Source organism: Eutrema salsugineum, unplaced genomic scaffold (assembly GCF_000478725.1).
Source record: "Eutrema salsugineum unplaced genomic scaffold, Eutsalg1_0 scaffold_11, whole genome shotgun sequence".
Lineage (NCBI taxonomy): Eukaryota > Viridiplantae > Streptophyta > Magnoliopsida > Brassicales > Brassicaceae > Eutrema > Eutrema salsugineum.
This window is the reverse complement of record NW_006256901.1, coordinates 441,531-565,729: the sequence shown is the minus strand read 5'-3', so window position 1 is coordinate 565,729 and position 124,199 is coordinate 441,531. Positions and strand designations below refer to the sequence as shown.

The 124,199-nt window shown below is 36.2% G+C and overlaps 15 protein-coding genes across 19 annotated transcripts; 10 read left to right on the top strand and 5 right to left on the bottom strand.

Annotated features, from left to right (window-relative positions):
• Positions 1-21,766: 21,766 nt before the first annotated feature.
• Positions 21,767-23,301, bottom strand: LOC18026120 (putative RING-H2 finger protein ATL49). The gene has a single exon (XM_006409063.2). The coding sequence runs from the start codon at positions 23,299-23,301 to the stop codon at positions 22,024-22,026; it is 1,278 nt and encodes a 425-aa protein (XP_006409126.2). The 3' UTR covers positions 21,767-22,023.
• A 3,375-nt stretch (positions 23,302-26,676) lies between these two features.
• On the bottom strand, positions 26,677-27,784 carry LOC18026119 (EG45-like domain containing protein 2). 2 transcript variants are annotated; one of them, XM_006409062.2, is made up of 3 exons: positions 27,485-27,784; positions 27,124-27,394; positions 26,677-26,875 (listed from the first exon to the last, which is right to left on the bottom strand). In XM_006409062.2, the coding sequence occupies exons 1-3, from the start codon at positions 27,588-27,590 to the stop codon at positions 26,869-26,871; spliced, it is 384 nt and encodes a 127-aa protein (XP_006409125.1). In that variant the 5' UTR covers positions 27,591-27,784; the 3' UTR covers positions 26,677-26,868. The 2 variants fall into 2 exon arrangements, with proteins under 2 accessions (XP_006409125.1, XP_024016465.1); XM_024160697.1 differs by lacking the exon at positions 26,677-26,875 and having other exon boundaries at positions 27,120-27,394.
• A 5,442-nt stretch (positions 27,785-33,226) lies between these two features.
• Positions 33,227-34,620, bottom strand: LOC112089903 (1,2-dihydroxy-3-keto-5-methylthiopentene dioxygenase 1-like). Its single transcript, XM_024160763.1, has 5 exons — positions 34,591-34,620; positions 34,414-34,546; positions 33,963-34,057; positions 33,433-33,498; positions 33,227-33,271 (listed from the first exon to the last, which is right to left on the bottom strand). Exons 1-5 carry the CDS (start codon positions 34,618-34,620, stop codon positions 33,227-33,229), a joined length of 369 nt encoding a protein of 122 aa, XP_024016531.1.
• A 1,965-nt stretch (positions 34,621-36,585) lies between these two features.
• On the top strand, positions 36,586-37,438 carry LOC18026118 (RING-H2 finger protein ATL56). The gene has a single exon (XM_006409061.2). The coding sequence runs from the start codon at positions 36,908-36,910 to the stop codon at positions 37,433-37,435; it is 528 nt and encodes a 175-aa protein (XP_006409124.1). The 5' UTR covers positions 36,586-36,907; the 3' UTR covers positions 37,436-37,438.
• A 701-nt stretch (positions 37,439-38,139) lies between these two features.
• On the top strand, positions 38,140-39,404 carry LOC18026117. The gene has a single exon (XM_006409060.2). It carries the CDS (start codon positions 38,223-38,225, stop codon positions 39,195-39,197), a length of 975 nt encoding a protein of 324 aa, XP_006409123.1. The 5' UTR covers positions 38,140-38,222; the 3' UTR covers positions 39,198-39,404.
• Positions 39,405-39,879: 475 nt separating this feature from the next.
• Positions 39,880-40,464, top strand: LOC112089902. The gene has a single exon (XM_024160762.1). It carries the CDS (start codon positions 39,880-39,882, stop codon positions 40,462-40,464), a length of 585 nt encoding a protein of 194 aa, XP_024016530.1.
• Positions 40,465-53,616: 13,152 nt separating this feature from the next.
• Positions 53,617-56,427, top strand: LOC18026116 (probable alpha,alpha-trehalose-phosphate synthase [UDP-forming] 11). The gene is made up of 3 exons (XM_006409059.2): positions 53,617-55,598; positions 55,690-55,963; positions 56,046-56,427. Exons 1-3 carry the CDS (start codon positions 53,617-53,619, stop codon positions 56,391-56,393), a joined length of 2,604 nt encoding a protein of 867 aa, XP_006409122.1. The 3' UTR covers positions 56,394-56,427.
• Positions 56,428-56,708: 281 nt separating this feature from the next.
• On the bottom strand, positions 56,709-59,311 carry LOC18026115 (preprotein translocase subunit SCY1, chloroplastic). Its single transcript, XM_006409058.2, has 6 exons — positions 59,046-59,311; positions 58,558-58,715; positions 57,794-58,479; positions 57,485-57,698; positions 57,229-57,392; positions 56,709-57,123 (listed from the first exon to the last, which is right to left on the bottom strand). Exons 1-6 carry the CDS (start codon positions 59,237-59,239, stop codon positions 56,893-56,895), a joined length of 1,647 nt encoding a protein of 548 aa, XP_006409121.1. The 5' UTR covers positions 59,240-59,311; the 3' UTR covers positions 56,709-56,892.
• An 11,197-nt stretch (positions 59,312-70,508) lies between these two features.
• LOC18026114 (diacylglycerol kinase 3) lies at positions 70,509-73,595 on the top strand. Its single transcript, XM_006409057.2, has 12 exons — positions 70,509-70,987; positions 71,394-71,516; positions 71,603-71,740; positions 71,824-71,909; positions 72,000-72,087; positions 72,199-72,274; positions 72,357-72,439; positions 72,555-72,625; positions 72,718-72,795; positions 72,880-72,967; positions 73,045-73,161; positions 73,250-73,595. The coding sequence occupies exons 1-12, from the start codon at positions 70,649-70,651 to the stop codon at positions 73,406-73,408; spliced, it is 1,446 nt and encodes a 481-aa protein (XP_006409120.1). The 5' UTR covers positions 70,509-70,648; the 3' UTR covers positions 73,409-73,595.
• An 18,145-nt stretch (positions 73,596-91,740) lies between these two features.
• On the bottom strand, positions 91,741-92,927 carry LOC18026112 (thioredoxin domain-containing protein 9 homolog). Its single transcript, XM_006409054.2, has 4 exons — positions 92,814-92,927; positions 92,447-92,722; positions 92,094-92,252; positions 91,741-92,019 (listed from the first exon to the last, which is right to left on the bottom strand). Exons 1-4 carry the CDS (start codon positions 92,832-92,834, stop codon positions 91,843-91,845), a joined length of 633 nt encoding a protein of 210 aa, XP_006409117.1. The 5' UTR covers positions 92,835-92,927; the 3' UTR covers positions 91,741-91,842.
• A 160-nt stretch (positions 92,928-93,087) lies between these two features.
• LOC18026111 (small nuclear ribonucleoprotein E) lies at positions 93,088-94,933 on the top strand. The gene is made up of 6 exons (XM_006409053.2): positions 93,088-93,203; positions 93,316-93,342; positions 93,452-93,514; positions 94,438-94,516; positions 94,621-94,666; positions 94,770-94,933. The coding sequence occupies exons 1-6, from the start codon at positions 93,162-93,164 to the stop codon at positions 94,777-94,779; spliced, it is 267 nt and encodes an 88-aa protein (XP_006409116.1). The 5' UTR covers positions 93,088-93,161; the 3' UTR covers positions 94,780-94,933.
• Positions 94,934-95,598: 665 nt separating this feature from the next.
• Positions 95,599-98,693, top strand: LOC18026110 (calmodulin-binding protein 60 C). 2 transcript variants are annotated; one of them, XM_006409052.2, is made up of 9 exons: positions 95,599-95,695; positions 95,951-96,086; positions 96,222-96,297; positions 96,388-96,446; positions 96,521-97,014; positions 97,085-97,245; positions 97,332-97,529; positions 97,613-97,790; positions 97,870-98,693. In XM_006409052.2, exons 2-9 carry the CDS (start codon positions 95,980-95,982, stop codon positions 98,421-98,423), a joined length of 1,827 nt encoding a protein of 608 aa, XP_006409115.1. In that variant the 5' UTR covers positions 95,599-95,695; positions 95,951-95,979; the 3' UTR covers positions 98,424-98,693. The 2 variants fall into 2 exon arrangements, with proteins under 2 accessions (XP_006409115.1, XP_006409114.1); XM_006409051.2 differs by having other exon boundaries at positions 95,609-95,833.
• A 1,384-nt stretch (positions 98,694-100,077) lies between these two features.
• Positions 100,078-105,173, top strand: LOC18026109 (protein CHROMATIN REMODELING 8). 3 transcript variants are annotated; one of them, XM_006409050.2, is made up of 8 exons: positions 100,078-100,234; positions 100,601-100,774; positions 100,946-101,458; positions 101,600-102,011; positions 102,245-103,112; positions 103,192-103,801; positions 103,885-104,316; positions 104,403-105,173. In XM_006409050.2, exons 2-8 carry the CDS (start codon positions 100,685-100,687, stop codon positions 105,015-105,017), a joined length of 3,540 nt encoding a protein of 1,179 aa, XP_006409113.1. In that variant the 5' UTR covers positions 100,078-100,234; positions 100,601-100,684; the 3' UTR covers positions 105,018-105,173. The 3 variants fall into 3 exon arrangements, with proteins under 3 accessions (XP_006409113.1, XP_024016472.1, XP_024016473.1); XM_024160704.1 differs by having other exon boundaries at positions 100,106-100,234; positions 100,928-101,458; XM_024160705.1 differs by lacking the exons at positions 100,078-100,234; positions 100,601-100,774 and having other exon boundaries at positions 101,266-101,458; positions 101,605-102,011.
• A 111-nt stretch (positions 105,174-105,284) lies between these two features.
• On the top strand, positions 105,285-107,638 carry LOC18026108 (signal recognition particle receptor subunit beta). The gene is made up of 7 exons (XM_006409049.2): positions 105,285-105,440; positions 105,906-106,073; positions 106,405-106,487; positions 106,606-106,692; positions 106,777-106,925; positions 107,022-107,153; positions 107,248-107,638. The coding sequence occupies exons 2-7, from the start codon at positions 105,935-105,937 to the stop codon at positions 107,435-107,437; spliced, it is 780 nt and encodes a 259-aa protein (XP_006409112.1). The 5' UTR covers positions 105,285-105,440; positions 105,906-105,934; the 3' UTR covers positions 107,438-107,638.
• Positions 107,639-108,076: 438 nt separating this feature from the next.
• Positions 108,077-109,218, top strand: LOC18026107 (probable xyloglucan endotransglucosylase/hydrolase protein 21). Its single transcript, XM_006409048.1, has 3 exons — positions 108,077-108,352; positions 108,452-108,645; positions 108,792-109,218. The coding sequence occupies exons 1-3, from the start codon at positions 108,077-108,079 to the stop codon at positions 109,216-109,218; spliced, it is 897 nt and encodes a 298-aa protein (XP_006409111.1).
• The last annotated feature ends 14,981 nt before the right edge of the window (positions 109,219-124,199 follow it).

Genomic DNA, 124,199 nt, shown 5'->3' with positions numbered 1-124,199 from the left:
TGCTCCTTTGACCAGATTAATTTTGCCCAGTTAACTAGAGGACCTCCCGGCCCCAGGCTAGTCCAAGTGGTGCTGGAAGAGTACCCTGCTACAGACTTGCCATTTACTGTACATTCATAAACATCATCCGCAGCTGAACGAGAAGGGAGAGGCAATGTAGACAAGTAAGCATGAAGCGCGACTGCATTCTCAGATTTTGGAGCCGGTAGCAACCAACCAGAATTGTCACAGGCATTCCTAACAACTGAGTTTTCCTTACTCGCAGATCTTGCAGACCATCATGTCCCAGGAACTTGATTAACTGCCAAAAAAGACTCCATACATTATACCAGAAGCTGACAGTTTGGCCGTTATCAATGCTGCAGTGAATGAACTGCTCAACGAGGAGCCGTAACTTCAATAAGGGCTTCCAGATCTCAGAGTCATTCTGCTTTGCATCTAACTTCCAAAAGCTGTACGATGAGATATTGTGATGATGCTGCTGCCAAGCAATCCAGAGTGAGCCACTATTTGCAATAAGCTGAGCCCTTCCAGCAAAAGAGAGAGATTTAACAGCATAGGCTTTAAAACGTGCAGTGATCTTGTCAAGAAGAGGGGCGTATTCTGATATCTTCAGCTTCCTACTCATTAAAGGCAGACCCATGTATCGGATTGGAAGCGATCTCAATGAAAAACCATAGCTCATTAGAGAAGAAGCAGCTGCCACAGTAAGACCTGCATGGTATAGGGTTGTTTTGTCCCTATTCATGCATAGACCCGACCATCCTGCAAAATCATCCAAGGTTTTGTATATACCGTGAAGGGAAGAACTAGCACCATCCAAAAAGATCATCAGATCATCAGCAAACATCAAATGGGATAAGTCGATGTCAGAGGTGCCAGGATAAAACCCGATATAACCAGAGGCAAAACGAGATTACAATAAGTTTGAGAAACCTCCATCGCAAGAACTAAAAGGTTCGGCGACATAGGTTCCCCCTGCCTCAGCCCTCTGCTGCTTTTACAGAAACCACCAGAATGCCTGTTAACCAAGATAGGGAATGATGCGGTTGAGATGCACTGGCTGATCCAACCCAGAAATTTGTCAGGCACGTTGATTGCTTTTAGGGCTGCGATAATGAAATCCCAATGGATTGAATCAAATTCCTTCCCTAAGTCAATTTTCAAAGTGGCTCGGGGAGAAATATGCTTCCTGTTGTAGCCTTGGACAACCTCAGTCGCAAGTAGAACATTCCCGGCGAGAAGGCGCTCATGCATAAAAGCAGTCTTGTGATGCGAGATGACCGAAGGCAAGATGGATTTCATCCTAGAGGATATGAGCTTAGATATCACCTTATAAACCGTGTTCAGACAGGATATAGGGCGGAAGTCTATTGTCCTCGATGCGTTGGGGATCTTCGGAATCAGAACAAGACTTTTGGCGTTCTACTGCTTAAGAATTTTCCCAGAGATAAAAAATTCAGATACGACAGAAGTAACCTCAACACCGACGATGATCCAGCAAGCCGTGAAGAACTCTGCTGAATAGCCATCAGGACCACAAGCTTTGTTCTTCGAAATGGAGAAGAAAGCCGACTTGATTTCTGTCTTTGAAAAAGACACCTCGAGCTCTTTCCTTTGGGGTTCTGAGCAGCGAAATTTAAGCAGAGAAGTGATATCATCCTCAAAAAACATTGGTGAATCTTGAGCACCACTCAGGATATTCTGAAAATAGTCAACACAATGATCAATGATTCCAGCCTGGGAATCAATTCGGTTGCCTTGGTCATCGTCGAGGATATGAATGTGGTTTGAAGCCTGCCTGGACTTAACAATCTTGTGATAATAAGCAGTGTTCCTATCTCCTTCACTGAGCCAATTTATATTAGAACGCTGACAGAAAAAAGCCTCTTCCGTTTTCAATAAGATATCCCACTTCCGGTGTGCCTCCAGCTCACATTCAACGTTTGCAGGAGAAGGAGAAAGCAATATAAGGTTCTGACAGACAAGCAGAGAATCGTGATCCTCAACCACCCTCTTCTCCAGTTCGGAGAAATTTTATTTACTGAAGGTGCGGATCACAGATTTTAGGGCCATTAACTTCTTTGAAACTCTATACATGTCCGACCCACTCACATTTGTAGAGTACCAGGCATCACACACTAAAGGCTGAAAATCCGTATGCTTCAGAAGGAAGTTGTAGAACTTAAAAGGCTTCTTCTGCCTGGGGGAGGCAGAATCCAAATAAACATAACCAACAGAATAGTCCGAGAAATCAGGAGGGCAAAAAAAAACCAGCTGCATTGAGGAATAACAAGTGCCACTCCTCATTTACCAGTACTCTTTCAAGCTTTTTTGCAATTGGCCTAGTCTTTCTTTTGTTCCACCATGTGAACGAGCAACCTCTGAAAGTCAGGTCTTCTAATCCAGCGCTGAGCAAAACACCTCGAAAAACTCACATTGCTTTGTCAACATTCAAACTGGCCGGGGAAGAGTGCTCATCAGGGCTGACTACTTGGTTGAAATCTCCCAAAACAGACCATGCCTTGCTCTGAACCCGCGGTTCAGAGGCCATGTTCACAATCTCAGTCCACAGATCCCTCCTCAAAGCTTAATATGTGGAGGCGTAAACAAAAGAAACCCAATCAAACTCGGGTTACAAGGAAGCCTCATCTCACATGTAATCATCTGGAGCGACTTCTGTAACACAGTCACCTGCACACTAGAGTGCCAAAGAACCAAATCTTTCCTAATTCAGAGAACTCATAGTTGTCCTCAAATTTCCAACCTGGAAAAATAGCATGGACAAACTTCACATTTTTCGGCCTCTTCACATGCGTTTCAATAATACTTCCAAAAATAGATTTACTACTATGCAGCCACTTCCTAAATCTGCCTCGGTGTGAATACTTGTTGAAACCACGGACATTCCAGCAAAACATGTCTATATACATATACTAATTGGATTTAAGGCCCTTGCCCCTGAGACTCCAGGAATTGTGAAGCTGGCGCTTTGACAGAACCTCTGTAAAATGCTCCTTTATCTCCTCCTGAATCTCACCATCTTCTGCTTCGCTAGAGGCAACATCAGACGAGTCATGGTCGAGATCAGCAATCTGCGAGTCTTTCAATGGAGGAGAAGGACCATATTCTGTGATAACTTTCTCGGAGACTAATAGCCTGCTTGATTCACCAACAACCTTAACCGAGTTGGACTTTGCAGATTTAGTACCATGGTCAAGTTATGAAAGAACTAATTTTTCCCGAGTGGAAATAGATAGAGTCGTCTGATGCTTGCTAGGGTTGACTTCGCGGCTTCATGTTTTCAATTTATAACCCTAGATATCTGCAAGTGCACAGCAGTGCGTTGTAGTACTTAGGGTGTCGATCTACAGAGAATCCACGCTTTACCTACAGAACCTTAGAACCAGAATTAGTAAACGAAGTCTAAGACGAAATACGTGTTTAGGATAGGTTGTGCGATTTCTATATATGTATTTTAAAAAGAGATTTGAAAACTAGAAGTGAATAAATCGATAATAAATCTAAAGGATGAACAAAGCTCTTAATATTGATCCTAGTAAATTCTTAGAACTCGAGTCACGGACGTATGAATACGCCACTGTCGTAATCATAAACAACTATCTCTCGCAACCCTGACCAGTAGGTTTCCACTCTGGCCCTGGAAGGGAAAATATGCATTATGTTTAAGACTCGTCAACATTCACAGCTCGCCCATAGGTAGGTTTCCACTCCTATGGTTGATCTGCTCTTCTCAAACTAGATCCAGCCCCGGATGAATACTTTCGCGACACCAAGGACCTAGATCAGTCTCTAGTTCGCGACGCTAAATCCATGCTTTGAGTATAAGTTTAGAAGAAAGATTTCTAGAATTCGGCTTTGGTTTATCTCGCGAAGATCCTTATCGAAGATAGTTGATTCCCTTCGATCGAGCCTTTAAACTCATACCTCATCATTCCAAAACGTGCATAAAGTAAGAGACGTGCATAGATTAATAAGAAGAAAGAAGTAGAGAAAAACAGACAAGGAGATGAAGAAGAAGCATCTCGATTTCGAGATCTAAGCTCAGAGAAAACTTCTCTTCAAATCCTTTAAACAACTAATCTAATATAAAGAAGATAAAAACGAAATTGAAAGATGCATAACAGTAAAAACCGAATTAAGATAAAGGTAGAACATAAAGAGGGTTCAAGAGAAATCTCTATCTCCCTAAACTAAGAACTAAGAATATAAGAACATAAAAACCCTAAAAAACTAAATTTGGTGGCTCCCAAAAGGGATTCTTCTGAGGCACACGAAAATAGGTATCCTTAGACACATATTTATAGGTCTTGAACTCTCTTCAGTCGTCCTTAGGGTTTCCAATGAAGAAAAGACGAATTGGGCTTGAAACAGGGTCATGGGCCAGCCTTTTAGTCGGCACCGGTCGCGAGGCTTCTGACCGCGGTGAATTGGGGTTTGGCCGCGGCCAGAGACTCGTAACCGCGGTCGAGAATGTGTTCTCCGCGGTCGTGGCTCCTGGACCCGCGGGGATTGGTCTTTGAGGTTGAATCTTCATTCTTTGCTTGCTTCCTTCGCGAGACTGCAGAACATGTCTTCAGTGCATCAAGGATATCTGGAGATCTAACCATAGGATTGTCTTCAAACAAATTGCATTTGAAAGCTAGGTGTCTCTTCTATATTATTTCAGATTTTGGGGATGATCTGACGGTGGGAAGGTCTTCATCGGATGTGAAAATTCTGAGGATCCGAATTTATCGAAAATGGTCTTTTGCTTTAAAATGCACACCTTTTGCCTTAATTACCTGAAAATAGTCTTGGAACTACAAATACTAGAAAACCATACTTAAAACACTTAAAAGAAATAAAAAGCATTTGAAAAGCATTTAAAAACGATCCACAAAAGTGGTCAAAATACGGTGTTATCAATTCTCCCAGACTTAAACCTTTGTTTGTCCTCAAACAAAGCAAGATCTAAGCCTAGAAAAAGCCTTTAACTGAAATCATAGGGAACTCAAAATTCTCAGGAACCATACTCCTAGACCATAATCAATCATAATGCATAAGTCGGGTATAACCTAGAAAATTCTCACCAAAATACAAGCATAACTAGTCCGTTGATGCGTCATGCAAAAATCTACACACTTATATTCTAACTTCCAGTCAACTAGCTTTTATCATTCATTAAAAGTTTCAGTGGTTCTCATCAAAAGAAAAGTAAAGAAGACTATCAAGGCTAGATATTCAAAGGGCTTTTTAGGTGTGAGGTTTAAAGTGTTTTAGGTTACCTTAATTTCTGAAGAAGCATGATATTATGCAAAACAACAAGAGAGGATGAAGCAGTTGATATCCACAGTTTTCAGTCATGTTCTTCTTGTCATAAGATCTCTGATTTTCTTCTTCAGGTTCTCCTTATAATTCCCCCAGACTTAGATTTTTGTCTAGCTTATTATATCTCCCATAAATGAATACTTGTTGCCTTTGTCTTGAATAATATCGACAATCTAGGACTCTTAAGGTTTTTGTTTCCTTTCCTCTTCATTATTTTTCTTTCTCTTCTTTTCTCTCATTTTTTTTTAATTTTTTTTTTAGAAAAGGAAACACCTTTAGATAGAGTCCTAGAGATGCACGAAAATTACCATTAAGAATGAGCTTTCTGAGGCTGCTAAAGATTTGCTGATACTCTTCCTTCTTAACTCCATTCAGTCATTCTCTTGAGTGACTGAAAACTGTGTCGTTCCTCCCTCTCCGGCGTTTTTGCACATATCAGCTGATATAAACTAAAGAGAAGATGCATGAGGTTCGAAAATAAAATTTTTGGGTTAAGGGTACGGTACCAGCTAAATATGAACTGGCCATCTAGGACAACAAAGAGTGGTAAGATGAGGAAAAAGATGTCCTAGATGTATAACATGATGCTTGCTTAGAATCAATGATGAGAAAATTAGATATCAATATTAAGTCCAAATAAAATGAGCTACTATATCCTGTCAGAAAGAATCTCCACGATTAGAAGTCCTCTGGTGGGAGTTTGTATTGCAAGTACTCTGGCTACCGCCTACTCTAGTATTAAACCACAAAAGAGCAATCATGCATAGCGTAGAAGCATACAGGTTGGTTATCATCATAGATTTTTGTCATAATTCCCTCAAAATGTATTTTGCTTTGAAAACACTTTGTAAAACCGATGTTTTTTTTTTTTAGTTATTATGAAATAAAAATGCAGAATGCAAAGACTTATGAAAGAAAGGTGGTTAGAAAGAGATGAAATCCTCCCCCAGACTTAAATCACACTTTAAGATGTGAAATAAATCAGAGTAAAGATGTATGTAATGAATTGAAAAGATAAAGAAAGAGAAAACTTACCTGGACGTCTCGGGATCATGGTATGGTGGTGTGGTGATGGTAAAGGGTGGTAGATGGTTGAAAGTGTGAATGAGAATGGATTGAAGTCGTCATACCATTGATTCGGGACAGGAAAGTTCGTTTTGGGTCGCGCAGGAACGACCGCGGGTTGGAACACAATTTTTTTTTTTTTTTTTTTTTTTTTTTTTTTTTTTTTTAAGACTTGAAACTAAGAAAACCAAAAACTAGTAAGAAAAAAATGTCTTAGAGTCAATTTACTAACCTCTGAGATTGTGTAGGTGAAGACGATTGGATTCCCCGGCAACGGCGCCAAAAACTTGATGCTGCTAGGGTTGACTTCGCGGCTTCATGTTTTAAATTTATAACCCTAGATATCTGCAAGTGCACAGCAGTGCGTTGTAGTACTTAGGGTGTCGATCCACAGAGAATCCACGCTTTACCTGCAGAACCTTAGAACCTTAGAACCAGAATTAGGAAACAAAGTCTAAGACGAAATACGTGTTTTGGATAGGTTGTGCGATTTCTATATATGTATTTTAAAAAGGGATTTGAAAACTAGAAGTGAATAAATCGATAATAAATCTAAAGGATGAACAAAGCTCTTAATATTGATCCTAGTAAATTCTTAGAACTCGAGTCACGGACGTATGAATACGCCACTGTCGTGATCATAAAAAACTATCTCTCGCAACCCTGACCAGTAGGTTTCCACTCTGGCCCTGGAAGGGAAAATATGCATTATGTTTAAGACTCGTCAACATTCACAGCTCGCCCATAGGTAGGTTTCCACTCCTATGGTTGATCTGCTCTTCTCAAACTAGATCCAGCCCCGGATTAATACTTTCGCAACACCAAGGACCTAGATCAGTCTCTAGTTCGCGACGCTAAATCCATGCTTTGAGTATAAGTTTAGAAGAAAGATTTCTAGAATTCGGCTTTGGTTTATCTCGCGAAGATCCTTATCGAAGATAGTTGATTCCCTTCGATCGAGCCTTTAAACTCATACCTCATCATTCCAAAACGTGCATAAAGTAAGAGACGTGCATAGATTAATAAGAAGAAAGAAGTAGAGAAAAACAGACAAGGAGATGAAGAAGAAGCATCTCGATTTCGAGATCTAAGCTCAGAGAAAACTTCTCTTCAAATCCTTTAAACAACTAATCTAATATGAAGAAGATAAAAACGAAATTGAAAGATGCATAACAGTAAAAACCGAATTAAGATAAAGGTAGAACATAAAGAGGGTTCAAGAGAAATATCTATCTCCCTAAACTAAGAACTAAGAATATAAGAACATAAAAACCCTAAAAAACTAAATTTGGTGGCTCCCAAAAGGGATTCTTCTGAGGCACACGAAAATAGGTATCCTTAGACACATATTTATAGGTCTTGAACTCTCTTCAGTCGTCCTTAGGGTTTCCAATGAAGAAAAGACGAATTGGGCTTGAAACAGGGTCATGGGCCAGCCTTTTAGTCGGCACCGGTCGCGAGGCTTCTGACCGCGGTGAATTGGGGTTTGGCCGCGGCCAGAGACTCGTAACCGCGGTCGAGAATGTGTTCTCCGCGGTCGTGGCTCCTGGACCCGCGGGGATTGGTCTTTGAGGTTGAATCTTCATTCTGTGCTTGCTTCCTTCGCGAGACTGCAGAACATGTCTTCAGTGCATCAAGGATATCTGGAGATCTAACCATTGGATTATCTTCAAAACAATTGCATTTGAAAGCTAGTTGTCTCTTCTATATTATGTCTGATTTTGGGGATGATCTGACGGTGGGAAGGTCTTCATCGGATGTGAAATTTCTGAGGATCCGAATTTATCCAAAATGGTCTTTTGCTTCAAAATGCACACCTTTTGCCTTAATTACCTGAAAAGAGTCTTGAAACTACAAATACTAGAAAACCATACTTAAAACACTTAAAAGAAATAAAAATCATTTGAAAAGCATTTAAAAACGATCCACAAAAGTGATCAAAATACGGTGTTATCATCGTCCGAGCCTTAATCGTGAGGTCCTGGGGCTCTTTGATAAAAACTCCATTCAATTTCTTAGGGGATAGAGGTAAAGTAGAAGATGTTTTTTGTTTGCCTTTTGTTTTAGCCCTTGTGCACTTATCTGTAGTGTGGGCTACAGACTTGCAGATGGAACAGGTTATTGGGGCAAGTTTGCAGCGCTTCACACAATGGCCAACCTTTTTGCAGTGTGAGCATATCGGTGGTATCCATGGGCTGGAAACAAGGATTCGACTGATGTAACCACTCTCGAATTGGACGTTCACTGCTTCTGGCAGTGGCTTTCTCGGGTCGATGATGGTGAAAACTTTTGCGACCTCTAGGTTGGTCTTGTTTGCGGTTTACAGATGGAAAAACTTTGGGTCTCCCACAAGGCCAACAATGCGCTCTAAACCTTCCTCGCCAAAGAATTAAAGAGGGAAGTTTCTTAATTCAAGTCAGATAGGGACAGACGTGAGTTCTGGCTTTTCTGGGATCACACCGGGTTCCCAATTTGCCACAAACATCGTTTGGCCCTCAATTTGCCAGAGCTTTTGATTCAGCACCCTTGCTCTTGTAGAAGCGTCTGAGATTTTGAAGAAAAACGTGAAACCTTCCATTTTTGACATGGTGATGTCTCTGAAGCGCTTACTCCAAATACCATTGACCATGTTGTGAATAAGTCCTTGAGATGGGGCTTCTGAGTAGAACTGACCGATGATGAAAGATTGCCAGGATTTCTGGTTCCTCTCAATAACGGCATTGGGGATCTTGATGCAAGATTCACCCGACGGGAGGATAAAAGGCATACCTTTCTTAGAATGTTGCTTCGAGGTTCCTTTGAATAGTTCGCACCACGAATCAGCCGCGAGCAACGTGTTAGTAGTGGTCGGGGTTTTACATGCCGGAGCAGATTTAACAGTAGTTGAGTCCACTGTTTGCACAGTTTTCGCAGAAGCTGGGTCGGCTGCTTTTGCAGCTTTCGCAGGGGAGCTTGGGACTGAGGAGACCTTCTCGTCAGTAACTATTTGAGACGGATCTAAGACAGCCGGAGTTGTAGCCATCACATTTGCATCAGGGAGGTTCAGATCTGAAAGAGAACCATCAATAGTTTGATCTGGGACCACACTGATTTTGGCTGAGCAAACAGATGCACCATTTTCTGAGGCAATCTTGTTGGAGGGCAAAGAGAGATCTGACGATTTTGAGCCGCCAGAGGATTTTGAGTCGCCGAAGGCTGAAGACGGCGAGGACTCGCCAGATGAAAGGGAGCCCCCACCAGGAGGCTTCTTCTTAAGCTTCTTTGATTTCCCCATAGGGAGGGGAAAACTAGTGATAAAAGGGCATGGGCTCCGACGCCGTGAGAGATGCTGGAGGTGGGCTGCGAAGGAAAGTGTCACTTTATCGCAATTTATTGCACTTTCCGCTTCTGTCTTAGTTGCTTTTGTGGTTCTGGTGTATAGTGTTATGTGATTATTATTAAAATAATTGATATCATGTAATTTTTCAAATGGATAGAATTATGCATAATTAGTCTAGCCACTAGAATATCCTGAAAAAATGCATTTGATTTAGCTAATTAGTATTTCTGTTATCAGAAAAATGATCACATTAATGAGTTGTTTAATATATAATATATAAAGAGAGTAGAAGAGTTATCAGACACATCAAAAAAAAAAGAAAAAAATTAACCAATAAAAATGATCTGATGTGTTTACGCTAGAGAACTCTATTCTCTTTTTGTATTAGACTAGGTGAATACCCGCACGTAACGTGCGGGTTTTTCTTTTCAAAATTTTTAATTTTTTTTTATATTTTTATAAAAATTAATATAATCATCACTTGTTACTTACTTACTTGTTAATATTTTATTTTAAAAAATTATAAAATATTAATACATATTGAATATTATTTAATAATTTAAAGTTATATTAAGATTAATAAATATCATTCAATATTTTTAATTAGTTATAACATAAATTTTGTTTAACATTTACAGAAATATTAATTAATAGTCAATTACTTAAAAAATAAAATTAATATAATCATCATTTCATTTGTTACTTGTCAGTATTTTATTATAAATAATTTTAAAAAATTAATTTAAAATACATCTTGAATATTATTAAGTAATCTAAATATTATTAAGTAATCTACAATTATATAAAAATTAAATACATATCTATCAATATTTTAATTAGTTATAACATAAATTTTTGTTTAACATTAATATAAATTTTAATTAAGAGTCAATTAATAAAACAAACTTTTCATATTCTTTAAGTGTTTTAAATTTTAATATTAAAATTTATTAATGAAAATATAAAGACAGATGTCAATCTATCTAATGCTGATGTGTCAATCATATGGAGAAAGTTGAGCAACTTTTATATATAAGATTAGATTGAAGTTTTATACTCTTTTGTCAAATTGTTAAGTAAGGTAAAACAAATATTCCCTTTGCAACAAACTTTGTCATTTCTTATGTGTATCCATGGTTCCAAGTTTGGTCACAACATATAATGAACAGAGAGTTTGTCTACATAAATTGGTTTTTTTTCCTTCGAGAGGAACTTCACCAACTTTATCTCTCAAATCTCATTTACGTGCATAATCAACACGTGAGTGGCCACTTCAGCTGCTCATTCATTTCTCTGTTGTCCATGTTATCAAGTCGTCTCCAACACTTGTGGTTTTGATCAAGATATGGAAGTGATAGAAGATTATTTTTTTGGTATAACATGTCAATAATGCATCTCCTTTCACATTTAGGAGTTTTTAATTCTTATTTCTAAGCTTAGAATTTCATTTTGTCAATATAGTGCCATTATGGATCAAATATGACTTTTCTTAAATAGAGTTTCGGTTTTCTAATTTTCATAGAAAAGTTTAGGTGTATCCAAAGGAATCAAATTACATATAAATGATGCATTTCCTTCCACATTTAGGAGTCTTTAATTCCTATTTCTAAGTTTAGAACTCCCTTTTGTCAATACTATGCTATTTTGGATCAAATATGATTTTTTTTAAATAGAATCCCAGTTTTCTTATTTTCATAGGAAATTTTAGGTGTATCCAAATGAATAAATTACATCTAAATGATGCATTTCCTTCCACATTTAAGAGTTTTTACTTTATATTTGTAAGCTCAGAACTCCTATGTCACTATAATGCCTTTTTGGATCAGAATATGATTTTTCCTAAACAGAGTCTCCGTTTTCTGATTTTCATAAGAAAGTTTAGGCGAATCCAAATGAATAAGAATACATGTAAATGATGCATCTCTTCCACATATATGAGTGTCTACTTTATATTTGTAAGATCAGAGCTCCCACTTGTCAATATAGTGCCATTTTGGATGAGAATATGACTTTTCCTAAACAGAGTTTCAGTTTTCTGATTTTCATAGGAGAGTTTAGGTGAATCCAAAGGAATAAAAATACATATAATTTATGCATCTCCTTCCACATTTAAGAATCTCTAATTCCTATTTGTAAGATCAGAACTCTCTCTTGTCAATATAGTGCCACTTTGGTTCAGAATATGATTTTTCCTAATCAGAGTTTCAGTTTTCTGATTTTCATAGGAGAGTTCACGTGTATCTAAAAGAATAAGAAAACATATCAATGATGCCTCTCCTTCCACATTTAAAAGTCTACTATTGATCAAGTATATGCCAAGATGTGTTTACATATGGCCAGAATAAGAATTAAGGCTAAAGATAATGTTTAGAGGCCCAAGAGAGATGTCTGAGACTCGGTGAAATGAGGAGCAGTCCGTACAATGGTCCCCTCCTCTCCAAGACGTGGCTCATGCATGGTCAATATGATGTTGGGAGCCGTTGCTATCATCGTAGGGATCAGAGAGCATCTTCTTACCTCTACACGTGATTCTTTGTGTCTAACTACTTAATTTGTCTTATTCTCTTGTAACCTAGACCTAGAGTCTCCTTTGTCTCTCTAAAAATGTATTCCACCAAGAATGAATAATACACACATATTTGAGACTTATTCAAACTATTTCTCTTAATTTCTCTATTTCTCTCCTAATTAATCTCTTAATTTCGCATTAATAAAATTTAAAATACTATCAGAGCTCATGTCCTGAGCGTTTAGTCACTAATCTTCATTCTCTTTATTCTCTAAAATTCTCTAAACACTTCTTCATCTTCTCATAATTGGTTCTTGTTTACTCTCTGTTCTTAATCTTCATTTTAATCTTCATACTATCTCCATTTCTTGAACATCAAAAATGAGTTCTTGCACTCTATCTACTGAAAATTCCAAGCCAATTGTCATTCCTGTTATCCTCAAAGGAGGAAACTATCTGTTGTGGACAAGAACCACAAAAACAGCCTTGTGTGGTCGAGGTCTCTGGAGTGATGTCTTGGAGGAAAAACACCAGAAGAAGAAGACACCAAAGGCGATACAAAGAGTGAAGAAGCCAAGGCCAAAGAAGCTAAGTGGTTTCAAGAAGACCAGACTGTTCTTGGTCTCATTCAAAACTCCCTTGAGCCGTCGATTCTTGAAGTTTACTCCAACTGTGAGACAGCTAAGTCTCTTTGGGAAACTCTCAAGAATGTGTTTGGAAACGATACAAACCTGAGCAGAGTCTTTGACGTCAAAAAGCTATCAACAATCTAAGTCAGGAAGACATGGAGTTCACCAAACACATTGGAAAGTTTAAATCTTTGTGGGTCGAACTAGAAATGTTGAGGCCGAGCACCTTGGATCCCAAGATCCTTAATGAAAGACACGAGCAAGACAAGGTGTTTGGGCTTCTCCTCACCTTGAATCCCACCTTCAACGATCTCATCAAACACATTTTGAGAGAGGATGAGCTCCCAAGTCTCGAAGATGTATGTGCCAGGATCCAAAAGAAGCAGAGTTCCATCGGTCTCTTCAAGAATAGAGAGTTCATCTCAGCCAACAAAGGAGTGTCCAAACCAGAGGAAAAAAAGTCTTGGGTGTGTGACCACTGCAAGAAGAAAGGTCACTCCAAGGAGAAATGCTGAATCCTCTATCCTCACCTTAAGCCCAAAAATTTCAAGGGCTCTCGGGCCAATCTTTCTCAAGAAACCGCAAGCGGATCTACTTCAGGAGGAGAGGTGGCTATGAATGCATCTGTGGAGTTTGTGAAGAAAAGCGATCTAGAGGCACTTATCAAGACTTTTGCTTCTAAACAATCCGATATCACCTTCTTTTCCCATAAACCTAGTAGCACTCTAGTTGTAGATTCAGGAGCTTCTCATCACATGATTAGTAATCCTAAGCTCTCAAACAACATAAAACCTGCTTTAGTTAAAGTGGTAATAGCTAATGGTGATGGAATTCCTATAGAAGGAACTGGTAAATTGAATTTGTTTAACAAGAATAATGAAGCATTTTTTGTACCTAAATTCACTTCCAACTTAGTATCGGTTAAAAGAGCTACTAAAGGCCTAAATTGTTATGCGATTTTTTTCCTAATGATTATTGATCATTTGATATATCATGGTTTTTATGGTTTTTAACCATGGTATATGTCTTATTTATAGAGTCTTTCTAGTGTTTTTCGAGTCTTTTGGAGTCTTTTCAGGTCATAGGTACGTTTAGAGCTTAACTGGAGACTTTGGAGCACTTTGGAGCTGAATCAGGATCAAATTCGTCAAGGATGGATTTTGTGCTTTAGTGTCGCTCGACACCATAGAGAGTGATGCTCGACACTTGTCAAATAAATAAGGAAAACGTGATTTGTTTCCTGTTTGAAGAAGGAGTTGGGCCCAAAAGTCTCCAATAATTACAAGGAAGCCCAAAATGTGTTTTAAGTTATAAATAGGGTTTTTAGCCACCTTATATCGATACCTTAGATTTTCTGAGAGAGAAATCTTGTTTTTGAGAGCTTTGGGGAGACAAGTCTGAAATTCTGTTCCAGAGAGAGAAGATTTCGAACCACTGTTTATTAATCTATTTACTGCTTTCTGCAATCTATCCATTCATGTTTATTGATTTAATCTCCATGTCTGAGTAGTTTGCTTGTTAGGTTTAGGGTTCTCATAAAGGATTTCTTTAGATGTTAGATTGATTGGTTGATTAGGGTTTATAATCTGATTAGTTCTTCACCATAGGTTGTTCTTAAAGCTAATTCAGGACTGGCCACCTAGAACTTAGATCTTAGGTTAATTGATTGACACGGAAGTGTAATTGAATAACTGGAAAGAACCTAGGGTGAGCAAAGTAGGTATTCGCAAAGGAATTTGGTTTAGATGCTTTGTGAACATATCGAACTTGTGCATTAAAGCTGGTTTAAAAATTTAGGGTTTGCAAAGGAATTTGAATTTCTAGGATTTTAACTTAGATAATTCTCACAACGGAAGTTGGTTAATTATAATTTTGTGATTCGAGTTCAAGAACCGTGCTTAAACCTGAACCCTGATTAATCGATTGTTCTGCATTCATTGATTTCCTGAGAAACGCCCTAGACCTAATCTCCACCCATCTGAACTTTACAAATGTTTTTACTGCATTCGTTTTTCTTTATTTGCATCGCTATTTGCTTCTTATTAATCTGCTTAGAGTAATTCAATTTCTAATAGGTTTATTGAGCGAATCTCTCGTCTCTGTGGTTCGACCCCTACATACTACAATTGCACATCTGTGCTCTTGCATAGTAGCTTAGGGATTATCATTATAAGGCCAATACATCTTAAGGCCATAAGGCCAAAATATGTTAAGGCCTGAGTCGTGGAATAAAAGGCCCAAGAAAAATGTGGAGAAGCTTGGGGTGGCCATACAATGGTCCCCACTGTCCTTTAAGACCTGTGACTATAGCGCATATGTATGATAAATCTGTTCTTTTGGCTTAATGTTGAAATTTGAGCACTTTATTTTGGGATTAAGTTCTCTTTGATTCGAGAAATGAAACTATCTTTATCTTTTAGATTTTGGGTTTAAATTCATAATAAAATTTAGTATTTGACTTGAAGTCAACTTGTTCTTGATTTAGGTTATATGGGACCGCCACAAGAGAGCCTTTTTTATGCTTTTACGAAATTTTAAATCAGGTGATCGAATTGAATCTGAATCTTGTTTCAAGTTAAGAGACATTGAAATTTTCCATTTTAAGTTCTCAATATATATTGTTTCCTCTATGTTGCAGAACTGATGATTCTTGGATTCATCTCCTTGCTCCTGACTTTCGGTGAAAAATGCAGTTTGAAGATTTGTGTCCCATCACCTGCTGCTCATACGATGCTCCCGTTATAGTCGCATAAACACTTTATATGAAATCTCTTTGTATTAATGATTAGAAAATTTGCTCAAAAACTAAACATCAACACAAATATTTCTCAAGTCTCTAATTCAACTTCATCAAAGACCTATTTAACTTTGCTAACTACTTTTTTTTTCCTATTAGAACTAGATAACTCTTAATCTAATATGGAAATACTTGAATATTTCCTTTTCCTTCTAACCGACTTGTTAGAAGTCTTGGGCCTTCAGAAAAGCTTATCCAATATTCTCCCTCTTAAGCTTTGAATTAGTCTTGGAAATGTCTTGAACACCGATCAAGCTCCTCATCTCAGTAAACTTAATCCTTGTCAATGCTTTGATTATAATGTCAGCCTTTGTTCCACTCCAGGTACATGCTCCACATCAACTAGATCATTCTCAATGCATTCTCTGATGAAGTGGTAGCGCTTGTGAATGTGCTTACTCCTTCCGTGAAACACTAGATTCCTAGTGAGAGAAGATTGGTTATCAATCTTTATGATACCTTGGTCAGTCTTCCATCCTGTAATCTCACTTAAGAGTTCTTGGAGCCATATTGCTTGTCTAGCCGCGTCTGTTTCTGCCATAAACTCTGCCTCACAGGTTGAAAGTGTATCTGTTTCCTGCTTTTGCGAACACCATGTGATTGGTGAGATATCAGTGATGTAGCTTGTCCTAAACTCAGGATGTTTCTCTTCAGGTCAGGGATGTAGTAGATATCATTGACAAGTCTTTGTTCACCGGTCTTGCCTTTTAAAATAATGGATCCTTTCCCTCCTATTTCCACACAAGATCCATCACCAAACTTGACTTTGCATTTGATATTCTTGTTGAGCTCGGAGAAGTAATCCGTGTTGCCTGTCATGTGGTTACTTGCTCCATTGTCGAGATACCAGACTCCATCTTTGTCTTTGTTTGTCTCAAAGTTCTTCGGAATCAGTTTCTCTTTGTTTAGGAACACAACTTCATGCATATAAAGTGCTGCATCAGCTTCTTCTGTCTCCACTTTATTTGTTTGTTCTGTTCTTTGTGTTTTTTCTGGATATACAGAGGCAAAGTGTCCAGGTTTATCGCATCGATAACAAATAATCTCTGATCTATCCTTCTTCTCTTTTTCTTGATTTTGATCGTTCTGGTTTGTTAATTGATCTTGCGAGTTAAATCTTCCTCCTCTGCTTCGTCCTCTGTTTCCTCTGCCTCCTCTTCCATGTCCTTTCCCTATTGAGCTGGAACTGGTTTGTTGTTCCAAGTTTGTGTATAGCAGCTTCCCCTGTGTATCTTCGTGATTCTCAGAATCAAGAATTCTTTCTTTGTAGGCTTTGAGTCTCCCTATTATATCTTCGAAGCTTGTTGTTTTCAAATCCAGGACCTGCTCAAGTGAGGCTACAATGTGGATCAACTTGTGTCTTGGCAAACTATTGAGAAAGTTGTTTACTAATTTTGGTTCTTCAATTTTTTGTCCAAGAGAAGCTGCTTTTGAGGTTAGCTCCGATAACTTTCCCGCAAATTTATCTATGGTGTCCGAATCTTTTATCTTCATTCTTTCGAATTCGAACATTAGGGTTTGGAGTCGAGCTTCCTTGACACGATCCAATCCTATGTGTCGTACTTTGATCGCGTCCCAGATTCCTTTTGGAGAGTCCTGCTCGCCGACTTGCAAGATAAGAACCTCCAGAATAGCTTAAAACAATAAACCTGTTGCAATATCGTTCTTATTGGCATCGGTTGAACCTGGTTCAATCGTCTCCCACACCTTATTGATTCGCAGTAGAACCCTCATCTTCACGGCCCATACCGTGTAGTTTGTTGACGTTAACATGGGACATTGGATTGAGATCGGAGTTGTTTCCTTCGTTTGAGTCATACGTACAATGTCTCCCATCTTTGTGTATTGTATGATCTTCGTGTTTACTCGACTAGGGTTTGGATCGCTTCTAACTCAAGCGCTGATACTAAATATAGTCGTATAAACACTTTATATGAAATCTCGTTTGTATTAATGATTAGAAAACTTGCTCAAAAACTAAATATCAACACAACTCTTTCTCAAGTCTTCAATGCAACTTCATCAAAGATTTATTTATAGTGTTAACATAACTTTGCTAACTACTTTTCTTTTTCCTATTAGAACTAGATAACTCATAATCTAATATGGAAATACTTGAATCTTTCCTTTTTCTTCTAACAGACTTGTTAGAAGTCTTAGGCCTTAAGCAAAGCTTATCCAACACCCATGCCCTCCTCATCCATATTGGAAAGATGAGAAAGATGACAAAGGGGAAGGTCACAGGAAGCTCATGTGGTTTGAGCACAGATTCATATCAGGAGATGTATCATCTTCCAAAAGATGCAAAGAGGTGAGATTTTTGTTATCATTATCAGCCTTATTTTCTGAAGCATGTGCTTAATTTTTAAAGTCATCGACCCCAATTCGTTTCTTTGGACATTATCAGCCTTATTTTTTCAGTAATATTAAAGAATATGTATGGGTCTTTTCTATATGGAAGCATTAGCAGAAAGACACATCATCCCACGATTACGAGTTTTCAACAGGTGATCACATCTTCTTTGTCTTTGTGGTTTCTTGAGCTCTCATTATTGACTCTATGTGTTCTCTGTTCTTGCTTACACATACTTCCAGATTTAGGCTAACTCAAGAAACGTCTTTTCTAAGAGTGCACCCTAGTTTCTGGACTTTCTTTTTCTATATTGTAAGAACTATCACCCTATTGGTTATACTCTCTCCATGCTTAGTCAATTTCAAATAACTATTGTAAGGACTACTCACTTTCGGTTAATACAATGCTTTCACTTTCAGAGGTGTTTCTTCAGACAGTTTTTCAAATCTGTTGGGAAAATTGACTATTTGATACTGCGAAATGGATTCATCACTCTGAGTTTTTCACCTTACAAATAACATTTGTCGATTTAGTATCGCGTCGTTTTTGCTAATTAAGAGTCTATATGCTGTGCTTTATGAAGGTTCATCTTGGTCTAGGAAGACAATTTAACTTCCAAAAATACATAATGAGATCGTTGGAGGAGGATTTCATGCTGGTTGTTGGAGTCAGGTAATTTGTTAACATTCTCTACAAACAAGAATGATTTAATGCGCTGCAATGAATCATGCCACCACTCAATTTTTTTTTATTAATACTTGTTTAACAAAAATAAATCATGCCACCATTAAAAATTAAAATAGTCCTTACACAATTTTTTTTTTCAGGTTAAGCCCAAAAAATCTCATTTTTCACTGATTAAATTGAAATTGATTATTACCCTCATTGATTAAATTATCTAGATCCGCCCCTGCTTCAATGCATTGTACTATGGAAAAGCAGCACTGCCGGTTATAGTAATTCTAGCTATGGAGAAGTAGTCACTGCCCAAGTCGGGGTCTGTGCTAAATCTTCTTCTGCCATATTAGATTACTTGTTCTTGGATTTCTCAGACTATCGTCGGATTTTAAACACAATAAATAAGTGGCGTTGGCGTAGTGTTTAGCTGTACTCAATTTCTTGGTGTTGTGTATCACTCGGTTGCGAATGTCGGAAGTTCTTACTAGAATTAGAAACCACTACAAAAAACCTTAGGTTTGTGTAAAAAAATTGGTTTGTGTAAAATAATAAGCAAAATATAAGCAAAATTTTAATTATGTTTTTCTTCTATTTAAAAAAAAAAATTTGCTTATATTTTGCTTATGTTTTCCTTATATTTTATTTACGTTTGCTTAGATATTACTTAATATTTTTCAAATATCAAGAAAGATTAAGTATAAACAATTTAGAATCATGCTAATATGGTTATTTATCTTTAACATACTATTTATATATATATATATATATATATATCAATTTCAACGATTTCTCGTTAGTGATAAACTAAAAAAAAGAACCTACTTTCTCTTGGTCTAGGAAGACAATTTAACTTCCAAAAATACGTAATGAGATCGTTGGAGGAGGATTTCATGCTGTTATTGGAGTCAGGTAATTTGTTAACACTCTCTACAAATAAGATGCGCTGCAATGAATCATGCCACCACTCAATTTTTTTTTTATTAATACTCGTTTAGCAAAAATAAATTATGCCACCATTAAAAATTAAAATATTGCCCCTACACAATTTTTTTCTAGGTAAAGCCCAAAAAATCTCATTTTCACTGATTAAATTGAAATTGGCTATTACCCCCCATTGATTAAATTATCTAGATCTGCCCTGCTTCAATGCATTATACTATTGAAAAGCTGCACTGCCGGTTATAGTAATTCTAGCTATGGAGAAGCAGTCACTGCCCAAGTCGGGGTCTACGCTAAATCTTCTTCTGCCATATTAGATTACTTGTTCTTGATTTTTTCAGACTATCGTCGGATTTTAAACACAACAAATTGGCGTTGGCGAAGTGTTTAGCTGTACTCAATTTCTTGGTGTTGTGTATCACTCGGTTGCGAATGTCAGAAGTTCTTACTAGAATTAAACCACTACAAAAAATCTTAGGTTTGTGTAAAAAAATTGGTTTGTGTAAAATAATAAGCAAAATATAAGCAAAATTTTAATTATGTTTTTCTTCTTATTTTTAAAAATTTTGCTTATATTTTTCTTAATTTTATTTTTGTTTTCCTTATATTTTATTTATGTTTATATTTTATTTATGTTCGCTTAGATATTACTTAATATATTTTCAAATATCAAGAAATTTGAAGTATAAACAATTTAGAATCATGCTAATATGGTTATTTATCTTTAACATATTATATACATATATATATATATATCAGTTTCAACGATTTCTCGTTAGTGATAAACTAAAAAAAGAACCTACTTTAGCTTAAGTAATTATCAAAACTAGCTGAATACCCACGTTGACACGCGGGTTTTTTTTAATATATGTGATTTTCTATATATATATATATATAATACATATTTTAACATAGTGTAATTGAACCATATTAATATATTATTATAAGATGTAGAAAATTAACCTATTCTAATTGAACTGATTTTTGGTTTTATTTTCATCTTGTTTATTTACTTTGATTTTCTCATATTGGTTGGTCATTTAGGATTATTGATAAAGAGGTATCTAGCATGAATATATATCCATTATAAGCAATTCTGGCCAAAGGATTCTCTTAAGTTCTTTCTCGTGAACCTTTAACATCTTTCCACTCTCTTTAAACCCTATCGAACCCTTTTGGTAAAGTACTTATAATCTTCAACCGTTGCTCCTTCTCTCATCAGAATTACTTTTTTTTATATATAGCTATGATGTGAAGAAGGCGACCATCTTGAATTACTGTTCCAAAATCAGCTTCTCCTCTCTACATATTCTGTTTTCCTCTTTGATCAGAAAATTCACTTCTTTTTTAAGTCCTATCATCACACAAAAAAACACAACATTTTTCATTTTTACTTAACCCCAGCCAGCTCCATCACCATGTCAGGAGGTTGACAGCTCACAACATCAGCTACGGTTTCAGATGTGTGAACCACTTCATTCTCAGACCCCCCAATGCATTATCACCAGGAACATTGTTGCAGTCTAACCTCGCAAAACACAGTTTTTTTTTTTTTTCATTTCGAATCATATTACCAAGTACGGAAGTACCAACTTGTCCATCTCTGCAACTTGTGCAACTTTTCATAGTTATTGAAAATTAGCTCCAAACATTTGCATGGAAGAATACTAAGACACATTATCATATACAACCAATTTACAAAGCTATAGCTAGTTTTTGGTTACATACCTCTTTGAAATTGTTAGCTATATAAGCATTGTTAGTAAGAATACAAAAAGACTTATAATGAGATATTTTGTCTCGTGTATATATAATCCATCCGCTAAAAAGCAATGATCAAATATGAGAACAATAAAAAAACACTGAGCAATAATGAACATGCGATGTTTGATTAATATATAGACATCACTGAGCCATGACTGTCAAAACTTTAATAATTATGTATTATACAGTCAAAATCAAAGATTAGAATATGGAACGTTTTGTCATGACTTAAATTTGTAGCTTAAGAAATGTGGCTTGCTTAATGCTTAATTAGCTTGTTTTTGCTGATGTGGAAGCTGAGATGTGAAAAGTATGAGCGCTTAGTCTTTATACTCCATAATAGATATGTAGCTTTTTTCACATTCCTGTCTCCAATTACTTATTTACGTAGAAAGGGTCATCTTTTAAGAAACAAGGTTGACTAATAATTGTTGGTCATACATCAAGAATTACAACAATGCGTCCACTGTTTGCAGACCCACCAAATTTTCAATGTGACTAATAAGTTAAGAACCCTAGAGATTAGCTCCCACTTTTCATCTACTTTCTCTCTAATGTCAACACTTAATAATACTCTAAAATCTTCAAACACAGTTGTCAAGAAAGAATAAAAAGTTAACAAGAGAAACAAATTAAAAACTAGACGCGTGATGTAGAAGAAGGATGAACAACCATGTTTTGTCTCCCTGCAAGCCAAATCATGGTCCTCCTAGCAAAAGATGGCGTTTTCGTATCCAAAGATTCCGAATTTTCGCTCTTTTGATTCTCTTCATCGGTACAGATCCCATTCTTCGGAAATCGGATTGAAGAGGAAGACGCAGAAGAACAGTCATGATCTCTAGCACTAGTAGTACCCTTTTGCTTCTCCTTTTTACCCCTAAGCCAAATTTTCGACAAAGAAAAGCTCTCTGTTTCCACAACACTCTTCCCAATTTCCTTAACCGTTGGATCAAAACCGCATTCGGACATAACTACCCTATGCCCGGGAAAGCGACGGTCTTTGTCGGATAGTTTCTTGGTCGAAACGTGAACCTTAAGTGTAGCTTCTTGGTCCATAATATACTCATATGATCCCATTGAGAAGCACCTCCTTTCATCTACATTGCTACTATTACCAACAATGCAATTCTTGTTCTCACTTCCTTCACCAACATGATCAATGTTCCTAAACTTCCCTAGCTTAACTTGTAAAGGAACAAACTTTTCATCTAAACCATCCAATTCACCATCCGGGTCACATAATTTACGACCCGACCCAAAACGGGTCGACCCGAGATCATTAGCTTCAGGAATATGAACTATCATATCTCTCGAGCTTTGCTCACTCGCTGATTCACGAACAAGGAGATACGAGGAGCTTAGACTGTGGTGAGATGAGAAATCAGAGAGGAGGAGATTGGATCTACAAAGGGGACAAGTCGAGTGAGAGAGGAGCCAGGTGTCGATACAATTAACGTGAAAGGCGTGGCTGCATTTAGGCAAGAGTCTAAGCTTGTCCTCTGTTTCGAACTCGCAGAGACAAATGGGACAATCGAAAGGTGAGATTTTGAAGCCGACGATGGATCTGTAGTGGAAAACGGGTAACGTGTCGATTAATGATTGGTCGACGCCGGAATCGTGGAGGTGGAAAAGCTGTTGAAGCTGGCCTTGAAAAGCTGTGACGTTGTTGTCGAAGTAATCATCTCTGTTTTGAGACGATGGTGTGAGGAGGAATTTGACGAGGATGTGGATGAGACCGGAGATGAAGAAGATGATCGAGAGGATTATGATTATCATGAGGATGTTTGGGCTGATTTTGCTGCTAAAATCGAAGCTTGAGTTTGATCGGAGTGGTGGTGGTGGTGAAGGGGAGATGAAATTCTGGGTTGATTTGATTTCCGGGAAAATCAAGTTCATGTTTTCCCGAGAAAATTTCATGGGTGGGATAGAGATAGGTTGAAAGAAGGTGGAAGAACTTATCAAAACTTAAGCTTTTCTGGTGGGTTTCAGATATTGCAAGCGACCAGAAAATTTTCTCGGGGGAGAAAAAAAAAACACAAAAAACAGAGATTTTGGTTTCTCTTGAAAATTGAAAGAAGAGAAAGAAAGTTTGAGCTCAGAGTTTTTTTTGAAATTTATGAGACAGAGTGATGATTAAGAGAATTACAGGTTGGACCATTGATGGTGACAGATGAAATTTTTTTTTCGTTCATTTTATATTTATTTTTTCTTACACCAAGGAGGCAAGAAGAGTGTCTTTAAACATTTTTAAAAATTCCAGAAATTAATGGGATTTGGATCATATTATTAAATTACGTAGAGAAATGGAAAGTCAACGAAACATTTCTTTAAATAAAGAGACTGATAAAATCATTTTCCTTCATGCATCATGAATAATAATATCTTATGATTTTATAACCAAAAACTCCAGCCATCCATGTTAAATCCAACCGGACAAAGTGACAAACAATACAAAAACTTTACAATCCATATGAAAGAAAAAAAAAAAAAACATTTTTCTGACATTTTAACTTGTATTATATTAAATTTCCTAGTTTGAATTCAAAATAACATTGCCTTAAAATTCTGTGCTGGATATTTTTGATATCTTTCCACCAAACCATTACCTCTTTTATAGTAGTCAATACTCATCGTGACATTAAGTGAAAAACTATGACGTTGTGTCGTCATTAATTAAGCAATCGCCTCTATATACTTTAAACTGGTTGAAACTTTTAACCAAAAAAAAACTGGTTGAAACTATTCATGAGGCATGAATAACTGGTAAAAGCACGTATGGGACGACGGGGATGATGTCTTCAAGATTCTATCAAATTAGACATAATCACATAAGACCAAGCGACTGCAGAAAGAGTCAAAGATCCATACTACGGAATGAGTGATAGTTCTGACTTCAATTTTTGCGGGAGATCCGTTGTCAAATCTGGTAAAACGTGAGATTTTAGAGTGTAAAATATCGAGGGTTACTCAACACTTCAAGATTCAAAAGGCCTCAGGTGTTAAGGGATAACACGCACGGCGGCTCTGGTCTTTGTAAGTGTTATCTCTGCAAACTTAGGTGGAGCCTAGAAAATGGAAAAGCAATGTCGAGGAAAGCAAAAAAAGATTTGATTCGGACCACGCATTTATTTGACATATCTTTGTTTGATTGGAAGATTTAAAAAAAGAAAAATAAAAATCACATGCAAGTTTGTTAATGTACTTCTACATCAAGTATGGGGATTCTTATAAAATTTGAAGTTATGCAGATTATTAAAGAAAATCTTACTTGAGATTTTGAGCGTGGTACAAATAGGACAGTTCTTCATGGTCGTGCATGTTAAAAATATATATGTCTATCGTTAGTGTGGTACATGTATAAATAAGTAGAACTATCTATGATGGATCCTTTCCTTGTGGTATATAAATAAAGATGTATGTTGTAGATTTGTCCGTGGAAAAGCTATTGTCTTGTTTCCAAATACTGCAATGAGATATATTCGCTAGTCATATGTAATAAGATAATCAAATTAAAATTTATAAATATATATAAGACAAACAAAAACCTTCATCCAAGAAACTAATAGACTTTTTTGTTTCTCTTGAAAAGAGCTATTGTTATCTATAGAACGAAATTAAATGAATTACGTTTCATAATTTTAGGCAGTTAACAAACATTCTAAGGGACACGAGAGAGAGAGAGAGAGGAAACAGGAAGTCGACATGCAAGAAGGTTCGGTTATGACTCGAGGAAAATTTGGTCTTGTGCATTTTTAATCTATTAGTATATGCTTAATTAGTAGAACAATATACATAAAAGGCTTAAAGATACGTACATCCTTCCAATATTTTATTTTAATCATTTTGTTTTCTAGTTTTGCGTGTTAATTTACCATGGTACACAATTTCAAACCGAGGATAATTGCTGAACGTAAGTAGAACCAAAATCCAACAATTTGTCAAAAAGAATAGAGTTTCTTTTTCTCTTCAAATAATCTTTTTTCCATAATTATGCAAGTAGAAATTATCTCATTTTTTAAGCTAAAAAGTAGAAATTATCGATCATTCTAACAATATGATAGAACATACTAAGTGGGATTTTAAAGATTTTCTGATCAAATGAGTAAATTTCAAACTTCGTATTAGTATACTTTTAATTAAGACGGAGTACTATAAGTATTTTACTTGCTCGGGTTCCATCATTTATTGGTAACCTATAGAGTACTTTCTACTAGTAATTAATACTAGTCCATCATTAACTTCACATATTAAAAAATATATAGAGGCGAATCAGCCAAGATGGAATTTGGTAGGCATCGTAAAATTTATGTTGGTAGGTCAACTTCAGACATTAGTTCAAACTTCAAATTCAAACTCATGAACTGAAGGACCATTACTATAAATTAGTTAACTGAAAAGTTTAAAAATAAATTTTTGTTTTCTAACAAAAAAAAGAGATTTTTGTTAGCTTGATTCTAGGAGAGGATGGCAAGAAAGCCCATTCATTCATTTTTTTAACAAGCCCACTCATACTTAAACCAAAAAAAAAAATGGATACACATTTGTTTAATTTTAACCTATGAACTTCGACATAGATATAGGTTTAAGATTTTTTTTTAGTCATACACGGTTTGAACTTCTGATTCAGTTTTTATATATTTATTAATTATTCATCTGAATTTGGTAAGGTAATTATCTGTAATTGGTTAACCATCTATCAAAATTATTTTGCCTTTTACTAAAATTCGAAAAAAAAGAACCTTAAAAAGCTAAGATCCCAACATCTAGCCACATACACTATCTTATTTTTTTATATAAAAAAAGCTCTGTCTTGTTCAAAACCAGTGTCATTTTATGGTTTCCTTTATGCAGAATTCAAAAAAAATATTATTTTATCTTCATTAACTTAAATCAAATTATTAGAGAGATCAATAAGATTGTAGATTTATATTTGAAAATGAAATCAAATTGATAAAAAAATATACTAAACATTTAAATTTTTGTTTGATGTTTAGAATTTATATATGAACATTTAAAATGAAACCGATAAAATAAATGTCAGGCTTTTTCTATGCATATGGGGGCACTGTGAGAAAACTCAATTAAACACCAATGTGTACACTGTAGTCAAAGTCGAAAACCAGAGGTTTACTTTTAAAAATCTACTTTAGATTGTGTCGAGCATGGTTGGTTTGACTCCGTAAAGTGTCCTACTTCTTGGTCTTTCAGTGTTCACTTCACTTAATATTTTATATTTTATAAATCCTTACATATAGTTTAGCAAGCTTATTAGTTCTTAACATTCACTTAATATTTTATAAATCCTTAATATGAGAAATCTTATAAACGTAAAAGTTTAATTAGGAAACATTGGAATTCTTATTTGAAGTACAATTTTTTTCAGCACAAAGGACCATCCATACATATAGTTTAGCAAGCTTATTAGTTCCATTCGATTTATTGGAATAGTACCACGAAATCATCTCTTCACGAAATCAATCAACTTCATATCCTGCAAAGTTCAAGCAAAAAAAAATAAAAACTTCATATCCTGCAGCAGATCAGAAAATAGCCTATATATTTTCAATTAAGAATATCAAATTTTCATTAGGATGTAAAAAAAAATTCAGATCTTGCCTAGTGATTTTATATATTGTTTGGAAAATCAGTCGATCTATATATTTTAATGAAATTCACTATTATATTTTAGGACAAAGACTCCTAGATACGAAGATGAATAGATATAAGAATGTAACTTACGGAGTGTATTCGACGCGGATGTTACCGGCATTGGTATTAGCGATGACCTGAAAAGCGTCACGAGAGAGATTAAGGTCGCCATTGCAAGGCTCCCGGCAGAAATCAACTACCTTGACGACTACGGTACGTCCGGTACACGCTCCGGGAAAGTTGTAAGTAGCACCAATGCATCGAACCCTGTACCTCCGACCACAAGCTCGACCTCCTTGATACAGATTGCTCTTGAGTCCAACCACCATCGTTTCATATTGTCTTCCAGAACAAGCAGACCCTGGATTACATTATTTCTTTGTAAGCAATGACTTATATAACATATTAAACATAGATACATATGTATATATATAATTGTATATATACGCACTAGTATAGGGAGGGTTGTAATAGACAGCTCTTCCTTGAGCAGCTTCAACGATTGGAGCTAAGATTTGTGCAAACACTATCACCATTATGACAAGCTTTAGCACCATTTTCTTTATTTAGTGTTCTTGCTGGTTTATGAGATAATGAAGCAAGGGATCAGCAGAGAGTATTTATATATATGTAGTATCTATTGTTTGATTCAAAGACTTGAGGAAAAAAAAACGAAAAGTCTTTGGTCTACTTTAAGTCTTCCATTATTGATTGTATATTGATTTCAGATGGGCCAATTTTTTCTTACTCTACCTAGAATTTCGGGTGAGTTGAATGAATATATGATGATGTATATGAAGGAAAATTCCAAGGAAATAGAAAGGATTTGAAATTTAAAGTTCACTTTTTGAATTTTTTTTTTTTTTGGCAGAGATAAATGATGAGGATTGTATTTCACAAATGTACGAAGGAAATTTCCTAGAAACTAAAGGGGGTTTGAAGTTCAAAGTTCATTTTCATATATTGTATCAATTATCGTGAAAGTTTATGAGGAATTGTAATTCAAAGCGGCTCTACGCAACTCGATCTGTGTTTAGATACTTTTATGATGTAAATATTGAACTTTTTCTAAATTGTAAATATTCATCAAAATAAAAATAATTATGTGTTACAAATTGAGTTAACAAATTGAACGACCTATAAGAACATGTACAATTGGAAAAACCATTTAGAGTCTCTATCCCTTTTTTTATTAATAAAATGGATAGCTTTAGTAGTAGAAACCCAAGAGAGAAACCTTGTATTTTTGTATGATTCAATGGGAGAAATCTTAATGGTCTTTAAAAAAACTTTTAAAAAAAAATTCAGTTTTTATTTTACATTAAACTTCAGTTTTACATAAATTTTACATTAAATTTCTTATTAAACTTCAATTTGACATAAAAACATAAATTTTGCATTAAACTTCAGTTTTTATTTTACATTACAACATTAGAAGAAATACTAAAACATTAAACTGAATACTAAAACATTACAACAAATAGAACATAAATTATTATACATTAAACTTGTGTTTTATTTTTGAGCTTAACCAAATTTTTGCCAGATATGTTCAACTAAATCGGCTTTTAATTTGTGATGCACATCTGGTGATCGAATTTTTCTTCGGGTATCCATCATATTTATAATATTTGTTGCCATGTTTGTCGAGTACGAGTAATCCACATTAGAACTTCCGCCTCCTTCTCCTTGTTGGAATTCTTGAACATTAAAGTGTCGGTATCCTTCTCGTTCGTCTTCAACTATCATATTGTGGAGTATGATAAAAGCTCTCATAATCTTTCCGATTTTTTCTTTGTCCCAAAACAAAGCCGGATTTTTGACAATGGCGAAACGAGCTTGCAAAACTCCAAAAGCCCTCTCGACATCTTTACGGGCAGATTCTTGGCGTTCAGCAAATAAACATGCTTTTGGACCTTGTGGTTTAGGTATAGATTGGACAAAAGCTGCCCATTTTGGATATATACCATCTATCAGATAGTACGCCAAATGGTACTCCGTTCCATTGACAAAGAAATTAACTCTCGGCGCTTGACCTTTTATAATGTCATCAAAAACGGGTGACCGATCCAAAACATTTATATCATTGAGGGTACCTGGCGGTCCGAAAAAGGCATGCCAAATCCAGAGACCGTATGAAGCTACCGCTTCTAAGACTATTGTGGGTTTCCCAAAACTTCGTGTATACTGGCCTTTCCAAGCGGTTGGACAATTCTTCCACTCCCAATGCATACAGTCAATGCTTCCTATCATCCCGGGAAATCCGCGCTCCTCTCCCATATAAAGTAGACGTTGAAGATCGTCTGCTGTGGGTCTTCTGAGGTACTCGTCGCCAAAGAGATTTATAATTCCGTCAACAAAATTTTCCAGACATGAACGGGCTGTACTTGCACCAAGGCGTAGGTATTCGTCAACGGTATCAAGTGTCGTGCCATAAGCCAATAGACGAATTGCGGCTGTACACTTCTGAAGTGCCAATAGACCAAGTCTACCCCGAGCATCTTGCCTCTGTTTAAAGAAAGTGACCTCGTTGGAGGGCTGATGTGTGCTGTCGTGTGTGTGTCGAGGGTTGTCAAGTTTTACCCTAATTGAAATCAATAGCCGCAAGTGCACAGATGATCGATTGTAGTACTTAGGGATCGAATCCACAGGGAAAGAGGATCTTTTTCTGCAAAAAGCCTTTGAAATAAGTATAAAGTAAGGAAGTCTAGAACCAAAACGGTTTTGTGGGAGTTTGGTAGTGTGTTTGAAATGCAAAAACGAAATCTTAAAAGAGAATACGGGAATTAAATGACGTAATAACTAAACTTAATAAAAATGACTAAAAATGTAAAAAACGGATATCTAATTGCTTAAATGAAAATGAACTAAAAAGGAAAGACAATATTGAACCAAAGCTTGAAAGAAAAATCGGTGTAAATCAATGAGAAAGAAGGCGTTGGGGTTCAGAGAAGTTTTCTCAGGGGTACGAACGATTCAAAACATTGCTAGAGAGTAAATTTGATAAGATCTTAGCTTAAACTTTTCGAACTGGAGTCACGGACGTATGAATACGCCACTGTCGTGATCATAGACAACTATCTCTCTCAACCTTGACCAGTAGGTTTCCACTCTGGCCCTAGAAGAGAAGAGATGCATTATGTTTAAGACTCGTCCTAATTCACAAATCACCCATATGTAGGTTTCCACTCCTATGTTTGTTTTGCTCTCCCAAACTAGATCTGATACCTGATGAACACTTTCGTGTCATCAAGCATCTGGATCAGATTGTAGTTCATGACGCTACTCTCATGCAGTAAAAACGAATTCAGAAGAAAAAGTTCAAAGATTCGGCTCAAAAGCTCATGGAATCCTCATCGAACATATAAATCCCCATCGAAAATCCCTTAATCCCAACAATAAAACTACTCAGACATAATGAACGAAATCAAAAACATAGTATTAATAAGTATAATAGAAACTGAAATTGAAAAATAAAGAACAAGGGTTCAAGAGAACAAATCTCTCTCTCCCTAAAAGCTAAAGCAAAAACAATAAAAATATGAAGTAATGATAGATGGTATTAGGTTACACAATCTCCCTTTGTTTAGGGTTCCTAAGACATGTATTTATAGTGCTCAAGACCTCTTTGGACGTCACTTAGGGTTTCTCCAAATGTGGGCTTCAGAAATGGGCTTTTTGGGCTCGGAGGTTGATGGCCGCGGTCGGGACAAGTGTGACCGCGGGGAACAAGTGTTTGGCCACGGTCGGGATGCTTCTGACCGGGGGGAATGAGTGTTTGGCCGCGGGTGGAAGTGCTTGCCGGCTGGTTTACGGGACATCTTGCTCTTCGCGTATCGTTTGATTAAACCGTTGGATTGCCAAGCTGTAAAGTGCACTGGAAAGCTGATACTTCCATCTTTAAGGTCTCCAAATTTGAGCTGGATCAGACGGTGAGAAGGCTTTCAATCAGGGGTGAACTTCTGACGGTTTGACTCTGAGCTGAAATCTGGTTTTCTATCCATTTTGTTAAGCTTTTCCCTAAGTTTCCTGAAAAGAGTCTTGGAACTACAAATACTAGAAAAACGTAATAAAAGTACTTAAAAGCAATTAAAAACATAGAAAAAGTATTTCAAAACGATCCATAAAAGTGGTCAAAATACGGTGTTATCAAGAGCCGATGAACAATACGCAAAAACAATGCCTTGTTCATCCTAAAACGTCGCCAGAAAAGGTGATCGGGGTAAATTGCGTTTTCGCTGAAGTAATCATTCCACAATCTTGTGTGGCCTTCTTCTCGGTTTCTTTCTATGAAAGCTCTTTTCTTCTTGGATGAGGTTGCTTCTGCTTGATCAGCATAATCAATTAAGAGATTCTGGAATGTTTGTTCGTAAAACTGATCATAAATCTGATCATAAGTTTCATCAAAGGGAGTTTGGGAAGAAGAAGCCATAAGAAAATAAACGAGATGAGAGAATTTGGTTATGAGGAGTACGAGAAAATAAAAGAGTTTGTATGAGAATTTGGTGTCAACGGGAAAATAAAAGAGTTTGTACGAGAAAATAAAAGCGTTGGAATTGAGAAGACAGAATGAAAATGAAAAATAGAGTATAGCTTAGAGGAGAATGAAAAGATCGTATTGAGAAAAAGAGTTTGTGGACATTGTGTGTATTAAAAAAGACGTACATATATATAGAAAGATGGAGAATAATGCAGATTGAGTTATTGACCGAACATATGGACCCAAAAGAACAATAATACAAAGACAATGCCAAATACTCCACTACACTGAAATACAAAGACATGAATTATTGACTCACATGTTGTTGTCTCTTTGTGTAAGCTGCATCTTTACTTTGATGAACCCGTGACTACTTTTCTTTATGTCTCCACAACTCACTTTGAACACTGAAATACAAAGACATAAGTTTAAAAGCCAGGTAAATAAAGATTCTCCTTTATACATAATCAAGCATCATCATTTCCTTTATACTCTTTCACTTTAAAAGCCAGGTAAATAAAGATTCTCCTTAAACATTAAAACATTACACATAACGGACAATTCTGAAACTGAAACATAACAAACACATCTAACACATAACGGACAATTCTAAAACTGAAACATAACAGACACAAACATGATTTTGAAAATCATAAAAATAACAGACACATAACGGATTCAGCCTAAACAAGTACCAAGTTCCAAATCACTGATTCTGCATCATTTCGGAGATTAGCTGCATCTTCATAGCTTCTTCTTCTTCACAGAGGGGTCCCTTCGCAATAAGGGAATCAAGAAGAGCCATCTTCTGGGTTTCTTTTTTCAAAACCAATTCTTCTCTTTTCATACCCCACATGTTGCTGAACACATTAACAGCGTCAACTACGTCGAGCTTTTTACTTTTAGCCTTTGTGGCTTTAACACCAGGAGGTCTGACCGTTCCCTGATTAGCTGCACCATTCTTGTTTCCATCTTCATTCCCCTCTGCATTTCCATCATCGGGTCTCCTCCTTTTACAGCTGCCATTGGTTTTATTGGCTGAAAAATCACACCACTTCTGATCGTTCTTCAGTTCCTTCCAAGCGTGTTCCATACTGAATTTCTTCTTATGGATATTGAAGAAAATAGCATGCGCATTTTTTAGAATGTCATTCTCATTTTGACCGCTTGTTCTTTCTCTTGTTGCAGTCCCATAAGCCCCACAGAACTTGCACACAAGATCATTAATCTTGTGCCATCTTTGTTTGCATTGCCCTGCCTCTCAGACTTCTCCTCCGTTTTGACTCGCCGCGAAGTACAAAGCTATGCGACTCCAGAAAGTTCCATTTTTCTGCTCATTTGCTACAACCGGGTCCTTCGAGGTGTTTAACCACGCACTGATGAGAAGGGTATCTTCTGCAGGACTCCACGGTCGTCTTATCACCTTGCTCGTCACTCCAACCTCTTCTACTTCATCGGTGGAAGCTTGGGTACCGAAGGCATGGTTTTCGAATGAAGGGTATGGATTTGGGTAAGGTGACACACTCTCTTGTTGACTTTGTAAAAGATCAACAAAGTTTGAGGTGTTGTTAAATGGGAAGCGAGAAGACATAATGGTTGAATAGAAAGTGATGAGAACGAGAGAAGAGAAAGAGAGAATAGAAAGAGAGAACAGGTTGTGAGCTTTGAAGACAATTTGACTAAGATGAAAGAAATGGGAAAAAATAGAAGAATTTATAAAAGCATGAAGAAGAGGGAACAATAGTATCCTACGGCTACCTTAAACACAACCATAGACAAGAAGCATTTATCACAAGGGTTTAGACTTGACTAGACAGATATCTACCTTCTACATTAACTAATCCCTTATTCCATTTATTATCTAACACTACCTAAACCCACCATTTAATACAACTACCTAGTAAGTGATTGAATCTAACCTTTTCAGGATGGTGAACATGGATTGCTTCATGCCGATGTGCTTCTTCTCTCCTCTTCCTGTCATTCTGCAGCATTCACTCCTCGTGCAGAGAACAAAGGCGACAATAAATAAGAGTTAGCAAACAGCACATATAGAAACAACAGTTAATGAACTACAACTACACAAACAAGACCTGGATAAGACAATCACAGTTAATGAACTTCAACTATAAAGAAAACAAACAAATTTAAAGAACTTGACAAACTAATACCAACGTTCAGGTTAGCTTACTAATTACTACCGGAACCATAAAGTACCAACGATCAGAACTTAAACTATAAACAAAACAATCAGAGTTAATGAACTTGTCAAACTAATACAAATATCAAACAAAAACATCGATACTTAAAGAAAAAAAAAGATGGAAGCCAAACTTAAACTAACTAAAACTGATACAAATGTAATTGTGAGATTAACTGAAACACCAATGGACTTTTATGGTGAGCATGAGTTAGAAAAAAGGGGATCAGAGAGACATAATCTGCGTACCATGTACTCGTAACCCCTTCCTTCTCTAATCTTCCTCATTTCCAAAACATTCTCGTAATTCTCAGGGTTCAACTTCCAGTATAACACTCCCAGCTCTGCAAAACACAGCACAACTATAGTTAGAGGGAATTCTCCTCTTGTGTATATGTAACTAAATCCTTAGTTTAAGACTAATAAAAAGTTCTGTTTACTTTAGCTTTGTAATAGAGCTCAGAAGTGTATCTTGTCGAATTACAACTCAATACAAGAACAGACAAAGCAAAAACAAAATTCCACATTGAGGCGATATGAAAGCCAAAGTCGAAGATCATTTCATCCCAGACTAAATCAGCATAGATATCCAATCACAACCTAAACCCGATACCTCTACACCCTTTTATTAAACCATTTCATCCCAGACATAGAATCTAAATACAAAAATCAAAACAATTTCACTTGACTCTTTGCTTACCTTCGCCGACAAATACATGGATCCAGAAGCTTCGATCGGTCCAAGCTCCTTCATTCCGCCAAGCAGAGGTTGTGAGGACATCGACGCCTCCGTCTGAAACACTCGCCGACGAAGAATCCAGATGAATCGCCGACTCGCGATGATCGACGGAGAGAACGAAGAAAGCAAAAAAAATACAAAGTTATCGGGTAAAAAATGAGAATGCATTTTCTTCCTTCTTTTTTTTGGGTCCAATAACAAATCGCCACGTGCTCGCCAGATACGTTTCTCCAATCTCCTAATTTGGAGACGTCTCTCTTTTTTTTTAAGTGTTTTTGATTTAATTAATTGCTCTAAAATGTGTAGAAACGACACGAGAATACGCCGTTGCACTTACTCTAAGCTTGCTTCCAACGCAAAAAAAAAAAAAAAAAAAAGAATATAAACATCAAAGCTTTGAAGCAGCATGTATGATCATGATGTGTTTCATGATTCACAAAATTTAAAATAAGTATGAAGATAAACATAAAACATTAAGGTTCACACATTCATCCGTAAATGAGAAACCATTTCCTTCTTCTCTACTAGTAGTTTTGAAGTTAACTAAAGGCTAAATCGAGTGAATGATACAAAGATCATTTTATTAGGAATTAACTTGGATTACAAGTAGTTTTGGAATGAGTTGTTTTATTTGACGTAGATCAGTTCGGTTTGTTCAGATAACACCTATAAACTAGTCAAAGTGAGGTAGGTATGACGTATGAGAAACAAAATTGCTTTGTTGACATTTATTACATAAAGTGACAATTACAGTACATCTCTTTGTCAAGTAAAACGTATAGTACGTTTATGAATTACATATATTTGCATGAGGATCCGGCTACTGGGCTGAACGGGCCCAGATCTGTATACGATACCGAGAGATGACGGATCAGAACCGGACAAACAAATAATGCGCAACCTTGTGGATCACCAAGACTCTTCTGGTTCTGATCAGTGTGGTTGAGATAACGAGTGATCTTACCAAGAAAGTTGTTTCTGTCGGCTTATCTCTTTAGCCTTTATTATTCACCTCACCAATCAACGATGCAAATGAGAATTGTTAAAAATGACCTTACAAAACTTTTTGTTATAAAACTAACATAGATCCTTACGAAAATTTGGAACCCAAATTACATAAATAATTCTATACAAATTCAATTCATTAAAAAGGAATAAAAGAAAAAAGTGGAAAACAAAAAAATAACAATTCTATGTTTGTTTGCATGGTTTTTAGTTTTTGGTTTCTGGCTTTTGGGTTATGGTTTTTGATTTTTAGATTTTGGTTTTAAAATTTTGGTTTTTGATTTTGCTGTAGATTTTGGTTTCTTAAAAACTTGAATGGTATATAATTGGTTTTGTTTCTGGTTTTGTTAACAATAATTATTTTTTAAAAAGTGTTATTATGCTTTTTCATTTTTCATGTGTTTAAGATTACTAAAAATATTTTTTTTTTCAAAATCGTATTTTTTATAAAAAAAATAATAAATCACAAAATTTTAGAAGTAATAATAAAAATATAAATTTAGAAATAAGATTTTTTTATAAAAAAACACCATAACTCACAAAAAATAAAACCACTATAGATCTAAAATTAAAAATTATGAAACGAAAATGCAGATATATTTATTTCATTACTTCACATTATTGTAGAAATAAGATTTTCAATTGAAAAAAAAATAAAATAAAAAATAATTGAGAAAAAACAGTATTTATAAAAATTAAAAGAAAACACAATGTACCGTAACTTTTTTTTGAAGAAACTCCTAAATAGTAGTTTATGGTTTCTATTTAGAAAATGTAAAAACTTTGAAAAACTAGTTTTCCTAAAATTTAGGAAATCTGTTTATTCAAAAACTTGAATGGTTAAGAAAATGGTTTTTTGAAAAACAAAATCCAAAATCTGTTCCAAAAACTGCAAACAATTAAGGCCGAAGTATTTAAGTAACGGTTTCATATGCCTTTCCTAGTAAGAATATAACTTTTGAGGTAAAGTCCGAATATTCCATATTATGGCTTCGAAAAAGTGGTATGAAGATAATGTTTTTAAATTGGGTAAGAAGATATTTATTAACACGAGTATCTTATTATATAGTTCGATACACATCTACTATAAATTCCAGACATAGAGCCAAAAAGCAAGAAAATATTAAAAGTTTTGTTCACATGATCCAAAGCCAAAAAGGTAAAACAAAAGTCACTCATCACATGACCGTTTTAACCAAACGTTACTAGATTGGAATCCATTTTTATATCTCAAATTTGCAAACTTCAAAAAAAAAGTTCGAGATTTCTCTGAAAAGTTTTGATTGCGTCATATTCCTTTTTAGAAATACCACTGATTTAGAATTTCAGTTCGCAAAAAATATCAAAATCTTTCCTTGTTTAGCTTCTCACATTAGATTTTAATTCTGGTACGAGAGAGACAGAAGCCAAAATCAAAAAAGAAAAAAAAGGAGAGATTTTTATTTTGGCGATGCCTCCGACAAATAATAACCGAATCTCCGGCGAGCCACCACCGTCTACCTCGGCGTATCCACCACCGCCAAAGCCGAAAACAAGGATTCTCTCTATATTTCTCGTAGGTGTTATCATGATGTTAATCTTCTCTCTTTTCCTCCTCCTTATCGGCATCGCCTCTGTTCTTCTCCTCCCTCTCCTCCTCTCTTCTCTCCATCGCCACCTACGACGCCGTCGCCGTAATCGCCGACACGAATCCTCAGATGGGTTTTCTTCGAGAGTCGTGAAAAAGCTTCCTCAATTCAAATTCTCCGAACCCACCACAAGCGATTGCGTGGTTTGTCTTGATGGATTCAGACAGGGACAGTGGTGTCGGAATCTTCCCGGTTGCGGACACGTGTTCCATCGGAAGTGTGTGGACAGTTGGTTGCTCAAAGCCGCGACTTGCCCGATTTGCAGAGCTAGGGTTAGATTTAGGGAGGAAGATGCAGAACATATGGAGAATTTTGGAGATGTTTTGATCATAGGACAAGTAGTTTGCTAGATTTGTAAGTGCTCTGCTTTTTCTGTTTTTTTTTTTCAACTACAATTGAATTATAAAGGTTAGTAAAACCATATTTACAAATTTACAATTTCCCCTAAACAGTGTTTGAAGCTTGGTTTCTTTTATGTTTGGTCAAATAGTATGATGTGTTGAATGACGTTCAAAAAAAAGTATAATGTGCTATATATTTAATAAGGATTCAACATTTCAAATGATGACTTGTTCCTTTGAGAAGACCAAATGCTTCATTTGTTTATAGAACCCTTATTTTCTTTAACAAGATGTAAGTAGATGTAGACGTTTCGTTTGTTTCTTGACAGTTTCAACACGAATTGCTGAACGTAGATAAGGTGCAATGTTGAACATGTTTACCTCTTGTTTGCTCTCTTTAACATCTCAAGTTATGTCGCGATCAGGAAGTCATTGTTTTAAGACTTTTCTTTGATGTGTTTATGCTTCGGTTTATTGACCTTGAATTTGTCTAACTCTTGGTTTCTTTCTTTTGAATTTGGATCCAATAGGTGATATATATATTGTGTCTCTCTAGACTTGGACTCAGTCAAAATGGATGATAAAAAACTCCATAACTGAAGCTACCCCGTAGGTGTACAAGCCAAAGGCTCTTTCCTCCATAGAAAAGTACGTACCGGGTCAATCACTCAATCAGTCTTTTGGTTAGTAGTATTTAAGCAGATAGGTATGATCTTATAAACCCTAAACCATCTTTTCCAAAACCAGTATCCAAGAGCTTTTCACTTGTTCTTTTTTTTTTTTGCTTGCAACCCATATGGATCGGTTTACGTTCTTGAATGTTCTTATGGAGGTTGCAGGTATCTTAAACGAATCCCGCAAACTCTTTCTCAAGAACAAGAAGTTGATGTTCTCTGTCTTGGTATTTCCTCTCTTGCTCAATGGTTTAGTTTTCTTGTTCAATGTCCTTACCATCAAACACGAGATAACAAACTTGATCCTTGAAGCAAGTTTGTTACCTATAGATCCAAGCGCACCGGACTACATTTCCCATCTTATGAGAGTCTTTGCGGATTTTCGCCAATTTGTCGTTTCTTTAGACATCTTCTTTGTCGTCTCCTCCATCATCAACCTTTTGTCCGTTGTAGTCATCGTCCATGCATCGGCTCTTACTCATAAAGATGACAACATCATCAAGATCAAAGATTTTCCGCTTTTGACCCTTCAATCTTGGAAGGGACCTCTTGTAACCAGTTTCTACATTTTCCTCTTCAGTCTTGGCTATTGGTGTCTCTTCTTTATAATCCTTTACCCTATCCTTTTGTTCTCTATAAAATTCGATTCCTTGCCAGCCAAGTCTGGCACTTTATGGATTATCGTTTTATGGATTATGTTTGTGATCTTTGAGTCCTATTTAGCTATCGTTTGGAACCTATCTATGGTCATATCGATACTTGAGGAAACTTATGGGATCCAAGCTTTGGGGAAAGCTGCAAAGATTGTCAAAGGCATAAAACCGAAACTATTCCTGTTGAATCTTTTCTTTGGTGTATTGGTCTTCGGTTTAGTTCAGATCGTGAGGCTGGTAGATTTAAGACGGTCATTCGCGGTTACATTAACCTCCGGTTTGGTCCTTGTGAGTTTGGTCTTCGCAGTGAGGATGTTTCAGCATGTGACTTACACCGTTGCATATTTCCAATGTAATAGCTTCCAAGGCAGAGACGTTGAGTCGCTCAGGGATGTGGAATATTCAAAACTATCCTCCTCTACACTTATGGGAACATTGCCTTGATATATCAAGAGAGAAAGGCTTATATAGTATGGTCTCAATTAAATGAATTGTTTGTTTGTTTTCCGGATTTGGTAAACTTTTATGTCGATGGATACATCTATCAAGATATTTTTGCTTCTTTTTAAAATTGTAATGGTAAACTTTTATGTCGATGGATACATCTATCAAGATATGTTTGCTTCTTTTTTAAATATTGTAAATGCCACATACGACGAGTACCTTACCCATTTTGATCAAAATGACAAAATCACTATATTACAAATTTTTCTTATTTCGGTTTCTAGAACAAACCAAATTAATACATAGTACAAATCACACATGTCTTTAATTATGTTTTTGTTGGATAATTCCTAACTTGTTTAGGAAGTTATCTCTTTAGAAAGTTGTTTAAAGAGATAAACATAAAGATTTATTTAATAAAGTTTTAGATATAGTTTAATATCTAGATAAGGTTTTATATTTCCTTTATCATATAGAATTAGAAGAAGCTAATATCTATATAAACAGAGTCTAAGGAGAGATGTTCCTTAAGACTAAGAAAGAGAGATTTAGTTTTGAGAAGTTTCTAAATCAATAAAGAAGAGAAGTTCTTTATATCTAAGTTCTTAGCACATTGAAACTTAGAATTGGTATCAGAGCAAAGATCAGAGGAGACCTGTGTGTGTGAATTCATAAAGCCAAGATGGGAGACGTAACTCAAGCAACGCAACAGACAAAGGAGCTCGGAGCTCCGTCAATTAAATGTCCAATGCTATCGACCACAAATTACACTGTGTGGGCGATGAGGATGAAGATCTTACTTCGTGTAAGCGAAGTATGGGATACGATCGAGCCAGGGATTGACGATCCAAAGAGGAATGATGTGGCGACAGCCCTGCTCTTCCAATCTATCCATGAGTCACTTATTCTGCAAGTCGGAGAGCAAGATTCCGCAAAGAAGCTGTGGGATGCAATCAAAGCGCGTCATCAGGGAGCAGACCGTGTGAAAGAAGCTAGATTGCAAACCCTTGTAGCAGAGTTAGACCGATTAAAGATGAGTGACTCAGACACGGTTGATGAGTTTGCAGGCAAGATATCAGGGATTGCAGCTCAATCAGCCTCGTTAGAAGAAACAATCGAGGAGACTAAGTTGGTTAAGAAGTTCTTAACAAGTCTTCCTCCACACAAATACATTCACATCGTAGCTTCCCTGGAGCAAGTTCTAGACCTCAAAACAACGGGCTTTGAGGACATAGTCGGACGCATAAGGCATACGAAGATCGAGTAGGAGGAGAGACTCGAAACGAAGACCAGGGAAAGCTGTTGTACGGAAACTCAAGCAGAGGCGGTGGAGCTAGGGGGAGATGAAACAGAGGCGGAAGAGGCAGAGGGAGTAACAGTTCTGGTAGAGGCAGAGGTCGAGGAAGGACTAGTGAGCAGAACCAGAGTGAAACCAAAGAGCAAAACCAGAAGCCTAAGAAAGATCTCTCCAAGATAATCTGCTCGAGATGTGATAAAACAGGACACTACGAAACACAATGTCCTGAAAAACCAATGAATCATCAAGAGACAAACATGAATGAAACTCAGGAGGAGGATGCTCTTTATGTTCATGAAGTAGTGTTTTTAAACGAAGACAGGGTGTTTCCAAAGAATTTTGAAACAAACTCAGACAGTGAGTGGTATCTAGACAACGGAGCAAGTAATCACATGACGGGTAATGTGAATTTCTTCTCAAGATTAGACGATAACATAAAAGGGAGAGTAAAGTTCGGAGATGGCTCGTATGTCAATATTGTCGGCAAAGGATCTATAGTATTTATAGGAAAGACCGGTGAAAGAAGGAAACTCAACGACATCTATTACATACCGGAGCTCAAGCATAACATTATCAGTCTAGGGCAAACGACTGAAGGAGGGTGTGAAGTAAACATGAAAGGTGACACTTTAACACTAAGAGACCCAAACGGAAAGCTTCTGGTCCGTGTTACAAGGTCAGCAAACCGACTTTACAAGACACCCATGGAGATTAGCTACCCGAAGTGTCTTTACGTTCAAGACAATGATGCTACAAAAACTTGGCATGCGAGGCTTGGTCATGTAAGCATTGGAGTCATGAATAACATGATTAAGAAGGAGATGGTTATTGGTATGCCACAAAATACACACGAGAAGACTATTTGTGACGTGTGTATGGTAGGAAAGCAAACGAGAGTTGTATTTCCACCAAAAGCAAACTACCGTGCAACTCAAGCTTTGGAATTGATACACGGAGACTTGTGCGGACCGATAACACCACCAACTCCAGCTAATAATCGGTATGTATTCGTTCTAATTGATGATTTTTCAAGGTTCATGTGGTCAATCTTGTTAAAAGAAAAGAGCGAAGCATTCGATCGGTTCAAAAGGTTCAAAGAGCTGGTAGAAAAGCAAACAGGCCTATCCATCAAAACCTTTCGCACCGATAGAGGAGGAGAGTTTACCTCATCGGATTTCAATCGGTTTTGTGAAGAAAGAGGAATCGCAAGACACCTTACAGCACCATACACGCCACAACAGAATGGTGTAGTCAAAAGGAGAAATCGAACTTTGATGGAAATGACAAGAAGCTTGCTTAAAGCTATGAAAGTACCGAATGAGATGTGGGGAGAAGCAGTAAGGCACTCAACATACATCATCAACAGAGTTCCCACCAAAGCTTTGAATGATCAAACACCATACGAATGCTACACAACAAATAAACCCAACGTTGCTCATATAAGGGTATTTGGTTGTGTAGCATATGCAAAAATCACCACACCTAATCTTAAGAAGCTAGATGACAGGTCGAGGACGGTGATAAATCTTGGGACAGAAGAAGGTTCTAAGGCTTATAGGCTTTACGATCCAGTCACAAGAAAGGTGATTGTTAGTAGAGACGTAGTGTTTGATGAGGAGAAAGCTTGGGACTGGTCGAAAATTACAAGTAACCTGGACGAAGAACCAGGTACGTTTAAGCTTTATCAAAGAGGTTTCATTGAAGATGGAATCGTACATGGTGATGATCACAATAACAACAACAATCACGAGCCGGTTCAAGAACATGAAAACCAAGATGATGAAGAAGAAGATGTGCACGTGGAAGAAGGTGAAAATCAAGGAGTTGATAATCACCAAACTGTGACAAGATATGGTCGCGTAATCAATAGACCAAGGTATCTTGACGATTACGTACTTATGGCTGATCTCGAAAGTGTGAAATTGTTGTTTACAATCGATGGAGAGCCAGAGAATTACTATGAAGCAAAAAATTTGAAAGTGTGGTGTGAAGCCATGAAAGCCGAATTGGATTCTATCACAAAGAACAAAACGTGGGAGCTTGTAGAACTTCCTGAAGGAGTGAAAGTCATAGGACTGAAGTGGATCTTCAAGGTTAAGAAAAAGGCTGATGGATCGGTGAACAAATATAAAGCAAGGCTAGTTGCAAAAGGTTATGTGCAACAACAAGGTATAGATTTTGAAGAAGTCTTTGCACCAGTTGCAAGAATTGAAACTATACGTTTCCTTATAGCCATTGCTGCAACAAGAGGTTGGAAAATTCACCACCTAGACGTTAAGACGGCGTTCTTGAATGGAGATCTAGACGAAGAGGTCTATGTAAGTCAACTGGAAGGCTTTGCAAAGAAAGGAGAAGAAGGCAAAGTTTTCAGATTATATAAAGCGTTATATGGTCTATGACAAGCGCCCAGAGCTTGGAATCTCAAGCTTGACCACGTTTTGAAGGAGATGAGCTTCACTAAGTGTGTCAAAGAACCATCGGTTTACCTCAAGGAAGAAAGAAAGGATTTCTTGATTGTAGCAATATATGTTGATGACTTATTTGTTATAGGTTCTTCAAAGAGGATTATTGACAAATTTAAGAGGGACATGTCAACAAGATTCGAGATGTCTGATCTCGGAAAGCTATCATACTATCTTGGTATAGAAGTAATTCAAGGAGCGGAAGGAATCAAGATCAGGCAAGAAGCCTATGCTCAAGGAATTCTTGTTGATACTCAGATGGATACATGTAATTTGACTCATGTTCCAATGGAGTCAAACCTAAAGCTATCAAAAGCGGAAGATGAACCGGAGATTGATGCTACACAATATAGAAGGGCTATCGGATGTCTTAGGTACCTCATACATACACGACCAGACCTATCTTATGCTGTTGGAGTTTTAAGTAAGTACATGCAAAGTCCAAGAAGTTCTCATGGACAAGCACTCAAACATGTATTGAGGTATGTGAAGGGAACGACCGAGATGGGTCTATTCTTTAAGAGAGATGGGACGAGTAAGATTGTTGGTTACAGCGATAGTAGCCATAACATTGATGTAGATGATGGGCGAAGCACCTCAGGGCACATTTTCTACTTCGGCTCGTCACCAATCACATGGATATCCATGAAGCAGCAAACTGTCGCGATGTCGTCATGCGAGGCAGAGTTTATGGCTGCAACAGAGGCAGCGAAGCAAGCCATTTGGCTTAAAGAATTGCTGAGTGAGTTACTAAGAGTAGAAGACGAGAAGGTCCTGCTAAGAGTTGACAACAAATCCGGCATAGCCCTTACCAAAAATCCAATGTTTCATGGGCGAAGCAAGCATATACTTAGGCACTATCATTTCGTTCGAGAGTGTGTTGAAAACGGACAGATAGAAGTCGAGTACGTACCAGGTGTGGAGCAGAAGGCAGATATACTCACCAAGGCTTTAGCAAAAAACAAGTTCAAGGAGATGAGGAGCTTAATCGGAGTTCAAGCTATACAGTCACCCGGAGTTCAAGTTGGAATTAAGGGGGAGAATGTTGGATAATTCCTAACTTGTTTAGGAAGTTATCTCTTTAGAAAGTTGTTTAAAGAGATAAACATAAGGATTTATTTAATAAGGTTTTAGATATAGTTTAATATCTAGATAAGGTTTTATATTTCCTTTATCATATAGAATTAGAAGAAGCTAATATCTATATAAACAGAGTCTAAGGAGAGATGTTCCTTAAGACTAAGAAAGAGAGATTTAGTTTTGAGAAGTTTCTAAATCAATAAAGAAAAGAAGAGAAGTTCTTTATATCTAAGTTCTTAGCACATTGAAACTTAGAGTTTTTAGTTGACTTGTTGTGGGGATTCGGCCTAACTTCCCGAGGATAAGACTCAAAATGTTGGAAATTCATGATTCTAGGTAGGAATCTGATTCAGGAAGAGATATACTATTTTTGGAGGACGATGTTTAAAATCTGATTCAATGATGATGTTGAGACAAATACTCTGTTCGATATTTTACGTCTAATGGACATAAATGATAAATGCGTAAACCAGGCATCTCCCCACCTAATATGGAAGATGAAAGATGTATTTTATTCAACATATGCAGTACATTTTCAATAATCAGATCGTTCGAACCCATATCGACTCATCATTTTGTATACAAGTTGCAACTATCACGTGACTTTCCGATATTGTTACACTGTAAGTAAATAATAAGATTAAACATTCAATTAATGAAAAAAAACATTCAATTATAATACGCATATTTCTAAACAAAATCATATAAAAGTTAGAACAAAAAAAAAAATTAAAAATATTGCAACAAATTTAATAAACTAAAACTGCATGTTTTTGGGTTTACTAGATTATGTTTCGTATATGTCAGTATCTCTAAAGAGTACAGAGAGATGGATAGTTTTAGAAGATCAATTGTTGTAAAAATTGACCTGTCGAGTGTAAAGAGAAAATGTTTTAATTTTTTTTTTTTGGTGAAAACGATCTCTCCAAAGAGGAGGAAATATTTGATGGGATTGATCTCTTAAAACAAAAAAAAACTGTAAGAGAAATGACATCTTCATGATGGACAGACAACGTAGAATATAGGGTTCGTCTGACCGGAGAATCACCAGTCGAACCACCAAAAAATGTTATTGAGCATCGATGCTCTATGCAACCACAACAAAGGAGAATCTGCTCCTTATCTGCCTCGACAAAGGAGAAGCCCTCGAAGATACATTTGAGAAAGTTTTAAGAGAGCCGGTGGCTGACATGTGAAAAGGAGGTGGTGGATCTGAAGTGTGGTTATTTCATTCCGTTTCAAACTGAATCTCACTTTAGAACTATCTAATACTTCATTTGTTTTATTATAGTTGATTTTCTGAATATTTACACACATTAAAAAAGCTATAAATGTTCAATTATTTACTGTTTATTTTTGTTAATTAAGTTACTTTTACAACTGATTTTATTATTTTTATTATTATTCTTTCTTTTCTAACTGTGTATTAATGAAGTAAAACAATATGCATTAATATTATTCATTCAATTTAAAGAAAAGACATGCAGTAATTAGATCTAAGAAATCAAATATTTGACTAATAAATTTTAGGAAAAGTTGACCTTTATGACACTTTTAAAGAAAAAAATGCGTGGGTTAGAACTTTTGAAAGACAAAAACAGTTGTCTATAGGAGTTAGTGTCCACAAAATAGTAGGGTGTTATTAAGTATAATAAAACACCAAAAAAATGGCATTTCTGGAATAAAACACGTAAAAGATGACATCTGAGACAATTATTTTAAATTTTATTCAGGTGACTTTTTGAAACATGATCGCTAATCTGAACTCTGATACAGTGTTAGATTTCCCTAACTCAAAACTAATTAGTAAAGTGGATTGAATCATGTTTTTTTTATATATATATATTACTTACAGTTTTTTCTTAAGCTTTTGATATAAATTTCTAAAAATTTATATATACCAGCTTTATATGTTAGACAGATAACAAATGTCCGTACACCAATTAAATTGTGAGTCTCTTAAGAACTATTACCCAATCGCTAGATTGTCATGATTTTGCAATATATGTGTAAAAGCTTTAAGGAAAAACTTTTGAATAAATTGTCCAAACAATGTAAAAACATATCACATGCGATTGTCAATTGGCAATACGGCAAAAGTAAGATGGACTTTGAATTTCACCCGATATGAAATGATGGAAATGGTCACACATTGATTTTAGTATATTAATTATATACTTAAGCAGGAGAAAGCCCTAGAAAACCGACATCATCTTTGGTGAAGAGAAAAAACAAAAAAAAAAAAAGGAAAGAAATTTACGTTTTATTTTGGTTAACACACAATTACGTATTAACGTGTATGGAACCCAATTAATTCCGGCCCACTAATAATGTATAATATCAGCTGAAGTTGTTTTCACATTTATTTTCCTAAGAAATTGTAGGACCATCATTCAAAAGTTATTGATGCTAACTGCTCACCCCCCATAAAAATGATAAAAGTAATTCATACTAGCTATATGTTCAGTAATCAGTAATCAATTCGTATTTATATTTAGTGACAGGAATATTAATAAATCGAAAATTCTACAATGTTGGACACATTACGAGTGTTCTAATCTTCGAGAGGAGGAGGACGTTGTCTATTTGGAATGATCATCAACAAAAGAAAAAAAAACATTAATCGACATATAAAGAAACCTCAAAATTTTAAGATATAATCAAAGGATAAAATATAAATGTGTTGGTTAAATATAATAATAACTTATCTTATTATATAAAGATATATCTCTCAATGTGAGCATAAGTAAAATTATAATTCACAAAATTGTAATATGTGTCTTCGTTAATTAAGATTATGACATGTATAAATTTAATAATAGAATTTTTTATTTTAAATTATTTATTTTAAAAATAAAAATAAAATTTATATTTTAAAAAAAAATAGAAATTCTTAAATAGAAAAATTAAAGTAAGTGAAAAAATAAAAACTAATGAAAATGATGTACTTATTTACTTCTTTGGAATAAGGTTTATATATTTAAAATCTTTTAAAAATAATAGTGTTTATATTTTGGTGTTTTATTTTTCTCCGATATATATATATATATAAATATACAAAATTATGATATTTTATATTATATTGTGATGGAAAAAGTGTGTTCATCCTTTACCGGTCTATTCACAAAAATTAAAACAAATTGAATAATAATTTATTTTTATTCATATTTTATTTAAATTTTATTTAATTTTGTTTATATTTTGATTAATTTTATATTTTTACCATTTTTATTTCAAATCTATAGCATTGGTTTATCCTAATAGAAATTATGAGTTTTTCTTTTCGGATAGATAAATCTAACTAATCAGATATAATAGAATTCTATGTAAGAAAAAATGAATTCTATGATATTTTTGGTTTGAGTTTGGAAACATTGTGGCATACTTCTACTTTTATTCTATACTAGAAAAACCACACAATATATTATCATCATGTAATATTAAATGCAAAATAGAAAAACATAAAAATAAATTACAACTAAATTTAAAAATTCAAAATTAATTTTTTGCCCCACACCAAATGAATCAAATATTACTAATTTTACTATTTTTATATTGTACATGAAACAATCTCGTAAGTTATAAATTATAATCACGTAAGAATTTATCTTCAAGAGAATATTTTTTAGCAATAAATTCAATTAATTTTAGTCAAATTCAAGCTAAAATAATTTTTCTTGTATCCAATTTTCTTTAAAATCTTATAAAAAAGAAGAAAACATGGAAATAAGAAAATATACTATATGATATAGTACATTGAATTTCTAAGCTTCTTAACTGTTCTTTGGATCAAGTTATCAGAAAAGAGACCAAACACCAAGACTTTATTAAAAGAGGTTATGAATCAGAAAACAGAGCTATTGTATTTTACTTTTAATATTTCGTCAGATATATAAACTCATTGTATTATCCTTTTACCATATTAATAAGATGTGAAGCAAAAAAGAATGAGTCATCTGTCCTATTTTATGGGTGAGAATGAGTCATTCCTTCGTTCATTGGTTTTCTATTTATTCGTTTTATGTTTTTGATTGGTATTTTCAATTTTGTTTTTTACGAAGGGTTTGGTTCTTTCCATCTTATGAGAATATATATATATATATATATATATAACCTTTAAGCCACAATGTTCATAGGTAAATGCATATAGTATATATTTTCGCCGGGTTGAAATATATATATATATATATATATATATATATCCTTCTCTGACAATATATATATATATATATGTGTGTGTAATCGTTTATTTCTCGTTAAAGGATCTTTGACAAATTTGAATAATACTATGTTTTATTTTTGTGGAACGATGCTGCTTGTGTCCACATGTAGCTGACATTTTGTGAACATTTCTTGATCATTTTGTCCCTTTTCTATAAAGCTAGATTTATCTTGTTTTTTTTTTTTTTAATATATGAATAACACAAAATAACAAAATAGCGAAAGGACATACTTCGCCAAGGTATATTCATATTCTTGAACACATAAGCGTTAATCACCACAGAAGGAAAAAAAGGTGATAAAAGCATTATAGTATTCCAGACGCAAATCCATTCTAGATATTCTTCTAGAAACGCATAGGTCTCTTTATATTTTTGGTGTATCTAAAATCTTATCCTCTGTATCTAATTGCCATTGAAAGTTACTTACTTAGAAAGTGCTAATTTAATGAAAACTGTAATTTCTTTGAACAAATATTTTAATCGTCAATTTAAAGAACTAAAGCTATAAAACTAGTTGGGTCGCTTATCTATTCAGATCACGTGAATGATGAGTTTTCTATAACAAACATAAAGAAAATGGGTATTGACTAATCGATTACATGCTGTTGTCTTTAATAGAAACCTTGTCTCTACTAGATACAGTCAGCGCGGATCATGAACACATTTCTATGTGGTCTCCAATTTTAAAAGGGTTACCTAAAAAAAATCAATGTCATTTTTCTCGAATTTTAATAAGTTTTCTTATTTTCATCTAATATTTATGTGTGCGAATTATAAGACAAAAACTATAAGTTGTTTCATTTTAGTTAAAATAATAATAATAAGTTAGAGTAAAATTGATATATAATAATATCGATTATATAAAATCCAAAGAAAATCGGTTAGAAATGAGCGCAAACAGTTAAATTTGATGACAATAGAAAGATTTAAAAGATGGAAAAAACTTGAGAGTTTCTCCAGATGGTTGATAACAATCGCTCAAGTCTCTCAAGTCTTTCAACGAAAAACTAAGAATTATATATTAAAAATGTTACATAGTGGAATTATTCTAAAACCTAATGGAATTCCTTTTTTACGTTCTCCTGTTGTGTATTCTTTAAGATTTTGTTTTTACTAAAAAATGAAATTCAAAGTCCTTAAAATGGCAAAATAAACACAAAAATAATAAACAATCCACCATTCAAACTAATAAACAAAGACTCAATTTTTTAAAAAAGATTCTATTTTGTTACTAATCATCAGCTAAACGGTTGATAACATTGTAAAACTTACATTCGAGTATCATGAACTATCTTGAAGAAATGTATGTAAGTTTGGTTCGATTCAGATACTATATGACACATTATTAAATGGAAATGTACGTACTAGATGATACATTATTAAATGGGAACGTACGTACAAAGTTAATCGGATAAACTAGAGGATAGAATACAAAATTACAACTCTTTTTTATTATGAACAAAAGTTATTTTTCGTTAGAAAAATAAAAAAAACAAAAATCTCTGTTTAAAAAATTAAAGTTTCAAATGATTTGTAATTGGGGTTGGGCTATAATACAATGTACCAAAAATAAAAATTAAACTGATTGGCTGACCAAAACCGATTGACTCACCTGTTAGTGGATGAGTGAAACTTAATAAATGATTCTATAACCTCGAGCCTATCCATTGGCGGCATAATCTGCCACGTCTGTAATCCTATTTATCATTTAAAATCCTCTTTCTATTTACGTGTTTGATCATCTTCCTCGCATTATCTCAGTTGCTACATAGATAAAAATTGAGTACTAAAAATCAGCCCATAAATAGTAATATTCTACAATCTATTCCTCCAATTTTTACTCCAATTTAAAAGTAACTCCAAAGTATAATTTGATTTTACTTTAATCTCATTCTATTTTTTACTCCAAAATAGAGTAATGACTAAAAAAGTAGAGTAAATATATATATTTTTCCTCTATATTTGAAGTAATATTACAAATTACTTTATTTTGGAAAAAATACATCATAGTGAAGTTGGTTAAAATTTTGTTTTAAACTCCATTTTGGAAAAAAATCTGGAATGAGGTTGGAGATAATAAATGTTAGTGAGGAAAACAAAAGTCAAAAACATGTTATGTATAATGTATGTCTATAATACTATTAGTTAGTGTACCATTTTTTCTAACCTTACTTACTTTTTTTTAACAACCAGTTATTTATAACCAAATTAATGTCTTCTAACTTTGTTTGTTTTCTTATAATAACTTTTTAGTGCTTGTGAAAACCTTTTTGCTCTAGTAATGTTCATTCTTCTACATCAAGGGGTTTTGTCACGTAAGCAATTTAACGGGGCCCATGATATTAAGAGTATATATACCGAACTTCGCATGCAAAGTTATCGAAAGACTAAAATCCGGCGGCTGGGGTCAATTGCTTGCTAATACGTTTCTACGAATTTAACATAAACAAGAAATTGCCATATATAAAGGAAAAAAAAGAAGAGTCAAAAAAAGGATAAGGAATATTCAAAAGAAAAAGTAGGAAAAGAGAGAGAGAGAGAGTACTAAAATAAATATCCCAAGAGACTATAGATAAAGTGGGACCCAAGAAAATCTTTTAGACAACGTGGCTGATCAGATCGGGTCCCACAAAGACAATGGTTTTCTGGGATTTGGATAAGTCCTCTTTTTTTTTTTCTTCCTCTCCACTCCCTTATCTAATTTATCTTGTCCTACAAATTTGAAACAAATCCTCAGAAAAACCCAAAAAACGACCATTAAGGCATTAACCACTAATTTCATCTTCAAGTTATTAAAATAGTCTTTATTTATAAACATTTCTCCATGTTATGATATTGTTGAACTGAAGCTACCATGAAAAATAACTAATCACCCAAATTCTTTAGTAATTTTGTTGTCCTAATTTTTTTTTCTTAGTGTCTTTCTATTTCTTTGTCTATATAACTTTTATATCTTAAATCAATGTATACATATGCCGTGACAAAAAAAAATATTTCAAAATTCGATTCTGTAAACTAAAATCTAATACATATAAACACATTTTTTTTGAAGGATGTATAGTTTATGTTTTTTTTTATCAAAGTATAGTTTATGTAAATAATCCATAAGTTCTTAATACAAATCAATTCATTTCTTCCATATTTTAGAAGTAGCGAAAATTGATAGCTCTAAGAAGATTTCATTGTGTACAAAAAAGAACAAGAAAAAAATCAACATTTGATATTGCTTAATTTGATTATACACATATTTTATAATTTTCATAACATGTTTTAATATTTTTATCATAGTTGTGCATCTTCTCTTAATTAATTTTAAACATAATAAAAAAATATTTTTAAACATTAATGTGTGAATTTTTTTGGTTTATCCAAAGATATATGAGTTTAATAATTTTTCTCTCGACAATATAGAATTGGTAACAAATTTTATTTGATAAATATTTCTTAAAAGTTCATATATTCAATTATATTTGTCTTGTTTTACTTCTTATAACAATTATTTTTGATATAGTATGAGATTTAATGTTTTATTTTATATATATACATATATATTTACTGTTTTAAATAAATGATTTAGACTTTTTTACCGTCCAATTAAATTTCAAATGTTAAATCCTCGGATAAACTTATAATCTAATAACACTTTATAATACATTTCTTGACGTTTTTTTCTGGTCAATGAAACAATTTGTTTCTGAGTTGTTGTTATAAAAAACTCGCTTCTAAATTCATTTAACCTAACTTTTGTAACATTTGAAAGAAAAAACAAGGGAATTAGATGTGCAGCATTATAAATGTTCATTTGAGATGACGCCACGTTTCTCGATCTGAGGTCGGCCATCGATGTTATACCGTTGAAACGAGGAAGAACGGGAAAAAAAAGTTTGAAACGTTCCTGGAGGGAATGAATGACGTGTCATAGTACGATTGGTTGACATAGCTGCCGTTGATAGCGAAAGTATGCCACGTCATCCGTCAAAAAAACAAAGAAGCACAGGCCTCGTGACTTTTGCCATCTCCTCTTCCCACCCTATCACGCCACGTTTCTTCTACATGTTTGCCACGTGGTTTTTTATTATCCACCCACCATAATCACTAAAATTTGAATTTGTTTTTAAAAAAAGTTATTGTGGGTATAGTGAACTATGGTTGGGCTGATACTATTTAGCGGTACAACTGTAAATCTGTAATGGAAAAGTTTTGAAAATAAAGCAAATTACCCAAATTCTTTTCTAAAAAAAATACAGAAATTTTAACTGAGAGATCACACAATTCTAGATTTGTTTTGATTGTTGTTCCATTTCTACCACATGTATTTCGTTTATTCTGCTTTTCTATACACATTTTCGCATCACTATTCATTACTTACATTGGTTCGGATGTGAACATTGGATCTCTTATAGAATATGCTGAGAGAACATTTTTGATAACATATTTTTACATGTTAAGATAAAATTCAAATCTAACTAATTTCCTTTGAAACTTTTATTCTAAAAATATTTACAGCTAAGAAATTAAATAAAATATAGAAACAAATAATTTCATATTTATATTTTCCAAATTTTGAATATCAGTTTTTGGAAAAATGAGGTGGGTTTTCATAGCATCTTATAAAACTAAAGTTTTTTTATAAAATTTCTCAAGAATACAGAAAACTTTTGAATACAAAAATCTATTATTTTCAACTATTTATTTCCAAAGTCTATGTTCCCTTGAATTTTAAGGTCTGTGAGCAGCAGCTTTTGTCCAATCTATTAAAAAGTAATATCAGTTTTTACAAGATATAAAACGGTTTGCCGCAAATAATCCACGTCAGCAATAAGATATTGTAAGATAATGAAAATATGGAAATTTAATAGCTGTAAATATTTATTTCCCATTTAGGTTAAAGAAGTGGAAATATTATTGGAGAAGGGAGAAGTAACAGCTCAGAGCAAACTAATCAGTAATAAGAGTTAATAGTATTTAAGATTTTTTCCCCTTTTAAAAGAGAAGTCGGTTCGAGTCAGACACACGCGCTTATCGGACGGTTCAGATTAACCAGTCATTTCCATCTCGAGAAAATCGAGGCCGTCCAAATATTTTCCACAACCATCCTTTTTTTAATTCTTGATTTAATTAAATTTTTTTTCCTCTTTCGTTTCGTTCTTATCCTCACCGAAAAAATTTCCGTTTTTTTCTTCTTCTTAAATTCCACAATATGGACGCTCTCTTCTTCTTCGTAACTACGCGTTTCCTTCTCTCGATGTTATGAAATCCGAAAAAACAAAAAAACCCAGAAAAATTCTCGATTAACCCAATCTTAATTCTCTTTCGATATACTGAAGTTTGAATTTTTGTTTTCTCTTCGTTGAGATATGTTACCGGAATCTTGGAAAGACCAGCTGAGTCTGGTCTCGGCGGATGATTATCGGATCATGGGTCGAAATCGGATCCCTAATGCCGTCACGAAGCTTTCGGGGCTCGAAACCGACGACGGAGACGGCGAGAACGATCCAAACGGCGGCGCGTGGGGCACAAAACCGAAACGGATCGTGGTTTCGAATCAGCTTCCTCTCCGTGCTCACAGAGACATTTCGTCGAACAAGTGGTGCTTCGAATTCGACAATGACAGTCTTTACCTGCAACTCAAAGACGGGTTTCCTCCGGAGACGGAAGTCGTCTACGTCGGGTCTTTAAACGCCGACGTTTTGCCCTCCGAGCAAGAAGACGTCTCTCAGTTCTTGCTAGACAAGTTCTCGTGCGTTCCTACTTTCCTACCTAGTGACTTGCTCAACAAGTATTATCACGGTTTCTGCAAGCACTATCTCTGGCCGATTTTTCACTATCTCCTCCCGATGACGCAAGCTCAGGGATCTCTCTTCGATCAATCGAATTGGAAGGCGTACACCAAGGTTAACAAGATCTTCGCTGATAAGATCTTCGAAGTGCTTAACCCAGATGAGGATTACGTCTGGATTCACGATTATCATCTCATGATTTTACCCACTTTTCTGAGGAACAGGTTTCACCGGATAAAGCTAGGGATTTTTCTTCACAGCCCTTTTCCTTCCTCGGAGATTTACCGTACGCTCCCTGTGAGAGACGAGATTCTTAAAGGGTTTCTCAACTGCGATTTGATCGGATTCCACACTTTCGATTACGCTAGGCATTTCCTGTCTTGCTGCAGTAGGATGCTGGGTCTCGATTACGAATCGAAAAGAGGCTACATTGGTCTCGAGTATTTCGGAAGAACGGTGAGCATCAAGATTTTGCCTGTTGGGATCCACATGGGGCAGATTGAGTCGATCAAGGCTTCGGAAGAAACCGCAGAGAAAGTGAAGGGCTTGAGAGAAAGGTTCAATGGGAACATTGTGATGCTGGGTGTGGATGATTTGGATATGTTCAAAGGTATTAGCTTGAAGTTCTGGGCTATGGGTCAGCTTCTTGAACAGAACGAAGGGCTTCGTGGGAAAGTTGTCCTCGTGCAGATTACTAATCCTGCTCGGAGTTCAGGTAAGGATGTTCAAGATGTAGAGAATCAGATAAATAAGATTGCTGATGAGATCAATGATAAGTTCGGGATGCCTGGTGGTTATAAGCCTATTGTGTTTATGAATGGACCTGTTAGTACTTTGGATAAAGTAGCTTATTACGCGGTCTCAGAGTGTGTTGTGGTGAATGCTGTGAGAGATGGGATGAATTTGGTGCCTTACAAGTACACAGTGACTAGGCAAGGGAGCCCTGCTTTGGATGCAGCCTTGGGTTTTGGTCCCGATGATGTTAGGAAGAGTGTGATTATTGTTTCTGAGTTCATCGGTTGTTCACCATCTCTGAGCGGCGCTATCCGTGTGAATCCCTGGAACATCGATGCAGTCACTGACGCGATGAGCTCTGCCATCACAATGTCGAACAAAGAGAAAAATCTGCGCCACCAGAAGCATCACAAGTACATTAGCTCTCATGACGTGGCCTACTGGTCGCGTAGTTATGACCAAGATCTTCAAAGGGCATGCAAAGATCATTACAACAAGAGATTCTGGGGAGTTGGATTCGGTCTTGGGTTCAGGGTTGTTGCGTTAGATCCGAATTTCAGAAAACTCTGTGTTGAGACCATAGTCCCTGCGTATAAGAAAACAAGCAGCAGGTTGATCCTATTGGACTACGATGGGACAATGATGGATCAGGATACTTTGGATAAAAGGCCAAGTGATGATCTCATCTCGCTTCTCAATCGCTTGTGTGACGATCCCAACAATCTTGTCTTTATTGTTAGTGGTCGAGGTAAGGACCCTCTCAGCAAATGGTTTGGCTCTTGTGCAAAACTTGGTCTCTCGGCTGAACATGGTTATTTTACTAGGTACTACGTCTATACCCTTGACTTCATCATCTCCTTTCTCATTTGTGTAAAGCTAATAATACTGTTCTCCTTTTGATTCTAATTCTCACAGATGGAACAGTAATTCCCCATGGGAGACAAGTGAAATTCCCGCGGATTTAAGCTGGAAGAAGATAGCCAAACCAGTGATGAATCACTACATGGAAGCGACTGATGGAGCATTCATAGAGGAGAAAGAGAGTGCAATGGTGTGGCACCACCAAGAAGCGGACCCTTCATTTGGTTCTTGGCAAGCTAAGGAGCTTCTTGATCATCTAGAGAGCGTGCTCACCAACGAGCCCGTCGTTGTCAAGAGAGGCCAGCACATCGTAGAAGTTAAACCGCAGGTATATATATGATGAACTAATTCGAGATTGGCTTGCTTGAAATTGGTATTATTATCATTATTCTAATGTGAATCTGGTTCAGGGTGTAAGCAAAGGAAAGGTGGTGGAGCATTTGATAGCAACGATTAGGAACAGCAAAGGGAAGAGGCCGGACTTTCTTTTGTGCATTGGTGACGACCGGTCTGATGAGGACATGTTTGATAGCATAGTGAAGCACCAAAATGTTTCCCCTATCGCTTTTGCTGAGGTGTTTGCGTGCACGGTGGGTCAGAAACCGAGCAAGGCCAAGTACTACCTCGATGATACCCCAAACGTCATCAAGATGCTTGAATGGTTGGCCTCAGCTTCAGATAGATCAAAGGATGGTGAACAACAGAGCAAGTTCACTTTTCAACAGGGACAATGTCGAAACGAAAGCATAGATCTTTAAAAAGGGTTTGTTTTTTAGATTTGATGTTGTGATATTAAAAGATTGTAGGATTTGAAAGGTTTAGGTTACAAGAAGGGGTTCTAGGGTTTGTTATATGCCTTTGTACAGAGTATCTTGAACTGGTTGATTGGGTCACTTGTCCCCCATGTGAGATGCTTATACATAGAAAAGGAAATAGATATGTTATGAATTCATTTCAATTTTGTTTTCCTGCCTCAGATTTTAAACTAAGAGTGTGAAGAGAGAAGTGCTTATTTTCAAGTTGAGCTTCTTCTGACTAAAATGAGGATATACAATTTGTTCTGTTAATCTTACAATGCGGGTCGTGTTTATTCTCATTGCAGCCGTAAAATTAGTATAATTTTTGGCAAATTCATGGCAAAAGTCGCACAATATATACTGATCAAAGTCAAGACCTTTGTTACATAGTTTCATTCTATGACAAAAGAACACAGTAACTTGATTCAATGGTATCATATGTGAAACAGAACGTACTAGTTCATGGATCATACTTGTCAAGCTCATAAAACTCAATGTTCTTGTACTTTTGCGAGATTATCTCCGCTTGGACTTTTCTTGCAGTATCTGTCGCACACCCGACAAGGATCAGAACAGAAGTGCCTGCAAATCCTCTGAATGCAGTCAAGTGAGTGATTTGTTCGACCACGGCAGGACCAGCAGCTAGAACGGCCAGAAATGCAGAACCAAGAACCGATATCCGGCCAAGGACCTGAAATTGCCATCAGAGCCAGGGAGTTTCAGATAGTAGATTGATGATAACCAAAATGGAATATATTGAAGGAATTGAGGGAGAGAGAGAAAGCAAGGATCTTACGGTTTTGATGAAGAGAGCAGTGCTTTTACCAGGTCGGACTAGAGGGATCGATGCACCTTGACGTTTTAATTGTTCGCTTACATCGTCCGGATCAAGTTGCAGAAAAGTGTAGTAGTAGTTGAAGAAAGCTATGAGAAGTATATTGGTTGGAAGATAGAAAGAACCTGCAAGAGTTTGTGTGTCAACTATGACACTGAAAGACAGTTTCAAAGGACTAAAACCTCAGGGTTCTATTGGCTAATATGTAAGAACTCACCTCCAGGGTTCAAACCGTAAGCAACATTCTTCAGAGCAGATATGCCGGTGAATCGTGCTAGAGTAGCGGGAAGAGCGAGAGATGATGTGGAAAATATGATAGGCATCACTCCAGCACTATTGACCTTGAATGGAAGATAAGCAGATTTTTTAAGCCCGCCTGCTTTGCTAGTGTATCTCGAGGCATAATTGAGCGGAATTTTCCTCTCTGCTTCCTGAAAGACCTTGCTTGTTAGCTACTGTATATAAGCATACCAGACTTCTTAGATCCATCAAAAAAGAAGAAATCTTGGTATAGCTAGTTAGTTACCTGAACATACACGATCCCTAGTACCAAGAGGAGAAATGAAACAACGATGGTGGCGAGACCAGTATAGTTTCCTTCCTGTAAGGCCTCTGCTGCTGTTCTACCAAATGATGCAGGCAAGTAGGAGATAATACTCGTGAATATCAATAGTGAAGTGCCGTTTCCAAGTTTCAGATCAGAGATTCTCTCTCCGATATAAGTAGTGAGAACAGAGCCGAGAGTTAACAACGTAACAGAAGAAACAACCCATTCCGTGCTGAAGTCATTAACGTAAGGACGAAGGTAAAACACTTGTCCAATTGCTTGTACTACTGCGAATCCCACTGAAGCGTATCGAGTGTACTGGAGAATCTTTTTTCTACCGGCTTCTCCTTCTTTTTTCTGAAGATCTTGCAACTTTGGATACACTTGAGCAAGAAGCTGAAACACGATCTGCGCGTTGATGAAAGGGACAATCCCGAGAGAGCATATACCAAGTCTACCAATGCCTCCACCAGAAAATGTATCCAATGTGCTCAACAGGCTATTCTGATCCAAATTCCCAACAAAAGCTTCTCGATTAACACCACCTAACGGTATGTATATTCCAAGCCGAGAGAGAGCTAAAAACCCAAGAAGCTTCAGAAACTTCCCCGGCAATGGCCCTTTAAAGAAATCTCCAAAGTCAATGGAACTGTCCTCAATAGCAGCTAACCAAAAAATAATCAAAAATCTGTTAAACAGTGTAAATAAGCGAATGTGTGTTGGCGAATGTAAGCTAAACGGACCTGCCACTCCTCGACCAGAAGACGGCTTATCTCTTTTGCTACCAGAGGAGCTTTCAAGTGAAGGAGACAAAAGACTCAGAAAGCTTTCCCAAACGCTACTCAGACCAGAAGTTTCATCTGGATTGATTCCCAACGGATCAAAGATTGAAGCTTCAGAGCTGAACAGAAACTCCAATCAGCAAACAATGTACAGTAAACTGAGAAAACAGACACATTTCTTGATAAATGTCTATCAACCAAGGATTAACAAACACTCGAATATTCAGAAATTCAAGTGCTTTTCCAAACCATCGATAACATAATACACACCAATTGGTCCTAAGAATCTATTAAAATCAATTTGCTTTAGTTTCATCTGCAGGAAATTCACAGATTGTCAATCTCAAAAAGTTGAGAACTTTAAGTGGCATTTTCTTAAACAGGACCAGTATAATCAATTACAAATGAAACCCATTTGGAATAAGATTGAAATATCAAAGAAGGAGTACCTTCTAGAGTTGATAACAACACCGAGATTCCATGATTTGGCTTTGCAAGTGTTCCTGGTCTTTGTCGAAACAGAGAAGCTTGCTCTGTAAAGAGAAGAGCTTCGGAATCTCGAAGATGATTGGTGGTTGAGACGAGACAGAGACGCGAGGTTTGAAGAAGAACAGTAAGAAGAAACCTCGCTTACCGTTATCATCCTTATCCTTCGTCTTCTCCAGACGAACGATTTCTTGTTTTCTTTTTCATTTTTTGTTTTGAGTTTTATGTTTTTGTTTATCTTATGATGAAATCCAAAATTGAATGTTTTAAGGTCCAAGCCTTTTAGGCCCATATATTGGCAAGAGTACTACAGACCATGCATGTGTATTAAACTTGTGTTCTATTTCTAATTCAAAACTTCATAACTCACCACGATATCTCTACATAGACTTTCTATCTCAAAACTATCACATATTTTTTTGTCTTGGTAAAACTATCACACCATTTTTTGTTAAAAAGAGGAATTTTTTTTTTAATACAGGCAATCCGTTGTACAGAAAAGAAAGGATTTTGCGATGGTGGAGCATCTCATTATGTGATGAAATCAATTACTATTTATTGAAAATGTAACGTGAGTGGGCTCCTTCTTCTTGGCGATGCCACAATAGAGACAAGTAACAAATAAACCCACTTATTAGATGAACAAAACAAATAAGATGTCTCTCTCTGGTACTTTTTTTTTTTTGATGGAATGTCTGTAATATATAAATTACCAAAGCGGAAGCAAATCTATTATATAATGAGAGAGTTTTCTCTCCATCTAGACTATCCACATCAGCAAACTCATAAAGCTTAACATTTAAGTATATTTAAAGTATGCATTTAATAAATATATTAATATTTGTTATTAATATATTTAGTATAAATTAAATTAAATTAAAAAATTTATAGTATAAATAAAAAATAAGTGATAATTAGATATTAATAATTAAAAACATTGTAATACTAACTGGATTAAATATATATATATTCTTAAAAATAATAAATTATTAAATTGAAAAAATGTTTTAAAATGATGATAATTAAAAAAAAGCAAAAATAATGAAAAATAATAAGAAAAATAGAAGGAAGAAGAAAAATCAAAATACAAAAACAGAAGATATTAAAAAGATGAAAATGAATAGAAATTAAAGACCATGAAGAGGAATATGGATAATAAAAAAAAGAACACAAAGCTGATGAAAAAGAATTTTGAAAAAATATGAAAACAAAGAAAGAGAACAGAAGATAAAGATATCAAAATATGAAAATATGAAAATGAAGAAGACGAAAAAAATTAACAAAAATGGATAAATATGATGTTTAAATTTCAAAAAAAAGTAAAAATAAATGATTAAAAATTATTACTGTGCAACGTGTAGAGCATTAACAAAAAAAAAAAAATTTTAATACTGTAATAAAAATCACACAATAGTGACAGACAATATATAAAAGTACATGAAATAAAAAAAATTAACAGAAATTAATAACATAATTAAGAAAATTTGTTATTATATACAAACACTAATAAAGATTGTACAATGCAAATATAGAAAAAAAACTATTAAACTATAAAAAATTTATCCAACAGATTATTTTTTTAAAAAAAACATATAAAAATATAAAACACATAAAAATACAAAATAAAATCCGCGCGAAACGCGGACTCAACCCTAGTGTTAATTAAATCCAAAAGCAATATCTGTTCAAAGACAGAATCAAAACAAATAACATAAAACATCAAAGACACATTCACCTCCATTGAGTTAGTCCTTTATCTTGCCCTTCTTGCCCTTACTTACCTGCTTTCTCTCCTGCTTCTTATTGTCAACAAGTTGTGAGCTTCCGCTAGAGTTTCCTCCATCAAATAAGCTTGTCAAAAACGAGACGAACTATCACTAGGAAGGCGCCAGTGTTGTTCAGTTTTGGACAAGAAAACACCACGGAGGAGGAGTGTGGCATCTCGACTTTGGCGTCCGGTGACCTTTAGCAGAGGCGGATTCAAGGGAGGAGTGTGGCATCTCGACTTTCTCTCGATGAGGTCTCTGGTGGAAGCTTCGGTGGCGCATGGTGTGGGATCTTCTGGATCTCGGTGTGGCCGCTGCGCGTCTTTCATGGTGGAGTGGATTGACTAAATCTTGGCTGCGCGTGGTGTGAGGTCTCCGAGGACGGGTCCCAGCGTGTTGTTCTTCAGATCTGATTCTCTTCTCCATCGTCGGCGTGTTGGAGGTGTGGCATCTTCCATCATTGTCTCTTGGTTAGATCCCGTCGGTGGCGTTTGCTCAAGGCGGTGGCTTTTTCCGGTTAATCTGAGTGTGCTTCTCTTGGTGGAAGCTTGTGAGACTCTCTGTGTCGTTTCTTTGTTCAGAGCTATGTTTCGATGCGGTGTTGGCTCGGTTTTCTTCAAGTCTTTGCTTCTGGTGGCTCCTTGTCTCATCGCTGATGGGTTTGCTTTGCCTGTTTCTCTCGGTTTGGTGTTAGTGTTTCCCTGGTGTTGTTTGATTGAGATTACTTAGAGTAGTGTTTTGTGTCTTTTCTATCTTACTTTCGGAGGAGCTAGTAAGGCTGATGAGTTTAGAGGTTGTTCGGTTCTTGCTGCCGACATCGGGGAAATATCTTGTCAGAGTGAGCGAGCGCATCTAGTTCTGATAGTTAGTGTAGTCCTGTCTTTATACCGGATCTTTTTTCGTTAGTTGAGCGTCGAACCGTAGATTGAGGGCTGTCTCGGGCCTCCACCGACTTCTTAGAGGAAAGGTTTTTCTCAGGCTACCGGATGAAAGAGCTTCCGATTTGCGAGATAGGCGTTTCCAGATCTTTTCTCCAGTGCTTTTATATCTGACCTTATCTTGGTCTCATCTTTCCTTCGGGTTTTCAGGCTCCTTATCGCTACTTGATTCCTGTTGCTCTTGAGCTTCAGTGTCGGAAAAGTACCGATTGAATTTGCTTACATGTTTTTTATTCTTTTTTTGCCATGGGTCCAAGAATTTTAGGTCGATCGATTGTTAACTCAATTTGTAACACATAACATTTCATTTTAATGAATATTTACAATTTAGCAAAAAACACCACGGTGTCTCATATACAAACTTTCAAAACGAGAAACTGTGTCTCCTACGATGTTTTTTTAGAGTACAATCAAATTTGATTCTCTAGGAGTTGACATTGCCCACAGCATGGCGTACACTAATATGGACAAGTACACAAAAATTTCATTAGTGGACATGTACACAAAAGTTTTGGAAGGCAGAAAAAGTTGGGGATAAACGTTAGGTTTTTTGTGTTCAACTTCTAACAAATCCTACGTACTTTAAATTCTATGTACATGGTTACGTATATTCAACAAGATCAAATTGTATATGGACTTATCCATGTAAACTGGAAATTGCTCTGTATATTTCAGCATATTTTTTGTTTCACAAACAATCATTATGTGGGTAAGACTTTCACTATTTCCCAGTCTATTAGATATGTTTTCTTATAGAAGGATATTGTAAAGTCGTGACCACACAGACGAACGAATTATAAATATTATGATGGCTTTCAAGATGTGTGTACAAATATTTTGCGATTTTGCATTATGAAAAGACTACATGGATATAATATATATATATATATTTATCAGTGGATGCATCCATAATATTGTATAGGGGAAAAGGAATTTTAAAGATATATGAGTGCATGCGTCCAGAAATAGATGGATGGAGTCAGGTGCTAATTTTGCTATATCAAGAGATGTAGATATCTTTGTGGATGTGACCATATGCACGAGCATGTAAGCTGACCATAACCAGGTTGAGTATGTGGATATGGCCATAATAATGTGGTAACAGTTAGTGGACGTGAGGAAGATGTCTGTGTGGACAAGTCCAAATTATGTAATGATAATCGCGGATATGTTTGCGAGCAACAAACTTGGACATTTCCACATGGATAAGATTATCTAATTGTTGTGTATTTTTCTTGTAGTTATGGACATGCCCACAAATCTTGAAGCCAAAAATTACTTGTACTTATAATCTATAAGCCTTCTGATGCTATGAGAAATTATAAAACATGCTTAAAAACTTACGACTATATGAAAACGTGACAATAACATATGTGAACAAAAAGTATATGTGAAAAAACGCATACACAAAAACATATGTGAACATCTGTAACTAATCATCCCTGAGGATATGACCATATTGAAACGAAGGCTTAATTATCATGCACAGTATTTATGCTCGTGGATACACCCACAATGAAATATGACACGTCAATGGCTAAGAAAAGTAGTTAACATATTTGGTGTGGATAAGTCCAGACATATCATCTACATCAATACGTCCACACTAAAATATGTAGACAAGTTATATGGGCAAGTACACAAAAAGTTCATTAGTGGACATGTACACAAAAGTTTTGGAAGGCAGGAAAAATTGAGGTTTTTTGTGTTCAACTTCTAACGAATCCAACTTACTTTAATTTCTATGTACATGGCCACGTGTAGTCAACAAGATCAAATTGTATATGGACTTATCCATGTAAACTGGAAATTGCTCTGTATATTTCAGCATATTTTTTGTTTCACTATTTCCTAGTCTTTTGGATATTTTTTTCTTTTAGAAGGATATTGTAAGGTCGTGACCACACATACAAACAAATTGTAAATATTTATGATGGCTTTCATTTGTGTAAAAAGATTTTACGATTTTGCAATATGAAAAGACTACATGCATCCAGAAATAGAATCTTAAAGAATTTTAAAGATGTATGACTGGATGTGTCCAAAAATAGATGGGTGGAGTCAGGTGCTAATTTTGCTATATCAGAAGATGTAGATATCTTTGTGGATGTGACTATATGCACGAGCATGTAAGATGAGCATAGCCACGTTGAGTATATGGATATGGCCATAATAATGCGGGAACGGTTAGTGGATGCAAGGAAGATGTCTGTGTGGACAAATCCAAATTATGTAATGATAGTCGTGGATATGTTTGCGAGCAACAAACTTGGACATTTCCACATGGATAAGTTTCTATCTAATTGTTGTGTATTTTTCTTGTAGTTATGGACATGCCCACAAATCTTGAAGCCAAAAATTACTTGTACTTATAATCTATAAGCCTTTTGATGCTATGAGAAACTATAAAACATGCTTAAAAACTTACAACTATATGAAAATGTGACAATAACATATGTGAACGAAAAGTATATGTGAAAAAAGCATACACAAAAACATATCTGAACATCTGTAACGAATCATCCCTGAGGATATGACCATATTGAAACGAAGCATGCACAATATTTATGCTCGTAAATACACCCTCAATGAAATATGACACGTCAATGGTTAAGAAAAGTAGTTAACGTCTTTGGTGTGGATAAGTCCAGACATATCATCCACATCAATACGTCCACACCAAAGTATGTAGACACGTCATTTGTATTGTTAACGTCGGCAAGCGAGAGACAGAATATGGAGTGAACAGAGAAGATTACGAACCCTAAACTGAATGTGGATATGTCCATTATGAAACGCATCTGGCTGAGTACACGTGGACACACCCATTTCTCGGAAGGCACATCTCTCACGACAACGACACCAAATCCAGTGGTGAGAATCACACTTAGAGGGACAGATCCGTCGAAGAATCTTGATTATTTGTGCATCGCATATGATGCAAAGTGGAACCAAATGATATGAGAAATCCCCAGTTGATTTCTGAAGCCGAGGTGGGTATCGATGGAGGTGAAATGAGCTTTGATGGCGTTGAGACGTTGATGTGGTGTTGGTGTGAGGGTTGTCAAGTTTTACCCTAAATGAAATCAATAGCCGCAAGTGCACAGCTGATCGATTGTAGTACTTAGGGATCGAATCCACAGGGAAGAAGGATCTTTTCCTGCAAAAGCCTTTGAAAGAAATATAAAGTAAGGAAGTCTAGAACCAAACGGTTTTGTGGGGGTTTTGGTGGTGTGTTTAAAATGTAAAAACAAAATCTAAAAAGAAACTACGGGAATTAAATAACCTAATAACTAAACTTAACGAAAATGAATAAAAACGAGAAAAACGGGTATTCTAATTGCTTAAATGAAAATCTACTAAAAAGGAAAGACAATATTGAACTAAAGCTTGAAAGAAAAACAGTGTAAATCAATAGGAAAGAAGGCGTTGGGGTTCAGGGAAGTTTTCTCAGGGGTACGAACGATTCAAAACATTGCTAGAGAGTAAATTTGATAAGATCTTAGCTTAAACTTTTCGAACTGGAGTCACGGACGTATGAATACGCCACTGTCATGATCATAGACAACTATCTCTCTCAACCCTGACCAGTAGGTTTCCACTCTGGCCCTGGAAGAGAAGAGATGCATTATGTTTAAGACTCGTCAGCATTCACAAATCGCCCATAGGTAGGTTTCCACTCCTATGTTTGTTTTGCTTTCCCAAACTAGATCTGATACCGGATGAACACTTTCGTGTCACCAAGCATCTGGATCAGATTGTAGTTCATGACGCTACTCTCATGCAGTAAAAACGAATTCAGAAGAAAAAGTTCTAAGTTTCGGCTCAAAAGCTTATGGAATCCTCATCGAACATATAAATCCCCATCGAAAATCCCTTAATCCCCACAATAAAACTACTCAGACATGATGAACGAAATCAAAAGTATAGTATTAAGAAGTAGAATAGAAACCGAATTTGAAAAAGAAAGAACAAGGGTTCAAGAGAACAAATCTCTCTCTCCCTAAAAGCTAAAGCAAAAACAATAAAAATATGAAGTAATGATAGATGATGATGAGATGATATTCGTTTAGGGTTCCTAAGACATGTATTTATAGTGCTCAAGACCTCTCTGGACGTCACTTAGGGTTTCTCCAAATGAGGGAATCATTGTGGGCTTCAGAAATGGGCTTTTGGGCTCGGAGTTGGCTTGCCGCGGTCGGGAGTGCTGTGACCGCGGGGAATGGATGGTTTGCCGCGGTCGGGATGCTTCTGACCACGGGAAATGGCTTGTTGGCCGCTGGTGGAAATGCTCGCCGGCTGGTTTACGGGACATCTTGCTCTTCGCATATCTTTTAATTGAACCGTTGGATTGCCAAGCTGTAAAGTGTGCTGGAAAGCTGATACTTCCATCTTTAAGGTCTCTAAATTGTAGCTGGATCAGACGGTGAGAAGGCCTTCAATCAGGGGTGAACTTCTGACGGTTTGACTCTGAGCTGAAATCTAGTTTTCTATCCATTTTGTTAAGTTTTTCCCTAATTTACTTGAAAAGAATCTTGGAACTACAAATACTAGAAAAACGTGATAAAAGTACTTAAAAGCAATTAAAAACATAGAAAAAGTATTTCAAAACGATCCATTAAAGTGGTCAAAATACGGTGTTATCACAAGTTTGAAATCCAGGTCCATGACTTTGTTTTTGGTGTTGCGAAGCTCATAGGTGTGCTTTGCTTGCTCTTCCTCCATGCTGTTGAATCTGTTAGCGATCATAGCTGCGTCCTTGGTTGCTCGTTCTTCTATTGAATTGACTTGTGAGGCTAGGTTATCGATTTTTCTCATTGAAAAGTTTTGATATCCCGTCAATCCTTTCGTTCAGAGCAGCTGTCGCAGTTGATTGAGCTTCTATGAACTGTCTGATCACGCCTTCAAGCTGACTCAATCTGTTGCTGAGCTGAACGTTCTCAACTCGGTGGAGAACTTGGTGAGGCAGGCGATGCATAGAATATCTAGGGTTAGCCATTGGAGTAACGTAGGGCTCGTTCTGGAACGTTCTGTAGTCTTCGGTTTGAGTTTTTTTCGTAGAGATCTCACAGATACTGCTTCTCTCTGCGTCTGGTGGCTTGAGGAGTGTAATAGAAACTTTCCTCATAGTGTGTATTTCGATTTATAGGATCCATATCTTCTGAAATGGAAACAAAATAACCGAAAAATGGAAAGTTGCAGAAAAGGGGGTTCTAGAGTCGATTTACCAACCTTTCTCGGGGTTTTGCGGAAAAGAAAACGCGTGCCTTCCCTGGCAATGGTGCCAAAAACTTGATGTGGTGGTGGTGTCGTGAGGGTTGTCAAGTTTTACCCTAAATGAAATCAATAGCCGCAAGTGCACAGCTGATCGATTGTAGTACTTAGGGATCGAATCCACAGGGAAAGAGGATCTTTTCTTGCAAAAAGCCTTTAAAATAAGTATAAAGTAAGGAAGTCTAGAACCAAACGGTTTTGTGGGGGTTTTGGTGGTGTGTTTAAAATGTAAAAACAAAATCTAAAAAGAAACTATGGGAATTAAATAACCTAATAACTAAGCTTAACAAAAATGAATAAAACGAGAAAAACGGGTATTCTAATTGCTTAAATAAAAATCTACTAAAAAGGAAAGACAATATTGAACTAAAGCTTGAAATAAAAACGATGTAAATCAATAGTAAAGAAGGCGTTAGGGTTCAGGGAAGTTTTCTCAGGGGTACGAACGATTCAAAACATTGCTAGAGAGTAAATTTGATAAGATCTTAGCTTAAACTTTTCGAACTGGAGTCACAGACGTATGAATACGCCACTGTCGTGATCATAGACAACTATCTCTTTCAACCCTGACCAGTAGGTTTCCACTCTGGCCCTGGAAGAGAAGAGATGCATTATGTTTAAGACTCGTCAGCATTCACAAATCGCCCATAGGTAGGTTTCCCCTCCTATGTTTGTTTTGCTCTCCCAAACTAGATCTGACACCGGATGAACACTTTCGTGTCACCAAGCATCTGGATCAGATTATAGTTCATGACGCTACTCTCATGCAGTAAAAACGAATTCAGAAGAAAAATTTCTAAGATTCGGCTCAAAAGCTCATGGAATCCTCATTGAACATATAAATCCCCATCGAAAATCTCTTAATCCCAAAAATAGAACTACTCAGACATAATGAATGAAATCAAAAACATAGTATTAAGAAGTAGAATAGAAACCGAAATTGAAAAAGAAAGAACAAGGGTTCAAGAGACAGATCTCTCTCTCCCTAAAACCTAAAACTTAAAAGTATTCTAAAACAATAAGAAAAATAGCATGTCCTTCGAAATAGGGTTCCTAAGACATGTATTTATAGTGCTCAAGACATCTCTGGACGCCACTTAGGGTTTCTCCAAATGAAGGAATCATTGTGGGCTTCAGAAATGGGCTTTTGGGCTCGGAGTTGGCTTGCCGCGGTCGGGAGTGCTGTGACCGCGGGGAACGAGTGGTTTGCCGCGGTCGGGATGCTTCTGACCGCGGGAAATGGCCTGTTGGCCGCCTGTGGAGTTGCTTGCCGGTTGGTTTACGGGACATCTTGCTCTTCGCGTATCTTTTGATTGAACCGTTTGATTGCCAAGCTGTAAAGTGTGCTGGAAAGCTGATACTTCCATCTTTAAGGTCTCCAAATTTGAGCTGGATCAGACAGTGAAAAGGCCTTCAATCAGGGGTGAACTTCTGAAGGTTTGACTTTGAGCTGAAATCTGGTTTTCTATCCATTTTGTTAACCTTTTCCCTAAATTACCTGAAAAGAGTCTTGGAACTACAAATACGAGAAAAACGTGATAAATTACTTAAAAGTAATTAAAAACATAGAAAAAGTATTTCAAAACGATCCATAAAAGTGGTCAAAATACGGTGTTATCAGACGTGTGAATCTGGTGGAGAAAGCGGAGTTCGAGAAAGCTCAAGCGGTGAAGAATTGGTGACACAGAGCGAATAACGAACCGCAGAATTATAGAAAATAGGGACTATGAACTCGGTGGTGACTCTCTCTAGGATTTGTAAGATGAGGAATGATGTTAATGGTGGTGAAAGGTTGTGGCTTTCATTGATGGAAGAAAGAAGGTACGAGAGAGAGAAGCAGATTTGAGAATGACAAAGAATAAAGAAAGAGATGACAAATAATTTAATAAAAAAGTAAAATAAAACTGGTTTGATGGAATTGTCGGTTTATTTTTAAACCAATAAACAGAAAGAGTGTTTTGTCTTTTTGCATGGTCTTTTAAGTGGAAAGAGCTATGTTAAATGAAAGTATCATAATATGTAAATACAAACTCAAAAAGAGCCATATAATGTAAATTTCTCTTAACCATATCATGTTTTGTAAATTGACTTTGTAATCATATAATATTGAGGAATTTTATTTTTTTCCTCTATAATAGATGTTGACTTTTTATTTGTAAAATAATCCTTTAACTTTTAAATATTTTTATTTATGCAATAAGTATAAAAATTTAATTGAATATAAATGTGATAACTTTGATTATAGTTTAGAAAAATTTTAAAAATATATAATATTATTAAATATGAAAGTTTTCATTGTAAATTAAACTACAAAAAGGAATTTCATATTAAAATACATAAAATTTTATGTGAACTTTTGTAAAACAGAATTAAGTGAGATCAATTCATAAATTTTATTAATGAAATATGTTAAAAATAAATAATAAAAAAATATATTGAAAATAATTTTTTTAGAAGAAAAAATAAAAGTAAGTATTGGAGACAAATATACTTCCATTTAAAACTCTTTTATTTTAGAAGAAAAAATAAAGTTATGTATTAGAAATGGTTTTACGGCCTGAATTTGAGAAAGAAAAAAATTGCGTTGAGGAAAATATAGGTAAAAAAGTTACTAAAAAACTAAATAAAAATCCAACGATGATGGGGAAGTGTAGCTATCAGTGCACAGTGTGGGCCCCATTCTGCGGAAGATCCACTAAACTCATTTGTGTGTCCACTAAACGTGGGCACATTCCTGTTGTCCCCTTCGCTGGTTTTACATTTGACGCCAAGCTATTCGCTCATGTAATTACGAAAACAACACTCTTTCGAAGCATATTTTTTTTTAAAAAAAACATTGATTTTTTTCCCTTCTTTGTTGAAAAGTGAAAAATATTTCTATATTTTTTTTTCTTGTAAAAAAAAAATAGAAACGGCAAAGCTATGCTTATAACACAAGAAGTATAAATCGTACCCAATCACATTCAACAACTAGTGGAACCATTTTCAATAAGATAAATGACAATAGATCTTATTCTAAAAATTCTTCACTTATTACTTGTTTTGCTTTGGTTTTCCAAATATACCATGATTTTCTACTTTCTTGTCATTTTTAGAGACATTCTAATCAAGAAAAAGAAAATAAAAACCCAAATTTTTTGTATGCTGATTTGCTGTGTACACCTTAACAAAAAGATAATACTTTGACCTAGTTGCACCTAAATGGGCATTTTAATGACGTCACATTAAATCCAACCGTGTAATTCTTTTGAAATATATCGCATTTAATAGTTATCAAATTATCATACTCACACGTTTTGTGCGCTGTCTTCGAAATTAAACATTTCTGGAAAAAAGATTATAAAATGAAAAAGACAAACTGTCAACGAAGATTTTCTTATTGGTTGATTTTGAATCCAGAAGAAAAAGGGCAAAAACCCAGTCGTCAAAAATCAATCAATTTTCTCTTTTTTTTTTTTGATTTTTAGTTTCAACTTCCAAAGATTACCTGGGTTTCGAAGATTCCTCCTTTTTCCACCAATCACAGGACGAAAAGTATTCACATTTCTCTGTTTTTCCCTGTCTCAAAAATCTTCTCCGGCGAGAGTAATGGATGCGCCGACGGAGAAATTCGTGGCTTCACGGCCGTCTACGGCCGATTCGACGCCGATGAGAGGTTGTGGACTCGCTAATCTGACGTGGGTCGGTGTAGACAAGGAGGAGCTGCGTCAGAGGCTGATGATGCCTGAGTATATCCGTCTCGCTATGCGTGACTGTATCAAACGGAAAGATGCCACAGCGATTCCTGACCATTTGCTCCTTCCCGGTGGCGCCGTCGCCGATATGGCTCCTCACGCTCCAATGGTTGTCTTCATCAACCCCAAAAGTGGTGGTCGTCATGGTCCTGTTCTTAAAGAGAGGCTTCAACAGCTGATGAGCGAAGAACAGGTTTGGTTTACTCAAAAGTAACTTTTTTTTTTAATTGTGTTTTAGTGGGTGTTTGTGTTTAGATTGTGAACGCAATTTGGCCTGATCTATGGATTGGTTCAGTGTGCAATAGAGATGTGTTTACTGTTCTGTCTCTGATCAGATCCTTGTGCTGTTCTTGTATCGATTGGGGAAAGTTAGTTAGCTGATTGATGTTACTGATTTATGTGTTCATGCTTAGTAAATGTTGGATCTAGTGGTTTTGGTAGGGAAAGTTGTGTTTTTTTTGTTGTTTTGTTGTTGGAATGATGAGTTGACTTCAAAGACTGAATCTTTTGGGATGCTTGAGTTTCTGTTTGAAGAGTGGAAAATTATTTGGAATTTTTCGTTAAGGTTTTTCTTTTCTTTGTGATTTCTGTATAAACAGGTGTTTGATCTAACAGAAGTTAAACCTCATGAGTTTGTTCGATACGGGTTGGCGTGTTTGGAGAAAGTGGCAGCAGAAGGAGATGAATGTGCAAAAGAATGCAGAGCAAGGTTGAGGATTATGGTGAGCACAAGCATTATTTCTCAGTCTCATATTTTCTTACTTAACTTTTTTGGCAACGAGAATGTGAAATGGGATTGGTTCAATAGGTTGCAGGTGGTGATGGTACTGTTGGTTGGGTTCTTGGATGTCTTGGGGAGCTTAATAAAGATGCAAAGTCACCAATTCCTCCTGTTGGAGTTATCCCTCTCGGTACAGGAAATGATCTCTCAAGGAGTTTTGGTTGGGTGAGAAAATCTTTCTTCTCTCTTATGGCAACAAGTCTCTTGAGCTTTCAAATTGAAAATTGTTTTTTCTTGTTAATCTTCAGGGTGGTTCGTTCCCTTTTGCGTGGAGATCCGCTGTTAAAAGAACCCTCCATCGCGCAAGTATGGGTCCAGTTGCTCGACTAGACAGGTAAAACTCTTATTTGGACAAAAACAAATTAGCTTTTGCTTTACCTGTCTGTGTCGTAAAATGTGTGCTTTGGTTATATATGGTTTGCAGCTGGAAGATTCTAGTGTCAATGCCATCTGGAGAAGTTGTTGATCCACCTTATTCTTTAAAACCAGCCGAGGAAAATGAACTTGATCAGGTTTGGCTCTATTTACTTAGGCTTGGCTCTTCTCATTTCATCATCATCATGTGTTTTTGTAGATTGCCACGTTCTAGCAATTTTAACCGGGCTTTGTTGTGGTTTCTTCAGGGTCTGGACGCGGGAATAGACGCGCCTCCAATGGCAAAGACCTATGAAGGCGTGTTCTACAATTACTTAAGCATAGGTTTGATGAACTTCTTCTCTTTTGATTTTCTTATCAAATTTTCACAAGTATCTTGTTGACCAGGTTTTCTGTGTGTTGTTAGGTATGGATGCTCAAGTTGCATATGGCTTCCATCATCTTCGCAACACTAAACCATATCTTGCTCAAGGCCCTATCTCAAACAAGGTTTGTTTATATCTTCAGCCAAACCTGAATCATATCTCAAACCATATTTTGTCTCTGTTAAAGCTAAATTAACTATGATCTCACTATTTAACCACACAACGTTTACTTTTTGCAGATTATTTATTCGAGTTTTGGTTGCACTCAAGGTTGGTTTTGTACACCGTGTGTCAGTGATCCAGGTTTAAGGTGCTATAAAGAGTCTCTATATGTATAAGCTTTCTCTGCCTAGCTCCTTGTTGTGATGTTGACATTTTTGTTTGCGTTATTTGAATTGACAGGGGACTTAGGAACATACTGAAAATCCACATCAAAAAGGTTAACTGCTCTCAGTGGGAAGAGATCGCAGTCCCAAAAAAGTAAAAAAAGAGACAGCTTTCGATATTTGTTTCACCTATTACAATCTTAATGCCTAAACCTGATTGCATGGATTTCTCTTGTAGTGTGAGATCAATCGTGGCATTGAATCTTCAAAGCTATGGAAGCGGAAGTCATCCTTGGGGTAATCTAAAACCAGACTATCTAGAGAAGGTATTGTTTCTGATTCATTCATCATAAACTGAACTCAAATCTCTAATATTAACCGAACGGTTCTCGTTTTATTGCAGAGAGGATTTGTGGAGGCTCATTGTGATGATGGTTTGATAGAGATTTTCGGTTTCAAGCAAGGATGGCACGCGTCATTTGTCATGGCTGAGCTCATCTCTGCCAAGCATATAGCTCAGGTAACTTAGAATAAACACACTGGTGAATGTAGAATCATATAGCCATAGTTTTTGTACTAAAAAGGTTTCGTTTTGGTGACCAAATCAGGCTGCTGCGGTTAGATTTGAGCTAAGAGGAGGTGATTGGAAAGATGCGTTCTTGCAAATGGATGGGGAGCCATGGAAGCAACCGATGAACACAGATTACTCGACATTTGTGGAGATAAAAAAAGTTCCTTTTCAATCTCTGATGATAAATGGTGTGTGATCACTATCCAAAGCTGGATTCTTTGTAAAAAAGCTAATTGTTTTATATTTGGATTTGATCATTTAGTTATAGATAGATGCTACTTGTTGTTGTTAATGTTGGTATTGTAAATCTTTGTGTTGCGAGAAATTAAAGTTTGTGTTTTTATAAGAACATGAGCCAAATCTTTGGCAAATTTCATTGATTTCTTCATTCTTTGAGTACAACAAATCAAGTCAGCTCAACAAATATAAATCCTCATAGAAAGAGATTTTGAAATTTATAAGAGATCTTATTAACTTTTTTGGCTTAGTTAATTTAAATTTATTTTAAAACTTTATAAAAACCAATATAACATCTTATAAATCAGTCAAAAAAAATGAATTTATTAACCCATAAAATTTAGGCAGTGAATGGTAACCGCGGTGTGGGACGGTATTTGTAAATCCGCCTTTGTGTTACCAATCACCAAAAATTATTACAACTGCGCGCTTTTCTATATTTAATAAAAAAAATGAATAGTAGAAGTGCAGTTTTAGTTTTGTAAAGAAAAAGTAAAATCTGCATGAAATAGTAATAACGTTAGGTTCTTGATGCGGTTTCTGTTTTCAAGTGCGGTTTTATGTATTATAACTGACATTTTTATAAAGATTAATATACTAACTGTATTTATAAAAATTATGTTAAAATTTTAGAAATGACAAAAAAAAATTTAAAACTTATGGAGAAAATTCAATACAGTTTTTTTTTTGAAAAATATGTTTAAACCATTTCTAATTTATAATTTTCTAATACTTTTAATATATTTGTTTTTGAAATATCTATCATATTGCATATATGTTATTTTTTACTAATTAAATAGTATTTTGTACCACTTATTTTGTATTAAACATATTTATCTTTTAAATAGTTTTTTTGGTACGTATAGCGGTTGAATTTTTCCCGTACATATTACAGTTGAATTTATTCCGGAATACATATTTTTAAATAAAGTTTTGAATAAAATACAGAGTATATCTGTTTAAGATGTACTCTAAATATCAAAATATTATAGAAGAGCCGTATGCAAACCAACAAGACAAGACCAGTGGACCCCAAGTAGGACCCACCTTCTAGAAGAATGAAGACTTACGCAACAAGTTGGCAACCAAGTCAAAATTCCATAGCAAAGTGTCGGCACCTCTCAAATGAAGACACCTAGCAGGACTATGTCGGCACCAATTAGAAGACAACACCTATCAAGACTCAAGACCTTGCTTTCCCCTCTTTAAATACTCATCTTGCGAAGACATTCAAGACACGAGCAATTTTTGCAACTTTCTTCTTTCTCTCTCTAAAAAACTCTTTGTACAAGCCTTTAAGTTTTTAAGTTTCAAGCTTTATATTCTCATCAAACTTTGTATTTAAAATTTTTTAATAAAACAAGATTTTCATCAGATTGCAGTCTTATTTATTCCTCAGGCGAATAAATCCAGACTCAGATCAAAGTACATCTCTAGGAACTCCTGTTGCGTTAAAGAGCACCTTCTTGTCCAACTAGGAAGAAGTAGTACGGATTTAATAAAGTAATACGGATTTAATGGTATCAGAGCCAAAACAATCTTTAACAAAACCATTGCAGATTTTGCAAAGTTTTCTTAAAAAGTTTTAAAAACAAGGATTTCGTGATTTTGACAAAATCAAACCTTTAGAAAAGACCTTTCCAATCTATGAGACCACGAAGCTGAGGGTGTTCCAGGCAGCAAGACCTAAGAGAGGCAGTGAGTCCGTTGGCAAGGCAGCAGCAGTGATCAACTAGAATCGGTAAGTCTCTTCTCATGAGTTTAAATTTTGTATAAATCATGGCGTCCTCGTTTAGAAAGTTTTTAAGTCGAAACATGCATCTGCATCTTCGTCACATACAACAATTAATTCAAGAGAAATAATGTCAAAAATAACATCCTTTAATCAAGAAATAACAAAGGATCAATTACCACATATTAATCCAGACAATATATATCAAATTGGAACATTTGATTTTAAAACGGCATATTCAATAAAAGAGCATGAGCAAACCTTGTCTCTTCAAAATGAATTTGAAGAGATAAAATTATTATCATCACTCGCCTTAGACAAATATAAACAAAAAGGATTTAATTATATTCATTTTGGACTTATACAAATTGCTATCAAACCATTATCAAGAACGGGTATAGATTCACCTATACTCATGTTACTACGAGACAAAAATTTATTAAAATATGAAGACTCTTTATTAGGAGCTGTACAATCAAACTTATGCAACAGAGCAGTGTACTTTAATTGTGCCCCGAATTATCAAGTTAGCTTACCCGATCCAACTATATTGAATACTTTAGTATTAAATGTTCATTTACCAGAAATGAAATTTCAAAACGAGAGACATGGTTATTTATTACTTTATCGAATTTACTTTAAACAATCAACTTCTGAATTTAATCCAAGATGCTTATTACAAGATGATAAAGGAGAAACGACAATATTAGCAGTTCATAGTAAAGATACTCCTACTGCTACTTACACACCTAAGCAATTAAAATGGAATGAAATAACTATTCCAGATCAATGGAAAATAGAAATTACACAACCCCCTAGAAATTTTGAACAAAGAAATATTTCAAGAATATTCGAACAAAGAGATGGTAAAATATTATTACAATTCGGATCATTTAGAGAACCACTTCCCCCAAGAATTAACTCTTATTATTCAAATTCAAGAGCCTCATTTTCCGAATATCGTAATAATCAACCTAGTACAGATTCTGATACAGAAAGTGTAAATCAAAATATTCAACAAGATAATCAAATTAAATTTAATGCTCCAATAGCTGAACCTACTCAACTAAGATGTCCAACATCACCTACTCCATCAGATTTTAAAACTATTAATGTAATATTAAAAGAATATACAATTAATAAACAATATATTAGAAAATATTTCTATTCAAAAGAAAATGAAGAAAAAAGAAATTGGTATTTCAAGACATTTTCTAAGCAACAAACAATTGAATTTAGACAAGATTGGTATAACTTTATGACAATAAAAGAGATAGATATTCCATTTTTCACTTGGTTCAAAACTTATGCAATCTCTCATAATATTAATTATCCATTTAAATCAATAAATACTAGTGCATCTTTAAGTCAAATATGGGAATTATCGGATGGTAATAAAATTAGATCAGTCCATCAACCCTTAAAAGATTTAAAAATAACTACACCTGATAGAATACTCGTAGCCTCACCCTTTAAAACAGGAGCTAATCAAGATGATAAGAATCTAATAACACAACAAGATATTAAAGCAGTATATCAACAAAATAATTATCAAAGTCAGTTACTCCATACAATATCCAAACAAGTAAATCACATAGATAATAAAATAAATGAAAGTGATAAATTATCTCTAAATAATCAAACTACCCAACATCCCTTTTCATCTGTATCAACCCCAATATTTAAACCAATTACAAGGCAAGTTAAATTCGGTGAAAATGAAATTTTAAAATCTATAGCCAATAGATTAGAAAAATTAGATAAAGGTAAAAGTATCAATAATATAGATGAAAACGATAATGAATCTATTCAAACATCTATATCGTCAGAAAGTGATATACAAGAAATAAATAGAATAAAAAATAGAACTATAAGATCTAATAAACCTTATTATTCAAGGCATACTCCACCAGACTTATTATTTGAAGAACATCATAAATATTCTAACAATATGTATTCAGGAAATGGTATATATGAATGGAACATAGATGGTAAATCCGAATACAAAATAATGAATGTATTACAAGAAATGGGTATGGCAACAGCGGCATTTAAAACAGACAAAACAATAACTGATAAAGAAGCAGAGTTTGTTTAAACAAGTATCTACGAGAGAATTACAAAATGAAATTAAACAAATAAAGTCACAAATTAAACATTTACAAGATATTGTAAATGATCAAGATATTAAGCAATTACAAATAAATGCAAGATTATCTCTGATAGAATCAAAGAATAACAATAATACTCAAGCATCCTCAAATAGACAAAACTTAGAAATTAATGAAGAACAAGATTCCGAAGATTATATTCAAATAATCAATAAAATCAATTCTCAAAAATAGTATACAAATATTACCTTACATATAGCAAAATGACTTTAAAATAAACATAATAGCCTTAATGGATACTGGTGCATATTATAACTGTATCTGTGAAGGAGTTATCCCAACAAAATATTATGAAAAAACTACTGAAAGATTAAGCGGTGCTAATGGTAGTAATTTAAAAGTTCAATATAAACTACCATGCGCAAAAATATGTAATCAAGGTTATTGTTTTAAAAATCAATTCATTTTAGTCAAAAATTTATCACAAGAAGTAATATTAGGAACTCTATTTTTTACTCAAATATATCCCTTTAAAGTAACAGAACAAGGAATATCAACCAAGGTAGTAGGAACAAAATTATTATTCAATTTCCTATCGCCTATGAAGACTAAAGAAATTCTTAATCTTCAACAAAACACGATAAATAAAACGATCAATTTAATAAAAGGTAAGCAAACCCATATCCAGCATTTACAGGAAGAAATAACCTATAAAAAAATAGAAAAACAACTTAATACTCAATATGTAAAAGATAAGATAAAAACTATAGAGAACAATTTGCTAAGTCAAATTTGTTCCGAATTACCAAATGCATTTTGGGAAAGGAAACATCACACTGTTGAACTTCCCTATATACAAGACTTCAACGAGAAAAATATACCAACTAAAGCACGACCTATTCAAATGAATAAATAATTATTAGAAACCTGTAAACAAGAAATAAACGATCTATTAAAAAAGAAATTAATCAGGCCATCCAAATTCCCTTGGAGTTGTTCGACCTTTTATGTTAATAATCAAGCTGAGAAAGAACATGGAGTACCACAATTAGTTATTAATTATAAACCATTAAACGATGTATTACAATGGATTATGTATCCTATACCAAATAAAAGAGATTTACTCAAACGATTATATAATGCAAAGGTATATTCAAAATTTGATATGAAAAGCGGATTTTGGCAAATCCAAGTAGCAGAAAAAGATAAATATAAAACTGCATTTACAGTACCATTCGGACATTACGAATGGAATGTAATGCCATTCGGCCTTAAAAACGCACCATCTGAATTTCAACATATAATGAATAATATATTCAATCAATACTCAAAATTCACTATCGTCTATATTGATGATGTACTCGTCTACTCAACATCTATAGACCAACACTTTAGTCATTTAAACACATTCTTAAATATAATTAAAAAACATGGCTTGGTAGTATCAGCCAAAAAGATGTCATTATTCCAAACTAAAATAAGGTTTTTAGGTCATAATATATATCAAGGAACTATCATCCCTATTTCAAGATCGATAGAATTCGCAGATAAATTTCCCGATGAATTAAGGGAAAAAACTCAATTACAAAGGTTTTTATGATGTCTGAACTATGTTTCAGACTTTCTTCCTAATCTTAGAAAAACTATTCAACCGTTATACCAACGATTACAAAAAAATCCAAAACCATGGACTAGTCAACACACTAAATTAGTTCGACAAATTAAACAGAAGGTTAAAACTCTTCCGTGTCTTACTATACCAAATCCTGAAGCATCTATGATTGTTGAAACGGATGCATTATAAATTGGCTATGGTGGCATTTTAAAGCAAAAAATTTCAGAAAACACTCAAGAAACAATAGTAAGATTCCACTCTAGTGTCTGGATAGGACCGCAGAGAAATTACTCCACAGTTAAAAAGGAAGTTCTTTCAATTGTTAACTGTATATCTAAATTCCAAGATGATTTAATCAATAAGAAATTCTTATTACGAGTTGACTGTAAGTCAGCTAAAGAAATATTAAAAAAAGATGTAAAAAACTTAGTATCAAAACAAATATTTGCCAGAAGGCAAGCTATCTTATCTGTATTCGATTTTGATATTCAACATATTAAAGGTGAAAATAATTCTTTACCGGATTTTCTAACAAGAGAATATTTACAGGGTAAAACAACAGATATTCAAGATAAACAAAATGACGGATAAAAAGCAGAAGAAACCGATGAGCGCATCGGATTATATCAAGCATATGCCACACCTCCAGGGCAAGCCCCTGACTACTCAAAACCAGTACGGCTTTAGCAGAATTCCACCTCTATCTTATTCAAAGGCCGTACCTACAGCAGGCCAACTCACAGGCAATCTTCAAACACTAATCAACCACCTTCTCAAAAATCCATTTATCATCTCAAACCCTACAACCAACACTTAAACACAACCCACTATACAAAAGAAATCACCCTTAAAGAACTATATTCCTATACCAACCACCTCTTTTACAGTGATGCCCTGTATCCAACAGATAACGTAACCAAAAACCGTACCTTTTATGAGTATATTCTGGTAGACTCTAAATCTATCGAAGTTACTCATTACCCAGATCCAAAAGACCCTAACCATATCTCCTATTCAACCTGTAAAATACTTCGCGTTTGCATCTATGCAACAGCTTGGTATTCTCAACCTCCATACCACAAAAACCTTTTCTCAGCCTGGATTTGTTCTCCCCGGCTATACCTACGTTGACTATATGCAAGCTTTTTTCCGTGTTCTCTATCTACGACCCTATGACCATTCCTGGTTCTTATCCTTTGACCAGCGGTTCAATAAACACGTACCAGGTTGGTTCAACGAATGGTGGCACTGGTTTGGACCCATTGACCAAATATATCCATCAGAAATAATCAAGACTTCTTATCCTTTCTACACCAAACACCTACCCAACACTAAACCTATTGGACCTCTAAACAAAATTTACTTCCATGCAGATATGGGTATTCCATGGATCTGTTCATGACATTTCAACCTTGTCCTAGCCCTACCTAATATGCCATACTCCTTAGTCAAAGAATTTCGTGTTAAGTGGTGGGACAAATATAACATCGAAAGATGTTCCCTCACTAATATCAAGAAATTATTTGACGCAAATAAACAAGACCACCTTTTAATCAAATCCATCTCCCGCTCTATTCCACTCTTAACCCCATCACAAATAGCCAACATTTCTCCTTATCATCCACCAACCCAAATCAAACAAGAACCACCAAGCCCAGCTAAAAACAAAAAACCATCAAGCCCTACCCATTCATCTTCCTCATCCCAAAAAACCAAATAAAAAAAATCAAAACTTCAAGCCATGAAGGAAACCCTCAAGGCACTTAGTCAAGAAATGATGAACATATCGTCCGACGACGATAGTGTTCACGGTCAAGAACCCCCCGAAAATCCTGAAGATCTATTTGGCGGACCATTAAGCCAAGACCCTTTTGATTTGTAAGACTCAAAAAAAAAAAAATTTAATTTTCATCTCAGATTTTACGACTCACTGGCAGGGTAGATATTCCAGGCTGCAAGTCCTCCGCGCAGGCCGTAAGACCGGTGGCAAATCTCTTTTGTGCGTCTCCAAATCCAAGATGACTCAAATTTATATATAAAAAAAAAACCCAATAGTATTATATAGTTTTATTTATCTCTTCAAATTCATTTTGTATAACCAGAATATACATTATTAAAAGTAAATTTAAAACTATAGATGAGAATAAATTTTTTTTTTTTTTGAGTCTTACAAATCAAAAGGGTCTTGGCTTAATGGTCCGCCAAATAGATCTTCAGGATTTTCGGGGGGTTCTTGACCTTGAACACTATCGTCGTCGGACGATATGTTCATCATTTCTTGACTAAGTGCCTTGAGGGTTTCCTTCATGGCTTGAAGTTTTGATTTTTTTTATTTGGATTTTTGGGATGAGGAAGATGAATGGGTAGGGCTTGATGGTTTTTTGTTTTTAGCTGGGCTTGGTGGTTCTTGTTTGATTTGGGTTGGTGGATGATAAGGAGGAATGTTGGCTATTTGTGATGGGGTTAAGAGTGGAATAGAGCGGGAGATGGATTTGATTAAAAGGTGGTCTTGTTTATTTGCGTCAAATAATTTCTTGATATTAGTGAGGGAACATCTTTCGATGTTATATTTGTCCCACCACTTAACACGAAATTCTTTGACTAAGGAGTATGGCATATTAGGTAGGGCTAGGACAAGGTTGAAATGCCATGAACAGATCCATGGAATACCCATATCTGCATGGAAGTAAATTTTGTTTAGAGGTCCAATAGGATTGGTGTTGGGTAGGTGTTTGGTGTAGAAAGGATAAGAAGTCTTGATTATTTCTGATGGATATATTTGGTCAATGGGTCCAAACCAGTGCCACCATTCGTTGAACCAACCTGGTACGTGTTTATTGAACCGCTGGTCAAAGGATAAGAACCAGGAATGGTCATAGGGTCGTAGATAGAGAAAACGGAAAAAAGCTTGCATATAGTCAACGTAGGTATAGCCGGGGAGAACAAATCCAGGCTGAGAAAAGGTTTTTGTGGTATGGAGGTTGAGAATACCAAGCTGTTGCATAGATGCAAATGCGAAGTATTTTACAGGTTGAATAGGAGATATGGTTAGGGTCTTTTGGATCTGGGTAATGAGTAACTTCGATAGATTTAGAGTCTACCAGAATATACTCATAAAAGGTACGGTTTTTGGTTACGTTATCTGTTGGATACAGGGCATCACTGTAAAAGAGGTGGTTGGTATAGGAATATAGTTATTTAAGGGTGATTTCTTTTGTATAGTGGGTTGTGTTTAAGTGTTGGTTGTAGGGTTTGAGATGATAAATGGATTTTTGAGAAGGTGGTTGATTAGTGTTTGAGGATTGGCCTGTTGAGGTTTGGCCTGGCTGTGAGGTTACGGCCTTTGAATAAGATAGAGGTGGAAATTCTGCTAAAGCCGAATACTGGTTTTGAGTAGTCAGGGGCTTGCCCTGGAGGTGTGGCATATGCTTGATATAATCCGATGCGCTCATCGGTTTCTTCTGCTTTTTATCCGTCATTTTGTTTATCTTGAATATCTGTTGTTTTACCCTGTAAATATTCTCTTGTTAGAAAATCCGGTAAAGAATTATTTTCACCTTTAATATGTTGAATATCAAAATCGAATACAGATAAGATAGCTTGCCTTCTGGCAAATATTTGTTTTGATACTAAGTTTTTTACATCTTTTTTTAATATTTCTTTAGCTGACTTACAGTCAACTCGTAATAAGAATTTCTTATTGATTAAATCATCTTGGAATTTAGATATACAGTTAACAATTGAAAGAACTTCCTTTTTAAATGTGGAGTAATTTGTCTGCGGTCCTATCCAGACACCAGAGTGGAATCTTACTATTGTTTCTTGAGTGTTTTTTGAATTTTTTTGCTTTAAAATGCCACCATAGCCAATTTATGATGCATCCGTTTCAACAATCATAGATGCTTCAGGATTTGGTATAGTAAGACACGGAAGAGTTTTAACCTTCTGTTTAATTTGTCGAACTAATTTAGTGTGTTGACTAGTCCATGGTTTTGGATTTTTTTTTGTAATCGTTGGTATAACGGTTGAATAGTTTTTCTAAGATTAGGAAGAAAGTCTGAAACATAGTTCAGACATCATAAAAACCTTTGTAATTGAGTTTTTTCCCTTAATTCATCGGAAAATTTATCTGCGAATTCTATCGATCTTGAAATAGGGATGATAGTTCCTTGATATATATTATGACCTAAAAACCTTATTTTAGTTTGGAATAATGACATCTTTTTGGCTGATACTACCAAGCCATGTTTTTTAATTACAGTCAAACCTTTATAAATTAATAATGTTGGGACCATGATAATTTATTAATTTATCGTGTAATTTATCTATAAATTAATAATTATTAATTTATAGAGAAAATTTGTTTTCCGCATATAATTTTCTAAAAAATATATTTGTAATAATCTTATATTTTAAAATTTTAACAAATCTCATTATATAAATTATGATTAAGAATCATAACTATCACAATAAAATAGTTTTTAACACCATATTAGATTGTCTATGTAAAAATATACATGTTCATAAGTTTAAAATTTATAAAAAAAACATGGTTACTATCAGTATTAGTGATGATAAAGTTGAAGATAACACTACAATACTTTAAAAATACTTAAAGATAAGAAAATCAATTATCACATCAAAAAATCATCATAAATATTGAATGTATATAGTAAAAGAGCAATAAAAGCTACTGATATAATAATTAGATATAATAATTAGAGAGATGAGAACTAATGAGATTTTAACTTTAAATAAAAATAAACACATTAGTTATTTTTTAAAAATATTGTGTTTACATATATTTGCTTAAATTTATATTATTATTAATTTATGTTTTTGTTGGGACCATAAATTTACATAAGGGTTTCAAACAAAATTATTATCTTATTATCTTATCGAATTTGATGGATTTTTACATTGGCCCGACTTGGGACCAGCCAAATTTATTAATTTATAGTGATTATTAATTTATCGAGTATTAATTTATAGAGGTTTTACTGTATATTTAAGAATGTGTTTAAAGGACTAAAGTGTTGGTCTATAGATGTTGAGTAGACGAGTACATCATCAATATAGACGATAGTGAATTTTGAGTATTGATTGAATATATTATTCATTATATGTTGAAATTCAGATGGTGCGTTTTTAAGGCCGAATGGCATTACATTCCATTCGTAATGTCCGAATGGTACTGTAAATGCAGTTTTATATTTATCTTTTTCTGCTACTTGGATTTGCCAAAATCCGCTTTTCATATCAAATTTTGAATATACCTTTGCATTATATAATCGTTTGAGTAAAGCTCTTTTATTTGGTATGGGATACCTAATCCATTGTAATACATCGTTTAATGGTTTATAATTAATAACTAATCGTGGTACTCCACGTTCTTTCTCAGCTTGATTATTAACATAAAAGGCCGAACAACTTCAAGGGGATTTGGATGGCCTGATTAATTTCTTTTTTAATAGATCGTTTATTTCTTGTTTACAGGTTTCTAATAATTTTTTATTCATTTGAATAGGTCGTGCTTTAGTTGGTATATTTTTCTCGTTGAAGTCTTGTATATAGGGAAGTTCAACAGTATGCTCTTTCCTTCCCAAAATGCATTTGGTAATTCGGAACAAATTTGACTTAGCAAATTGTTCTCTATAGTTTTTATCTTATCTTTTACATATTGAGTATTAAGTTGTTCTTCTATTTTTTTTATAGGTTATTTCTTCCTGTAAATGCTGGATATGGGTTTGCTTACCTTTTATTAAATTGATCGTTTTATTTATCGTGTTTTGTTGAAGATTAAGAATTTCTTTAGTCTTCATAGGCGATAGGAAATTGAATAATAATTTTGTTCCTACTACCTTGGTTGATATTCCTTGTTCTGTTACTTTAAAGGGATATATTTGAGTAAAAAATGGAGTTCCTAATATTACTTCTTGTGATAAATTTTTGACTAAAATGAATTGATTTTTAAAACAATAACCTTGATTACATATTTTTGCGCATGGTAGTTTATATTGAACTTTTAAATTACTACCATTAGCACCGCTTAATCTTTCAGTAGTTTTTTCATAGTATTTTGTTGGGATAACTCCTTCACGGATACAGTTATAATCTGCACCAGTATTCATTAAGGCTATTATGTTTATTTTAAAGTCATTTCCTATATGTAAGGTAATATTTGTATACTATTTTTGATAATTGATTTTATTGATTATTTGAATATAATCTTCGGAATCTTGTTCTTCATTAATTTCTAAGTTTTGTCTATTTGAGGATGCTTGAGTATTATTGTTATTCTTTGATTCTATCAGAGATAATCTTGCATTTATTTGTAATTGCTTAATATCTTGATCATTTACAATATCTTGTAAATGTTTAATTTGTGACTTTATTTGTTTAATTTCATTTTGTAATTCTCCCGTAGATACTTGTTTAAACAAACTCTGAGTTGGATATTTTTTGAATATTTTGTGTAAGCTAAAAGGTTGTGGAGATTCTCTAGTATTTTCTCGGTTTATCATATCTTTTAATTTTATTAAATATTCTCGTTTAGTATTTGGGTCATCAATTTTATCTATTATTTCTAGTAAAAATTGTTTATCATCTTCTTTGGTTATAACATTGATAATTTTACAATTGCATAAATTATCGGATAACTCTTGTGATTCACTGGATGAATCACTTGAATTTCCTATTTCGTTTATTGAGTATTCATTATCTGAATCTTCAGATGACTCAGATTCTGATAGCAATAATTTAATTAATTTTTCTTGAATATCAGGTTGATCTTGGAATATTTCATTAATTTTCTTTTTCATTTTGCATTCCGTTGATCTATGTCCAGGTCGCTTACAATTCCAACATACTATTTTTTGCTTATTGGTTGTATTATATCGTTTATTTTTAGAGTAATGTTGATTTTTTGAATATTTTTGATTATTAGATTTATTGTTAAAATTTCTTGTTTTATTATGATATTCTATTTGATTACACCTTCTATGCCTATGCTTTATACGCTTAACTCTGGATGGTGGATTAAAGGTTTCGTAACCATATTGTTCACAGAATGAACCCATAGTTACTTTAAATTTGAATTTATCGTTACGCTTATTATCCTTTTGTTCTTGACATATTGATAATCCTATTTTCTTAACGAATGCAAATAATTGACCATAAGTTATATTATTCCAGGGGACAGGTTGTCCTCCAGAGATTTCTTTAAGTTTATTGATTACTTTTTCTGCAAAGAAATTTGGTAATCCTGAAATGAATCTTTCTTTCCAGAAAGGTTGATTACAATCTGGTCTTAAAAATATATTGGTTATAAAAACATCTTTATACCATTTAAAATCTCCTAGTGTAGGACATTGTAAATTTGTTAGGATTATTCTTTTACTTTCTAATTCTTCTGACGGATTGCCTACAAAGTGCATTAATATAGTGTGTACTAATACTTCTATTGCATTAGATTTTTCGGTTTCAATAACGAAACCATCCTCTGTATGAATTTTCTCTACATGATTGATTATAGAGTTTTGTTGATTAGTATCTAATGCGTTATCCCACCAATATTTTAATGATCCAGAAAATCCTGCTACTAATAGTACACATGCTTCTTTATCAGTTATTGTTTTGTCTGTTTTAAATGCCGCTGTTGTCATACCCATTTCTTGTAATACATTCATTATTTCGTATTCGGATTTACCATCTATGTTCCATTCATATATACCATTTCCTGAATACATATTGTTAGAATATTTATGATGTTCTTCAAATAATAAGTCTAGTGGAGTATGCCTTGAATAATAAGGTTTATTAGATCTCATAGTTCTATTTTATATTCTATTTATTTCTTGTATATCACTTTCTGACGATATAGATGTTTGAATAGATTCATTATCGTTTTCATCTATATTATTGATACTTTTACCTTTATCTAATTTTTCTAATCTATTGGCTATAGATTTTAAAATTTCATTTTCACCGAATTCAACTTGCCTTGTAATTGGTTTAAGTATTGGGGTTGATACAGATGAAAAGGGATGTTGGGTAGTTTGATTATTTAGAGATAATTTATCACTTTCATTTATTTTATTATCTATGTGATTTACTTGTTTGGATATTGTATGGAGTAACTGACTTTGATAATTATTTTGTTGATATACTGCTTTAATATCTTGTTGTGTTATTAGATTCTTATCATCTTGATTAGCTCCTGTTTTAAAGGGTGAGGCTACGAGTATTCTATCAGGTGTAGTTATTTTTAAATCTTTTAAGGGTGGATGGACTGATCTAATTTTATTACCATCCGATAATTCCCATATTTGACTTAAAGATGCACTAGTATTTATTGATTTAAATGGATAATTAATATTATGAGAGATTGCATAAGTTTCGAACCAAGTGAAAAATGGAATATCTATCTCTTTTATTGGCATAAAGTTATACCAATCTTGTCTAAATTCAATTGTTTGTTGCTTAGAAAATGTCTTCAAATACCAATTTCTTTTTTCTTCATTTTCTTTTGAATAGAAATCTTTTCTAATATATTGTTTATTAATTGTATATTCTTTTAATATTACATTAATAGATTTAAAATCTGATGGAGTAGGTGATGTTGGACATCTTAGTTGAGTAGGTTCAGCTATTGGAGCATTAAATTTAATTTGATTATCTTGTTGAATATTTTGATTTACACTTTCTGTATCAGAATCTGTACTAGGTTGATTATTACGATATTCGGAAAATGAGGCTCTTGAATTTGAATAATAAGAGTTAATTCTTGGGGGAAGTGGTTCTCTAAATGATCCGAATTGTAATAATATTTTACCATCTCTTTGTTTGAATATTCTTGAAATATTTCTTTGTTCAAAATTTCTAGGGGGTTGTGTAATTTCTATTTTCCATTGATCTGGAATAGTTATTTCATTCCATTTTAATTGCTTAGGTGTGTAAGTAGCAGTAGGAGTATCTTTACTATGAACTGCTAATATTGTCGTTTCTCCTTTATCATCTTGTAATAAGCATCTTGGATTAAATTCAGAAGTTGATTGTTTAAAGTAAATTCGATAAAGTAATAAATAACCATGTCTCTCGTTTTGAAATTTCATTTCTGGTAAATGAACATTTAATACTAAAGTATTCAATATAGTTGGATCGGGTAAGCTAACTTGATAATTCGGGGCACAATTAAAGTACACTGCTCCGTTGCATAAGTTTGATTGTACAGCTCCTAATAAGGAGTCTTCATATTTTAATAAGGTTTTGTCTCGTAGTAACATGAGTATAGGTGAATCTATACCCGTTCTTGATAATGGTTTGATAGCAATTTGTATAAGTCCAAAATAAATATAATTAAATCCTTTTTGTTTATATTTGTCTAAGGCGAGTGATGATAATAATTTTATCTCTTCAAATTCATTTTGAAGAGACAAGGTTTGCTCATGCTCTTTTATTGAATATGCCGTTTTAAAATCAAATGTTCCAATTTGATATATATTGTCTGGATTAATATGTGGTAATTGATCCTTTGTTAATTCTTGATTAAAGGATGTTATTTTTGACATTATTTCTCTTGAATTAATTGTTGTATGCGACGAAGATACAGATGCATGTTTCGACTTAAAAAACTTTCTAAACGAGGACGCCATGATTTATACAAAATTTAAACTCATGAGAAGAGACTTACCGATTCTAGTTGATCACTGCTGCTGCCTTGCCAACGGACTCACTGCCTCTCTTAGGTCTTGCTGCCTGGAACACCCTCAGCTTCGTGGTCTCATAGATTGGAAAGGTCTTTTCTAAAGGTTTGATTTTGTCAAAATCACGAAATCCTTGTTTTTAAAACTTTTTAAGAAAACTTTGCAAAATCTGCAATGGTTTTGTTAAAGATTGTTTTGGCTCTGATACCATTAAATCCGTATTACTTTATTAAATCCGTACTACTTCTTCCTAGTTGGACAAGAAGGTGCTCTTTAACGGAACAGGAGTTCCTAGAGATGTACTTTGATCTGAGTCTGGATTTTTTCGCCTGAGGAATAAATAAGACTGCAATCTGATGAAAATCTTGTTTTATTAAATTTTTTTAAATACAAAGTTTGATGAGAATATAAAGCTTGAAACTTAAAAACTTAAAAGCTTGTACAAAGAGTTTTTTAGAGAGAGAAAGAAGAAAGTTGCAAAAATTGCTCGTGTCTTGAATGTCTTCCCAAGATGAGTATTTATAGAGGGGAAAGCAAGGTCTTGAGTCTTGATAGGTGTTGTCTTCTAATTGGTGCCGACATAGTCCTGCTAGGTGTCTTCATTTGAGAGGTGCCGACACTTTGCTATGGAATCTTGACTTGGTTGCCAACTTGTTGCGTAAGTCTTCATTCTTCTAGAAGGTGGGTCCTACTTGGGGTCCACCGGTCTTGTCTTGTTGGTTTGCATACGACTCTTTTAGAATATCTTGATATTTAGAGTACATCTTAAACAGATATACTCTGTATTTTATTTTAAACTTTATTTAAAAATATGTATTCCGCACGTACCGCAGTTGGATTTTTCTTACACATACCACAGTTGAATTCTCCCGCACGTACCGCAGTTAAACCGTACCGTACTTTAAAACCGCTTTTCCCGCATAACCAAATACGCCGTCACCATTCGGACCCTTAGTAACAATGCTAAATGGTCGTCACAACAACAAGAAAATTGTTCCGATCGGGCTAGGCATCATTTTGTAAAATAACGAGGCTCTAGAGAATAATGTTCATGAATGTAAAACGATATTTTTAATAAAATGCATCTTGAAAATTCTAGTACACTGTGTTTCAAAACGGTGTGCATTTTTAGTTCAAACTCACTTTACATTTTTGAATACATCGTTTACAAGTTTGAATTTTAAAATTTTGAGAAAAAATGTAAATTTTATTAATAGTACATACTTTAATAAAACATGATATACTACACTATGTTTTCAATACATGATCATTGGAGTTTCTGTAGTGTTTTTTTTTTTCTTTTTCTAACAAATTGTTAATATACTATTATATTAATAAATTTTCTGAAGTGTCTTTTTTTTCTTTTTTCTAACAAATTGTTAATATACTTTAAACTCTTGTAGTTTTTTAAAGTTAACCGTGGTCTAAATACTTTTAAGATGAAGCATTAGCATTAGAATCTTCACAGTTCCACAATTCAAAATCTTTTTTGAACTATGAAGCATTAGAACCTTCATAGTTCAAAATACTTTTAAGATGATTTAATTTTTTAACTATGCAAAAACTTATACAATTCTGAATAATTTTTAGCTTAGACTATCTCCATTAATGAACTCTTATTTAAGGTTCATAAAACTTTATTATTTTTTTTTGTGAACAGTAACAAACTCCAAATTAAAATTTTATTCCATTGAGGATGCGAAGTGCATGAGTATTGAGGATGCGAAGCGCATGGGTATAGAAGACGCGATGCGCGTCAGGAGACTGGACGTTCACTTCACCAGGGAGGACGGGAGGCGTGTCAGTAGGGTGGACGGGAGACACGTTAGTAGGGAGGCCGCATGAAACACTGTTGAAAACTTCCATTAGTGACTCGGTCAGAAATATATGGAGCGATTCAGTTATATCCGAAGCTAGGGACCCCATCTAACGCCTTTATGAGTCACAGAACGAGCGCTTCCGTGAATCGTGGAACGAGCGCCTCTGTAAGCCGTGGTAAGACGATGAAAACCCCCGCTCGTTCTGGTTTTCAAATAGTTATAGCTTCCTCATAAAAAGAGATTTTGAAATTTATAAGAGATCTTATTAACTTTTTTGCTTAGTAAATTTTAATTTATTTTAAAACTTTATAAAAACCAGTATAAGATCTTATAAAAAAGTTACATTTTTTGAATACATCGTTTACAAGTTTGAATTTTAAAGTTTTGAGAAAAAATGAAAATTTATTAATAGTAAACACTTTGATAAAACATGATATACTGCACTATATATGTTTTCAATACATGATCATTGGAGTTTCTGAAGTGTTTTTTTTTTCTTTTTCTAACAAATTGTTAATATACTATTCTATTAAAAAAAATTTCTGAAGTGTTTTTTTCTTTTTCTAACAAATTGTTAATATACTTTAAACTCTTGTAGTTATTTAAAGTTAACAGTGGTCTATCTTAAACTACTTTTAAGATGAAGCATTAGCATTAGAACTTTCACAGTTCCACAGTTCAAAATCTCTTTTGAACTATGAAGCATTAGAATATTCATAGTTCAAAATACTTTTAACATGACTTAATTCTTTAACTATGCAAAAACTTATACAATTCTGAATAATTTTTAGCTTAGACCATCTCCATCATTTGGGATTCATAAAACTTTTTTATTAATTTTTTTTTTGTTTTGTGAACAGTAACAAACTCCAAATTAAAACCTTCCTTCATTAATGAACCCCATTTAGGGGTTCTTAAGATTAATATATAAAAAATATGTAATTTAATTTTAATCATAATTTTAAACATTGAAAATTTAAAATTGACAATTCAAATTGCATTACATAAAACATAATTCATATATTGCTTACAAGAGTTCAACGGTTTTTACATTGTTTTTCTGTGTGTTGTTATTCTCGTGATGGGATACTGAAGCTAATATTTTGAGCAGGTTTTTTTTACTTGGTGGTACTGGCTTGTTGATAATTGGTGTATGATCGCTATTCAAAGCAGGATTCTTTGTAGAAAAGCTAATTGTTTTGTATTTGGATTTGATCATTTCGTAATAGATAGATGCTACTTGATGTTGTTATTGTTGGTATTGTAAATCTATGTGATGCGAGAAATGAAAGTTTGTGCATTTGTAAGAACATGAGCCAAATCTTTGAGTACAACAAATCAAGTCAGCTCAACACACACAAAACAAGGCTGAAGATAGTGAGCCAAGGAGAGAACCTTATGTTGGGACTAACTATTCGGAGTCAGAATCTGAAATAGCGCTCTGCCTTACGCTCCTCTTAGTTTGTGTTGTAGGCTTTGGTTTACGAGATGACTCTCCCTCGTAATGGATCACTTGAGCTCTACCTAATCTCTCTTCAAGATCCTCTGTGCTGAAATCGTCTTTCCCTCCCAGCTCATTGAAACCAACCTATCAAACAAAAAACCATTAAAGTCCATCATCATGTTCTAAAAGGATTCTTGTTCAGCGTTGTTATACCATACCACATAATCATCAACTTTAGTGTTCTTGATGAGGGCAAGTGTTGGAAGAACAACAATCTTGAGCCTCTCAGCCAAGAACGGACTTTTCTCAGCTTGGATCTTCACAAAACGTGTCTCAATGTGTTCCTTTGCCAATATACTCATGTGCTTATCCATCACCTGCAAATACAAAACACTCTTTAATCTTAGCTATGAGAACAAGAAGCACCAATTTTACGATCCTAACATCATCAAGATCATACATTGACCTAAACCCAACAAATCCAAACAAATCAAACCAAAAGGAGATAACTTGAAACTCCAATACACAAAGAAAGGGAAACTTTCAGAGAAGAGGGTGTGGAAATGGATACTTTACAAGGCCAATTCTCGCGGTAGAAGTGGCAGACGACGCGTTGGCTGGCTTTGACGACGGAGAAGAAGTCTTTCTCCGAATGGATCTCGGAGTACTCGCCGTGTCCATGGCTCATCCAACGTTTCCTTTTCTCAGCCATTTTCTTCATCTGCTGCAGCCTTCTCTCCCTTAGAACCTCCAGATCGTCCTCGTCGAGCTTTTCGAGAGACGCGATCTCTTCGTCGAGCTTATCCTCCATAACTTTTGCCACCGTCAAAACCTGCTTCTCCACAATCTGCCATCGAACAAATCACGAAATCCAAAATTAGGTGAGAAAAATTATCAACCCATCGCAATTCAAAGCCGGATCAATTTCGAAATTGTACCTCTTGTATAGGATTATCCATTGTTAAACTCCGGCGAGATATGTTGCAATACGAAATGGAGATTCTAATTCGAGACAGAGACAGAGAACGAGATTTTTGCAATTGGTAGGGATAATGCAGAGAAAAAGGAGAACTAAGATTTGAATTTTGGGGCTACTAGGTGTATTTATTTTGTTTTGGGGCGAGATTTACATTTTAAAGTTATACGATGACTGAAAAAGAATTTTAACAAAAATGTTATAAACAGTCTTTCTAAGTCTAGTCTCGATTTAGGGTTTTAGAGTTGAGTTCCTCTCAGAGAAATTTTTTTCCTCCGAAGCTTCAGAGAGATTTCAAACGTCGGCAACAATGGCGAGCACGAAAGTACAACGCATCATGACCCAACCGATCGTACGTTTCCTTGCATCTTCTCTGTTTCATCTGTGTATTGTTTCGACTACTCTGTCTCTCTATTCTTTTACTGAATTTTTCTTTGTTTTCCGGTGGTTTCGCGCGGCTCCAGAACTTGATTTTTAGGTTTCTTCAAAGTGTAAGCTCGTTAACCTCTCTTCATTCTGAGTTTATTATGGATTTTCGTGGTTTTGGTTATTAATGCTATCTTCTGATTCGTGCTCTCGTCTTCTGTACTTGTGATGCAGAAAGCTAGGATCCAGATTTGGCTATTTGAGCAGAAAGATCTGAGGATTGAAGGAAGAATTACTGTAAGTCACCATATTTTATTTTTCGCTATAAATTGTTCTGATAATAGAGCTTCATAAGCATGGATTGGTGATTACATCAGCACTGTGACTGTCCTTTGTAATTTCTAAATTGTTGCATTAGTTTCCGGAAGTTGAATAGGTGAACTTAAGTTTAGTTTTAGCCATGGAATCGCAGGTGGATTGTTGACATTGTTTTGGTATTTGTCACTGTTGCTACTGCACAGAGCACTGATAAGATCTTGTTTGATTTTTTAGGGTTAGTCCACGCTTTATCCTGACTCAGACTGCAGTTTGTGTTGCTATACTTTTATTCTTCTCAAGTTATGGTTGTAGCTGTTCTTATATTGACTCTGTGCTATTTCAGAGAAACTTGAGATGTATGATTCTGTCGTTCTCAAGTCTCATTTTTCTACTTGAATTTGGATTCCCCTTGTTACAATTTTTACTGCTATGGTTTATTCTTCTCGAGTTAAAGATTGAGTCGTTTCTTAGACTCTGTGCTAATTCAGAGAAACTTGAGGTGTATGATCGTGTCATTCTCATTGGTTTAACACTTGGATTTGCTTACTTGACTTTGGATGTTCCTTGTTTCAGTTTGTATTGCTATACTTTTATTTGTTATCGAGTTAAGAGACGAGCTTTTCTTTGATTTACTCTCTGCTAATTCAGATATGCTGGTGTCATCCTCATTGGTTTGAAACTTGGGAGTTGCAATCTTGACTTGGATGTTCCTTGTTTCAATTTGTATTGCTATACTTTTATTCTTCTCTAGTTAAGGTTGAACTTTTTCATAGGTCTATGTTAAATTCGGAGGAACTTGAGATTTGTGATTATGACAATCTCGTCGGTTTTAAAACTTGGAGTCTGTCTACTTTTATGGATGTATCATTGATTTCTTGTTTCATTTTTGTCCCTTTTTGCAGGGTTTTGACGAATACATGAATCTAGTGTTAGATGAAGCTGAAGAAGTGAGCATCAAGAAGAACACAAGGAAACCACTTGGTGAGTTTATCCCGCACTCACTCTTTGATAGCAAGTCTCATTATTACATGTCTTTATTTGTTTGCTTATGGTTTCAATAACTCGGTATAAATACCTATTTTCAGGAAGGATTCTACTAAAAGGAGACAACATAACTCTGATGATGAACACGTAAGTAAACACAATCCTTACTTTGTCCTTTCTCTTTATGATGTAGCAACTTGGTTTGTCACTTAACTAGAAATTTGAACACAATCCATTTCTATGTTAACAGGGGAAAGTGATGTCTGTCTCAACAAACAAACTCTGTGGTGGATTTGTAGATCCGATATTAAAATTAACCTTTTGGTTTGATGTAATGTTGAGTTTTCATTACTTAAGAGGATAAAGGTTGAATTGTTTCATAGTTCATTAAGATGATTGATTTTTGCTGCAACTTTTCAGTTGACTTATGAAGTTATGATTTAGTGATTTACTCAAAACATTGAAAAATAAATCCATTTGATCTAAGTTCGAATTCGGTCTGTATCAATGTAATATGTTTGGTAAACCGACCGGATTGGCACTTCCCAGGCTCAAATGGATTTTGAAATAAACTAATCTAATAGACCAATCAGAATAATCTGTTGAAATACTGAAGGATATTTATTTAATGTTATTTTAATACAAAAGTTACCTTTGGAATCTAATACAACATAAAACTATAGAAATCTAATCGAACATAAACTTTAACCATTGCAATTACATTATTTAAATTCATGTAATTTATATAATCCATGTTGAATTTTATAACAAATGCTGAATCTTATCCCTAAACTTCCCATTCGTGATATATGGTGATGTGTTTTGCACTTTTATAATCGTGTAAAAAAATTAATAATTGGTCTTATTATACACAAAACTCCAAAGTATTATTTTTTAATTGTCAACTTTAGAATATAGCATGTGCTAAAAATACAAACACTAGCCGCCGGCCCAAGAATGTCGACCAATAAAGGAACAGCAAAGTGGCGGCAATTCAAGCTTACCGTGGTCTTGCTCGCACCAGATACTTATCTTAATTGACTAAAACCAGTCAAAGTACTCGACTAATCACAAAACGAAGACAAGTGCTCGAAGTAAATTAATCTGATCTTAACTACAGAAGAAGCTTTTTTTTGTTTTTGTTTTTGTTCTATCCAACCAAACACCATTTCTGAGGTATTTTTGTTTTGTTTCTTTCTCTCTCCTTCTAATCGAAAAGTTTCTGTTTCTCCTTCCGTTAATTTCCCGCAACGTTTGTGAAGAAGCTCAAGTAGAAATCAGAGATCTTGCTTTTGCTTCGTTTGGTTTTCTGTGGTAATTGTTTGATTTCGAGATTAAACGAAAAAAGGGAGACTTGAGAGCTGGATTTGTGATTCTTTCTCTAAGCTTATCATTCGTTTGAAACTGATTTTTGTTGTATTGATCTTACAGATCGGAGATTTTGTGTGGGGTAAAGAAAAATGCAGACGAGGTATATGGAGAGGACTAATAGTATGAGAGAAAAGAGAAAATTGGAGGAAGATAATAATCAGCAGCAGCCGGAGCGTAAAAGGCCTGCTCTTGCAAGGTAATCACTTACAAACCCTTCTAATTTGTTTGTATAAAGTTTAGATTTTTAGCTTGTCAAATCTACTATTGATTGAAGGGAAATGGGATTTTGAAATTTGAGAAAGTTATGTGTATTTTTGTGTTGTTTTTGCAGTGTAATTGTGGAGGCACTTAAGATGGATAGTTTACAGAGGCTTTGCTCGTCTTTGGAACCGATTCTTCGCCGAGTGGTAAGCTTTTAAAGGCGTTTTGTTCATGTCTTTACTTGTGATGTCCCTGGATTTTTTTAACTTATTTGTCTTGTGAGCATTGTTAAACAGGTAAGCGAAGAAGTGGAGCGGGCATTGGCGAAACTCGGCCCTGCAAGACTTAGTGAAAGGTAACATAAGACATTTCTAAGGGGAATAAAAAGCATATAACGAATGGTTGGAGTAATGGCTTGTGTGTTTACAGGTCTTCTCCTAAACGAATCGAAGGCGTAGGAGGAAGGAATCTGCAGCTGCAATTCAGGTCTAGATTGTCTGTTCCTTTGTTCACGGGAGGGAAGATAGAAGGGGAGCAAGGTGCTGCAATCCATGTTGTGCTTTTGGATGTTACTACAGGGCATGTATTGACCGTAGGACCTGAAGCTTCTGCAAAGCTCGACGTTGTTGTGCTTGACGGTGATTTCAACAACGAAGATGACGAAGGATGGAGTGGAGAAGAGTTTGATGGTCATTTGGTGAAAGAGCGTCAAGGGAAAAGGCCTCTCTTGACCGGTGACTTGCAGGTTACGTTGAAAGAAGGTGTGGGGACATTAGGGGAGCTTATCTTTACAGATAACTCGAGCTGGATAAGATGCAGAAAGTTCAGGCTTGGTTTAAAGGTCTCTTCTGGTTACTGTGAAGGGATTCGTGTACGCGAGGCAAAGACAGAAGCTTTTACCGTCAAGGACCATCGTGGAGAGTGTAAGTTCTCTCCTTTCTCTTGTCCTGATTTATGGAGTCACATTCGCTTAATGATTTATTTTTGCAACAGTGTACAAGAAACATTACCCGCCTGCTTTGGATGATGAGGTCTGGAGGCTGGAAAAGATTGGAAAGGACGGGGCTTTCCATAAGAAACTGAATAAAGCAGGGATCTACAGTGTCAAAGAATTCCTGCGTCTTATGGTCAAGGATTCACAGAAACTACGGACTGTAAGTGCACGAAACTCATGTTCCAGTATCTTGTCAAGATGTTTGAAATAACTTGTTCCTTGATGACTCTTACTCTGATTGTTCAGATTCTTGGGAGTGGCATGTCGAACAGGATGTGGGAGACACTTGCAGAGCATTCAAAGACATGTGTCTTGAGTGAAATGCTTTACGTCTACTACCCTGAGGACTCGGTTGGTGTTGTTTTCAACAATATTTACGAGTTTAGTGGTCTTATCTCAGGGAAGCAGTATTATCCTGCTGATTCTCTCTCTGACAACCAAAAGGTTTGTCTTTTGTTTTGGCCTTCTGTGTATTTTATAGATTTACACTTGGTGAAAATTTGTAAACTGATGAAAATAAACGGCAGGGTTACGTCGATGGATTGGTGAGGAAAGCTTATGAAAACTGGGATCAAGTTATAGAGTATGACAGCAAGTCACTCATGAACTTCAATCAAGTTAACAAAACAGATGCTTTAGATTACTCTATCCCAGTTTCAGTTCCAAGCCAAGCGTCTACATCATATTCTGACTTAACTGGTGAAGGTATGATTTAGCCACAACAATCAGATCTTATTTTCGTCTCTAGGTGTTTAAAACTAAGTCATTGGTGTGTTTTTTCCAGCATCAGTGTACAACCAGTCTCAGCTTGGTGCTGATACTAGTTCTTACATGCACTTTGGAAACAACTCATTTGCAACGCAAGAGCAGCTAATCAACAACGCTCATGGATCACAAAGCAACGGTGTTGGTGCGAGATTGGCGCTGTGTCCACCAACAGGATCACAAAGCCAACAAATGGTTCAGCCTCCTCCTGAGATGAACTCTTTCAACAGTGATTGGTCCAACACAGGAAACGGGTTTCTTTCAGAGGAAGAGATTAGAGCTAGAAGTAATGAAATGCTGGAGAATGATGATATGCAGCAACTGTTGAGACTCTTTAGCATGAGTGGTGGTGAGCAACAACAAACAACTCCGATGAACTTGTCGGAAGACGGGTTTGGGTTCCACTCTTTTGGTCAATCTTCAATGGCTGATTACGAAGAGGACCGTTCGAACTCGGGTAAGCCTGTTGTGGGATGGCTAAAGATCAAAGCAGCCATGAGATGGGGCTTCTTCATCAGAAGGAAAGCTGCTCAGAGACGCGCACAGATTGTTGAGCTTGATGATGATGAATAGGTTTTTTTAGGAAGAAACAGGATTGTCTTTGGAGTTTCTTTCTGATGGTGGTTGTTAATAAGCTCCCAAAAAAAAAAGATGAAATCTTTTGTTTTTGGTTTCATTCTTATCCTAGTGGAGCTTCATTTTGTACAGTAAAAGCTTTGTTCTTGCTTTTGTGCTTTGCTTGTTTATGACTTTATGTAATGTAATCTCTGCTTAATCAGATTTTCGGTAAAAAAACTTAAAAACCTGATGTAATTCTATTTGTTTAATTTTTTCTGTTGTGTGTTTTTGGCAAGATTAATAATAAGGGAAAAATGTCAAAAAATACTTTATTTATTTAATTTTTGGAAAAATTACATACAAATTTTTAGTGTTGCTAAAAACCCACGCAAACTATTTTTTCATATATTTAAAAATTCTATTTTCCCCCTCTCATATCATGGCTGTTAATGGACATAACAGAATCAATAAACAGCGTTAATTTTTTATAGGAAAAAATGCTAAAAATACCCAACTATTTAATTTTGTCAGAAACCCACACAAACTTTTTGCATTGTCAGAAATCCACACATGTTATTTTTTAATCTAGAAAAATACCCAAATTTTTTAAAGTTTCATTTTTCCTCCTCAAGTTTCACGGTCGTTATGTTAGTTTTTTGTAACACGTGCTAACTACTCTAGGATTGATATCATTGTTACCCTTAGAAAATCCTCAAATCGATTTGGGGAAGAAAAATCTACACCCTAATTTTTCTCTCTTTTTTAGAAATTGGGTGAAATAGGTTGTAAAATATGGTTGATAATATAAATTGAATCAGAAATAGTGTGTGTTGTGATATATAAGACTAATAAGAGCAATTCGAGGAGATGATGTATATGTTCTAAACATGATTTATTGCTTTATTAACCACATTTTCAACGGATTTCACTCAATTTCTGAAATAGTGAGAAAACAAAAATTAGAATTTAGGTTTTTCTTTTTAAAGGTAATAATGGTATTAATTTGACACTAATTAACACATGTTATGAAAAATTAACGCAATTTTTCGATTCTGTTATGTCTATAATGACTGTGAAACTTGAGAAGGGAAAATAGTATTTTAAAAAGTTTGTGTATTTTTATAGATTTAAAAAAATATTTTGTGTGGATTTCTGGCAATGGCAATGTAAAAAGTTTGTGTGGGTTTCTGGCAAAATTAAATAGTTGATGTATTTTTTTAGCATTTTTTCCTACAAAAAATTAACGCTGTTTATTGATTCTGTTTGTTAACGACTGTGAAATCAGAGGGGAAAATGAAACTTTAAAAAAACTGATGTATTTTTATGCATCGAAAAAATAATTTGTGTGAGTTTCTGACAACGCTAAAAATTCGTATATAATTCTTCTAAAAATTAAATAAATGAGGTATTTTTTGGCATTTTTCCTCTAATAATAATATAATTAATGTGTACATATATGGAAAGTTGGAAACATTTAGACTTACTATATCCAATTTAAGTCTGTGTTTAAATTTTAAATTATGTCAAATGCGAAAAATACTTACAAGTATAATTGCAAGAAAAGATTTAATTAGTAAGAAACTACACCAATATACATTTACCCTCTTTTTTATGAATAGGATATATTTAACAATATTCAATAAATTGGTAAAAAAAAAGGAACCTATATATATATTAATAGTTTCAAAATATACAACCAAGCCCTATTTCATCTTCTGACGAGAACAGATTCGCCGTCCTCGTCGCCTCCATCGCCGCCGCATCCATCTTCGTCGTCCTCGTCGCCTCCATCTCCGTCGCATCCATCTTCGTCGTTCTTCTCAATAGTGAGCTCGTACTCTCTATTACGTTTTTTTCTTCTTTTCGGGTGTACCCTCCAAGCTTTTCCTTGATCTGGGTTTAAAATTCCTCTTCTATCTGCTCAAATTCTTCTGTTTCCTTGTTGTTTTTGATATCGATTTCGCAACTATATTGGAGAAATTTCTGCCAATCAAGACAAAACCAGTGTCGACGGACCTTTTCATTTTTTTTTTTTTGTGGATTCTAAGAAATCTGAACATTGTGCTTTTCCTTTGAGGAATTTTTTTATAGAGATTGCTCACGATCTGTTCGTTGAAATGATTGAAAGAAGATGAGTTGCTTTGCTAATTGGTCCTCCGAGTTTAATTGTTGGTAATTGTTATGTTTTGAAGGCAGAAGAAGTGAAAGCCAGGAATAAAAGGACTTGGAAGATTCGAAATCTGCAGTGTTTTGTATATAGTTGACAACGTGATTTAATGGAGGAAGACGAGGATAGGTTTTTGTTGAGTAGCTTAGGTGTGACATCGGCAAATCCTGCAGATATAGAACAGACGATACTCGATGAGGTAGTTTTGGTCTTTCTTTTATTGTGTTTGGTATTACTGCTGCATTGTTGATTCTCACGAAAAGGGTTTTAGATTATCTCTGAGTGCTTATTTGCTGATCTTTAGAATTTATGAAAATTAAATCTAAAGGTGTTTTCGTTATGTGATATGAAGTCTATACATATATGTCAGGCGACAAAGCAGCTAGATGACAATGAGGGTGCGAGTGTGGAGGAGCAGTCTATCGAGCCGGAAGGAAGCAGATTGCTTCCGTCCAGCCATAACGAGCTTTTGAACAAATTGAGGGCTGTAAAGTTTGAAATAGATGCTGTTGCATCAACTGTTGAGCATGTGGAAGAGGATGCAGCAGAAAATGGCTTACAGAAAGATGATGGATCAGATGTTCATAGTGGTTCTGTACTTCAGCACGCGCTTGCCACAGACCGTCTAAGAAGCCTTAATAAGAGGAAAATTCAGCTTGAAAAGGAACTTAGTGGTTCACATGGTTGGAGCGCTTCTGGTAGTGCTGATCGCGATAATCTACTGCGAGATCTGGTGAAAGAAGAGCCTAGTCTCAAGAGAAAATTGAAAGAGATTCAGAAACCAAGCAAAAGAGAAGGGAAGAAGGTGAAAGTAGTCTCATTTCATGAGGACACAGATTTTGATGCTGTTTTCGATGCAGCTTCCGCAGGTTTTGTTGAAACGGTATGACCATCTGTCTTCTAAAGGTCTTATTCAGTTCACATAAGATTATGCTCTTAATACCTGGGTGTGGAAAATGTGTATGCAAATGTAGAAACCTTATGAATGAAAGACAGTGACTAAGTCAAGACTATTCTTGTCTAGGAAAGAGATGAATTGGTGAGAAAAGGAATCTTGACTCCTTTTCACAAGCTCGAGGGATTTGAACGCCGACTTCAACAACCTGGACCGTCGAACTCGGACAACGTACCTGAAAGAGAAGAAGAAAATGACATAAATGAGGACTCCGGCAGTATTGATAGAGCTGTCCAATCAATGTCGCTTGCTGCAAAAGCTCGCCCGACAACCAAGCTACTTGACGCAGAAGACTTGCCAAAGCTTGAAGCGCCCTCTGCTCCATTTAGAAGGCTAAGAAGGCTTTACAAGACTCATGATCCCCCAGATAATGAAGTAAAGAAAAGCAAAGCTGGGAAGAAGAGCAAAAAGAAGCGGCCTTTGCCTGAGAGGAAATGGACAAAGCAAATTGCTCACGAAGACTCTAGTCTTCAAGAAAGAGGTATGAATGATGATATTGAAAATTAAACATGTTTACAGATTGTTATTGGGACCTGTGAGTTCAATGTCTAGTAATTGGAGCGAATGCTTTTGGAAAAATTAAAGGCCGTGATATTGATCTGCCGACGTTTGGATATTACATTTTACCTATTGCATTGCTTTGAAATGATAAGTCTCAACAGTTTCTACCGTTATTTACAAGTTATCATGTTGATTTTCATTGCAATGTTTCAGAAGATGGAAGGAGAGTCTTGCCCACTTCCAGTTGTGAGGAAGACGAGCTAGATGATGTTGATGATGCAGAAGACAACGAGACATCTTCTGTACAGCTTGAAGGTGGATTAAACATTCCTGAATGTATATTTAGTAAACTTTTTGATTATCAAAGAGTTGGGGTGCAATGGCTTTGGGAACTTCATTGCCAAAAGGCTGGTGGCATTATCGGGGACGAGATGGGTCTTGGTAAAACTGTGCAGGTCTTATCTTTTCTCGGATCCTTACATTTCAGTAAGATGTACAAGCCGAGTATTGTCATATGTCCTGTTACACTCTTGCGTCAATGGAGAAGAGAAGCACAAAAATGGTACCCCAATTTTCACGTGGAAATACTCCATGACTCAGCACAAGATTCGGGGTATGCCAGAGGAGTAGGGAAGGCCTCTGAAAGTGATTATGACAGTGAGGGTTCAGTTCACAGTGATCATGAACAAAAGTCTAAGAACACCAAGAAATGGGATTCTTTGATAAACAGGGTTCTAAATTCCGAGTCGGGGCTCCTCATCACCACATATGAGCAATTAAGGCTGCAGGGTGAGAAGCTGCTCAATATTGAGTGGGGTTATGCGGTACTAGACGAAGGCCATCGGATCCGGAACCCAAATGCTGAAATTACTCTGGTGTGCAAACAGTTACAGACCGTCCATCGAATTATTATGAGTGGGGCACCAATCCAGAATAAACTAACAGAACTCTGGTCCTTGTTCGATTTTGTTTTCCCGGGAAAACTGGGGGTCCTGCCCGTGTTTGAGGCAGAGTTTTCTGTTCCCATAACTGTGGGTGGCTACGCCAATGCTTCTCCCTTGCAAGTATCGACTGCCTATAGGTACATTTCCCTGTCTTTCTTTTGAATCACTTAGGTAACTCGTCACAGTTTGTGTTGTAACCATTTTGAAAATGTGTAGGTGTGCAGTTGTTCTTCGTGATTTGATCATGCCGTACCTCCTCCGCCGCATGAAGACTGATGTGAACGCACATCTGACAAAAAAGACTGAACACGTTCTCTTTTGCAGCCTCACTGTGGAGCAGCGGTCTACCTACAGGGCGTTTCTTGCGAGCTCCGAGGTAGAACAGATTTTGGAGGGAAACAAGAATTCGCTTTATGGGATTGATGTGATGCGTAAGATATGCAACCACCCTGATCTTCTTGAGAGAGAACATTCTCACCAGAACCCAGATTATGGGAACCCAGAACGCAGTGGGAAGCTGAAGGTTGTTGCAGAAGTGCTCAAGGTCTGGAAACAGCAAAAACACCGTGTACTTCTGTTTTCACAGACTCAGCAAATGCTTGACATTCTCGAGAGCTTCTTGGTTGGAAATGAGTATAGTTACCGGAGGATGGATGGTCTCACACCGGTGAAACAGAGGATGGCTTTGATTGATGAGTTTAATAACTCAGATGATGTGTTTGTTTTTATTCTGACGACGAAGGTGGGTGGTTTGGGAACAAACTTGACTGGTGCGGATAGGGTCATCATCTTTGACCCGGATTGGAACCCCTCAAATGATATGCAAGTAAGCTTTGCTTCTGAATGTCACAGATCCAGTTTATGTACCTGCAGACGATTTAAATGGTTTTTTTTTTTTCTTTCTGAAAGGCAAGGGAACGTGCTTGGCGTATAGGGCAGAAGAAGGATGTTACCGTTTACAGATTGATCACGCGAGGGACAATTGAGGAAAAAGTATACCATAGGCAGATTTATAAACATTTTCTCACCAATAAAATCTTGAAGAATCCACAACAGAGAAGGTTCTTCAAAGCCCGTGATATGAAAGATCTTTTCATCTTGAAAGATGATGGTGATAGCAACGCCTCCACGGAAACCTCTAACATCTTCAGCCAGCTGAATGAAGAGATAAACATCGTAGGAGTTCAATCAGAGAAGAAACCCGAATCCGCTACACAACCTGCTCTTCACGATACTGCAGAAGAAGGATCCTCGGAGCAAATAGATGCTGATAAAACTGGCGAGGCCATGGACGAAGAGACGAATATCTTAAAGAGTCTCTTTGACGCACATGGAATACATGTAAGTTCGTTGATTACTGCTTATTGAAGCATTCTTGTCCGACTTAGTACTCTCCCATAATTTCTTCCATTATCTTTTTTACGCAGAGTGCTGTGAATCACGACGCCATAATGAACGCAGACGACAAGGAAGAGAAGATGAGACTTGAGCACCAGGCAGCTCAAGTAGCACAGAGAGCTGCAGAAGCATTACGCCAATCACGGATGCTGCGTAGCCGCGAAAGCATCTCAGTGCCCACATGGACGGGAAAATCTGGTTGCGCAGGTGCACCGTCATCTGTACGTAGGAGATTTGGATCAACTGTCAATTCCCGGTTAACCCAAACCGGAGACAAACCATCAACGATCAAGAACGGAATCAGCGCGGGTTTATCTTCTGGCAAAGCACCGTCTTCTGCAGAGCTTCTGAACAGGATCCGAGGAAACAAAGCACAAGCCGTTGGCTTTGGCCGTGAGCAGCCACCACCGTCGTCGTCTTCTTCTTCGGGTTCATTGCAGCCCGAAGTCTTGATCCGACAGATATGCAGCTTTGTACAGCAAAGAGGCGGAAAGGTGGACACGACCAGCATTGTCAACCATTTCAGGGACCGAGTTTCTTCTGAGGACAAACTCTTGTTTAAGAATCTCTTGAAGGAGATTGCCACGCTTCGGAAAGATGAAAACACTTCGTTTTGGGTCCTCAAATCAGAGTATAAAGACTAAGAAAAGATGTCTCCTTTTAGCCTAACCACAAATGATTCTCATTTTTGTAAACAGTGTACAAGAAAACATTATCCATCGTCGCAATTGCTTTGGATGGTGATGGATTAAGTAGCGTCAACATTTTGTGAATAAGAAAAACGAAAACATTTTTGCAAAGAGCTTCGTAGTTATGTACGTTTTCAATAAAGTTTCGTTGCATTTAGTTCTAATCGATCACTAACCAAAAACTCCATTCGATACGGTTTAGTTATATTTGTACAGTGTCTGACTAAAATACCCTTGACTAATTTCAAAATATACAAACAAACCTATCTTCTCTCTCGTAATCGTCACAATACAAATCTCCATCTTCACGGAGAGAAGAGTTTTTCGCCGTCCATCGCCGTCGTGACCAGGCGTCGGCTTCTGCCGTAATTCTTAGCAGTGAGTTTCTTCTCTATTTTTTTTCCTCTTTCCCGGTGTATTCTCTAAATTTTGGCGTTGTTTTTCTGGATCTAGGTTTTGTTTATCTTTACTTGTTGTTTTTTTTCGATCTTGGTTTTGTAAGCATCTTTGGCAATTGTCCGTCTATCAAGAAAAAAACAGTGTTGGAGCACAAATTTTGCTTTTTTTGGTTGATCGATCGGTGAATTATTTGAACTTTGTCGCGAATTTATTTTGGAAATTCTTTTTCATAATCACGAGAGCTGGAAAATTCGCTGCTCGTGTGAGTAAAATTTATAGACTGCACAAGATCTATTCGTTAAAATGGCTGAAAGAAGCTGTTATCTTTCTAGCTGTTGAGTTGCTTTGCTGATTGATGATAACATTGTTTTGCGTTTTTTATCTTAAGATTTCTGATTGCTCTGCAAATTAACATAATCATCTACTTCTTGTGTTTATGCTTAGGCAAAAGAAGCAAAAGCTGAGAAAAAAAAATGGAGAAGTTGGAGGACTTGAAAATTCTGGCGGAGCAGTGGTTGCATCAAGGAATTGAATTTGTTCAACAAGTGCCACAGACTCCACTTTATGCTTCGATTGTTGTCCTGTTATTAACTACAATCTGGTTCTTATCAAGTAAGTAGCAGACATCACATTCTTCTTCTTATTGATCTTGGTTTTCGAGATTTATATTAGGATGTGGGTATCCCTCTTGTAGGCCTAGAATTTTGGGGTACATAAAACGTCTATACGTATCTTGCATTCTTGTTTGCGGTTGAGGAGTTTGATGTTTTCAAGCCTTGTGATTAATCTTAGAGTGTCAGCTCATTGTAAAGTTGTTTGCTTAGAACGGTTGTTTCAGTTTTTGAGGTCTATGCAATATACCTTCCTTGGATTATACATCAAAAAAGGTTCATTTTTTTTTATTCTGGTTGTTAATGTTGTCACTTTTGCCTGCCTTCTGCAGTTCGCTTGTTCAGACGTGCGAAACCCAATACTGTACTCCTCTGTGGACTTAGCGGAAGTGGCAAAACTGTGCTCTTTTATCAAGTGAGTATTTAAGGTTTACGTTCCTCTTCTCATTCAGAGAATGTTTTCTGGTCAATCCTCACAGTTTTCCTCGTTGGCATTGTAAGATGGTTTGATTTACATTTTCTATTTGTGACAGCTCCGAGATGGATCTTCTCACCAGGGTGCTGTGACGTCAATGGAACCAAACGAAGACACCTTTGTGCTCCACACTGAAAACACTAAGGTAATGAAAGATCTTCACTTTGGTTTTGTTCAAGAATGTTAAAGTGTTTTATGGACTAAACATACATCGCCGTGTGTTTAACAGAGAGGAAAAACAAAACCTGTTCATCTTGTTGATGTTCCTGGGCACTCTCGCCTTAAATCTAAGCTAGAAGAATACTTGCCTCGAGCAGCCGCCATTGTGTTTGTAGTAGATGCACTTGAATTCCTTCCGAACTGCCGTGCAGCTTCAGAGTAATTTAATCACCACATGAGAGTCGCTTTGCTTAGTCATAAGGTGATTCTTAGAGATGGAACACTTTTAAAATCATGGTTTTGTACTTTCTCCAGGTACCTCTACGACGTTCTGACCAATGCGAGCGTTGTTAAGAATAAGGTCCCGGTCCTGCTTTGTTGTAACAAGACAGATAAGGTAACTGCACACACCAAGGAGTTTATCCGCAAACAGATGGAGAAAGAAATGTAAGATTGATTCTTATCTAGCTGTTTCTAAATTCTGAAGATAGTAAGCTCTCATTGATGTTCCTCTTGTTAATAATAATATGTGTTTATGCAGAGAGAAACTTAGGGTTTCGAGGAGCGTGATATCAGCAGCTGATATAACCAATGACTTTACTCTTGGGATTGAAGGAGAATTGTTTTCCTTTTCGCATTGCTTAAACAAAGTCACGGTCGCTGAAGCATCTGGACTAACGGGAGAAACAGATCAAGTACAAGACTTCATCAGAGAATATGTTAAGCCATGAGAGACGAGATGTGTGAGCATCAATCATACACTCTTAAAAAGTCTTTTACTGTATTTTGTACATGAAATTTATGATTTGTGATAGTGATTGTTGGAGGATTTTGTATGTTGAAATCGTGTTAGTGCCTTAGAGAGTTTGTTTATGGACTGGATCTTTTAGCGTTTCAACTTCGTTATGTGAAGATCCTCATGGAACCTTCATCGAATGTTAAGACTATCTCTAGACAAGGCCATTAACTTTGGTCTTTGGGCTACTTGTACGAAGTATTAAGTCATGAACGACTTACTTGAGACCATTAGAAAATTGATTACAAATGACTACTCAATTACCAAATATAAAAAAGGGGAATGTTTAAATTGGGCTGGCAATGATTAGGTTGTAACAGATTAACAATAGCTATTTTTAATGTTTAAGATGTATCGCACTAAAGCTTTGGTTTATGCTCTCCAGGCTGTTCGCTTCTCACATTACCCACACTAAACTCACTCTTTTTCTTTAAGAAAACATTAAAGTAAATTTAAAGACTGAAACAAATAATACCCCATTATGTATACTCTACAAATACCGAACAATCAGAATCAGTTACCTTCAAAGAAGAGACTTCCCAAAAGTGGGAAAGCAAAAATTCCAAAACTTAAAATGGTTTCTCGGACACTTTTTGTTATGCCATTATCTATTTTTGTTTGTTTAAACATATTGCTTGTGGCACACGCTAGCGATTTCAACCAAGACATTGACATAACATGGGGTGATGGTAGAGGAAGTATTTTGAACAATGGTACTCTGATAAATCTCGCTCTTGATCAATCTTCAGGATCAGGGTTTCAATCGAAAGCCGAGTATTTGCACGGAAAATTCGATATGCAGATCAAACTTGTCCCAGGAAATTCCGCAGGGACCGTGACTACCTTCTACGTAAGTTCTTCTTAATTAGCTATATGCATAAGACCCACCAAAATCTACCATTCAGTGTTAACATACGTTAATAGATTTGTATTTTAATTTGGTGTGTAGTTAAAGTCCCAAGGATTGACATGGGACGAAATAGATTTCGAGTTCTTGGGGAATGTTAGTGGAGATCCATACATTCTTCACACTAATGTTTACACTCAAGGCAAAGGTGATAGAGAGCAACAATTCTACCTTTGGTTCGATCCCACAGCTGAGTTCCACAACTATTCTATTCTTTGGAATCCAAGTCACATTGTGTAAGTATATATACCACAATCCATATGATAACTTGATATGTTTCACTAAGTCATGACGTGAAACTTAAATTGTATGTGTGTGTTTAGAAGCCGAACTGAATTTTATTGAATAGTTTATTGGTTTAAACTGTTTAAATTTTAATTAGGTTCTATGTTGATGGGAAGCCAATAAGAGAATTCAAGAATTTAGAAGCAATGGATGTGGCTTATCCAAAGAGCCAACCCATGAGAATGTATGGTAGTTTATGGAACGCAGATGATTGGGCCACGAGGGGAGGTTTGGTCAAGACAAACTGGTCTCAAGGACCATTCGTAGCCTCTTTCATGAACTATAACTCCGACAATGCTTGTGTCTGGTCCATTAATAATGGAACCACGACTACCACTCCTTGTAGCCCCGGTGGCTCGTCTTCTTCTTCTTCTTCGTCGAGAAGGATGGATTCTTCAAGGCAGAAAATTATTAGATGGGTTCAGAGGAAGTTCATGGTTTACAATTATTGCAAGGACAAGAAAAGGTTTTCTCAGGGTTTTCCTGTTGAATGCACAGCCAAGAACAAGAACAAAACATCCTGAGATTCTTTTTGTTTTATCTAATCCTAAAGATTATTGAGTTTGGGGTCTTAACCTAATTATCATGTCCAGATCCAAAACCGATTTCACGCAATTATTTTCCTTGGCCTCAAGAACCAGTCAACAAACTTTCCAATTGGACTATATCTCAATAAAGATTGCAAACCTAATCGATCAATTCAAATTTTGTAATATCCCAATTTCTGAAATATGGTGGTTCTGTCAAAAACTTATATAAAATTTGATTTGACCTATGTTATTAAAGTGAACTTATATTCTCAGTAACTTATCAAAAGAGAAGTATAAAGTTAAATGTTCTTGAACTAGAACAGTTTAAAGATATGTGACCTAACAAGAAATGATTTTAGGTATAATGTGAGCGAGAGCAATTTTAGAAAGGTGACCTACATTACACATAAGTGATATTTGGTATCGTGTCTGTTGATCGTTGATTGTTGGTGCTGAAAATCAAGTCTAACTCGGGTTTAAACCAGGACTGGAAATGTCTAAAGTTGGAAGCTGGTTTAGGTGATTATTGCTTTCAATTAGTTTATGGTTTAGTATAACCGATCTCAGTATTTGTAATTGACACTGGTATATAAGCAGTGCACGCGTGTATCTTCTCCTTCCTTGAGCTGAGTTTAGAACTTGGAAGTGAGAGAGAGATTGTTATAACGGATGTGAAAAGATGAAGCTATAAACGTAAAGAATACGACACAGATTTAACGTGGTTCACCAACGATGTGTTGGCTACCTCCACAGACAAAAGAAACCGATTTATTAAGGGAGACAGAAAGTTCAGAAAACCCTGATGGAGGTTCTGAATCAGAATCGGAATGCATCAGAATTAGGTATAACATAGATATATATAGCTACCTAGTCAAACCCTAATCATATTTGGACCTGCCGTTCAGGCCCACATAACGTCCTTAAGCTGATAGCTTCGGCCCATTACTCAAATCGACAATCTGCAGTAAGCTCCGAAGCTCACATACACCTCCTCTGACAGCTTTGCAACTTACACCTCTTGAAAACAGCTATGCAGCTTACACAATCTGGTAACAGCTTCGCAGCTCACACATTCTGCAAACTCCACCTTCTGCAGTTTGCTGTGTAGCCAGTACCTTCCGCAGATGCCACCTTCTTCAGCTCGCATCTTCCGTAGGTCGCATATTCCACAGGTTGCACCTTACGCAAGTCGCACCTTACGCAAAGTCGCACCTTACGCAAGTCGCACCTTACGTAAATTATACCTTACGCAGGTACCTTCCAAAGGTTGCACCTTCCACTAGTACCTTCTGCAAGTCGCACAATCTGCATTATGCTTTGTAGGTTTGCACCTTCTGCAACTTGCACCTTGTGCAGCTTGTACCTCTACAGCTTGTACCTCTCACAGTCTCAGATTCAAGGCATATTAACAAATCTCCACCTTGACTTGAATCCTCCAAACAGATGTACCAGATGCAGTTCGCACCTTACACAGCTTCAGATTCAAGTCATTCCAACAAATCTCCACCTTGACTTGAATCTTCCAAACAGATGTACCAGATGTACCTTCACGATGCCAGATGTACCAGATTTCTCCTTTGCCCCAGACGTTCCAAAATGCACTTTTACTGTGCCGGATATACTAAACGTCCCTTGTACCAGATATACCTGATGCACGCTTACTGTGCCAGATGTACCAGCAGTCCTCTCTATCATATGTACCAAACGCACCATTATTGTGCCAGATGTACTAGATGCACTCTTCTGGTGCTAAATTTACTTGGTGTTAAATAGGAACAGATATCTCTACAGACCAGATGTCCCTTTGGACCAGATGTCCCGTCGGACCAAACACCCTTGCAGACTAGACGTTATTTCAGACCATACGCCTCTTCGGATTGGACGTTCTTTCAGATCAGACGTCCTTTCGGACCAGACACCCTTCACCAGGCTCAGATGCTCCTATGGAGCCAGATGCTCTTCCAGAGCCAGATGCCCCTCACCGGGCTCAGATGCTCCTCCGAGCCAAACAACTTTCATCGGGTTCAGAGGCTCCTTCGAGCCAATTTTCACTTCGGACCTGCAGTGCATAATTCACCATTTCTTCGGAACCATATACCTCTGTTGATCCAACCTCATTCCTTGTAAGCTGATCATGACAGGTACGATGGTGTATAATCTCAGATGGTGTCAGTTCTGACAAACCAACTTCTATATGTAGCTCTTGACCCTCTTCGTGTAGCTCCGAATCAGTCTCGTCACGACCTATATGCAGCTCCACCTGCATCTGTAGCTTCACCTGCTTGTCAAAGCTACTATTCTCTATAGCAGCTGTGGTTAAAGGTTCATCTTGAAACCTTCTTTCTGAATCAACATTAGAGAACATGCACTTCGCTCTCTGCAGCAGCTTCTGATTCATCTGCTCAGATACACCTTTCGATTGTGATGTATCTGTAACTGCGTGATGTCGAACAACTCCTTCATCCTTGCATAGCTGATTGAGCTCTGATGAACAGAATTTCTCACCTTCCTCTGACAGAATTCGCATCTCCTTTTCACCTATACGAACAAAGCTCTTATGCCACAGCTTTGTCATATCTTTGTGGTGAACTTCTGAAGATGCAATATTCACAGAACATGTAGCTGTGGAATCTTGCAACACATACAACGTACTACGTTTGACACCTTTCAGAATCACATTTGAACCCTTGTAGACCTTTAAAGCTCCACCTTCACCTGAGTACTTGAAACCTTCGCTGTCTAATAGACTCAAAGATATCAAGTTTTTCGTCATTGATGGAACATGTCTAACTTTGTTAAATGTGCAGATATTACCATCATATGTCCTGAGCTTAACTGAACCTATTCCAGCAACCTTACAAATAAGACCATTGGCCATCTCAATGCTGCCATAAGCTACGTTCTCATAATTGGAAAACCACTCCCTCCTTGGACATATATGATAAGACGCTCCAGTATCTAGAACCCGCACCTCAGAGGAACGAGTGTGTCCTTCAGCAACTAGAGCAACATCCTCTTCGGACCTTGTGTCAGCTTCGGCTACAGCAGCAGATTCAGATTGCTTCTTCTTCTTTGGACATTCTGATTTCCAGTGTCCTATCTCTTTACAGTAATTACAGACATCACCTGGTTTAGGACCTTTTGCAAATGACTTCTTCTTGTTCTTCACATATCCATTACCACCGCTGACAAATAGTCCAAATTCTTGACTGTCTGTACCTGTACCAGATGCCTTATGACGCAGCTCCCTGCTGTGAAGAGACGACCTAACTTTCTCCAGTGAAACTGTATCATTACCGACTATGAAGGATTGCACGAAGTTGTTGTATGATAACGGCAGAGATACCAACAGAAGCAAAGCAGCATCCTCATCCTCCACCTTAACATCGATATTACACAGTTCTAGTAATAACATGTTCAACTGATCTAAGTGATCCCTGAGTTGCGTACCTTCCTGCATTCTTAATGCGAATAGGCGTTGTTTCAGAAGCAATTTGTTTGTTAGAGACTTTTTCATGTACGACGTCTCCAACCTCCCCCACAGACCAGCCGCAGTCTTTTCGTTTGCAACCTCGATGATGATATCATCTGCAAGACATAGCAAAATCGTTGAGTATGCTTTGTCCTCCAGACTTGTCTTTTCAGTAGCGTCGCCCTTGTTGTCTTTCGACAGCGCCGCCCACAAGCCATGTTGCTTCAGCAACGCTCGCACCTTAATTTTCCAGAGACTGAATCTGTTCCTCCCTGTGAACTTGTCGATACTCACGTTTAACCCAGACATCTTCTCACCAGATGCGGAAACTCCCAGAACCTGAAGCTCTGATACCAGTTTGTTATAACGGATGTGAAAATATGAAGCTATAAACGTAAAGAATACGACACAGATTTAACGTGGTTTACCAACGATGTGTTGGCTACCTCCACAGACAAAAGAAACCGATTTATTAAGGGAGACAGAAGGTTCAGAAAACCCTGATGGAGGTTCTGAATCAGAATCAGAATGCATCAGAATTAGGTATAACATAGATATATATAGCTACATAGTCAAACCCTAATCATATTTGGACCTGCCGTTCAGGCCCACATAACTTCCTTAAGCTGATAGCTTCGGCCCATTACTCAAACCGACAATCTGCAGTAAGCTCCGAAGCTCACATACACCTCCTCTGACAGCTACGCAACTTACACCTCTTGAAAACAGCTATGGAGCTTACACAATCTGGTAACAGCTTCACAGCTCACACATTCTGCAAACTCCACCTTCTGCAGTTTGCTGTGTAGCCAGCACCTTCCGCAGGTGCCACCTTCTTCAGCTCGCATCTTCCGTAGGTCGCACCTTCCACAGGTTGCACCTTACGCAAGTCGCACCTTATGCAAGTTGCACCTTACGCAAGTCGCACCTTACGCAAGTCGCACCTTACGTAAATCATACCTTACGCAGGTACCTTCCAAAGGTTGCACCTTCCACAAGTACCTTCTGAAAGTCGCACAATCTGCATTATGCTTTGTAGGTTCGCACCTTCTGCAACTTGCACCTTGTGCAGCTTGTACCTCTGCAGCTTGTACCTCTCACAGTCTCAGATTCAAGGCACATTAACAAATCTCCACCTTGACTTGAATCCTCCAAACAGATGTACCAGATGCAGTTCGCACCTTACAAAGCTTCAGATTCAAGTCATTCCAACAGAGATTGTAATTCATCTAGAGATATAGTGAATTACTGTTAGAACCAGGTCGTGACGTAGGGCTATTATTCATTCAGAGGGCATGAACTCGTTAATCGTGTGTGTTTGTTTCTTTCTTGTTCAATCTTTGTTCTCGATTAGATTTGTGTTCGTTATTGGAGAGATTGAGAGTTTTTCGAGATCGTTTCACTTGAGAGGAATCGGATTTAGGCGTAACGAGTGGTATCAGAGCCAGGTTGAAAAGAATCGATGGCGGATGTGAAGTTGACCATCGCGATCTTTGACGGTCAGGGAGATTTCTCGACGTGGAAGAAAAGAATGTAAGCTCATCTCTCGATTCTCGGTTTGAAGCAGTTCCTTTCAGATTCAGCTCAATTCAAGATCGAGATGAAGAAAGAAGAAGATAATGCTTCCTTTAATGAAAGAAAGACTAAAGAAGAAGCTGATTGGGTCGCGAAGGAATAGAAAGCGATGAACATGTTGATCTTAAATCTCGGAGATCATGTTTTACGGAAATTGGAAGATTGCAAGACTGCAGCAGCAATTTGGTCCGCACTTGAGAGGTTATACAATTCTAAATCTCTCCCGAATAGAATCCATATGCAACATAGGTTCTATACTTGCAAGATGGTTAAATCAAAGTCGATAGATGAAAATGTAGATGACTTCTTGAAAGTAGTGTCTGGGCTAAGTAGCGTAAAGGTAACCGTCTCAGAAGAAGTTCAAGCAATTTTAATTCTTAGTTCCTTGCCGTCACAATATAATTCTCTAAAGGAGATTCTAAAGTACGGAAGAGAGAGGCTAACTATAGAAGATTTCACGAATGCTGCCAAGTTGAAAGAGATAGAGCTCAAAGAAGTAAAGGAGCTAATAGGGTCTCAAAGGAGTGGAGCTGCCTTGGTAGCAAGAGGTCGGTCAGATAAAAGAGAATCAAGTAGCAAGAAAGGCAGAAGCAGATCGAGATCAAACTCCGGGTCAAGGATTACGTGCTGGTACTGCAAGAAGGAAGGCCACAAGAAAGCCGACTGTTATGCTCAGAAGAGAAGTCTTGAAAATGAAGAAAGTGCAGAAGCAGCTGTGGTAATTGATGATGTGAGAAATGATGGTGCCCTGACGGTCTCAGATCAATGGCACCAAGACAAATGGATCATAGACTCTGGTTGCTCATATCATATGATGATATGATCGTGACCAGCTCAGAGGAGGAGGAACCAGTGGTAGCTGGCAGGATTACTCGTTCCAGAGCTAGAGAGATGGCTAAGGAGGCTCACGCACTCATAGCTGCAGAGGACATCGATCAAATGGAGGCTGGAGCTCACATCTTCAATATCTCTATCTTGAAGAATGAAGAACCCAGTAACAATGACTAGGTAATTTAGGTGATGATTCTGTACTCTTTTCCTTGGTGAGGATTTTGGAAGGCAAGGAGGTTCTTCTCCAAGGTTTTTAACGAGGCAGAAATCATTGCTATGTCGAGTTACTTAGAAGTTGTTACTAATGGGTAATAATGTGCAAAGTCACAATGACTTGTGCACTAGTTGTTTTAGGCGCACCACTTAGGATTTAGAAGGGACGCCTCGCTGTTTTATTTTTAATCAAACTTCGTGTTGTTTTTATTTCAGACTTCATGTAGTTTTGTATTAGGGCTGCGATTTCTCTCTAAGTCTATTTAAGAGAGAAAATCGCCTAAGTATTATTCAGTGAAGAATTTTGATCAAACTTTTAACGTGTTCTTCTCTCTTTGATTTCTGAGAACTAAAAACTCTGAAATTCGAATCTCTTAAAAACTAATCTGTTTACAAGAGATTCTTCTATCTCTCCATCATCACCTAATCGATCATCACACCACGTCCACCTTCTCATCTCACTCGATCCGCCGCATCACACCACCATCTCAAACCATCGATCCGATCCACCAGCCACCATCGCCACCCCATCGCATCATCGCTGCATTCCACCCATCATATCGCCACATCTATTGCCCTTGCTTCAGAGTTGATCACCTAGGATCGTATCACGTGGTATCAGAGCCAACTCTGAACCAATGGCTGAGCAATCTCTAACCCTAATCGCCATACTTGATTTGATTCATTGTTTGATTTCGTTGCTTAGACATTAGGGTTTATCGAATTCTGGTGATTGTTTGCATCGAGTTTCTTCTATTTCATTAAATCATCATATCGCTATTAGTTTAATTCGTTGTCTCACTCCTGCGTTTTCGTTATATTACATCGATCTAGTGTCTTTCTGTTTTTTTTTTTTGCTGTATTCTCATTGTTTCGTGTCTAGGGCTTCAGCTGTCCGATTTCGTTAAGGTTGATACATCGTCGTTATTGAGTTAGAGTCTGATTGTTTTGTTAGGGTCGATAAGAGTCTTCGTGTAGTCGCTCGTTAGGGTTTGTTAAGAGTCTTAGAGTTGTCGATTGTGTTTAGGGTTGAGTCTTTGTATTTTCTTTTTTTTTTGTTTTCGATTTAGCTAGGTTTCGTTTTTCATCGTTTTTTTCGTGTAGGCTTGTTAGGAAATCTTTTTTTTTGTGATTCTGTTAAGTTTAAAAAAAAAAAAAAAATATCGTTAAATTTCATTAGTTTCGTTAAGTTAGTTTTTAGATTTAGTGGGGATCATTTAATTTTTTTTATGATGAGTTTAGTTTTGCTGTTTTTGTGATTCCTTCTAGAGCAAGTTACTGCGAATTTTTTTTAAAAAAAAATTTTTCAGGTACCATGGAGCTTTCGGCTGAGGCGATGGAAGCTCTGAACCGAGCAATGTCTCAACAAATTAGAGAAGCGAATCAAGCCATAGCAACTCAGCTCACACAACAAATCGAACAACTCAATGACAAGTTCGAGACGAAGATGAATGATCTGCTCAAAGACCTCAGTGCAAGTGGAGAAGAGTCGTCTCAAACTCCAACTCCTTCGGAAGCAATGCGCTTAGCAAAGGGTAAAGGGCACATAGGATCTTCTCGGAAACTTCCACGCCACCCAACACCTTCCGAAGCCAGGACTAAAGCTAAGTCCAGCCGAAGCCAAATTGGGGGCAGAGAAACTACGTTTAATCCGAGGAGGAATCCTACTGGTGCAGAACAAGATGGCCCAAGGGTAGATCGTCAGCACCGCAGAGAAGAATATATTGCTGGGCATCGAGTTACCCTGGAATCAGACCCAGAATACTATGAGGAGGACGAAGCTTCTGATCATAGCCGAGAAACTGTGAGACGAGATCGAGGCCGAGGACATGGTCGAGATTATGATCCTCTACGTCAGCAGCTGCGTCATATCAAAATCCAGTATCCTCCTTTCCATGGAACCAATGATCCCGAAGCTTATCTAGATTGGGAAAGGAAGATGGAGTCAAATTTTCTGGTCCAAGGAACTTACGAGCTCAACAAGGTGAAAATTACAGTGTCAGAATTTCATGGGTATGCGCTTATATGGTGGGAACAGTTGGGAGTCACCAGAAATCGCCTTAGAGAACTTCCAATTACTACTTGGGATCAGCTTGTTATACATATGAGGAAGAGATTCGTTCCAGCCCATCATCAGCGCGAAATACTCAACAAGCTCAGGCGCCTCGTCCAAGGTACGAAGTCTGTTCGAGATTACTATCAAGAATTGGAAACTTTGCTCATTCGTGCAGATTTACGAGAAGGAGAAGAAATGGTAATGTCGAGATTTCTTGGAGGACTTAACCGAGAAATTCAAGACAAGGTGGAACTTCAGGATTTCGCAGATATACAAGAGATGGTGCATAAGGCTGAATTGGTGGAATCTCAAGTCAAGAGGAGAATCATCAAGTCCACATTCACGCCTTGTGTACCTAAGCCTAAGGAGATCAGCAAGCCAGCTTACTCCAGAGACATAAAACCGCCCTCTATTGGAGTTAAAGAAGAAGCTAAAGCTGAGTTCAAGCCTCGAGGTGGTACTTCTATCAGCAATGTGAGGTGTTTCAAATGTCAAGGAATGGGACATTACTCTCGAGATTGTCCGAACAAAAAGGTTTTCTTGTTACAAGAGGGAGGAGAGATAGTTCCTCAAGAGGACTCAGAGGTCGAATATGAAATAGAGGAAGAGGAAGAAGCTGCTGCCGTGGGCAAGATGCTGGTTGCCAGAAGGACTTTGAGTGTTCAGAGTCAACCTGAAGAGACTTGTCAGCGAGAGAACCTGTTTCATACGAGATGCTTCATTCAAGGAAAAGTTTGCAGCCTGATCATAGATGGAGGAAGTTGTACTAATGCTGCAAGCGAAGAGATGGTTAAGAAGATCCAGCTCAAGACTATTCCTCATCCAAGACCGTATAAGCTTCAGTGGTTGAATGACAGTGGAGCCTTGACCGTATCTCAGCAAGTTATGGTTTCTCTATCTATTGGGAAGTATGAAGATGAGATTCTATGTGACGTCATTCCCATGGGTTCGAGTCATGTGTTGCTAGGCAGACCGTGGCAATCAGATCGTAGGGTGATACACGGCGGTTACACCAACAAGCACTCATTCGAGTTCAAAGGTCGCAAAATTATCCTCCTACCTCTCACGCCTACCGAGATTTACCAAGATCAGATTCAGATGAAGCTCAAGGAGAAGGAGAAAGTCACCAACAGCCTCTACATAAACCACAGTAAATTTTCTAACTCTTTGATCCTGAAATGACTACTTTTATGTTTGTGTACAAGGAATCCCTTGTTAGTACTAACCCTTCACAGGAGCTTCCTAGTGCTATGTTTGAGATTTTGCAGGAATATAAGGACGTTTTTCCGGTAGAAATTCCACCAGGGCTACCTCCAATTCGCGGGATAGAGCATCAGATTGACTTGGTACCAGGATCAGCCTTACCTTACAGGCCAGCATACCGAACCAATCCTGTAGAGACTAAGGAGCTGCAGAAGCAAGTGGAAGAGCTGATGAGCAAGGGACATATTCGAGAAAGCTTGAGTCCATGTGCGGTTCCAGTTCTGTTGGTGCCAAAGAAAGATGGTTCTTGGAGGATGTGTGTAGACTGCCGAGCTATCAACAACATCACTGTGAAGTATCGGCATCCGATTCCAAGACTAGATGATATGCTGGATGAGCTCTGTGGATCGACAATCTTCTCGAAGATAGATTTGAAGAGTGGGTATCATCAGATCAGAATGAAGGAAGGGGACGAATGGAAGACGGCGTTCAAGACAAAGCAAGGACTCTACGAGTGGCTAGTTATGCCGTTTGGTCTCACCAATGCTCCCAGCACCTTCATGAGATTAATGAACCATGCCCTGAGACCATTCATTGGCGTGTTCGTAGTGGTTTATTTCGACGATATCCTCATCTACAGTAAAGGTTTGGAAGAACATCTAGATCACATCAGATCGGTTCTTGATGTTCTTTGCTCTCAATCTCTCTTTGCTAATTTATCTAAATGTTCATTCTGCACTAACGAAATTGTTTTCTTAGGCTTTGTAGTAAGTGCAGGAGGAGTTAAAGTAGATGAAGAGAAGATAAAAGCTATCAAGGAGTGGCCAACCCCTAAGAATATTGGAGAAGTCCGAAGTTTCCATGGCTTAGCAGGATTCTACAGGCATTTTGTTCGTGATTTCAGCACCATATCCGCGCCCTTAACAGAAGTGATCAAGAAAGACGTGGGGTTCAAGTGGGGAGATGCGCAAGAACAGGCTTTTACAGCCCTTAAAGAGAAGCTTATCAATTCGCCCTTACTAATACTTCCTGATTTTACTAAGACTTTTGAGATTGAATGCGATGCTTCTGGTGTAGGTATTGGAGCAGTTCTTATGCAGGATAAGAAGCCCGTCGCTTACTTCAGCGAAAAGTTAGGAGGATCAAAGCTGAATTATCCCACGTATGACAAGGAGTTATACGCATTGGTTCGAGCTCTCCAGACGTGGCAGCATTACTTATGGCCTAAGGAATTCGTCATTCATACCGACCACAAGTCTCTAAAGCACCTCAAGGGTCAGCAGAAACTTAACAAAAGACATGGGCGATGGATGGAGTTCATCGAGACATTCCCCTACATTGTTAAGTACAAAAAAGGTAAAGATAATGTGGTCGCAGACGCATTATCCCGGAGGTACACTCTTATTTCGACTTTAACATCAAAGTTGATTGGATTTGAGCACATTATAGATCTTTATGAATCTGATACTGACTTTTCTGATAGCTATGCCAAGTGTCATAAGTTTGCCTGTGAGAAATTTTATAGACAGGATGGATACTTGTTCTTCAGTAACCGATTGTGCATACCACGAGGATCCATTCGAGAGTTACTGGTACGAGAAGCTCATGGAGGTGGATTAGCTGGACATTTTGGTGTTACAAAGACACTTCTTGGGCTACAAGAGCACTTCTACTGGCCGAACATGAAGAAAGACGTTGAGAAAATCTGTTCTAGATGTGTCGTATGTAAGATGGCTAAGAGTAAAGTTCAACCTCACGGTTTGTATACTCCTTTGCCTATTTTTTCTCAACCTTGGACTAATATCTCTATGGATTTTGTAGTTGGCTTACCTCGAACCAGAAATGGTAGAGATTCTATTTTTGTAGTTGTTGACAGGTTTAGCAAGATGGCTCACTTCATCGCTAGCCACAAGACCGATGATGCTGTGAATGTAGCTAACTTGTTTTTCAGGGAAGTAGTAAGACTGCATGGAATGCCACAGGTTATCGTTCAGATCGAGACACGAAGTTCTTAGGACATTTTTGGCGAACGCTTTGGGCTAAGCTGGGAACAAAGCTCTCATTCTCGACTACGTGTCATCCTCAGACCGATGGACAGACCAAGGTGGTGAATAGAACGTTGTCCACACTTCTAAGGACTTTGGTGAAAAGTAACCTCAAGACTTGGGAAGAGTGTCTGCCTCATGTCGAGTTTGCTTACAATCACGCTAAGCATTCCGCTACTCTCTTTTCTCCTTTTGAAATTGTATATGGGTTTAATCCACAATCACCTCTAGACTTGATCCCTTTGCCTTTAAGTGGAAAATGCAGTTTGAATGGCAAGGAGAAAGCTGAACAGGTCCGAAGAATACATGCTAAAGCTAGGGAGAACATCAAGAAGAGGACAAAGCAGTATGAGACGCATGCCAACAAAGGACGAAAGGAGCTGATTTTTGAAGAAGGAGATCTGGTGTGGATCCATCTGAGGAAGGAGCGATTTCCAGCTGAACGAAAGAACAAGCTAATGCCCAGAGTTGATGGACCATTCGCAGTCATCAAAAGAATCAACAACAACGCCTATCAGATTGATCTTCAAGGTAAGTATGATGTTTCTGATGCTTTCAAAGTTTCTGACTTGCTTCCTTATGTTGCAGATTCAGATTTGAGGACAAATCCTTTTCAAGAGGGAGAGGATGAGATGATCGTGACCAGCTCAGAGGAGGAGGAACCAGAGGTAGCTGGCAGGATTACTCGTTCCAGAGCTAGAGAGATGGCTAAGGAGGCTCACGCACTCATAGCTGCAGAGGACATCGATCAACTGGAGGCTGGAGCTCACATCTTCAATATCTCTATCTTGAAGAATGAAGAAACCAGTAACAATGACTAGGTAACTTAGGTGATGATTCTGTACTCTTTTCCTTGGTGAGGATTTTGGAAGGCAAGGAGGTTCTTCTCCAAGGTTTTTAACGAGGCAGAAATCATTGCTATGTCGAGTTACTTAGAAGTTGTTACTAATGGGTAATAATGTGCAAAGTCACAATGACTTGTGCACTAGTTGTTTTAGGCGCACCACTTAGGATTTAGAAGGGACGCCTCGCTGTTTTATTTTTAAATCAAACTTCGTGTTGTTTTTATTTCAGACTTCATGTAGTTTTGTATTAGGGCTGCGATTTCTCTCTAAGTCTATTTAAGAGAGAAAATCGCCTAAGTATTATTCAGTGAAGAATTTTGATCAAACTTTTAACGTGTTCTTCTCTCTTTGATTTCTGAGAACTAAAAACTCTGAAATTCGAATCTCTTAAAAACTAATCTGTTTACAAGAGATTCTTCTATCTCTCCATCATCACCTAATCGATCATCACACGACGTCCACCTTCTCATCTCACTCGATCCGCCGCATCACACCACCATCTCAAACCATCGATCCGATCCACTAGCCACCATCGCCACCCCATCGCATCATCGCTGCATTCCACCCATCATATCGCCACATCTATTGCCCTTGTTTCAGAGTTGATCACCTAGGATCGTATCATATGACCTCCCGAAGAGACTGGTTTGACACCTTCGAAGAAGTAAGCTCAGGGCAAGTGTTGCTTAATGATGACAACTCGGTTGCAGTAGCAGGAGTCGGGTCAATCAACATAAAAGCTTACGGTGGATCAGTCTAGACCTAGACAAACGTAAGGTACATTCCTAAACACAGAAGGAATCTTATATCCACTGGAACCCTGGATAGATTAGGATTTGAACATGCTGGTGGAAAGGGTAAAACTAGGTTCTATAAGAATAAGAAACTAGCTTTACAAGGAACATTGCATGGTACTTTGTATTTGTTGGATGGAGAAACCGTTGTTACAGGTGAAGCTCAAAGTAACAAAGAGAAAAAATCGTCTAAGGACGAAACGATGTTGTGGCACAGACGCCTTGCGCATATGAGTTGCGCATATGAGTGACAAAAATCTGAAGATTCTAGTTAAGAAGGGTATAATCGACAAGAGGAAGATCAGTGAAATGAGCTTCTGTGAGAGTTGTGTCATGGGAAAGCATCAAAGGTTGAGTTTTCATATCGGGAAGCACAACACAGGGGAAGTTCTCAAGTATGTGCATGCTGATCTGTGGGGTTCACCCTCGGTAACACAAAGTCTGTCAGGGAAACAGTACTTTCTGTCGATTATAGATGACTACACAAGGAAGGTCTGGGTGTTCTTCCTGTCTGCAAAGAGTGAAGCTTTTAACAAGTTTCGAGAATGGAAGAACTTGGTTGAAAATCAAGTCAATAGACGAGTTAAGTGCCTCAGAACCGACAACGGCCTTGAATTCTGTAACCTGGAATTTGATGAGTTCTGCAGGCAGCAAGGGATTGAGAGGCATCGTACCTGCACCTACACGCCTCAGCAAAATGGAGTGGCCGAAAGAATGAATAGAACAATAATGGAGAAAGTAAGATGCATTCTTTATGAGTCTGGTTTAGAAGAGACATTTTGGGCAGAAGCTGTATCTACATCAGTTTACCTTATAAACAGAACTCCATCCTCGGCTATTGACATCAACATTCCTGAAGAGGTTTGGCTGAATAAGAAGCCTGGTTACAAGCATCTGCGAAGGTTTGGGTCTCTGGTATATGCACATGCGGATCAAGGAAAACTCAGACCGAGAGCTATAAAAGGCATTTTTATAGGATACCCTGCAGGTGTAAAGGGTTATAAAATCTGGTTGCTTGAGGAACAGAAGTGTATCATACGCAGGAATGTTGTATTCGTCGAAGATAAAGTGTATAAAGACATCAAGGACTCTCAGAGTAACAGTGATAAAACTTGAGGAGTCTAATGAAGGAGGTGGAGTTGTGACTGTAAAGTCAAACATTAACTGTGGCTCTGATGAACTTAAGTCTTCAAATCGAGTTACCACAAGTGAGTCAGAGGAAGCAAGCGATACTGAAATCGAACAGGGAGAAGAAGATCTCACACAGTATCAGTTAGCAAGAGATAGACAAAGGAGGGAAATAGTCTTGCCGTCAAGACTACAAGATTTTGACATCTCTGCATTCGCTTTCTTAGCAGCTGAGGAAATAAGCACAGAGGAGCCAAAAGATTTCCAAGATGCCATTCACAGTAAGGACAAAGACCTATGGTGTGGTGGAATGGATGAGGAAATGTCTTCACTTGACAAGAACAAGACTTAGTGCTTGGTGAAGAAACCAACTAAGAGGAAATTCATAGGATGCAAATGGGTTTACAGACGTAAGCCGGGCATCCCTGGAGTTGAAGAACCTAGATACAAGGCCATATTAGTGGCCAAGGATTATAGTCAGAAGGAGGGGATTGACTATCAGGAAGTGTTTTCACCTGTTGTGAAACATGTCTCCATCTGAATGTTGCTCTCCATTACAGTAAATCAGGACCTCGAGTTAGAGCAACTCGATGTAAAGACGGCCTTTCTACATGGCATTATAGAAGAAGAAATCTTTATGGAGCAGCCTGAAGGTTATATTGTTAGGGGGGAAAAGAAGATCACATATGTTTGTTGAAGAATGCTCTTTACGGATTAAAGCAGGCCCCTCGGCAGTGGAAACAAGTGCTTTGACCAGTTCGTGTTTCACAAGGGCTTTAAGAAAGAGTGAGTATGACCATTTGTGTTACATTC

What these genes read in the sequence shown, in the direction of transcription:
- LOC18026120 (XM_006409063.2), bottom strand. Translation starts at nt 23,301, where the DNA reads ATGAAATTTTCTCGGGAAAACATGAACTTGATTTTCCCGGAAATCAAA.
- LOC18026119 (XM_006409062.2), bottom strand. Translation starts at nt 27,590, where the DNA reads ATGGTGCTAAAGCTTGTCATAATGGTGATAGTGTTTGCACAAATCTTA. An exon ending in TTACAACCCTCCCTATACTA is followed by an intron (nt 27,395 to 27,484) that starts GTGCGTATATAT and finishes AATGTAATCCAG; the next exon opens with GGTCTGCTTGTTCTGGAAGA.
- LOC112089903 (XM_024160763.1), bottom strand. Translation starts at nt 34,620, where the DNA reads ATGCATTCTCATTTTTTACCCGATAACTTT. An exon ending in CCATGTATTTGTCGGCGAAG is followed by an intron (nt 34,058 to 34,413) that starts GTAAGCAAAGAG and finishes TGTGTTTTGCAG; the next exon opens with AGCTGGGAGTGTTATACTGG. An exon ending in ATGTTCACCATCCTGAAAAG is followed by an intron (nt 33,272 to 33,432) that starts GTTAGATTCAAT and finishes GTTGTGTTTAAG; the next exon opens with GTAGCCGTAGGATACTATTG.
- LOC18026118 (XM_006409061.2), top strand. Translation starts at nt 36,908, where the DNA reads ATGCCTCCGACAAATAATAACCGAATCTCCGGCGAGCCACCACCGTCT.
- LOC18026117 (XM_006409060.2), top strand. Translation starts at nt 38,223, where the DNA reads ATGGATCGGTTTACGTTCTTGAATGTTCTTATGGAGGTTGCAGGTATC.
- LOC112089902 (XM_024160762.1), top strand. Translation starts at nt 39,880, where the DNA reads ATGGGAGACGTAACTCAAGCAACGCAACAGACAAAGGAGCTCGGAGCT.
- LOC18026116 (XM_006409059.2), top strand. Translation starts at nt 53,617, where the DNA reads ATGTTACCGGAATCTTGGAAAGACCAGCTGAGTCTGGTCTCGGCGGAT. An exon ending in GAACATGGTTATTTTACTAG is followed by an intron (nt 55,599 to 55,689) that starts GTACTACGTCTA and finishes TAATTCTCACAG; the next exon opens with ATGGAACAGTAATTCCCCAT. An exon ending in TCGTAGAAGTTAAACCGCAG is followed by an intron (nt 55,964 to 56,045) that starts GTATATATATGA and finishes AATCTGGTTCAG; the next exon opens with GGTGTAAGCAAAGGAAAGGT.
- LOC18026115 (XM_006409058.2), bottom strand. Translation starts at nt 59,239, where the DNA reads ATGATAACGGTAAGCGAGGTTTCTTCTTACTGTTCTTCTTCAAACCTC. An exon ending in TAGGGATCGTGTATGTTCAG is followed by an intron (nt 57,699 to 57,793) that starts GTAACTAACTAG and finishes AAGGTCTTTCAG; the next exon opens with GAAGCAGAGAGGAAAATTCC. An exon ending in CTGCTCTCTTCATCAAAACC is followed by an intron (nt 57,124 to 57,228) that starts GTAAGATCCTTG and finishes TGGCAATTTCAG; the next exon opens with GTCCTTGGCCGGATATCGGT.
- LOC18026114 (XM_006409057.2), top strand. Translation starts at nt 70,649, where the DNA reads ATGGATGCGCCGACGGAGAAATTCGTGGCTTCACGGCCGTCTACGGCC. An exon ending in AGGAAAATGAACTTGATCAG is followed by an intron (nt 72,088 to 72,198) that starts GTTTGGCTCTAT and finishes TGGTTTCTTCAG; the next exon opens with GGTCTGGACGCGGGAATAGA. An exon ending in CTGCCAAGCATATAGCTCAG is followed by an intron (nt 73,162 to 73,249) that starts GTAACTTAGAAT and finishes TGACCAAATCAG; the next exon opens with GCTGCTGCGGTTAGATTTGA.
- LOC18026112 (XM_006409054.2), bottom strand. Translation starts at nt 92,834, where the DNA reads ATGGATAATCCTATACAAGAG. An exon ending in GCGAGAATTGGCCTTGTAAA is followed by an intron (nt 92,253 to 92,446) that starts GTATCCATTTCC and finishes TTGTATTTGCAG; the next exon opens with GTGATGGATAAGCACATGAG. An exon ending in CTAAAGTTGATGATTATGTG is followed by an intron (nt 92,020 to 92,093) that starts GTATGGTATAAC and finishes TTTGTTTGATAG; the next exon opens with GTTGGTTTCAATGAGCTGGG.
- LOC18026111 (XM_006409053.2), top strand. Translation starts at nt 93,162, where the DNA reads ATGGCGAGCACGAAAGTACAACGCATCATGACCCAACCGATC. An exon ending in TTTTTAGGTTTCTTCAAAGT is followed by an intron (nt 93,343 to 93,451) that starts GTAAGCTCGTTA and finishes CTTGTGATGCAG; the next exon opens with AAAGCTAGGATCCAGATTTG. An exon ending in GGATTGAAGGAAGAATTACT is followed by an intron (nt 93,515 to 94,437) that starts GTAAGTCACCAT and finishes CCCTTTTTGCAG; the next exon opens with GGTTTTGACGAATACATGAA.
- LOC18026110 (XM_006409052.2), top strand. Translation starts at nt 95,980, where the DNA reads ATGCAGACGAGGTATATGGAGAGGACTAATAGTATGAGAGAAAAGAGA. An exon ending in CCTGCAAGACTTAGTGAAAG is followed by an intron (nt 96,447 to 96,520) that starts GTAACATAAGAC and finishes GTGTGTTTACAG; the next exon opens with GTCTTCTCCTAAACGAATCG. An exon ending in CTCTCTCTGACAACCAAAAG is followed by an intron (nt 97,530 to 97,612) that starts GTTTGTCTTTTG and finishes AATAAACGGCAG; the next exon opens with GGTTACGTCGATGGATTGGT.
- LOC18026109 (XM_024160704.1), top strand. Translation starts at nt 100,685, where the DNA reads ATGGAGGAAGACGAGGATAGGTTTTTGTTGAGTAGCTTAGGTGTGACA. An exon ending in AACAGACGATACTCGATGAG is followed by an intron (nt 100,775 to 100,927) that starts GTAGTTTTGGTC and finishes TGTGATATGAAG; the next exon opens with TCTATACATATATGTCAGGC. An exon ending in CAAGTATCGACTGCCTATAG is followed by an intron (nt 103,113 to 103,191) that starts GTACATTTCCCT and finishes GAAAATGTGTAG; the next exon opens with GTGTGCAGTTGTTCTTCGTG.
- LOC18026108 (XM_006409049.2), top strand. Translation starts at nt 105,935, where the DNA reads ATGGAGAAGTTGGAGGACTTGAAAATTCTGGCGGAGCAGTGGTTGCAT. An exon ending in TACAATCTGGTTCTTATCAA is followed by an intron (nt 106,074 to 106,404) that starts GTAAGTAGCAGA and finishes TGCCTTCTGCAG; the next exon opens with TTCGCTTGTTCAGACGTGCG. An exon ending in TCCACACTGAAAACACTAAG is followed by an intron (nt 106,693 to 106,776) that starts GTAATGAAAGAT and finishes TGTGTTTAACAG; the next exon opens with AGAGGAAAAACAAAACCTGT.
- LOC18026107 (XM_006409048.1), top strand. Translation starts at nt 108,077, where the DNA reads ATGGTTTCTCGGACACTTTTTGTTATGCCATTATCTATTTTTGTTTGT. An exon ending in GGACCGTGACTACCTTCTAC is followed by an intron (nt 108,353 to 108,451) that starts GTAAGTTCTTCT and finishes TTTGGTGTGTAG; the next exon opens with TTAAAGTCCCAAGGATTGAC. An exon ending in TGGAATCCAAGTCACATTGT is followed by an intron (nt 108,646 to 108,791) that starts GTAAGTATATAT and finishes AATTTTAATTAG; the next exon opens with GTTCTATGTTGATGGGAAGC.